The sequence below is a fragment of the Coffea eugenioides genome, chromosome 4 (assembly GCF_003713205.1).
Source record: "Coffea eugenioides isolate CCC68of chromosome 4, Ceug_1.0, whole genome shotgun sequence".
In the NCBI taxonomy this organism is placed as follows: Eukaryota; Viridiplantae; Streptophyta; class Magnoliopsida; order Gentianales; family Rubiaceae; genus Coffea; species Coffea eugenioides.
This window is the reverse complement of record NC_040038.1, coordinates 36,332,492-36,476,670: the sequence shown is the minus strand read 5'-3', so window position 1 is coordinate 36,476,670 and position 144,179 is coordinate 36,332,492. Positions and strand designations below refer to the sequence as shown.

Sequence of the window (144,179 nt, the reverse complement as noted above, 5' to 3'; positions counted from 1 at the left end):
AGTTTTATAATCTCAAATTATTAGAAAATCTAGAAATTTCCGCAGGAGGCTCTGCGTAGCTTTGGGAAATTGGCTAAAACTTCGTATAGGAAAGTCAGAATTGAGTTCCGTTTGTTGCGTTTGAAACTAGATTCAGAGGGTTTCCTACGGTATAAAATTCAGAGTTTGATTCAATGTCTATAAATTCTAGAAAATTGGCAAAATTGACTGAAAATTCTGCCCTGCACAAGTAAATATAGGAATGTTGTAGTAGCTTATGGCTCAATTTGGACCAACTTATGAACTAAATCTCTTTGAGGTGTCTTCTAAAGATTCTTAGTATTTGAAGTCTAGTTTTTAACAAGCCAAGTTTTATAAAATTTTGATATTTATAACTCAAGTTATGATTTTTCTAAAGGAAGGGCATAAGTTAGGATTTTTGTGCATACTAGGGTTTTGGTGTGTGTTTTTGTGTGCATTTTGGTAGTGTGATTGTGAGGACTTGTAAAATCCCTCATATTTTCTTCAAAATTCCCTTTTATTTGGAATCCATTATTTTACAATAGCTTTACTACTCATTCATTTCCTCAATAGTTACAATTAATCATAGAACCAAGAGTTTTCCCTTTACTTTCATCGTTAAGGTAAACTAGGGATTTTACGTCTTTTGGTAGTGTGACTAATCGGTGTGGAGTGTGTACTCAATTTGGTGATTAAGAGTGAGTTTTAGATAAGAGAAAATATGTGATTAGAAGTGATAATAATAAGTTAGTGAATCATAAATTAAAACACTAGTACACGCGAGTCAAGGAAAATCGGCTTGTACCGACGCGCACCGTTCGCTACCCATTGAGTGCACCACTTGAACACCACTTTATTACCTTAATCTCCTTGTTATTAATTGAGCAAAATCAGCCCTAAATATCTCCTTATACCAGCCGAAATGTTAGACTAAAAAAACAAGAGAGAAAAGAAAAAATTTGACCTCAAATCAAAGTATGACGACACTTGTTGGAAATTTAGTAAACTTTGACCAAACAAATTTCCTACCTTCTTATCTTTCTTCTTGGCTGATTTTTCTTCATTTCTTGCTGGTCTTGGTCGTGAGTTTAGGAGAGAAAAATAAGAGAGGAAAGCTAGCAACTTCAACCTTGAATCCATCTTATGTGAGTGAGATTTCACTCACACAACATGGCAAGCTTTGTGTGGAAAATTTTTTCGAAGAAAGGTGTTTGATTCTCACTTACAAGCACTTTTGGGAAGGTATAATGGCTGTCTATCTTTTTTCTATTCCTTGATCTTGTTTAAGTTAGATAGAATCTTATATTCTTGGCTTGAGACGGTTAATTTGTTAGTTTGGCATTATATGTGGGATTGTTGTGACGCCCCCACTTCTCCCTAAGGTGAACCAAAGGGTATCTGCGGGACGCCTGTCAGCTCTCGCCAGGACTCAAGCAATTCCATTCAAGCTTATTACCAGTCTACACAACACAAGTAAATAACTTAAATACAGTAAATACGGAAGCGTTCAAGCTTAACAATAGTCATCTATTATCCAACCCGCACTTCGGGTGTTCAAAGTACATCTTAAATTCCAAATACATCATGCCCCAAATGTTACATTTCAATTCCAAAAGTACAACCCAAAACTAAGGGCATAGCCAAAATATAATAGAAACCCTAAACAAAAGTACATCAGGAGGGTTTCTCCAATACATCTCCGAGTTCAATCCTGTTAAGGAAAACAAATCTACAGAGTGAGCAAAACGCTCGTGAGGCCAAGAACACACATGCAAGCACGTAGTCCAGATAACATTCCCAAATAACAGTTCAAGGGATAATTATAAGTAATTAATAAAGCCAGTGAAAGTAAACAGAAACAATTCAAGAATATAGTAGCTCTTAGGAGCTAAGTTCTACTTGCTATGTCGATGACATTCGTATACCTCCCCGCGATGACACTCCGTCAATCGGATCGGTATTTCTAATCTGTAGAACTCCACTAACTTCCCATCCGTCTACCGTACACCGCTCCGGGCCCGCACGACATTTATAAGGCGATACTCCACGAGTATGCCAAGCAAGATCTCTCAATAGATCAAGCTTATCATGTGAATCTCATGGCTCACCGAGATTCCCGACCAAACCCATGCCGGCTCGAGTTCCAAGGTCGGCCTATGAGTTTGGGCGTCCCCCATGTACATGTAAATGTCGAGGAGATTCACTCCAACGACGTATGCACTCATAGTATACCAAGTCATGTATACAAGTATTTGACAGGTCCAAGCATGTAATTCAGGATATGTAAGTCTAGCAAGCTAGGCCAAGCATGAATCATTTATTTCAAATGAGTACGAGTGCGATAAAGTACACACTCGACTCCATTTTATCAAAACCAGGTAGATTAAGCAGGACAAGCATGTATCAAGTTCACAGGAGTTCAAGTAAACATGCACTTGACACTCACCAAGTAGCAAGTAGTCTCAACCGAAATTTAAGTATTCACCGTGGGATCCTCTTGAGGGTCCTCGTGTGCGCCTGAGCAAATAATAGTGAAGTATCACTCATATATCCCAATTATCAAGGAAGATTGCGCACTAGTGCAATCTAGGGAAATTTCATGAAAATGAACCTCAATTACTTGTAAATCGAGGTTCAAGTGGAGTTTCCTAAAGTATAAGAGCAATCAAGTTTGTATCTTGGAAATCAAGGGTAAAACGTTTGAATAATATCGAAGGAATAAGGAGTACATGAAAAACTCCATTTTCTTAGAATTCGGAAAATTTCCGTTTTGATACGAATCTTTGAAAAATCGTATCTCACTCTACACAAGTCCAAAATTGGAAAACTTGATACCGTTGGAAACCTCTTGGAAAGTACTAAAAGCTTTTAGAAGACACTTTTTCGTGAATCTAAGTGGAAGGTATTAAAAAATGAGCTTAAAGTTGCTGTTCCAGAACACTCAGAATTGAGCCGGGGTTGGTTTTTCGCTAACTTTGGAAATTTGGTAAAATTCATACGTTGCAAACCAGCCCGTGAAATTTATAACTCATTTAAAGTTGTAAGTAAGGTTTAACACAGAACAAGAAGATCGAGAATCGGAGTTTTGAGCACCGAGATACGGCCGCTCAAATTTGGAGAAAAAAACGAAACTGTTATGCTATTTTTCCAGATTTGAGTTCCACAATTTGGGACTTTAGTTTAGTAACGGAATGGACTCGGAACGGCACCAAGTTTGGTATGAAAATACTACCATATAAGGGCCATTCCCATGTCAAATTCTATGGAAAAATACCTTCGGGAGGGTATTCAACTGAACAACCAAAATTTCAAAAATCCTAAGGCAAAACTGCCTTGAGCCCTTTTGTTTTCCATTTCCAAACATTTGGCCAAGGAAAAACCTCAAAACATGGTTCATTAGTGTAGGCAAAGCCTAAGGAACATTCATGGTACATTTGGTAGGTGTTTAACACCAAAAAATTCAATTAGCAAGTCTACACCAAGCCTTGCATCAAATCTGTCCAAAAGTTAGGGTTTTCAAGAGTAGGGCAGGTTCCGTATTTTGATCACAAATCACTCAACTTAACTTGGAATTGAGTATGGTTTATGGCGTTGGAAAATAAATTCATAGAGCTATAATTTCACAGAAGAAGTCATTTTGAAATTCGGCACACAACTAGCTCGAATTCGAGCCTCAAGTTGCAGCCTCAGCATTTCGTTCCAGGAAAACAGAGAAACAGAACAGTCATATTTAAATGGTTGGTTCGGCTCACATACATGGAACCAGAACGTGTATTTTATACCGTTGGAAAGGTGGGAATGTCTAGTTTCAAATGCCGCTAACAGCACTCGATTTCGACGTCGGAGCACAGAGTTATGGATGAAACAAGCGAGCTGTCTGAGCATTACGGGAACAGTTTTCCAGATTTACTAGTTTCACGAAATTAATCCATTTGACCAACCAAACCTCAATATTTTTCAATGAAATTTTATACACCATCTATACAACATATAAACATCATATACCAGCCATTAAATCCCCAAAATTCTGCAGAAATAGGTACATTCAAAGCAGGGGCAGAATCGAAACTTTTTACCCCATGCACTCCTTGAGGTTTATACTACTAATACACCATTAGTCTACCATTTTGAGCACTAAACCAACATTAAATCTATCATCAAGCATGAGATCAGCCCTCAAGACAAAGGTGGGAGTTCATAGAGCCTACCCATGTCATTTTACACCATAAACAAGCTAACCAATGGCATACTAGAGCTTAATCATGCAATATAACTTCCACAAGATAAGATTCTATGAGTTGATCATTAGGTACCTCCTTGGTGTGCAAAGACCAGAAATTTCGGCCCCCCTTTTGTCCAAGAAAAACCGTGAAAGCTCCCTTCTTTTGTAACTAGATGAACTCTCCAAGTGTTAAGCTAAGTATGGTTAAATTTTGGTGGCATTTGGTGGTGTTTTTGTTGAAGAAATGAGGATGAAAAGTGAAGAACTTGGGTGTTGTTTTTGCAGCTTGATGGCCGGCTGTTCTTTTGAGGAAGAGAGAGAGAGTTGATAAAAAATGTAGCTTCCTTAGGAAGCTTCAAGGTGTGGCCCAAGTTGGTGCAAAAGTCAACTCTCCTCCGCGCGTATACGCGCGCGTTTTGGGCTCGATTCCTCTCGAGTTTATTTCACTAGTGCACTAAACCTCCAATACACTTATATTCATATAAATATTATTCACTCTTAATTGTCCCAAAATAATGGTCTAAAGTCCCTCAATTAAAATCGCGCGTGTGAAAACGCGTATCACCAATTTAAGCGCGATAACGCGAAACCTTCGAGAAATCCCTATAACGATTTTACTGCTAACTATCACTTGAGTACTTAAACATAAAATTATATATTTTAGGACCATTGTACAAGTCTCCAATTTTCCAAACTTATTGTACTCTCAATCGGTTAAAATTTTCCAAACGCGTTTTCACTTTTTCACTAAACAAGCTTCTAAGAAAATAATTTTTGAAACGAGACACTTTAAAAATATAACGAAACTATAATACCATGTACTTAGGTCTAATAAGGCTAGAAAATCCAAATAAATAATTAATTTAGCCAAAAATAGGGATTTAAAAAAAATAATAGTTTTTCGAGTTCTCACATCCTCTCCCTCTTAAGAGAAATTCGTTCTCGAAATTTTACCTTGATTGGCAAACAAGTCTGGATACTTCTCTCTGATCGTTTCTTCAACTTCCCATGTTGCTTCCTCAACTCCGTGGTTCCTCCAAAGAACTTTTACTAGCGGTATCTGTTTGTTCCTCAATTCCTTCACCTTTCGATCCAGAAGTTTCACCGGTTTCTCCTCATAGGTCAAAGTCTCATCAATCTCAACATTTTCCGGTCGTACGACGTGAGAAGGGTCCGGATGGTATTTCTTAAGCATAGATACATGAAACACATTATGGATTCGAGATAAACTCGGCGGTAATTCCAACTTGTAGGCTACACTCCCCACATGTTGGATAATCTTGTAAGACCCTACAAACCTCGACTGTAACTTCTTTCCTTTTCCAGACATCAAGCTTGCTTTCAAAGGTGTGATTTTGAGAAATACCAAATCTCCAACAGTAAATTCCAAATCTTTTCTCCGATTATCGGCATAACTCTTTTGGCGGCTCTGGGCGGTCTGAATTCTTTGGCGTATCAACCTTACTTTCTCATTAGCTTCTTCAATCCAAGATACTGTGGTCAGGTCTAAGATCTTCCGTTCACCTATTTCGTCCCAACAAATTGGAGACCTACATTTCCGACCATAAAGTGCGTCATACGAGGCCATCTGAATAGAAGAGTGGAAACTATTGTTGTAGGCAAATTCCACTAAAGTCAAAAACTTACTCCAACTCTCTCCAAAATCCAGAACACAAGTCCTTAACATGTCCTCAAGAGTTTGAATTGTCCTCTCAGATTGTCCATCAGTCTGGGGATGATAAGTGGTACTAAAGTTCAACTTAGTCCTCAATATCTCTTGCATCTTTTGCCAGAACCTCGAAACAAATTTTGGATCCCTGTCGGACACGATACTTACAGGTATTTCATGCAACCTAATGATCTCATCCAAATACAACTTGGCCAGCTTCTCTAACGAGTATTTCATGTTAATCGGTAGAAAATGGGCCGATTTGGTTAATCTATCAACTATCACCCAAATAGTATCATGGCTTCTTTGTGTCCTTGGCAATCCCGATACAAAATTCATGGTAATATTTTTCCATTTCCACTCAGGTATCTCCAAGGGTTGCAAAAGTCCCGACGGTTTCTGATGTTCGACCTTAACCTGTTGGCAAACTAAGCATGTTTGGACAAATTGGGCAATCTCCTTCTTCATATTCTCCCACCAGTAAAGACTCCTCAAGTCTTGGTACATTTTATTCCCTCCAGGATGTACCGTAAACTTCGATCGGTGTGCCTCTTCTAAGATTTCCTTCTTATGTCATTTATCTTTTGGCACTACTATCCGATTTCGAAATCTCAATATTCCATTTGACCCCAAATTAAAATCCGTCTTGTCTCCCATTTTAACATTTTCCACCCACTTTTGCACTTCAGTGTCCTTTTCTTGAGATTTCTTAATGCGTTCCAACAAAGTGGAATTCACTACGATATTCCCCAAAATGACTGTAATCCCCGATGCAACCAAATACAACCAAAATACTCAACCAGACAAGTAGTCAAGTAAATACAATGACAAAGAATATAAGCAATTTTAAAGCACAAAAATAGAGTAACAATAAAGTAAAAGAAATTCAAACCAATCAAACTCCCAAGCTTCTTCCAAACTTGGAGTTGAATCCACCAAATAGTTTCTTTAATTGATGGTAGTGCTAACCAACTTGTACAAGTGAAGGCTCACTCCTTCCTCACCCCAAACATACTTTGGTTGAGCAAAGGAATTTTACTACTCTCCAAATAAACCCTCAACTAGCTACAATTGAAAGCTTACCCATTCAATTAAGAACTATTTTATACAAGTGAGGCAACCTTTATCAAGGTTTTACCACTCCAAGTGATAGGTTCACCTTCACCAAGGTTTTACTCCTCCTAGAGAGTAACCTTCACTTGAGCAACCTCACAACCCAACTTTCCCAACCCCTTATACAACCAACAAAGAATATTTCTACTCAAAGATCTCACTTGTAAGCTTGTATTTAGTGTTGGCCAAAAGTTTTTGTTTTCTTGTGCTTTGGGGTATTTATAGAAGGTGAGAAATGGCTCCAAAAGGCTCTCCAACGGTCAAATATTAAATGTTATCGAAAATAGCCGTTGGCCTGTCGGACGTCCGAACCATTTGCTCTGCGTCCGAACCACCTATCGGACGTCCGAACCATTTGTTCTGCGTCCGAACCCTGCGTCCGATAGAAGTCAGAATGTTCAACGTTCATTCTTTTTGTGTCGGACGGCCGAAACAATGAATGAGCGTCCGATCCAAGCGTCCGAAGAGTATCGTCGTCAGTCGGACGACCGATCCTCTATCGAGCGTCCGATCCTCTACGTCCGAACCTTCATATTTCTTAACTTCTCTTTGATTCAAATCTTTTCGATTCTCTTTTGGATCAATGACCTGTTCTAACAAATTTCTCACATAAAAACATTAGTCCAAATCTACATTTTGGTTTGTTAATCATCAAAATCAAGGACTGATCAACCAAGGTCAACAATCTCCCCATTTTTTATAATGACAAACAAAATGAAGATTTCTTTGATCAAATAAGTTCAAATAAAACTCCCCCTTCCAAATCTACATTTTGGTTTGTTAATCATCAAAACCAAGGACTGATCAACCAAGGTCAACAATCTCCCCCTTTTTTATGATGACAAATAAAATGAAGATTTCTTTGATCAAATAAGTTCAAATAAAACTCCCCCTTAGAAAATGCCAACACACAAAGAAATTTCAATAAATCCTACTCCCCCTTTTGGCATCAATCAAAAAGCAAACTCCCCCTTTATTTTTCAAATCAAGACCATATAGAATGTCAAAACTTTCAAAATACCAATTGTAATTTTTTATAGGGTCCTTGGGAGTTAGTACAACATGATCTAACAATCCACATGGATTTCATACATTTTCTCATATTTTTCTTTACATAGCAATCATTGCCTTGAAAAGATTTGCTTTCTTTTGTTTGAGAAAACTTTTATTTTTCATTTTGGAGAAACTCGTTCAAGTCATTAATTCTTTTCTTTAACAAATTTTGTTCCTCCAACATTTTTTCATAAAACTTTGTTTTCTCTTCCAACTTCCTTTTCAAATTATTTTTGCAATCAAAAACACCTTTTTGATTTTTTAAATCATCATTTTCCATTCTCAAACATTTGTTTTCTTGAAAAAGTTTGGAGTTTTCTTCCAACAAATCATTTATTTTTGTTTTCAAATCTTTATTTTTAGCATAAGATTCTCCCAAACTTTTATGCATTTTAATCATAAGAATTTGCACATCATCATCTTCATTATCTTCATCACTAGAAGAGTGATAAGAATTTACCTCATCTTCTCCAAAGGCCATTAGTGCCATTTGGGCCAACTCTTCTTTTTCTCTTTTTGAATTGCATTCATCCCATGTAATTTTGCAATCTCCTCTTGAACTTCTCTTGTTGAAGATCTTCTTGAAATCTTTGATGTGAGGAGTTATATCATTGTCCACTTCCATGTTTTCATTACCCATGAAGGATGGGTTATCCCTCACTTGAGATACTTTAAAAGCTATGCCTCTCTTATACATTCTTGCATTTTCTTCCTCTTGCACTTTGAATTTCAGCTTTAATTCATAAGAGGTTAGGAAATTCACAAGAGATTCAATGGACATAGAATTTAAATCCTTTGCCTCTTCTATAGCATTTATTTTATTTTTCCATTCTTTTGGCAAGGCATTCAAAATCTTTCTATTTTTCTCACCCAAAGAATATTCTTTTCCAAACAATTTAAGATCTTGAATAATGTCACAAAATCTACTACACATCTTATCAACATTTTCAAGAGGATGCATTTTGAAAAATTCATATTGAGAAACAAGCAAAGATTTCTTTTGTTCTTTAATATCTTGGTTACCTTCATGAAATTCACACAATTTATCCCAAATATCTTTAGCTGAACCTTTAATCCTACTAGATTCATTTACATCTAATGCATTGTACAATATATACATGGCCTTGGCATTCAAAGAAAGGTATCTTTTGTCTTTTTCATTCAATTCTTGTCTAGTCTTTAATCTATTCAAATTAGTGGTAGAGTCAACTATTCTAGCTTCATAAGGACCATCTTCTACCACATACCATAATTCAATATAAACGGATTGTAAGAAAATCATCATTCTTTGTTTCCACATGCTAAAATGAGAACCATTAAACATAGGTGGTCTATCAATAGAATGCCCTTCTAAAAAGAAAATTTTTATGGTTGCCACGATCTTTACTCTAAGCGGTTAAGCTTAATCTCTAGGAGACCAAGCTCTGATACCAATTGTAATCCCCGATGCAACCAAACACAACCAAAATACTCAACCAGACAAGTAGTTAAGTAAATAAAATGACAAAGAATATAAGCAATTTTAAAGCACAAAAATAGAGTAACAATAAAGTAAAAGAAATTCAAACCAATCAAACTCCCAAGCTTCTTCCAAACTTGGAGTTGAATCCACCAAATAGTTTCTTCAATTGATGGTAGTGCTAACCAACTTGTACAAGTGAAGGCTCACTCCTTCCTCACCCCAAACATACTTTGGTTGAGCAAAGGAATTTTACTACTCTCCAAGTAAACCCTCAACTAGCTACAATTGAAAGCTTACCCATTCAATTAAGAACTACTTTATACAAATGAGGCAACCTTTATCAAGGTTTTACCACTCCAAGTGATAGGTTCACCTTCACCAAGGTTTTACTCCTCCTAGAGAGTAACCTTCACTTGAGCAACCTCACAACCCAACTTTCCCAACCCCTTATACAATCAACAAAGAATATTTCTACTCAAAGATCTCATTTGTAAACTTGTATTTAGTGTTGGCCAAAAGTTTTTGTCTTCTTGTGCTTTGGGATATTTATAGAAGGTGAGAAATGGCTCCAAAATGCTCTCCAACGGTCAAATATTAAATGCTGTCGAAACTAGCCGTTGGCCTTTCGGACGTCCGAACCATTTGCTCTGCGTCCGAACCATGCGTCCGAACCACCTATCGGACGTCCGAACCATTTGTTCTGCGTCTGAACCCTGCGTCCGATAGAAGTCAGAATGTTCAACGTTCATTCTTTTTGTGTCGGACGGCCGAAACAATGAATGAGCGTCCGATCCAAGCGTCCGAAGAGTATCGTCGTCAGTCGGACGACCGATCCTCTATCGAGCGTCCGATCCTCTACGTCCGAACCTTCATATTTCTTAACTTCTCTTTGATTCAAATCTTTTCGATTCTCTTTTGGATCAATGACCTGTTCTAACAAATTTCTCACATAAAAACATTAGTCCAAATCTACATTTTGGTTTGTTAGTCATCAAAACCAAGGACTGATCAACCAAGGTCAACAATGACCTTCCTCGGTTCCAGTCGAGAATTCCAATAACTAACTTCTTCCAACAACTGAAATTCCTTAACCATCAATCCAACTACTTGCACTTGACGGCTCAAAGCATCGGCCACTACATTGGCTTTCTCGGGATGATATTTAATCGTACAATCATAGTCCTCCAGAAATTTCATCCATCTACGTTGCCTCAAATTCAGCTCCTTTTGAGAAAATAAGTACTTAAGACTTTTGTGGTCTGTAAAAACCTCAAATGTCATTCCGTACAGATAATGCATCTATTTCTTCAAAGCAAAGACCACAGCTACTAACTCCAAATCATGAGTTGGGTAATTCCCTTCATGCGGTTTCAATTTCTTAGAGGCATGTGCTATCACTCTGTCATTTTGCATTAGAACACACCCCAATCCTTCCTTAGAAGCATCCGTGTAAACCACAAAACTTTCCTGTCCACTTGGTAGAGCTAACACAGGTGCTCTTTTCAACCGTCTTTTCAACTCCTGAAAACTTTCTTCACACTTAGGACTCCATAGAAACTTCCCATTTTTCTTGGTCAATTCAGTCATGGGTCCAGCAATTTTCGAAAAATCCTGGATGAATCTCCGGTAATACCCTGCCAATCCTATAAAACTTCGAACTTCCGTTGGATTTTCTGGTCTTTTCCACTTTGAAACAGCTTCAACTTTAACTGGATCCACTTTAATCTCATCCTTAGAGATTATATGCCCTAAGAAAGTCACTTCTTTTAACCAGAATTCACACTTGCTAAACTTAACATATAATTGGTGTTCCCTCAAAATTTGTAAAATAATCCTCAGGTGTTTTTCATGCTCTTTCACATTCTTAGAATACACCAAAATATCATCAATGAACACTACCACAAATTGATCCAAATAAGGTGTAAAAACCCTATGCATTAAATCCATGAAAGCGGCAGGTGTATTTGTTAACCCAAAAGGCATCACGGCAAACTCAAAATGCCCATACCTCGAGTTAAAAGCAGTCTTGGGTATATCCTTCTCCAAAATCCTCAATTGATAGTAGCCCTGTCTCAAATCCAACTTCGAAAATACTACCGCCCCTTGTAATTAGTCAAATAACTCATCAATATGGGGCAACGGGTATTTATTCTTAATTGTAACATCATTCAAGCCTCGGTAGTCTATACACAGTCGCAGACTCCCGTCATTCTTCTTAACAAACAAAACTGGGGCTTCCCACGGCGAATCACTTTCCAGTATAAAATCCCGTTCTAACAAATCTTGTAGTTGCAATTTCAACTCCTTTAATTCGGTTGGGGCCATTCGATATGACGTCTTAGAAATAGGGGCTACTCCCGGAGTTACATCGATCTTAAAGGCTATTTCCCGTTCCGGGGGTAGGGACTCCAATTCTTCAGGAAAAACATCGAAAAATTCTTTCACTACAGGCATGTCTTCCAAATTTACCTTATCACTAGAGGTGTTGATAAGGAAAGCCACATATCCTTGAACTCCTTTACTTAACAACTTTCTAGCCCGGATCCCTGAGATAAGTGCAGATGAACCTAATTTACCCCTTACATCCAATTTCAGGGTTGCTTCTCTTGGAATACGCAACTCTACAATCTTCGTCCTACAGTTTAACTGAGCATTATAACGGGCTAACCAATCCATCCCCAAGATTACATCATATCCCTTAATCGTCAAACCTATCAAATCAGCCAATAATTTTCGTTCTCCAATCCAGACTTCACAATCTCTATACACCAAGTTAGCAATTAGACTTTGATCCCCAGTACGCGTTTTAACCTCTAGATCATATGGTAACTTAATTGGTTTCAAATCTATCCCACTCATGAAGTTAGGGTTTACAAAAGAATGTGTAGCACTTGGATCAATTAAAACCCTAGTTAAACGGTGTAAGATTGGGATTGTACCTTCTACCACCTCAGTCGCCTCAGGAACTTGTTGATAATCCAGTGCATAAACCTTGGCCGGTACTTTCGGTCGGCTCCCTCCGGCACTGGTTTGCTTAGAGGCTGACTTTTCCGGTTTCTGGGTATCACCTCCCGTCTTCATTTTGTTTGGACAGTTCGCGAGCTAGTGCTCGGTACTACCGCAGGCCAAGCACTTCCCAGACTTCCTCCAACAGTTATTTTCAGAATGGTTGGGTTTTCCGCAGTACCCACACGTAACTTGAGGGGTCACCGCTGAACCACTAGAAGGCGCTCTCCTTGCCTGTGTCAGTCCACTACGACCTCCTCTAGATAAAGCTCCTCTCGAAACTCCGGCAGTCCTCGGTCCTCTCGCTCCTCTTCCCATTTTGGAAGGCTGTGCACTTTTACTAGTTTGTCCAGAGGTATGGCTAGAAAAGTTTCTTTTTCAATAGTGGAAATCCCTCACTTGCATCCTTGCATTTTCTACCCTTTGACCTTTCTCTAGTGCCTCAGTGAACGTAGAGATTTGGGTTGCAGCCAAGCCCTCTTGTATTTCCATATTAAGTCCCTGAACAAATCGTCTAATCCTTTTTCGCTCATTAGTCACCAATTCGGGAGCGTACATTGAAAGTTTAGTAAATTTTCCTTCATACTCAGCTACACTAAGAGTTTCCTGTTTCAGCTTGATAAATTCATCCTCCCTCTTCTCTTAGATTAAGGGCGGAAGAAATTTTTCATTAAATTTCCTTGTGAAATTCTCCCAAGTCCAAGGGGTTTGAGTTCTCTCCCATTTTCCTTTTATCAGATCCCACCAAGCACGGGCTACTCCCTCAAATTGGAAAGCAGCGAAGTTCACTCGCCTATCCTCAGTGTAATCCAGAGCAGCGAATATGTTGGTCATCCTTTCTAACCAATTCTCCGCTACTTCAGGGTCGGGTTCACCAATAAACTTAGGCGGGTTGAACTTTAGAAACCTTTCCAAGGCTCTATTCTCTCCTCTTTCCTGACCGCCAGGTTGGTTGAACGGTCCAGGGCCTTGTCTATCAGCTAAACGTTCTAGGATATCAGTCATCATATTAATGGCAGTAGCCACTTGATTACCCTCAATATTTTCCTGACCTTGGGTCGGTCCAGTTGCCTATCCCTGGTCATCCCTTTGAGGTTGGGCCTGTCTAGTCCCTCGCCCACGACCTCGACCACGCCCTCGACCACCTCTTAGTCCTTTCATAATCTAGGCGTGCCCAATGCAAGAAATAAATAAATTATGCGATACAAAGTAGAAAGTAAGAACCAATCAAGGAAACATTGAAAATAACAATAATTTACATTCATTAGCATATCAAGTTCATACAATTAGCAAGTCATGGGGTAGTCACAAAAATATAGCACACAAGTGCCACAAAAGTACTTTTAGTCACAGAAGACTAAAGTAAAAGCAAGTGCTTCAAAAGTAAGCCACACAGTCATGCAAAATACAATGGCCTCAGTACTTAGCATCACCCCTGCTAATTCTAGCTGTACTAGTCAAAAGAGTCAAAAGAAAGGTCAATCAATCTAGACCTAGTCCGCAGTAGGACTATCAGAAGGAACCTCCTCCTCAGGATCCTCCTCCGGATCCTCCTCCTCCTCAGAGTTCTGAGCTACATCCATCGCCTCATCCACTGGTCTAGTGGCATCAGTTAGGATCCCGGAAGCCCTATCACGAACCTCCTCCCTCAACCTAGTCAGCTGAGTCCTAGTACTCTGGACCTCCCCATTAACAACAGCAGATGTAGCTACCTCGCCCTCTATCACTTTCTCGAGCTCGGCGATCCTCTCGCCCTGAGCGCTAACCATCTGTCTAAACTCATCCACCTCAACCTATAAATTTCGATTAAGATCCACTAACTGACGACGCTCGTCGTCCAAAGCAAGCACGAGGTGGTTCGGGTAGGCAAAGGTCACCCTACACGAACATCGGGGATATCTGTCAGATGGGAAATAGCGTACTCGAGCTCCTCCAGCTAGAGCTCGGTATAAGATAGGTTTAGGAGGTACTATATGACCATTGGCATGGCCATTCCCGTCAGCTGCCGGAACTCCATTTCCGTTTTCCATCCCTGCAAAATAATAGCACTTTTCGGGTTAGAAATTTAATCACTACTTAGTTCGGATGTCGTTTATGCATGCCTAACCCAATCACTAGTATGCCCCAAATACCCCTTAAGGTATAACTTAACTATCCGGTCTCGAGTCTAAAGAGTAGAGTATCTAATAGTTACATCCCATATAGATCTCTAACCTAGCGCTAACCTAGCGCTCTGATACCAACTGTGACGCCCCCACTTCTCCCTAAGGCGAACCAAAGGGTATCCGCGGGACGCCTGCCCAACTCTCGCCAAGACTCAAGCAATTCCATTCAAGCTTATTACCAGTCTAAACAACACAAGTAAATAACTTAAATACAGTAAATGCAGAAGCTTCAAGTTTAACAATAGTCATCCATTATCCAACCCGCATTTCGGGTGTTCAAAGTACATCTTAAATCTCAAATATACATCACGCCCCAAATGTTACATTTCAATTCCAAAAATACAATCTAAAACCAAGGGTATAGTCAAAATATAATAGAAACCCTAAACAAAAGTACATCAGGAGGGTTTCTCCAATACATCTCCGAGTTCAATCCTGTTCAGGAAAATAAATCTACATGGTGAGCAAAACGCTTGTGAAGCCAAGAACACACATGCAAGCACGTAGTCCAGATAACAGTCCCAAATAACAATTCAAGGGATAATTATAAGTAATTAATAAAGCCAGTGAAAGTAAACAGAAACAATTCAAGGATATAGTAGCTCTCAGGAGCTAAGTTCTACTTGCTGTGTCGATGACATTCGTATACCTCCCCGCGATGACACTCCGTCAACCGGGTCGGTATTTCCAATCCGTAGAACTCCACTAACTTCCCATCCGTCCACCGTACACCGCTCTGGGCCCGCACGACATTTATAAGGCGATACTCCATGAGTATGCCAAGCAAGATCTCTCAATAGATCAAGCTTATCATGTGAATCTCATGGCTCACCGAGATTCCCGACCAAGCCCATGCCGGCTCGAGTTCCAAGGTCGGCCTATGAGTTTGGGCGTCCCCCATGTACATGTAAATGTCGAGGAGATTCACTCCAACGACGTATGCACTCATAGCATACCAAGTCATGTATACAAGTATTTGACAGGTCCAAGCATGTAATTCAGGATATCTAAGTCTAGCAAGCCAGGCCAAGCATGAATCATTTATTTTAAATGAGTACGAGTGCGATAAAGTACACACTCGACTCCATTTTATCAAAACCAGGTAGATTAAGCAGGACAAGCATGTATCAAGTTCACAGGAGTTCAAGTAAACATGCACTTGACACTCACCAAGTAGCAAGTAGTCTCAACCGAAATTTAAGCGTTCACCGTGGGATCCTCTTGAGGGTCCTCGTGTGCGCCTGAGCAAATAATAGTGAAGTATCACTCATATATCCCAATTATCAAGGAAGATTGCGCACTAGTGCAATCCAGGGAAATTTCATGAAAATGAACCTCAATTACTTGTAAATCGAGATTCAAGTGGAGTTTCCTAAAGTATAAGAGCAATCGAGTTTGTATCTTGGAAATCAAGGGTAAAACGTTTGAATAATATCGAAGGAATAAGGAGTACTTGAAAAACTCTATTTTCTTAGAATTCGGAAAATTTCCGTTTTGATATGAGTCTTTGAAAAATCGTATCTCACTCTACACAAGTCCAAAATTGAAAAACTTGATACCATAAATAAGCTAACCAATGGCATACTAGAGCTTAAACATGCAATATAACTTCCACAAGATAAGATTCTATGAGTTGATCATTAGGTACCTTCTTGGTGTGCAAAGACCAGAAATTTTGGCCCCCTTTTGTCCAAGAAAAACCGTGAAAGCTCCATTCTTTTGTAGCTAGATGAACTCTCCAAGTGTTAAGCTAAGTATGGTTAAATTTTGGTGGCATTTGGTGGTGTTTTTGTTGAAGAAATGAGGAAGAAAAGTGAAAAACTTGGGTGTTGTTTTTGCAGCTTGATGGCCGGCTGTTCTTGTGAGGAAGAGAAAGAGAGTTAATAAAAAATGTAGCTTCCTTAGGAAGCTTCAAGGTGTGGCCCAAGTTGGTGCAAAAGTCAACTCTCCTCCGCGCGTATACGCGCGCGTTTTGGTCTCGATTCCTCTCGAGTTTATTTCACTAGTGCACTAAACCTCCAATACACTTATATTCATATAAATATTATTCACTCTTAATTGTCCCAAAATAATGGTCTAAAGTCCCTCAATTAAAATCGCGCGTGTGAAAACGCGTACCACCAATTTAAGCGCGATAACGCGAAACTTTCGAGAAATCCCTATAACGATTGTACTACTAACTATCAATTGAGTACTTAAACATAAAATTACCTATTTTAGAACCATTGTACAAGTCTCCAATTTTCCAAATTTATTGTACTCTCAATCGGTTAAAATTTTCCAAACGCGTTTTCACTTTTTCACTAAACAAGCTTCTAAGAAAATAATTTTTGAAACGAGACACTTTAAAAATATAACGAAACTATAATACCATGTACTTAGGTCTAATAAGGGTAGAAAATATTATTCGTGGCAAAAATTCAGATAAATAATTAATTTAGCCAAAAATAGGGATTTAAAAAAAATAATTACTTTTCGAGTCCTCACAATTGTTGAGTTAGGGTTTGGAATTTTCAGTGTGTTTATTGTTATTTATATAGTATATGATGTGGAGGAGCTTGGATAGGGACTTGGATAGTGATTCAAGATATGAATGTGACTAGTAAGCATTGAATCATTAAATTTTCAACTTTAGAGAGAAATCTGTCCTGTTTCTGACCTGTTTAATTCGTCCATGTTAGAGGCCGAATCAGACTTAGGTCAAAACATGAAAGTTGTAGGAAATGGTGTTATATAGCTGCTTGTAAAATTTTAACTCAATTGGAGTATTGTATCATGTGATATGATAAAAATACCCTTGATTGCCAAATGTACTGTTTTACGGACAGTTTTGAGATTTCATATTTTTGGCTTTATTTTTCACTTTGATCCGTATCAAATCAGAATTTGGTCTAAACATGAAAAGTTTAGCCCTATGTTTTAGATTTCCAAAGCATCTGAAAATGCCTCAATCGGAATTTTGTAGTTTGAGTTATTGTCATTCAAATCTAGTGCTGACAATCAGACTGACATTGAAATTCTGGTTCTATAATCTGCAAATTTGACCTGGATTAAATGTGAACTGGGTTGACTTATCTTCATGAAAGTTGTAATCCTTTGAAACAGTATAAAGTGTACCCCAATCCGATAAACGTAACTCCAGTTGTGACCAAAATGCTATATGATATCAAATCTGCTGTTTAGCCTTTTGTCTTCAAAACTGATTTCCGGTTGTATTATTGGACTTGTGTTATAATTGGATGATTTTGGAGTCTAATTGAAGGGCTATGATGGTAACATTGCTTGTGTGTGACTTTGGGGCTGATCTGAGAAATATAATGAAGTCATAAATGACTGAAAAGTAGGAAAATACAATGGGCGTACTGCCCAAATTTTCATTCGAGAACTAGACGTGTGCACTTGTAGTTTGAGCGAAGAGTTGGGGTTGAATTGAGTTTAAATTGTCTAGGTTATTCAAGTCCTCTTTCATGGAGGTATGTAAGCTAGAATTCGGCCGAAACTTGTACCCTTGAAAAAATGGAAGTAACGACTAATAGAAATACGTTTTCCTCGTCTCTTCGACTCAAATGGTGATTTCAAAGTTTAATCGTTTCAAAGTTGCAAAGTTTTAAGAGCGATCATGAGTTTTCTAGGACATGATAAGTAATATGAATATTCCCCAAATGAGTTTCAATTACTTGATTTTCGTTAAACGAAACGTTTACGTGTCGAACCTTAGTTGAGTTTCAAAGCTCTTAAACGATGTTTTATCGCATATTTGGACTCCCAACAAGGAGTAATACCTGAACGTGATCTGTAGAAGCACTACATCTTTGGTGAGTGCTTCCAAATACTTGATTGAACATGACACTTGATTAAATGCTTGACTATTGTGGCCAAATGATATTTGATTGATTTGGTCGGGTAAGGGTGTACTTTATCGCATTTGTCCTAATGTGATATGTACGTGTTTATTGGTGCAATTGATTTGATATACTTGTGCTTGATTTGTAAGTGCTAGAGCGGCAGCATGTACCACACTCAATCCGAGTGGGATGTGCCTCTCATTCCTGCTTCCGTACTTTAATCTTGATTCAGTTGATTGGAGATGTTATCTCATTGACTTCTTGGGGACCCCAAACCCCACTGGCTAGTTAATCGAGTCGAGCCGGCAAGGGTTTGGTCGATTAGATAACGAACGTTTTATCGAGTGGAGTGTTATCTTCTCGACTAATCGGTATACTCGAGTATTACCACCAGTGTTTATTAAGAATTTTGGGCCCGGTAGGGGATTTGGATGGTGGACGGAGATTGTAGCTAAGTGGTGATCTACTGGACTGGTTACTTTGCTTAAAAGTTGACGAAGTGTCAACTACTACTTGATCAAGCTCTGGTGAAGCAATGGGAACTTGGCTCCTGAGAGCCATCCGTATCCTTATATTTTGAAATGATTATTGCTTATTGAATTATTGTTTCTTTTGAAAAAACACTTTACACTCGCTCATCTTGAGATTTGCTACTTGAAGTATTATTGCTCATTTTCTTGACTTGTTATGCTCGCTATTTTCTTATTCTGATACTTTCACTTTTAATTAATGGTCAACTTGCTATTTGGAACCTCACTGGGTTTTTAGCTCATTCCACGCCATTTGTTTTCCTTACAGGGTGTATGGGCGAGACGTAAGACTTGTACAGACTAGCGTAGTCTAGTTTTTCTGAATTTTGTAATTGTACTCACACTAGTCGCTCGATTAGGGTTGAATGTATTTAGAACTCCAATCTTTTTGATGTATTTAGGGTTGTTTAGATGTTTGAGACAGAAATGAATGTAATTGTACTTTCCAAAGTTGATAATTGTTATTTCCTTTATTATTGAGGTTGTATCCTATTTGAGTTGGAGTGAGTGAGTGAGTCCTGGCGAGAGATGGGTAGGCGGTCCGTTAAACCCTGGAGTACGCCCTAGCGGGAGGTGGGGTCGTCACAAGTTCCCCCTTCCCCCTTTTTTTTGTTCTTGTTCGTTGCATGATCTGAGCATTGTATGGCTTTTTGGAGAGCACGTTCCTTTGTTACATGTTCATAATGATCTCTTCTAATTTCCTTACCCTTTTCTTTTCTTATCAAATTATCTGGTGCTACTCCTTGGTTTGGCTTTTCTAAGTTCTGCTGCTCTTTGCTTTCTGTTTTGCAAAACTCCAGGTTTTGCATTTAACTATACTGTCTTTACGTGAAATTGATTTGTTTGTCATTATTCCTTCCATTTAGTAAGCTAATATGCTAGTCATTTAACTATACAGTAGTTTCCATGCACTTTGTCGTACAGTGCTATTTTCTCTGTTTCATTTGTTCATAATGGTTTGTTTTTTCCCTTATGGATGCTTTGTTATTCTGCTTTTCCTTTCTATTGCCTTCTATTTTCTTGGCCTGAATTATTCTTTTTCTATTTATCATGGCGGATATCTATAGGAGTTCTGAATGAATGATATGCAAAAAAAATTTTTTTGCTAAGCCTTTCTTTCCCTAGAATTTTGTAAGGTTTATAGTTGATACAAGGTCTTTTTTGTCTTTTTTTTTGTTTGCCATATTTTTGTGATGCATCATGTATTATATTAAGAACTTTCTTCCCTTATAAATGATTTGTTTCCCTTATTTGCTGCAATTTGTAATTAATCGAGTTATACTTGTTACCATTTTTCCTTGGCTTCGTTTGGTAGTGTACTAAGCAAATCCTATCGTATTACTTAGGTTTTGTCTCAAAAGATCATAATGCTACTCGAGCAAATGTTACGCTGAAATGCCTAAACAAAAAAATGATGAAATGCTACACCGTAGACAAGAAATATATGTTGAGAAAAGGGCAGATTGTGTTCCTACTCATACTCCTCTAGTTGTTAGACATGTTAAGAGATGTAAACAAAATAGGAAAAATTATACTAGTGCCAGTCGACAAATTTCTAATGATGCCAATGCATCCGGTTCAAATGGTGATTATTTTACTTCTACTCCGTGTGAGGACGTTAGTAATCATGACCTAACTCACCTCCATTTCATCTGGGCAACAACCACCTTCAATTTCTTCGGCTCATGTTCCACTTTCTTTTCTTGGAGGTATTGTAAGGCCCGAAGACAACCTAAGAGGGGGGTAAATTAGGTTGATTAGAAAACTAATCAAGTTATGGGCACTTTTTGCTCAATATGAAATTTATCCTCTTTTCTAAGTGATCACACAATGAATGAACAATATCACTTGAGAGAAGTAGAAGAGATAAGCAATTTAAAGATCACAACATAATAATAAGTAAATAAGAAGGGAAGAATTGCAAACCAATTAACTACCAAACTCCTCTTGAACTTGTAGACCAATTCAAACAAGTTTCTTCAAATTGACGAAATACAACCAATCTTGTGTACAAAGGAATGTTCACTTCCTCCTTGCCCCAATCTCCACTTGGTCAAGTTAGAAAGTTTTACTATCCCTCAGGACAACCCTCACAGAGTTACACTATTGAAATATTCACTCACAAATGAAAAACTTACAATGAATTTCACACCACCAAAACTACAAATCTTCCTTGAAGAGTATTTTCTCACTAAAATCACTCTAGATCTTTTGTATCTTCAGTGTGCAAAAGTTGTTTGAAATTTCTGACCATGCTCTATTTATAGGAGACCAAGAAAGTGTTTCATTAATGCTTCTAACGGATAGAAAGTAGTTGAAGAGTCAACTAGCCGTTGGAGTATCGGACGTCCGGTAGTCTGGTTTTTTGCGTCCGACAGCAGGCAGTGAGTTTGAAAAATCTTTTTCAATTCTATCGGATGTCCAGTATTGTCTTTGTGAGCATCCGACAGCTTTCGTCGAGTTTGAATGATCATATTGGACGTTCGATGCTTGCGTCCGATTGAGATCAATGAGCCAGGGGGAATGTCTTATTTCCTTCGAACTTCCGGCGGTGAAGTTCTTCATGCGTTCGAAGTTGCGCAATGATTATCGGACGTCCGATCCAAGCGTCATGTGACCTTTTTAACAACAAAAATTACACATAACCAAAGAGTTATTTACATAAACATGTTTAATGAATCTTACTTGTTTTCTTTTATAAATAGCAAATTCATTTGCACCAGAATTCAACTTCTTCTTATGAGTGTCAAGATGAGCCTTTGATTTATTACCTTGAAAACAGTCGTGTTTTTTATGTTGGAGGAACTCATTTAAATTATCCATTCTACTTTTCAAATCACCTTGTTCCTTTTTGAACATTTCACAAAATTTTATTTTTCTATCAACCTTATTTTGTAAATCAATCTCATTCTTTTTAAAGAAATCATTTTCAGTTTTCAGCTTTTTGTTTTCTTGAAAAAGACGTGCATTGTCTTGAAGAAGAAAGCTAATTTTATGTTTTAATTCCTTGTTTCTAACATAAGATTCTTTTAAACTATCATGCAATTTTATAATGAAAGATTCAAGATCATTATCCGTTTCATCATCACTATCAAATTGAGAGTTACAAGTTGTTACCTCATCATCTCCAATGGCCATGAAAGTCAATTGAGCAAATTCTTCTTCCTCTTCAATTTCACCATCGGAGAGAGTTACAAGTTGTTACCTCATCATCTCCAATGGCCATGAAAGTCAATTGAGCAAATTCTTCTTCCTCTTCAATTTCACCATCGGAGTTGCATTCATTCCATGTGAATTGGAAGTTGTTGAATCTTGATTTTTTTCCTTCTTTCTTCTTCTTCATTGGACACTCACTCATTTAGTGTCTAAATTGGCTGCATTCAAAGTATTTGTCCGCTTGTTTTTTATTGGCCTCTTGTTTTCCTTTGTTCCTTACATTGTTGAACTGATTTGGAAATGTATTACTAGGTCCTCCTCTTCTGAATCTCCTTTTATTTAGGATTTTTTTGAAACTTCTTGTGATGAGAGTTAGATCATCATCATCAATATCCAAATCTTCTCTATCCAATGAAACAGAATCATCTTCATCTTGAGATGCGTTTAGAGCAATGGTCTGTTTTACCTTCGCATCTTCTTCTTCCTGTACTTTGGTCTTAAGTTTCAACTCATAAAATGTTAGAGAATTTACAAGAGATTCAATAGACATAGAATTCAGATCTCTTGCCTCTTCATTAGCAGTCACTTTACTTTCTCAATCTTTAGACAGAGCATTCAAAATTTTTCTATTTTTCTCTCCTAAGATATATTCTTTTTCCAGAACCTCTAAATCTTTAATAAGATCATTGAATCTGCAATACATTTGATCAATATTTTCATAAGGTTCCATCTTAAACGACTCATATTTAGTAATCAAGATAGATTTTTTCTGTTCTCTAACATTCTCACTATTTTCATGAATTTCTCGCAGTTTGTCCCAAATTTCTTTAGCTGACTTACATCCCTTGACTCTAATAGATTCATTTGAGTCTAAAGTACAATATAACACATTCATAACTTTTGCATTTAAGGTGAGATGCTTTATATCCTCTGCAGTCAATTTATTTCTTATTTTTTGTCTAGATTTATGAGTATTTTCATCTACTATTGAGGTATCATATGAATTTTCATTAACAATAAACCACAATTCAATATCAATTAATTGCAAGAAGATAATCATTCTTTTTTTTCAACTCACATAATTCGACCCATTAAACATAGGTGGTCTAATCACAGATTGTCCTTCCAAAAATATGGTATTGTTGGTTGTCATTTTTACTCCTAAGTCGATTGAGCTTAATCTCTAGAAGACCAAACACTAATACCAATTGTAAGACCCGAAAACAACCTAAGAGGGGGGTGAATTAGATTGATTAGAAGACTAATCAAGTTATGGGTACTTTTTGCTCAATATGAAATTTGCCCTCTTTTCTAAGTAATCATACAATGAATCAATCAATGAATGAACAATATCACTTGAGAGAAGTCGAAGAGATAAGCAATTTAAGGATCACAACATAACAATAAGTAAATAAGAAGGAAAGAATTGCAAACCAATTGACTACCAAGCTCCTCTTGAACTTGTAGACCAATTCAAATAAGTTTCTTTAAATTGATGAAATACAACCAATCTTGTGTACAAAGGAAGGTTCACTTCCTCCTTGTCCCAATCTCCACTTGGTCAAATTAGAAAGTTTTACTATCCCTCAGGACAATTCTCACAGAACTACACTATTGAAATATTCACTCGCAAATGAAAGTTTACAACGAATTTCATACCACCAAGACTACAAATCTTCCTTGAAGAGTATTTTCTCACTAAAATCACTCTAGATCTTTTGTATCTTCAGTGTGCAAAAGTTGTTTGAAATTTCTGACCATGCTCTATTTATAGGAGACCAAGAAAGTGCTTCATTAATGCTTCTAACGGATAGAAAGTAGCTGAAGAGTCAACTAACCGTTGGAGTATCGGACGTCCGGTAGTCTGGTTTTTTACGTCTGACAGCAGGCAGTGAGTTTAAAAAATCTTCTTCAATTCTATCTGATGTGAAACCACTACAACAAAAATGGCCTTTAACGGCATTTAAAAGTGTCAGTATAGATAATCTAACCTGACACTTTATCTATCCTCACACCTAGGGCGAGTGTTGTCCCTTCCAATGTGGGGATAGACTCATACTATTCAACATGTCAGGAAAACTATGATGTTATAACATCCCATCTGCCAACAAAAATCTCTTTTCTTGATAATTGAAAGTGTCAGGATAGGTATAGTACAACATTAGAATATCGAATTCTATGCTGACACTTTTAACTGCCAGGAGTTTTTTTTTCTTTTTTTTTTTGATATAGAAGCAACCTGCAGGTAGTGCTCCCTGCTATACATTCCGTCAATCAGAAACCCAAAGGACTTGTAAAATTATCCCAAAGAACAGAATCCATATAGTAATCTAAAAGCAAAAGTCAATACTCAAATATAATTTGTTGAACTAAAAGTCAGTAACAAGTACTAACATAACAAATCCCTAACAAATACAAACTTGAAAGATTCTCATGTGCACAAACTTAAAAGATTCTCTTGTGCACAAACTAAAATATTCTCATCCCTAGCAAGTAGAAAGAACTTGCAGTAGCTTCCAAACTTTCCAATGAAATGAGAGCCTTCAGTCATAACCTGATATCTTTTGTGAGCCATCATTATTCTGCAAAGAAAGACCAGAAATAAAAAAATAAATTAAAGATATCAGCACCTAGCAATTACGTTCTAATGTAAAGTAACGATACCAAACAGGATTCATTTCATTCGAAATAAAGTTGATTGCTGAATAGCCAAATTTTGGTACCAAGCAGGTTTGCAAAACTTAACTGGCAAAAGCAAAGGTGATAACGCAAGTTATATTTTCTTGTATATCAAAAGGTTTTGGAATAACACACTGATCCAGTTGCCATCATTGCACTGAAATTTCTAGTTGCTATCACCAAACATACTACTAAAGCAGCAAACATACTAAATAAAGAAGAAGAATGACCAAAAAGATAGATGTCATGATTGAAATTACCCCCCTTTAGAAGACTAGAATTTATGAATCTAGATGTAATTTTATCCTTTGGCTTAGCAATGAATTCGAACGTTTGACATAACAATCTGGGGAGAAAATGTGAAAAAGCAATACCTCTTCTTTGAAGTTTAGATCATAAGTCTTGTCTTTACCATAAAACTCAGAAGCAGCCACATCCATCCCAATCACAACCTGCAGCAATTTCAAACTCTTCAAACTGATTTCAATACAGACTTGTTGAAATAAACCATACCACAGACAAGCACCCATCAAATAAGTTCAATTAGGATGTTCAAGAAAGCAATGGCTGGACCAATGCCAGAAGTACCATTAATTTTTTAGGCAAATATCTCACTTCCATTCTCACTCACCACTTCCCTTTATTCCCCAATGTATTTAGCCAAAGAGGGGAAAATACCACAAAACAAAAAAAAAATCTTCAATTGAGTGTACAGATGAGTTTAATTGACAAGCTTATGTAGCTTAAAAAATTGGATAATATGAAAACTAGCAATAAATGAAGTCCACTAACCTCTAACCGAAAGGCACATTCCTCATTGTTTCCCTTCTCTGTGCAACATCTTAATTGCAGCCACAGTGCCATCACTCAAAATCCCTCTATACACTACCCCATACCCTCCATTTCCTATCACATTTGCTGCACTAAATTTGTTTGTTGCAATCTCAAGCTCTGTGTAAGTAAAAACTTGTACACCCCTAAGCTTGGATGCAGCCTGCTTCCATACAAACATCCGCCTTTGACATCTGCTCCATTTTCACCAGCAAAACATATACCCATAGCATTCGAGAACAGTGTAACCAGTATAAACATCCATTCCAATACTTACTTTACCAGTGTAACCAGCTTTAGCAATAGCTGTTTTAAGCAATTCAAGACCTTCCTTGTTCTCCTGAAATGTCAAAGTCACAAAGTTGTAAAATATATGACAACCGAATTGAACAATGAACAGGAAGCATATTAGCAAAATGCCATGAACTAACCTGGATATTAGAGCAATGTCACCCTCATCACCAACATTTGTTGCATCTTGGCCATACTTCTTCTTAATTACAGACTGAAGAAAGAGATCAGCAATAAACAAGCATATGTCAAAGCAACAGAAACACATCAAATGCGCTCACAGATATGAAAGAGGATAAAGCATCTTAATTACATTAATTCTATTAGTTTATATATTATTGAGTAAATTAATATCAGTACCAAAGGAAAGAAGGTTGACATTTTATCGAACAGGTTATGGACAACAAATCCAGTATAAAGGGTAGTGGTCACTTATGTGGGAGAAGCCGGGGTACAGGGCAGGGGGTAAGAGGAGCTTTTTTGGCATAAGACGAGAGCTGATACCTTTGCTTTCCAGCAACGCCTCGACACTAGCAATCATTTCTGGTACCTTGCTCTGTGCAAAAGGTTATTCTTATGAGAAGCAAATCATGTATAGGGAATTACTCGAGCAATATTATATGCCAAATTCACTTCCCATTTTCATATATGGGACAACGAACTTTCTTATTCTTGACTCGTGATGTGATTAACATAGAAGAAGGCTTACCTTTAGGCTCTCTGCAAGGAATGAGTGGTTAGCCAGTTTGTGTACTTTTGCCCATTTTTTCCCCTCATTTGTTATAAGCGGCTCACCTATTAATTTGATAATTTCTTTGCAATGCCTTCCATATCCATTTTCTGGTAAGCGCCTTCTCTGTTGGTTAGTAATTCTTTGATTAGCTCTGCATCTATTATAATTAATTGGGCTTGTGAACCATGCCAACTAATATATAGTTCTTACCTGTCAGCCGAAACAGAAAATCATGAAAACAAGATTGAGAATGAAGCAACTTTTAGAAGAAAAATCAGTATCGAACTTGAACTAGCATACCACAGAATCTTATTGCAGCTTACAGGAGTTAATTATTTTCACATCAGTTGGTTTACAGAGCAGGAGCAGGAAATCAGAAAATTGTACAATTTAGGGCAAAAAGTAACCATGCAATTACATACCTTCAATAGGGAAGCAAAGGTAGTTTGATTGCGGAGAGATTCAGCAGAAAAAACTTTGTGGGGAAAGGAAAATTTTGGCAGAGAGCTTTGAGAGATAGTTTGCCGAGAGAGATGAGAAGAGCCAAAATTTTGCTGGCCGGCAAAATGAAATTTTGAGATTTCACTAAGTGTTTTGGCAAAGGAATCTTCCGCCAAAATCAAACGACATCGTTTTATGTTTTAATTTTTTTGATGTATCTCACATTTTCTCAAGTGTCATGATAGAGAATCTAAAGACACATTATTATTTTTATATCAGATAAAATAAAAAAAAATTAAAGTATATATTATTGATTTGATAACAAATGTCATGATAGAAGTGCTATAATGACACAAACCAACAAGTGTCCTTATACACGTGTCAAGAAAAGCCATTTTTGTTGTAGTGAACCCCGATCTAGACAACCAAAACACCATGGCTTAGGCAGCGGAAATTTGACCCAACTAATCCCTAGAAGTCACGAACAATTTTGATATTATCTCAACCCATAACTACTCGAATTAACGAACCAAATTGGAGGTAGTAGAACGCCACAATCAAGGAGATACTCGATTGATAAGTTCGGGTGAATAACTTGAGAAGATTCTCAAGTATTCAAAGGCAACTCTCTTGCCAAAGAGAAAGTGAAAACTCACTAATTGTATTTAATAGTCAAAAACTGATCTCAAAACAAAGAGGAAGTGGGGCTATTTATAGCCCTTACAGGCATTAACCCTAATCCAAAAGTTGACCAAACTACCCTACATACTTAAGAAAGATCTTGGGCCTTACTTACTAACAAATGGGCCGCAATTAAATTATCTTAATTACCTAGACTTTTTAAAACGAGAAATAACCAAAATCAACGAGAAAAATCAAATAATCCTACTAAACTCAAGTATTCGTGCAATCAACTAGTTTTCACTTGAATCTTCCAATTCCCCATGTACTTGAATGGGTCTTGGTCTTTATATTCTCATCATTCCCCTCCTCTTAAAAGTAATTTGCCCACAAATTGAAGCACGAATGGTGACAAGACGAGTTACATGCCTTCGACTCAATCTTGTTATGATGGCTACAGATGGCATCCAATGCAAAGCCCATGTGCTAAGTTGGAAAATAACTCTCGTCGAACCTTGAATCTCACAAACCATCTTCAATGTATGCTCAACTTTATTGTTTGTGGTCATGAGGTAAGGGTCCTCAAAGTTGTATGAAGTGTATCCCGTGAAATCGAACTCCGACTCGAACACACTTGCAAGGCACCAAGGCGGATTTGGTGATATTGGAGCTGCATGTGGACTAACAGCAAGACGAAAATCATAATGGTCATTGAGGTACTTGTTCTTTAAACTAACCCTTGGTACACAACCATCCCTAAAATATGGAGTGTTCCCTTCAAGATGAGCTCGAATCAACTCCCCTTTGGTGTGGACTGATTTGAGTTGACATTGTTCCATGAATGGATACCAAGGGAGTTTAACTCTTGGAGTACCAACTCCATGGAGGCTTGCAACGTCTACAATTGATTTTGGAATGGAACACACCAAGATCAGCTCAACTTGCCTTTGCTTGATCTGTATAAAAGAAGAAACACTAAACAAAGCAAAGGTAAGTTTGTTAAGAAAATAATAGGCCTTCACCGGGTTGCTCAAGATCAGCTCACTTTCTCTTCTTTCTTCCTTTTTACCACCCATCTCATTAGATTTTTCCATCTCTTTTTCTAGTTCAACAGCTGACCCTTTTATCTCATTACTTTCAACTTCCTCGGGTTTTACCTCTGCAGGCACAATTCCCTCATCTAGCTTTTTCTCCATTCTATAACGCTCAAACTCACTTTTCATGCATGCTAGATCAATACAAAGTTGATCATAAGTAAGTGATACAAGTGCAAGACGACGACTATTAAATAAGAAGGAATACTTATTAGTATGTCCATCAATTTTAACTTCTCGCCTCGACATCCATGCTTTGCCCAACAACACATGTGTCACTTGAATTGGGACTACATCACACAACACCTCATCCACATATTTGCCGATTTGAATAGGTACAAGTGTGTGCTTAGTAACCCAAACATCTCCATGAGTGTTCGTCAACTTGTACGGTTGAAGATGATCAATGGTTGGAAGATTTAATTTCTCAACCATGATAGCACTTGCAAGATTGACTTCACAACTACCATCAATGGCCAAGCTACAAATTTTATCTTTGACACCGCAACGAGTATAAAACCAACCAAACAACTGAGATTTGACGAGGTCCAATTGCTCATCTACACCACGTAATGCCACTTCTTTGACTCCCTTAGGATCAGGAAGACAATGTTGTGGGCTAGCTTTTATGCATCTTATACTCGCCATGACGTATGAGGGAACCTGCAAAAAGTTAGCAATGAAACCGAAGATATTGCCTTTCACGCTCCCTTACGTGTATCCACTCGCACTCATGTATATGGATGTCACTCTAATGGACTTACCAAATACCTTTACCTGTTGGGTTAGGTAGTTGAGAAGTGCTGCTCAAGTCCAACAATCGTTACCAACCTTTCCACAAGTGTAATCACAAGAATGTAGGAGAAAATGTAGGAAAGTGTTCCTAGAATCTAGGAAGAGAATATAGGAGAGTTTCCTAAAGTGGATGAGAGAATATAGGAAAGGTCCTAAAAATGTATGAGAGAATTTAGGAAAGTTTCCTAAAAATAGATGGGAGACTTTAGGAAAGTTTCCAAAAGAAATGGATGAGAGAGTTTAGGAAAGTTTCCTAAAAAATGGATGAGAGAATTTAGGAAAGTTTCCAAAAAAAATGGATGAGAGAGTTTGGGAAAGTTTCCTAAAAAGGTAGGAGAGAGAGTGTCCAAGTGAGTACAAAGAGTTATCCAAGTGCTTTACTTAGTTTCCTAATTGATTTTGGAAACAAGTTAGTTTTTGGAAACCCTTTGAAAATCCTTTTCCTCTTGAACAACTTTTGGTAACCTTCTTGAAACAACTTTTGGTAATCTTCTTGAAACAACTTTTGGTAACCTTCTTGAAACAACCTTTGGTAATCTTCTTGAAACAACTTTTGGTAACTTCCAAATTCTACTCCAAGAAAGATTGCACAAATCAGATTTGGTTCCCTATTCAAAACAATTCGGTTGCCACTTTCTTTCCTTTCCTTTTTTTTTTCTTGCCAACCGATTCCTCTTTTCTTTCTTTTTCTTTTCGTTTTTGTTTTCTGTTTTTTTTTCTTGACTACAACTATCAACCACGACACAAAACAAGGAAGTCCACAAATAATAACTACCAAGAACTCCAAGATCTTTCAAGAACTTTCAAGGAAGTTGTCAGGAACTTCAGAAATTTCAAGATTGTGGTCAAGAATTCAAGAAGCTCAAGATTATTGTAAGTTCTCTTCAAGATTCACAAAATTCCAACAAGTTTTGCCAAAATTCAGATTTGAAAACCAAGTAAACAAGTTGGATAACACAAACAACAAGGCTGGACAGATTTGTATTCGGATGAACAGTAACTATGAACAGTGTCGGTGAACAGTATCGGTGAACAGTAATGAACAGTTGAACAGTAATTTTTTTTTTTGTTCTAAACAAACGAACAGATTGGGATAAACATATATGACTCGAAATAAACGAAAAAAAAAAGATATAACCTGGTGGTTGTCGACTAGCTCTGATACCAACTGATGTGAAACCCCGATCTAGACAACCAAAACACCATGGCTTAGGCAGCGGAAATTTGACCCAACTAATCCCTAGAAGTCACGAACAATTTTGATATTATCTCAACCCGTAACTACTCGAATTAACGAACCAAATTGGAGGTAGTAGAACGCCACAATCAAGGAGATACTCGATTGATAAGTTCGGGTGAATAACTTGAGAAGATTCTCAAGTATTCAAAGGCAACTCTCTTGCCAAAGAGAAAGTGAAAACTCACTAATTGTATTTAATAGTCAAAAACTGATCCCAAAACAAAGAGGAAGTGGGGCTATTTATAGCCCTTACAAGCATTAACCCTAATCCAAAAGTTGACCAAACTACCCTACATACTTAAGAAAGATTTTGGGCCTTACTTACTAACAAATGGGCCGCAATTAAACTATCTTAATTACCTAGACTTTTTAAAACGAGAAATAACCAAAATCAACGAGGAAAATCAAATAATCCTACTAAACTCAAGCATTCGTGCAATCAACTAGTCTTCACTTGAATCTTCCAATTCCCCATGTGCTTGAATGGGCCTTGGTCTTTATATTCTCATCACTATCAGATATCCGATGTTTGCATTCGAAAGCAGATAATGAATTAGAAGGAATATTTCAATTCTATCGGACGTCTGGTATTGTCTTTGTGAGCGTTCGACAGCTTTCGTCGAATTTGAATGATCCTATCGGACGTCCGTTGCTTGCGTCCGATAGAGGTCAGTGAGCCAGGGGGAATGTCTTATTTCCTTCGGACGTTTGATGGTGGAGTTCTTCATGCGTCCGAAGTTGCGCAATGATTATCGGACGTCCGATCCAAGCGTCTGACAGCTTTCAGCAGCCTTTGTCCCTTTCATTTGCACTTGATCTTTGAATCTGATTTGCTTCATAACTGAAAATATTTCTTGAAGAGATATTAGTATTATCCATTGTTTTGTAAATATCAAAAGATAGGGATCAAGATCAACAGGTGTTATGTTTTTTGAACTAGCTATTCTCTTTTATGGGACACTCATTTTTTTTCCTCAGTTGTTACATCCCTTGTTGTTCTACCCTTATTTATGTGGTTTGATTCATAGTTTCTAGTTTCTAAATACATTCTCACTAACTGTTTATTTATGTGCTCTTACCAGCTCATAGTAATATGTTTGGTCGAGAAGGTACTACCTTCATAACAACTGGTCGGCCTGATTCTTCATCAGGCAAGCCTACTCGACATATTTTAGTTGATACGTGTGTTGTGGATTTTTGACCTGAGAATCGAGATAGGTGATGGTTGCACTTAGCTCTAACGTTAAGTTTAGTCAGTTGTAATATCTATATATTTTGTTGTTTGCTCCCTATTCAATAATATGTATTTTGCATCATAGCTATGGCAAAGAGGCTAAAGACTAATAGAGGACACTTGTCTCGCTTAGAGAAGATTCCAAAAAAATCTCTTACTCTTTCTAGTGTTCCAAATTGCAAATATTGAGATGCAAAGAGGTTTCATGATAAGCCGCAGGGATTCTATTGTTCAATGGATGAGTGCCTATTATGCAATCAATGATTCCTTATAATCTTGCTTGTCTTTTCACTAGTACAGATAAAGAAAGTGTGGATTTTAGAACGAGTATTTGCACTTATAACAATAATCATGGTTTCACCTAATTAGGCATAAAGTATGATAGGAATCTCACTAAAAATACTCAACGTATTTACACCTTTTGTGTTCAGGGCCAGATCTATCACTTACTTAATACTCTGGTGCCTTTAGCCTCATTTCCTATTGGTATTCAATTGCTCTTCTATGATCGTGATGAAGAGTTGTCATATAGGATTAAAGAATCACCCGGGCTGTGCGAGAAAACACTTAAACTTTTAATGCGCATCCTTGAGAGGAATCCTTACACTAAGTCCTTTAAAGGTTTGTGCGAAATTCTTGAACTTGAAAAGCATAGGATTATTTTTAACTCTAATCCAGGTTTAGACCAGCGAGTATATAATCTACCTACTGCTTCTCAAGTTGTTGCTAGTTGGATTGAGATTAATGATGAAACTATTGATAAGAATGCTCATATCCAAGTGTATAATCATTCAAATGCTAGCCATTAAATACATCATTGTTTTGCTTGTTACATTCCAATGCTAATAAAAAATTTGAGATGTCCATTTTCCAACTTATATATATGAACAAACTATATATACAATTATATATACTTTATAGTTTGTAAAGTGGTAAATCATCTTTCAATTGTATTCTAATTAATTAGACGAAAGAAGGAAAAAACTTAGCATGATAGATAGATAATTTTGTCTTTTAAAGGGTTAAGTGTGAACAAACAAAGTTTAGGAGGTAAATTGCAAATATAGCAATACCTTAAGGAGAGTTTTTGTGATTAACCCTAAGTCTTCTAGACTATGCAATTCTTCAAATTATTACTTAGTAGCTTAAGTCAAATGAGTGAGTAGTTACTTGTTCATTTTTCCTTTTCAATAATATCATCATCTCTAGTACTCAAAAATTTTTGTTGAATAGAGAATGTTACTAAACAAAAAGGGTTAATCACTCCCCAATGGTAAAGTTAGATTTGTAGTTTACCCCTTAAACTATTTTTCTCATTTGATTCCCTAGGAGACAAAACTACGCCTCTATTATTTTTATTCTTTCTTTTTTCTTATCTCTTTATTTTTTAAATTAGTTTTCTTTCTTAGATTCTTAGTTTTGAGCAAACAAAAATATCTCTATCCATTAATTTCCTTTTCTAAAATTTGTATTCATCAAAGAATCAAATTTCAATTAAATTGATGTTCTATTGTTTTTTTTTTTTTACATATAGCATTTCTACTACATTAATTTGTAACTTTTTTATTTGTCATAATCCATCCTAACCAAAAATTTAGGATGTCTACTCTCTATCTTAAAAACATGAAGAAACCACACACACACACACACACACCCCTTTAGTTTGTACGTTAGTAAATTACTAATCAATTACATTCTAATTAATATCATCCATTTTTTTCATCTAAGAAATTAAAGGAAAAAATTTTATTCTATATGCTCATAATTAATTTACATGATTCATTTACTCTACTTTATAAAGGGGGTCAGATTCTTTATATTCTTGAGGAAAGATCTGTGGATTTAATTTTGCCATTGAACTACTTAGAATGAGTCATTATGACCTGTTTATGTGAAAAAGTAACTACAAATGAACTTTGGGAACCAAAGGTAATGTTTTTAATATATATAATTTAGGAGATTTCAACTATAAGCTAGTGCAATACATGGCTCCTTAGGTATATCGTGATTATTAGTCCCTTGACATGCAAAATTTAAACAATTTTAGTTAAACAAGAAAATTTTTACTTGCATGGTTCATTTGCTCTACTTTATAAAGGGGGCCAGATTTTTTATATTTTTGAGGAAAGATCTGTGGATTTAATTCTGCCATTGAACTACTTAGAATGAGTCATTATGACCTGTTTATGCGAAAAAGTAACTATAAATGGACTTTGGGAACTAAAGGTAATGTTTATATATATATATATATATATATATATATATATATATAATTTAGGAAATTAGGAGATGTCAACTATAAGCTAGTGCAATACATAGCTCCTTAGGTATATCGTGATTATTAGTCCCTTGACATGCAAAATTTAAACAATTTTAGTTAAACAAGAAAATTTTTACTTCCATGGTTCATTTGCTCTACTTTATAAAGGGGGCCAGATTTTTTATATTTTTGAGGAAAGATCTGTGGATTTAATTCTGCCATTGAACTACTTAGAATGAGTCATTATGACCTGTTTATGCGAAAAAGTAACTATAAATGGACTTTGGGAACTAAAGGTAATGTTTATATATATATAATTTAGGAAATTAGTAGATGTCAACTATAAGCTAGTGCAATACATAGCTCCTTAGGTATATCTTGATTATTAGTCCTTTGACATGCAAAATTTAAGCAAGTTAAACAAAAATATTTTTATTTACATGATTCATTTACTCTATTTTATAAAGAGGGCCAGATTTTTTATACTTTTGAGGAAAGATCTGTGAACTTAATTTTGCTGTTGAATTGCTTAAAACAAGTCATTATGACCTATTTACGTGAAAAAAGTAACTATAAATGAACTTTGAGAACTAAAGGTAATGTTTTTAATATTATTAGAGACAAAAAGTATTACTAGAATTTTGAATGTGATGGGTTACACGGCTACAAAAGCATAATATACAAATGTGTGAGGTCGTTTGTGCAATATTAACTTGCAAAAGAAACAAAAAATCATAAAAGAATTCAAAATTAGCCAAAGTTTCGGCCGTCTTAACCTCCAGTGTCTTTGTAAAATTAAAATCATGTGCTTCCGTGTGTACTAATATTGAAATAGGATAGAAAGATATTCAACGTGTAGTTTGGTCTTAGCCCAATGGGAGATTGAGCGGGTAATAAATAGGGAAGGATCAAGGAATATAGACATTGATGCATATTATTACGGTGAAGGAGCATGTATGGAATTGAATTTGAAGATCCAATCATGAAGCACTTGTCAGATGTAGAAAATCCCTTCCCTTTCCCACCAAAAAAAAGCTAAGTCAATGATTGGATTGGATTGGATTTCATGCGATCAATTGGATTTTAGGCCAAAATTTAGCTTACCCAAGCTCAAACATGTTAAATTGTAGGTTTAATTACAAATTGTTTTGCTGTAATCACGAGTTAGTAACAAGTTACATTAAATCTATAAATTACCCCTTAATGATTAAAGGTCAAACTTATGAGGTAGTAAAAAGACAATAATGCCCCTCTTATAGGAAAATTGGGATAATTTCAGAAACTTTTTCTAAGATTTCTAATTGTTTTGCTGTCCTCACCTAAAATTTTAGAAATATCGCTTATTTTTCTTGTCAATCATTTAAAACCCAACATATACACCATTAAAAGTGAAATAACACTGCTACTCTTCGAACTTTAAAATATTTTACACATATATATGAAGAGAAACAATAAGAACATTTTCTAACTAAATTGCCATAATTTGGAATGTAAAAAGATACTAACTAATTTGCCATCTAAAAAGGTGGCCAATACTAGTTGCATCTTTTTTTTCAATTCATGTACTTGACAAAAATTGATTTAAACATGATGTATCAAATAAATAAAAGGATTCAGACATGAGAAACAATTAAATTGTTTACAAACTAAGTTACTCATAATATGAAACGTAAAACAAAAAACCCTAATTTGCTAATAGAAATAGGCTATAATATTAGGTTCCTTTTTTCCAATTGATGCACTTGATCAATATAAGGAATAAAAAATGAGGAAACTTCAGTTGGGCTGAATCTTAAGGAAGTTTTTTTTGTTATATTAAATTTTAAAAGTTGATAATTTTTGTCGGATATAGTGAAAATTTTTTATTGATCATGTAATAATGGTCCCATAAGTTAAATGAAATAATGAAATTAGCTAGTATAATACCTTAGGGGTATTTCTGAAATCAAAAGATATTCTCACACATAAAATTATTTTTTTATCATTTTATTTTTGAATTAGGTTGAATTGTTACAAAAAAAAGTTTGAAATTGGTTTCAAGGGAAGTCAGCGATACTTTCGGAACTTTGAGACAGGGCAATGAAATTGAAATAGTTAAAATCCTCATGAGAGGTTTCCAAAATCATCCCTTTTCATTTCCTCTTTTTCAAAAATTCTACATCCCTTCAAGGAACCCTTCTTTTAATTAAGATCCAACTATCAATTGCCACATCATTTATCAATATTCGTTTAATTAAGATCAAAATATCAATTGCCACATCATTTAGCAATGTCAAAGGTTGATACGACAAGTGCTTGTACTTAATGTTACCGCACGAGTAATAATTTCTTTATACATCCACAGATGAATTTTGAATAACAAGTATGAACTAAAAAGGTTTGCAAATCTCTATCATCTTTATTGTCTTTAAATAATGAAACAAATGACTTTAAAACCCATTTCAATTATTAAAGGCATAGTCAAGTGAGAATGAGACTGGAGTAGTAGTTGTGAGGACTCGAAAATTTGTCTTATTTTTAATCGTTTAATTTTATTTTCTTTCCTGTATTTTCGTACTACACTTTATTATATTGAATTTCCATAGATTTTTATAAGCAAGTCTATATTTTAAATTATTTTTTCAGTATAAGATAGTTCATGATACGTTTGGCGTGTAGTAAGGACGTGGGACCCGCTAATGCGGTAAGTGCGATGAATTTTCGATAAATAAGTGAAACGTACACAAGGGGATATTACTGTATAAGGTGTTAGGAGATAATTGGAGGTTAGTTAGATAGATTACCATTGAGAGACAAGAGGATAAGTTTGAAAACAAAAGGTGCCAAGTGTCGCGATTTGGTTGGTGTTGGATTCTGACTATTTTTCCTCCACCTTTACTAAACTCAAAATTTGACCAAGATCATCTTCATTTCCTCCTAGAGCTGGCCGAAATTTGGAGAGCAAAAGAGAGAGAAAATCTTCATCTTTCACTTCAATTTCTTGCCCAAATCTTGAGTTTCAACCGATTAATTTGCAAACTACTCCATAAAACTTACTTCCCAAGTAGTTTCCAAGGTGTTTGTGGAGTTATTTTTGGAGGACAAAGTCTAAGCTACCATCTTTCTTAGGGAGATAAGGTAAATTGTCAAGAAACTCCTTCTTTACTTCAATTAATGGGCAATTTGTGGTTATAGTTGTTGAATTAGTAATTTTGTGAGAGAATTATATGGGTTGAAGTAGGTTTATGAAAATTTCAGTTTCTTGGTGAATTTTCTGCCCTAATATGAAGATTAATGATTAGTTATGGTTTGATAGCTTTGATATGTGAAATAGCTAGTGTTTAGATGTCAGTTTACTTGGCCTAAAGAAATTTCTGGTTTGTAAGCATAAATTCCAGCTTGGATGATAACCTGCCCTGCTTCTGCCCGGTTGTATTTCATCATGTTAGAGGTCGAACTAGTCTTAGCACAAAACATAAAAGTTGTAGATAATGATATTTTATAGTTGTCTGCAAAATTTCAGCTTAATCGGAGCAACCTAGCCTATGAAATGACTGAAATACCCTTGACTGCCCATAACCCCTATTTTCGCGGACAGTTTTCTATCTTCGTGGGAATTTCAATTTTTGACTCTGAAAATCCATGATTTAACTTTGGAGGTCTTCATAAGAAATGTAGGTATATATCTTGGCTTCGAAACTCCATAAGATAAACCTCAATCGGACTTCGGCAGCCTGAGTTATTGTCGTTGAATCATAGTGCAGTTAACAAGCCCGAATGTGAGATGCTGGTTCTGTAATTTGGAATTTTGACTTAGATACACTACAAACTGGACTGAGTTGTCTTCATAAAATTTGTAGCCCTCTGTCTTAGCTTCGAAACGGTATAAATTTCACCCCAATCGGATAAGCGTAGTTTCGGTTGTGTCCGTTACGCAAAACAACGTCAAATCTATCTTTTGTTTTCCAGCTCAACCTTCATTTCCGCACATGTTCCTAGCTTGATTTTGTACTTGTATGACTTGGAGCCTGTGGAATGGCTATTGAAATGAGATTATTTTGTGTGTAACTTTGGGATTGTTTGAGGAAAAGAATGAAGCCATAAATGGCTGGAAAATAGGTAAATACAAAGGGCATGAGAACTAGGTCGATATACTTGCGACTTGAGTAAGGCTTGAGAGCGAATACCACGCGAACCATCTAGGGTATTTACGTTTTCTTTGCCACTTCGACTCAAATAGCGATTTTAAAGTTTTACAAGTGAGTCTACGTTTACAAATATTTTACTTATGTCCTTTGGTTTCAATGTACTCTTTTCACTACCCAAACCATATTTATACTTTGTACTAGTATGCATGCGACTTTTCTTTGACTCACTTATATCTTTGATGGTTGAAGCATAATGTGTTCGTTTGATTATATTAGGATACCTTGGTGATTGAGGGTGTATCCGGAAGGAAACTTTGGACGTTATTTTGCTTAAATAGGTAAGTGTTCATTGTTGCTATATTTTCCTTGACTTCATGGCTTGTTGTTATTGTTTGGTAATGTGTTAATTGCTCTTAATGATTGCCAAAACGAGTTTTCTAGGCGAGTGTGTACTTTATCGCACTCGACCTAAATGATTGTGAAATTTTCAATGATTGAACGATTATATGCGCATGTATGTAAGCCTTTTGGCTGAACTGGGCCCTACCGTTCGTTACCGATCGACTCGAGCCAGAAGCGGACTCGGTCGGGCGATATGGTGACCCTGGGTGAATTTGGTATACTCGAGTATTACCTTGAATTCCGGTGGAGCCTGGCCAACGTCCAGGAAGGGGGTGAACGAAATGAATGAACGAACGAGGGTTTTACTTACAAAAATACATTTTCAAATAATTGGAGGAGTAAGGGGAAATGACAGGAGAACAAATGAACGAACGAATGAATGGCTCCCTGTGAGCCCGTATCCTTTTAATGAATGTGTTTATCGCTTTATATTGTACATGTATCTTGAATTATTGGTGATATGTAGTGAATGCATTGGATTTATTGTTTGCCTATGTGTTCGGAACCTCACTGAGCTTTTAGCTCACCCCTTTAGTTTTGTTTTCCTTAACAGGGGGATGCGAGCAAGGACGAGAGCCCAGTGTAGGTTAGCCTAGTCTAGGTTTTTGGTTTGTAATGGTTCTCGCCCTAGTGCTTGGCACGGGTTGGATGTATGACGAATTGAGAACCTTTGTATATTCGATATTTGTACTCCCTTTTGAGATAGAAATATATATAAGTTTCGCTTTAAACTTTGGATTGTTTTTTCATTTGAGCTTGTCGTTTTATTTCGGATTTAATTGAGGTTCGACTGAGTCCCAGCGAGAGTTGGGCAGGCGGTCCACCGAACCCTTTGGTTCGCCTTAGGGTGAGGTGGGGCTGTCACAGTAGTTACTAGCAATAGTTACGAGGGCATATCATAGTCAATGAACATTCATTTGATTATCATATCCAAGTGTTCAATGGAGAGAAGCCCCTATTGTGTATTTAAATTGCAATATCCAAGTGTCTCAAATATATATATATATATTTAGATGCAGTAATAGTTCTAGTTTGAAATTAGTAAAAAATATTTTGATTGCTATATCCAAGTACAAATGTTAAATTGATAAAAACGATCAAAGTGTAATTATGCTCATCAACATCCAAAAAAAAATAATTGTACAAAAATAGTTATAATATGCAAAAACAAAAGCAGAGCAAAATATTTAAGAAAAGGGCACATGACATTGAATTTGATAATAATACCAGTTTTGAGTCTTTTAACTTGATGTAAATTCGTGTATTGCATCGGATTATACTTTTGTTGTAAAGCTTTTTTTTTTTTGTTTGTAAACTTTTCATCATTATGACATAATAGATGTATGTAAATAATGTGACAACCCCACCTTTCCCTAAGGTGAACCAAAGGGTTTGGCGGACCGCCTGCCCAACTCTTGCCAGGACTCGATCGCTCTCATCAAGTGAAATAAGATATAACCTCGAGACTAAGCGAAAAACAATTTCCAAACTTGAAACATATACTTACATTCATATCCATCTCAAAGAGAAATACAATCCCAATTAGAATAAAAGCTTTAAGTTCTTACTACATCTATCCTTATCCAAGCACTAGCGCGAGAACAATAAAAAAAATAAAATTTTAAAAAACTAGACCAAACTAGTCTGCACAGGACTCACGCCCTCGCTTGCATCCCCTGTAAGGAAAACAAAGCTAACGGAATGAGTTAAAAGCCCAGTGAGGTTCCATACACATAACCAAATAATTAAACAAGGGCATTAATCATGTAATAGCAAGTAATCCAGAAAACATTTACAATATAAAGTAATGATAATACATTCATTAAAAGGATACATGCCCACATGGACCCCTTCGTTCATTCATTCCATCAACCATTTCCTTATTCCTCCAGCATTAAAAATAATTTCATTTGTTAGTGAAAACTCCTTCATTATTCTTGTCATTCATTCATTCATTTCATTTTCCCCCTACTGAACACTGGCCAGTCTCCACCAGACTTCGTGGTCATACTCGAGTATACCAAACATTAACCCAGAGTCACCAATCGTCCGACCGACTCCGCTTCTGGCTCGAGTCGACCAGCAACGAAGGGCAAGGGCCCAGTTCAGCCAAAAGGCTTACATTTATGTACAAGTAGTATTTAAACATTTAATCATTGCAAATTTCAAATTCATTTAGGTCGAGTGCGATAAAGTACACACTCGCCTAGCAAAATTCATTTTTAGAAATCATTGAAAACATTTAACATTTAATCCAACATTCACAAATAGTCACACAGTCACAACAATCCACATAGTCATTGGAAACATAACGTACAAAGAACATTCGCCTATTTAAGTAAAATAACGTCTAAAGTTTCCTTCCGGATAATACCTTCAATCACCAATGAACCCTAATAATAACCAAGAGAAAATATTACAGTTAAACCATCCAAAGTTTAGGTGAACCAAAGAAAATCCGAATAACTACTAGTACAAAGTATGAGTATAGTTTTGGAAGTGAAAAGAGTATATTTAAACCAAAGGACATGAGTAAAATATTTGTAAAACTTATGCTCGCTCGTAAAACTTTGAAATCTCCATTTGAGTCGAAGAAACGAAGAAAACGTATTTCTATTAGTCGTAAATTTCATTTTTGCAAGGGTACAAGTTTCGGCTAGATTCTAACTTATATACCTCTAATAAAGAAGACTTGAATACCTTAGATGATTCAAGTTAGTTTCATCCTCAACCCTTACTCAAGTCGCGAGTACATCTACCTAGCCTTTGTATTTACAAATTTCGGCAGCACGCCCTCAATCAGCCCCCAAAATCACACACAAATAACCTCATTACAATATCCATTCAATAGGCTAAAAGTCATTCCATTACAAAAGCAAGCTAGAAAAGTGACCGGAAATAAGGTTTAATGTAAAGAACAAAATGACAGGTTTGATGTCTCTTAGCGTATTGGTCACAACTGAAGCTACGCTTATAGGATTGGGGTAAAATTCATACCGTTTCGAAACTAAGAGAAAGGGCTACAACTTTCATTAAGATAACTCAGCCCGGTTCACAGTTTATCTTGGTCGAATTTACAGATTACAGAACCAGAATTTCACTGTCAGGCTGGATAACGGCACTGGGTTCAAATGACAATAACTCGGGCTACACAAGTCCGGTTGAGGTATTTTCGAATGCGTTGGAAAGCTAAAACATAAGACTACAACTTTTGTGTTTTGGCCAACTGATGATTTAATACGGATCAAGGTGAAAAACGAAGCCAGAATGATGAAATGTCAAAACTGTCCGCAAAACTCTCCCTATGGTAGTCAAGGGTATTTTTGTCATTTCACATGATACAGTACTTGGATTGAGCTGAAACTTTACAGGAAGCTATAAAACATCATTTTCTACAACTTTTATATTTTAAGCTAAGCCCAATTTGGCCTCTATCATGGCCGAATGAAACTGATCAGAACAGGGTAGTACAAAAACTTAAAGCTGGAATTAATGCATTCAAGTGATAATCTTCTTATTCATGTATAAAACCACTACTACCACTCCCTATCTAAGCTTATTCACATCATATTATATCTAAACAATATGAAATAGAACTAACCAATTCAAAACTCTAACTCACAAATCCACCATAATCATCAAAATTACTGAAATAACAATCGTAAGCCAAGAATACAAGTTGCTACATAAACTTAAGCAAGATTAAGGGGAAGGAATAAGATGGACGGCCATGATACCTCACTAAAATGCTTGCACAAGAAATCCACCACCTCTCCTTGTAAAACTTTTAGCACCCCAAGCTTTCTAAGTGCTCAACTAAGAGATTAATCGGTTTGGATTCTTGATTCTCACTCAAACTGAGCTAAAACTTAAGATCGAATTGAAGCTCTCTTCTCTCTTTTTAGCTCTCAAGGTTCGGCCACCATAGCTGCAAAATGAAGAAGAATGAAGTCCAAGAAAGGTTAAGAAGCTTGGTCTTAGTTTAGGCCAAAGATGGTTGGATTGCTTCCACTTGTCACCACACAGTTTGATCTTGAATTTTCTTCTTTTCCTTGGTTTTAATGGTCAACATTTTCATCCATAATGATCTGATGAGGGGGTGATATTATGCACAAATAACAATGAGATCAAGTTAAGAAAGTGGTGGTCAAGTGGTGTGTTCAATCGGTAGTCAACGGTACACGTCGGTTCACACCGTTTTTCCCTGAATCGAACGTACTAGGGTTTTCACTTATATTTCACTAACTTATTATTATTACTACTAATCACACATGTAATATCATCTAAAACTCACTCTTAATCACTAAATTTAATACACACTCCGTACCGATTCTCATATTACGAAAAGACGTAAAAATCCTAGTTTATTGTAACGATGAAAATAAAAAGGAAATCCTTATTTCTATGATTATTTGTAGCTATTGGAAAAGTGAATGTGTAGAAAAGTTACAGTAAAGTAATAAATTCCAAATTAAAGGGAACTTTTAAGAAAAATATAAGGGATTTTTCAAGTCCTCACACTCTCTCCCCCTTAAGAGAATTTCGACCTCGAAATTCATACCTTCCGTTGCCTCAGACGACTCCGGCACTTATTGCTTCTCTAAGGCATATATACCTTTGTTGGTACTTTTGTTCGGTTCCCTCTTTCATTCACTTGTTTCGATTTGGTTCCATTCACTTGTTGGACACTATTCTCTCGGGGCTGTTTCTTTGAGCAATTGCTAATTTGATGATTGCCACTTCCACAAATCAAACACCTTCGTCCTGTCCTCCAGCAATCATTCTCAGTGTGATTTGCCTTTCCACAGTATCCACAGGCCACGTGGGATGCCACTGTTTGGCCTTCTCGAGAAATCCCCTCTTGTCTTCTTTGATTTTTTTTTTTGTAGATCCTTCATCTAGTGCTCCTAATGTCCATGGTGGATGAGGTAAATGGTTCGCTTTTTGCACTTTAGAGGGCATTATCTTTTCTCTAGGTTCCTCAGGTATGCTACTAGATGCACATCTTTTTCGCATTTGAAAAGTTTTTACTTGTGCTTTCGCATCCTCAATGCTCTGTGCTTTCTCGAGAGCTTCCGTAAAAGTATTAACTTGAATCGCCGCTAAAGTTTCCTGGATTTCTAAATTCAAGCCTTGTATGAACCGTCTTACTCTCCTTCGCTCTGTAACCACTAATTCGGAAGCGAACTTAGACAGTTTAGTAAATTTAGTCTCATATTCGGCCACACTCTGGGTTCCCTAACGCAATCCAATAAACTCACCCTCTCTCCTTTCTTGGACCAAAGGTGGGAGGTACTTATCGTTAAATTCCCTTATAAAGTTCACCCATGTCCATGCAGTCTGTTCTCTCTTCCACTTTGCCCTAATAACATTCCACCATGCTCAGCCCGGTACTTCGAATTGGAACACATCAAAATTCACCTGTCTTTGCTCCGTGTAGTTCAAGGCTGCGAAGATGTTAATCATTGCCTCTAACCACTATTCAGCAACATCTGGATCAGGCCCTCCAAGGAATTTAGGAGGTACAAATTTTTGAAACCGCTCCAGAGCCCTATCCTCTCCTATCTCGGGATTCTGGGGTTGATTCACTGGCATTTGACCTTATTGATCTACCAATCGCGCTAGGATATTTGTCATTTGTTGGATCGCCGTCGCTACTTGGTCTCCTGCCTCAACCCTCGGTCCACGATCTTGCTCAGCTGCGGTTTCTCTTTCATTTCTTGGTTCTTGAGGTTGCCTAGCCCCACGGCCCCGACTAGCTCCACGTCCGCGACTACGTCTCCCCTCTATATCCTTTTTCTCCCTTTTTTTTTTTCAAAAGGTGATTTAGTATGTAACAAAGTAAATTGACTAAAACAACAAGATATAGCACACCAAATTCACAAAGCTACATATCAAGTTGAACAAAAACAAAATCAAATACAGCAAATACTATACACGTAAGTATTAACATGCCACAAGCCAAATACATACGGTAACAATACAGAGGCAAAACAAAAGAAAACACGACATACCGTTCCACACTCGGTAAAAATATTCCCCTTCCCATCTCTCACTTCTCTTACCATCCGAACTAGACGTCCGTTAACCCCTGGCACTTACTCTCACCAAACATTAGCCCATTCTTGTTCCCCGCAATAAAGATCGCAAGTCCTTAGTATTGCCCTCAACTCCCACTTACTCAAGTACAAGAATCTGAGATAATTTACCACTTGAGCTGGCAAGTCCCAAGAGTAAATTATCTACAATCGAGATTCCTACCTGATCTACATATCTATTATCTTCAAGTACCATGAGAGAGATTTAAGACCTATAACAATTCATGATTCATAGCTTATGCTCAAAAGAACACGTAATCCTTCATACTTATTCACGAAATCTGGACCACAACACCACTTGGCCCAAGCTCACTCCACGCAAAGATCACGCGAAGTGGCTCTGATACCACCTGTGACAGCCCCACCTTCCTCAAAGGCAAACCAAAGGGTTTGGCGGACTGCCTGCCCAACTCTCGCCAGGATTCGATCGCTCTCATCAAGTGAAATAAGATATAACCTCGAGACTAAGCGAAAAACAATTCCCAAACTTGAAACATATACTTACATTCATATCCATCTCAAACAGAAATACAATCCCAATTAGAACAAAAGGTTTAAGTTCTTACTACATCCAACCTTATCCAAGTACTAGCGCGAGAACAATAAAAAAATAAAATTTCAAAAAACTAGACCATGCTAGTCTGCACAAGACTCACGCCCTCGCTCGCATCCCCTGTAAGGAAAACAAAGCTAACGGAATGAGTTAAAAGCCCCGTGAGGTTCCATACACATAGCCAAAGAATTAAACAAGGACAATAATCATGTAATAGCAAGTAATCCAGAAAACATTTACAATATAAAGTAATGATAATACATTCATTAAAAGGATACATGCTCACATGGAGCCCTTCGTTCATTCATTCTACCAACCATTTCCTTATTCCTCCAGCATTAAAAATAATTTCATTTGTAAGTGAAAACCCCTCCATTGTTCTTGTCATTCATTCATTCATTTCATTTTTTCCCCACTAGACACTGGCCAGTCTCCACTAGATTTCGTGGTCATACTTCGAGTATACCAAACATTAACCCAGGGTCACCAATCACCCGACGGAGTCCGCTTCTAGCTCGAGTCGACCCGCAACGAAGGGCAAGGGCCCAATTCAGCCAAAAGGCTTACATTCATGTACAAGTAGTATTTAAACATTTAATCATTGTAAATTTCACATTCATTTAGGTCGAGTGCGATAAAGTACACACTCGCCTAACAAAATTCATTTTTAGAAATCATTGAAAACATTTAATATTTAATCCAACATTCACAAATAGTTACACAGTCACAACAATCCACATAGTCATTGGAAACATACAAATTTTTAGAAATCGTTTTTAGATGCGTTAGAAACCTACAATATAGCACTACAACTTTCATGTTTTGGCCAAATGCTAATTCAATATGGATCAAGGTGAAAAACCACGGTCAGAATGATGAAATGTCAAAACTATCCACAGAACTCTACCTATGGCAGTCGAGGGTATTTTTGTCATTTCATGAGCTACAGTACTTTGATTGAGTTGAAATTTTACAGGTAGCTATAAAATATCATTTTCTATAACTTTCATATTTTGAGCTAAGCTTAATTCGGCCTCCATCATGGTCAAATAGAACCGGTCAGAACAGGGTAGCATGAAAACTCCAATCTGGAATTTAGTGAATTCAAAGGGTAAACTTCACATTTCTAGTTTAAACCACTACCACAACCTCCTATACAAGATTATATACACCATATACCATCCAAACAATAAAAATTATAAGTGAACCATTCAAAATCCTAACTCAAAATTCACCACTACAATCATCAAAATCACTTAGATTAAGCATCACAAAGTAAGAATACAAGTTACTACATAACTTAAACAAGACTAAGGGGAAGGAAGAAGATGGTCAGCCATAATACCTCAATAAAAGGCTTGCAAGAGATATCTTTCACCTTTCCTTGCAAAATTTAGCTCCCCAAACTTCCTAAACTCTCAAATTTGAAGTTAATCGGTTTAGTTTTCTTGATTTCTCACTCAAACAAGCTAAGCTCAAGATGGATTGAGATGGTTTCCTTTCTCTTTTTACCTCTCAAACTCATGGCTGGAAGGCTGAAAATGAAGGCTCAAATGAAGCTTCAAGAAGGTTAAAATGATACGAATTAATTTGGGTCAAAATTGACAAGTGTCACACTTTGATTGGAAGTCAAATTTTGTTATTTTCTCTCTTATTTTTTGTCCAATATTTCGGCTACCTTGAGGATATTTTGGGGGCTGATTTTAATCAATTAATAGTAAGGAGATTAAGGTAATAAAGTAGTGTTCAAGTGGTGCACTCACTCGGTAACAAACGGTACCCGTCGGTTCAACCCGTTTTTTCTTAAATCGCGTATACTAGGGTTTTAACTTATAATTCATTAACTTATGATTCTTACTTCTAATCACACACTTAACATCATCTAAACTCACCCTTAATCACCGAATTTAGTGCACACATCTCACCAAGTGATCACACGGTCAAAATACGTAAAAAACCCTAATTTATCCGAACTAAGAACCTAAAGGGAAAACCCTTGATTCTATGGTTGATTGCAATTAGTGAGGGTGTGAATGAATAGTAAAGCTATTAGAAAGGAATAAATGTCAAAGAAAAGGAATTTTAAGAAAAATGTGAGGGATTGTACAATTCCATTGATTATAATTAGGGTTTCGATTAAAATATGAGAGATTTAAGAAAACCGGTTAGTTACAAGTAAACTAGAGTTTTTTATTAGAATTTAGGGTTTCTAGTCTTTTAAACAAAACAATATCTTAAAATAAAAATAAACTAAAGAAACCATAAATCCTCTTTGAGACTAAACAAAAATATTATCCTAAAAGTCGGGGTATCACAATTCTGCTGCTTCTTCTACTGCAATGTCTGCTATGATGACAAACGTTTTAAGTCTCGAAGAACAAGTTTCGAACATGTCCAAGATGATGGAGACCATGATGAAACACATCAAGTACCAAGATGCTCTTATCGCTCAACTGCTCACCTAAAAAGATCACGTTCCTGAAAGAAACCATATGAACCGTAAGGAACACCAAGAGCATGAAATTCCCTCCTCTAAAGGTAAGGACAAGATGAAGGAAATATATATGACCGCCGAGGGAACTATCCCCGTAGAACAACTGAAAGAACTTGTTGAAGACGTGATTAAAGACAAAAAGGAGGATGGCTCAAAGTCAAGTTTTACCTAGTCCAAACCTTACACTGTTAGAATTGACAATCTAGCAATACATGTTAGATATCAACAGCTTAAATTTCAACAGTTTGATGAAAAAGGCAGTCCAAAATAACATGTGGCCCATTGCATTGAGACCTGCAATAATGCTGGAACCTATGGTGACCTGCTAGTCAAACAGTTTATTCAATTTTTGAAGGGCAACGCATTTGAGTGGTACACCGATCTCACACCAGGGTCCATCGACAGTTAAGAATAGCTTGAGCAAGAGTTCTTGAATCGTTTCTATAGTACTAGAAGAACCGTTAGTATGCTGGATTTGACTAACACTCGCCAATGAATGCATGAATCTGTAGACAACTACATCGATAGGTGGAGAAGTTTGAGTCTTAATTGCAAAGATAGAACTTCTCCATGATATGGAATAGCTATCTTAACTGCAAAGATAGTCTTAACTGCCCATAGTTTGAGTCTTAGCTATTCGTGCTCATGATATGGAATTAAACATCATGGCCAATGCAACTGATGGGCTTCATATTCAAGTTCCCCGTGAGTGCAACCGTCTCATCAAAGTAATGAAAGACAAGAAAATAATAAAAGAGGTAAGCTTCCTTCAAGATTCAGTAATAAAGAGTCCATGGCAATAAACACGACTCCCATGAAGATTGTTACCAATGTGAGCCGAAAGGTCACTGAAAAGTTAGACTTCTCCCAAAACAAGTCGATAAGAAGACCCACTCTAAAAGAGATGCAAGAAAAGAAATACTCCTTCCTTGAATCTGATTTACAAGGAATGTTTGATGATCTTTTCAAAGAGAAATTCCTTGAACTTCCCGACATGAGGCATCCAGAGGAAGCCGGTCAAGTCAATGATCCAAATTATTGCTATTATCATCGCTTGATTGGCCACCCTCTCACTAAATGCTTTGTCTTTAACGGTAAAATTATGGAATTAACCCGTCAAGAAAAAATTCTTCTCGAGGAGGATAAAGTATCGGCAAATCAAACAACAATAATGTTTGGGTCTGTGTATTGTTCGATAGAAGTTCTATCCACATCAAGCAGTGCTATGTCTGTAAAAAAGGAGTTCGAAAAATCTTCAATTGAAAATGTTATTGAAGATGATAATGAAGGTGGACTTTAGTCACTCGAAAGGGGACTTGCAGGTCAAAGATAAAGAAGTACATCTTTTCGAAAAGCATTCGTTCGACAAAGGCTAAAGTGACAATAAAACAATGAAATGCAATAAAAAAATAAAAAGGAGTGGCCGTAACACCAGTCTCTTCAAAACGTCCGCTCTTTCAAGAGGCTCGACAACCTGTGACACTGAGATAGTTTATACCAAAGGGATATTTAAGTGATAATGATGATGATTTCACTTCCTGTCATGTCATCAAGACTGAAAATTCTCAAGTCACACAAATTAGTACCAAATTTGAGGAAAAACTCAAAATCGATGATAAATCATTTGTAGATTGTGCAACAACTATCATTTTTTATAATGGTGATTTAACAGTTGATTCCAAAATCCATAATCGACCGTTGTTTGTTAGTGCATGTGTCCGAGAGCAGAAGATAAATCGGATACTGATTGACGGGGGATCTGCTGTCAATATCATGTCTGCACGCCCTATGAAAGAATTTGAAATTTCAAGCGATGAGCTCTCCCAAATCCATTTCATGATCCAAGGATTTAATCAAGGAGGGCAAAGAGCAATTGGTCTCATAAGGCTTGAATTGCTTATTGGTGAATTGTCTTCAAGTGTATTATTTCATATTATTGACGCCAAAACCTCTTATAACATGCTCTTGGGAAGACCCTGAATTCATGAGAATAAAATTATACCATCTACTCTTCTTCATTAATGTTTTAAATATTTTCAAGATGGTATAGTTAAGAAAGTTACTGCCGATGATAAGTCCGGCCGAGACTCATTTTACCGACGCCAAATTTTATCTTAAAAAAGAAGCAAAAAGAAAAGAATTAGCAAGGGAAGAAATTCAAGATTTCAAAGTACTCATTTTGCGTTACATCCCAAAATAAAAAAAAAAGAAAGTCAGTATTCTTTTATCAGAAATGACATATTAAATGTTTTCCTCACCAAAATAGAGCCTGTTAAAAGTGAGAAAGTGAACGTGTAAGGATTTGTCTGTCCCAAAGAAGAACCTGCAATAGAACATCATTCATTACCAACCAATCGGACTCAAGAAAGTTTTGATCCAAACGCATATAGATATCTTGTTAAGGCGGGTTATAACCCAAATAAGAAGAATACATTGGGCAAACTCCCTCCTGAAGTGACTGACGAGAAGACTCATGGATTGACATCTATGCAGAAAATGTTGAAAGAAAGATACTATAACGTTGAAAGTTCATCAATGGGTCTTGGTTATCAACCGCCTTCTCCTATTCGTATAGTGATCAAAAAGGTAAATTGTAATTACGTGAATGAAGAAATAGAGATCACAAGTCAAAAGAGATCTGTTTTCGATAGATTAGGAAATAAATCAAAGCGTACTTCTGTATTTGACAGACTTGGTCCGCAATCAAAGAGTTTGAAACCGCCCACCAATGAGGGATTATGTAATAAAAAACAAGAGCAGCAAGTTGTCAGGAAAGAAAGTTTCGTCCTAATAAAGAAGAACGGACTAAGAAAGCGAATCTTCAATTTCTTCATGCACTATGGAGACTTGTTTAACGTAAGAATTGAAACCAGTTTTGAGGAATACGGCCAGAAAAGTATTGCTTCCTGTCATCATATTACAATCAATGATTCTGAAGAAGAAGAAAAAGAAGATGCGGATGACGCTCCCCCTGAATTTGAACAATGAGTAAAAAATACAGTCGATATACTAAAAGAGATTAACCTTGGCACAAGTGATGACCCTCGCCCAATTTACATAGGTTCTTGTATGACTCCTGAAAAAGAGAAAGAATATGTCGATTTGCTGTTCGAATTCAAGGATGTCTTTGCCTGAAATTATTCAGAAATGCCTGGTTTGGATCCAAGGATCGCTGTTCATAATTTATCTGTCAAGTGAGGAACAAAACCAATTAAGCAAACTTAAAAACGCTTTCGACCCGAATTGATTCCTTTGATAGAAAATAAGGTAAATAAATTAATTGAAACTGGATTCATACGAAAAGTGAAATATTCAACATGGATTTCAAGTATCGTCTCTATGAGGAAGAAGAATAGGTAAATTCGAATTTGTGTTGATTTTCGAGATTTAAATTAAGCTTGTCTAAAAGACGATTTTTCACTCCCCATCACAGAATTGACAGTAGATGCTACAACAGGACATGAAACACTATCTTTTTTCGATTGTTCTTTTGGCTACAATCAAATACGCATGGCAGCTGAAGATGAGGAGCTCACTGCCTTTCGCACTCCCAAGAGATTTTATTACTATAAAGTGATGTCGTTTGGATTGAAAAATATTAGAGCAATATATCAAAGGAAAATGCAAAGAATTTTTGATGATATTCTCCATAGAAATGCGGAGTGTTATATTGACGATCTTGTGGTGAAATCAAAGAAACGAGAAAATCATATTTAAGACTTTCAAAGAGTTTTTCAACGCCTTCGGAGATGCCAATTGAAGATGAATCATTTAAAGTGCGCATTCAGAATCACTTCTGGCAAGTGTCTCGATTTCATCATTCATCAACGGGGAATAGAGGTTGATCGATCTAAAATTGATGTCATTGTAAACATGCCTGAACCGCGAAATATCCATGAGTTGAAGAGCCTTCAAGGAAAGTTAGCTTATATCCGGGGGTTTATGTCTAATTTGGCCGGACGATGCCAATCCTTTAGTCGACTGATGAAAAAAGCGGTACTCTTCGAATGGGATGAAGCGTGTAGAAATGCTTTTATAAGCATTAAAACGTATTTTATGAATCCCTCTGTGCTAGTTGCGTCAATTTTGGAAAAATCGTTGATCCTCTATATTTTTGCTCAAGAACGGTCGGTTGAGGCCTTACTTGCTCAAGAAAATGATGAGGGTAAGGAGAATGCGCTGTATTACTTGAGTCGGATGATAACATTTAATGAATTGAATTATTCACCCATCGAGAAGTTGGGTTTGACTCTTATATTTGCCATTCAGAAGTTGAAACATTATTTTCAAGCACATACTGTCCGCCTCATATCCAAGTCTAATCCCATCAAATATGTCATGACAAGGCCTGTACTGTTTGATCGTCTTGCGAGATGGTACCTTCAATTTCAACAATTTGAGATTATTTATGTGCCTGCAAAAGCTGTCAAAAGCCAAGTATTAGCAGACTTTTTAGCTGATCATCCTATACCTGTCGAATGGGAATTGACTGATGAACTCCCCAATTAGAAAGTGTTTATGGTCGAATTTTCATGATTGATGTATTTCGATTGAGCCGCTCACCGTGATGGAGTTGGTGCGGGAGTCATCTTTTATACCTCTCAACCAGACATATTGCCGTACTCTTTCATTTTAACACGTCGGTGTTCAAATAATGTGGCTGAATATCAGGCGTTAATTTTTTATTTTGAAACGACTGTAGACATGAAGCAGTTGCATCTTAGGGTCTATGGTGATTCCAAATTAGCGATAAATCAACTTTTGGGTATTTATGAGTCAAGAAACCTGAATTGATCCCATATTATAGTAAGACAACTCATGGAATATTTAGACAATGTCGCTATAGAACATATCTCTAGAAAATTTAACCAACAAGCTGAATCTTTGGCAAGGCTGGCGTCCATGATCACTCTACCTTCTCATCGAAATCATATTTTAATATGTCAAAATTGGGTCATACCTCCGATGTTTGATGAAGAAGATAATGGTCGAAAAGAAAATGTTTATCATATTTTTGTCCATGAGATTGAAAAGAAGGATTGACATCATCATCTCGTGACATCCAAATCAAGTTTAAAAAAAAAATGTCGGAACTTGTTCGTTCAAATACTTCGTAAATTTCTTTTAGTATTCACAAACAAGTTTCGAGAGGGCATTTGTAGACAATGAAATTTTAGTTAAATTCCAAAAAATTGCCATTGGTTTATAAATTATTTTTATAGCTTATTTTTATCCAATCGGATATTGCCATATGTCATGTATACTTGGAAAATTGGTTATTAAATGGCCAATTATATTTTGCCACGTGTCAAGTCGATATGTTCCAATCAATCGAAATTGCTGGGACGTCTCCACCTACCAAATCATATCATGTCACTTGACAAAATTTTGGATAGATATCTAGATATTTATTTCTTATTAAAGAGATAATATTTAGAGTTGTTTAGTCCATATATATTTCTTATATATTGCAATAGCTTGTCCAATCAAATGGTGCCACGTCACGTGTCCCTACAAGTTTGGCCAGTCAAGGAATTACTTATTGGTATTATCTCTTTATTAGTAAATATAAAATAAAGAGATAATATTCAAGTTGGTACAATCCTAATATGACTGCACGTCTTGCAAGACAAGCAGAGTGACATACATGTTTTCAACCTCTACCTCATACCACAACTATAAATAGAGGTCTCTCTCTACCAAATCGGGGGACACGAAGAGGCATATCATACATTCAAGTATTGAAACTCCAAACTACAAAGGTCTGGACCTTCAAGCTCTCCAAGTCTCCCATATATCAAGAATTGAGTCTTCAACTATTTTCCAAGTTCTTCAAATCTTCCGTATCAAGATTTGAAAGAATCGGTGGTGGGTCCAAGAACAAGTTGCGAAACTCTTGGATTGGCGTTCGAGAAGAAGAATCGAAGGAAACTCTCTAGAAGTTCTAGAAAATCACAGAAATTGTACTCACATATTTTCTTAAGTTTATATATTGTATATTTGTCGTGTATTTTTCTTGTCTTTTGCAGACTTGAAATTTTATCGCGTACATGTACCATTTATAAATAAAACATAGAAAAGGAAAAAAATACTTATAATGGAGTAATTACAAGAAATCAAGTTGTCAAAATCTAGCCCAGCTCCTATCCAATAATTTTTTTTTACCAAACTACCAAATTTCCTTCTTTTTACTCACATGCTTCCCTAATTAGGCCTCTTAATTGCCATAGTGGATGAGTGTACTCTCAGAATACCAAAGGGATAATAAACAGACAAGATAGAAGCTCCAGAATCTCTCCCAAGTCCCAAATCCATTCATATTCCTTGCAATGTAGTCTGCATACTCTTCAATTGTTCCTTCCTTGGCACCCCCACTTTTTCCTCAGTACCTTTTAGACTTTTTGTACTTACTTTCTTAGTTACCGACGAATTAGTCTTGTCCGATGTCATTCATCCTTGCCCTATTTACTGCCATCTAACTACCCGAAGACCAGTGTTGTCATCTTCTCACATTAACTCTTTTCTTTGCACTTAAAGATTAAACAGTTCTCCTATTTAACCAAAACCCACTTTTTTTATAATTTAATTATGACATCATACCTGCGCATTAACTCCTTCTTTCTGCACTTGAAGATTAAATAGTTTCCCCATTCGACCAAAACCCATTTGTTTCTTATCATAGAACTATATGATATTACTTGCGGAAACCCCGTTTCAATTTGTGAGTTGATTTCTCCCATCAAATTTTGTTTTTTAGTACTTGATTGAGAATTCAAAAACCCTTCATCTTTTTTATTAAGGGCAGTTATCTTAGAGCTAGATCATATCTGCAGATACTTGTTTTCAACTTGATCATGCTTTTGGTACTTGTTTATATGCATTATAGATGCCTCATGGGTAATGATTGAGGTTTTATATCTTATCTTTAATTGTTAAGAAATCTGGTCTAAGATTGTTGAGCTAGTAGATGATTGAATTGACCAATTTATATGGGTATAACTATATGAAGAGGGACGATTTAAAGTGGACAATCTTCTTTCATTTATGGCCTTCCCTCCCTCCACCCCACAAAAACAGTATCTTTGTTCTTTGAAGTACAATTACTCTATGTGTGTGTATGTGTGGAATTTAATGCTTGTGAACTGAAAAGTTTGATTGCATGGTTCACAATTAATTTTTTTTGGTATAAGTTGGAGTTAGTACGAGATTTACCCGATAAAAATTAAGGCAAAGAATTGCTATTATTTCTGTTTTTTGTGTAGATGACTCATTGTTTCACATTTTAGTATAGTGTTAATAGAGTCTTATGCTAAATGCAAGAATTGAAGCATACAATGTAGTTACAACTTCCGTTTTGCATCATTCTTTTTGATGGAATTTTCTATAGTTCTATCCTTCGTTTAAATGATCATTGTCTCTTTTACGAGGGAAAGGTAGTCTGTGGTTTCTATGCTCGCTATTTGGATTTGAAATTAGTGCAGAATTTGAACTAACCAATTATTTATATTAATGTAATTGTATGAAGTGGATCACTAAAACTGGACAATTCTCCTTTAATTTATGGCAGCATTAAAGTTTTTATTCTAAATAATATCTTTGTTCTTTAAAGTGCTGTTACTGTGCTAAAATTTGTGTGTGGAATTCAATATCTTGTGCGCTGAAAATTTTGGTCAAATGAGTATGCTCTTGATTTGGATGGAGAGCTAGAGGAAGAGAAAGAATCAAGGGAACTTTGATGAGGATGGAAGTGAATAAAGTTAAGCAGGATAAGCAACAAAAACAGGAAGATAAAAAACAAAAGAGAACCCCTTCAGAGAAAACATGCACATAAAGAATACAATCATTCACCATGAATACTCCTATCAAGACAAGGTAAAAAATTTGTGAAAATGAGGCAGTCAAATGTGGAAGATTGAAAAACGTTGAATTTTATGAAACATTTTAAAAAAATATGACAAAGATGATGTTTATGAATGGAAAAGCCTTTGAGCCAATGAGTAATGGACACAAAGGCAACCTGGTAGATAGGTGGTTAGCAATACCATGTAGCATTTTGTAATCAAAGTCAAAGATGATGACGAGAGAAAATTTGCTCCATGACATTTATTAGTTGAACTTTCTATGCTTGGTTCAGAGAGGGCTTTTTTGAGTTTCTTGGAAAGTTCAGGTTTTAGGGGTTTTAGTCCAATTAATTTCGTGGCTTAAAGGCTACTCTATGGAGATATTGGACCATTTTTTAACTTGGACAGCTGTGGATTGTTTTCGCTAAAAAAGTGGAAGACAAAAAATTTTTTATCATAAAACTGATTGTATCTACAGAAACTTGGTTTCAACTCGATCACCTTACGATTATGGTTTAATGTAGTATTAGTTGAAAATATATTTTTGAATTAAGAGATTTTTCAAAGTTCTTTCTTATTTTTTTTATTTATATCTCCATCATTTGTCAGATTAGTCACATGTTCTCCTTAATACTCTTTTTTCTTTTTTCTTTTTTTTTTTTGCTTCTTTGGAACTTTTGCTGTGTTTTGGTGGACTTTGATTCCAAAAATCTATACAGGATTAAATGCATAACTAATTTGCTTCCATGTGATCTTGGAAAGATTCTCAATTCTCTTATTAGATGCATTAAACCCTTTTTTTTCTTATTCAATGGAGAATATGCTATGCAGTTTGTTTTGAACAATTTTGTGTTTTTAATGACTTGCATTAAAAGTTGCTAAATGTTCTTTTGGTCCTTTGAGCGGGTACCTTTAATTTTCTTGTGTAGAGAATTTGTGTTGGTGGTTCTCAAAGCATGCTTCTTTATGGCCTCGTGACAAATAAGGTACGTCAATACTCTCGTTATTGTTGGTCAGGAGTTAAGTACGAGGCTTCCTAAGTTAGAATTAAGGCAATGAATTATTTTGTTTTTGTTATTTGTGTGGAGATTTTACATGATTGTTCTTTTTATGGAGTGGTGGCTGTCTAGCATCGATATAAGTGGTCATTGTTAGGTAGTTTGTGGGCTTTAATGCTCACTATCCAGACTTGAAACTAGTGAAGGATTTGACTTTTTATTCTTTTATCTTTATTCATTGAAAAATCTGGTCTAAGATTGTTAAACTAATAGATGATTGAAATAATCTCATATAATTTGGGGCTGCATGCAATCCATTTCAAAACAAATTCACAAAAAAGACACCTTAACCGAATGCAATCCACTTCACATGATCCTCTCTGTGCATTTGCTGCAACATAGAATCAGGAGTAGACTCTTGAAACGGTTGCACTATTGCATTAAACCTCCTTCCTTTGGGTTAGGACCATGTTCCATCCTTCATCAAACTACTTACCTTAGAGGTAATAGACAGTCCTAAATTCTTATATAAAGACTCAGGTTATCTTAAATGTAAAAGCCCAAGTGCAAGCCAATTATCAAACCAGAAAAAAGTGCTCCTACCATCAACTAATGTCAGTTTTAATCCATGGCTAAGCAAGGCGCCTAAGCTGTAACAAATTTCTCCAACACCATGAACCTTAAGCATGAATTTTTACTTTCCATAGACTGTGCCCTTTCAGCATCATAGAGTTTATCTATCTAACCAATGAAATATCTTTTTTAAGATATAGATTCTGAATGAGCTTAAGGATCAAACACTTATTCCAGTTGGCCACGTTCTGCATCCTAGTCCGCCATTTTTTTTGGTTTGTAGACATCTTTTCACTTTACTTTTTCTGCATAATGTGATTTAATTTCACCAAACCATAGAAATGAGGATAACAGGCTATCAATCCTTTTTAAGTACTGCTTTGGGTAGTGTAAAAACACTAGTTCAATAGAGGCAGATACCATCAAGGATAGATAAGATAAGCTGCCACCGACCTCCATAGTTAAGCTTTTTTGCTGCCCAACTTTGTATCCTCTGCCGAATCTTTATAAAAACAGGTTGGTAGTCCTTGTAGCTGAGTTTTGTTGAAATAAGAGGTAGACCTAAGTATTTAATTGGCAATTCATCCCTTGGCGTCTCCAATATGTTGCACAGCTACTGTCTCACTTTATCAGTCATACCTGTTACATACATGCTATTCTCATGAAGATTAGGCTTCAAACTAGATAAACTTCCAAATTTAGCAATAGTGTCCTTTACCAAATGAAAAGAATGCTAAGTAGCTGTTGATATTAAAAGCAAATCATCTGCAAATGCAATATAGGATAATTCCAAATCTAAATAATACGGATGAAATCAAATTCTCTCTCACGAATATTCCGTTTTAGTAATGAAGTGAATAAAGTTAAGTAGGAAGAAAGCAAGAAAGAGAAAACAAAAAAATGAAGAGAACCCCTTGAGAGAAAGCTACATATAAACAAAACAAGAATTCACCATGAATAGTACTACTAGGACAAGGTCAAAAAATTTTTAGAACGAGGCAGGCAAATGTGGAAGATTGAAGAATCTTGAATCTTATGATAAAATTTGGACTTTGTGATGAAGGTCAATGTTTATGAATGGAAAAGCACTTCAGAAAATGAGGAAAGGAGACAAAGGCAACCTAGCAGATAGTTGGTTTCTAGTACCAAGCTGCATTATGTAAGCAAGGCCAGAGATGGTGACTAAAGAAAATTTGTTCCATGCCATTTATTTGTTTGCCATTTTGCTGGATTCACAAGGGGACTTTTCGAATCTCTTAAAAATTCTAGGGTTTTAAGAAATTTAGTACAATTAGTTCCTTTGTTTGAAGGCTACTCTGTAGAGGCATTGAACCATGTTTTGACTTGGACAGTTGTGGATTTTTTCCTTTTTTAACTATTTTATTAAAATGGAACACAAGTTCATCATAATGCTGGGTCATACTTGTAGAATGTTGCTTTCAATGTGTTCTACCCACAATTGTGTATGTGTAGTAATATTAGGCTAAAAAAAATCATGCTTTTGGTAGTTGTTTCAATAAATATGTATGTGACTCGTCAGAAACAAGAGAATACCAATCAAGAGATTTTTCTACGTTCTATCCTATTTTGCATTTATATCGACATTATTTTTCAGATGATTTTTTGGGTTTTCATGTTTAATGACGTCTTGGTTTCTATAGTACCTTTTTTCTATCTTCTTTGAGAAAGTTTGTCTTGATTCCTAACATCTGCAGAGGAGTAAATGCATATTTAGTCTACTTCCACGTAATCTCAGAAAGCTTCTGCATTAGAAGCAATGAACCTTTTATTTTGTTATTAAAAAGATTAAAATTTTGTTACACATTCTGTTTTAAAAGACACGCATCAAAAGTTGCTAAATGTTTTCTTGGCTCTTGGTGCAGGTATGTTAACTACTTTTACTTGGTTACCTTGCAGGATAGTGCTTAATTTTTGAATGCTTAGAAAGTTTGTGCTCAGGCTTGTTTCACGTCTCATCAGAAATAAGGTATATCAATACTCAGTAGTGTAGGATAAGATTTTCATTTTCATCTTTATTTGGTGAGAAATCTGATCTAATATTGTTGAGCTAGTAGATGACTAAATTAACCAATTTATATGGGTATAATAACTGTATGAAGAGGGATGATTAAAAGTGGAGAATCTCCTTTCATTAGTTTCATTTAGGGCCGCATTAAAGTTCTCCCTTTCCCACAAAAATAGTATCTTTGTTCTTTGAAGTATTGTCACTCTTAGTGTGTGTGTGTATGTGTGGAATTTAATGCTTTGTGAACTGAAAAATTTGGTTTCTTGTTTAACAATTAAATTTTCTAATATAAGTTGGAGTTAGTATGAGGTCTACTACGTAAGAATTAAGACAAGGAATTGCAATTGCTTCTGTTTTTGTGCAGATAACTCATCATTGCACATTTTAGTATAGTGTTAATAGAGCCTTATGTTAAATGCTAGAGTTGCTTCGTACGATGCAACTACCACTTGAGTTCTACATGGTAGTGAGGGAAAGGTAGTCTATGATTTTTTATGCTTGCTATTTGGATTTGAAACTAGTGTAGAATTTGAATTAACCAATTATTTATAGGTATTAACTGTAACTAGATGAAGTGGATTGCTAAAACTAGACAATCTCCTTTAATTTATGATAGCATTAAAGTTTTTTGTCTCAATAATATCTTTGTTCTCTAAAGTGTTGTTATAGTGTGAAAATGCTTGTGTGGAATTCAATATCTTATAAGCTAAAAAATTTGGTCAGACAAGTATGCACTTTGTGCGCTCTTGATTTGGATGTAGAGCTAGAGGAAGAGAAAGAATCAAGTGAACTTTGACAGAGATGGAAGTGAATAAAGTTAAGAAGGAAAAGCAACAAGAAAGAGGAAGATAGAAAAAAAAAGAACCCATTCAGAGAAAACAAGCACATAAAAAATACAATAATTTACCATGAATAATACTATTAAGACAAGGTAAAAAATTTGTGAAAATGAGGTAGTCAAATATGAAAGATTGAAGAACATTGCATTTTATGAAACATCTAAAAAAATGTGATAAAGGTAGTGTTTATAGATGCAAAAGCCTTTGAACCATGAGAAGTTGATACAAAGACAACCTGGTAGATAGATGGTTAGCAGTACCATGTAACATTATGTAATCGAAGCCAAAGATAACGATGAGAGAAAATTTGCTCCATAACATTTCTTAGTTTGCCTTTTTAGCTTGGTTCAGAGAGATTTTTTGAGCTTCTTGGAAAGTTCAGATTTTAGGAGTTTTAGTATAGTTTGAAAATTACTTTGTGAAGACACTGGACCACATTTTGACATGGACAGTTGTGGTTTGTTTTCATTAAAAAGTGGAAGACAATTTTTTTATCATAAAACTGATTGTATCTGTATTTGCAGAATCTTGCTTTCATCTTGATCACCTTGCGTTTATGGTTTAAGGTAGTATTAGGCTAAATATATATGCCATTGGTACTTGTTTCCATAAACATCTACTTGCCTCTTCAGAAGTGCAATAATGTCTCTACATCACATACCTTTTTTGTGTGTACCTTTGTGAACATGATATATTTTTGAAGCAAGAGATTTTTCAAAGTTCCTTTCTATTTTGCATTTATATGTCCATCATCTCTGAGATGGTTTTCTATGTTTTTTGTTTAGTCGCATGTTCTCCTGAGCACTTTTTTGCTTCTTTTGAAAGCTTTTGTTTGGTTTTGGTAGACTTTCATTCACAAAATCTACAAAGGACTAAATGCATAACTACTTTGATTTCATGTGGTCTTGGAAAGATCTCTTGTTAGATGCATTAAACCCTTTTTTCTCTCTCATTTAATGGAGAATATACTGTGCAATGTGTTTTGAATAATTTTGTGTTTTAAACGACATGCATTAAAAGTTGCTAAATGTTCTTTTGGTCCTTTGGGCAGGTACCTTTAATTTTCCTGTGCAGAGAAATTTGGTGTTAGCAATTCTCAAAACTTGCTTCTTTCTCGCCTCGTAACAATTAAGGTACGTAATACTGTTGTTATTGTTGGTCAGTAAAGATCACTAGTCTACGACTAAATTTTCGCTTCGTATCTTTATTTGTAGAAATTTGGTATGGGATTGCTGAGCTTGTAGATGATTTGTGATGACCCCACCGTACCCAGAGTCGTACCAAAGGGTTTAGCGGATCGTCTGTCTAACTCGCGCCAGGACTCGATACCAAAAACGAGAAAATAGATTTCACGCTAAAAGAAAGTTCTATTTACACTATTACACATTCAAAAGTTGTATAAACTATTACATCAAGCAATACACATCACTAGTACCAGAAAGTAAACCCTAGAGAAGCTACTAACTACAACCACCACAACAAAGATATACATCTTACTAGTCAACTTATAACAAGTACTAGGGCAAAATCAACTACTCTATAAACCAAAAGTCTATACACCTTCCCGAGCTTTCCCCGCGTCGGCTTTGCTAAGGAAAACAAATGGAATGGGCTAAGCTATGTGCTTAGTGAATAATCGGGGTAAAACGTAAAATCACATCCAAACCAAGATATTTCACATCAATAAATAGAAATGTAACATCACAATGGTAGGATACAAGTGGCTTCAAAGCCAGTTCAATTCCCCGCTTGACCACCTGTTGACACTCCGTCAACCAAAATACTCATAGTCCGTAGACTCCACTTACTTCCCCATTCACCTTATCAACCCCCGCTGGCCAGTCAACAGCACACAACAGCTCAAGCAAAACAAAAGCACTTAGCTTTAACAAAGAACGAAATCCCAAGGTTAGCATAGAACTAATTTCGACCAAACCCCGGTCGGCTCGAATAATCCGTTTACCCTTGGAACCGGACTAGAACCAAGCCCTGAGATATCCAATCTCACAACAAAGGATACCTCTCAACAAAGTACTCATCAAAATACTCAAGTCACGTAATCACTCCTATAGCACACAGCACAAGGGTGATGCTCAACACAAGACATGCATTCTCACATATTTAATCAAGAGCAGAGAATGGGTTTAGGTCGAGTGAGATAAAGTACACCCTCGCCTAAGTACCCATTTAACATATACAAAGCACTTTGACAATATATCACATAAACAAACCCAATTACTCACCCAAAATAACTAGCACGTAATTCAAGGCAATTTACACGGGTCCACCGACTCCGTACGGGTTGTCACTGCCTGTGATAAAAGATTATACTTAATCTATTAGTCAAACAACCATCATAATGAAAATAAGGTCTAAAACGGCCAAAACAGCAAAAACGGCCAAGAAATGCATACGCGCGCGCTCGGAAATGAAAACGGTGCGCGCGACGGAAAACGGTATGAAAACGGGTTTCACGGTTTCAACCATAACTAGAGATGTGGTTATCGAATCAAGGTGTACTAGGTAGAGTTTCGAAGCTAAGGCAAAGGGTTACAACTTTCATGAAGGCAAGTCAACCCAGTTCACAATTGATCCAGGTCAAATTTGTAGATTACAAAACCAGAATTTCATTGTCAGTCTGGTTGTCAGCACTGGATTCAAATGGCAATAACTCAAGCTACAAAAATTCGATTGAGGCGTTTTCAGATGCGTTGGAAGCTGAAACATAGAACTAAAATTTTCATGTTTTGACCAAAAGCTGATTTGATACGGATCAAGGTGAAAAATGAAGCCAAAATGTGAAATCTCAAAACTACCCGCGAAACAGTGCATTTGGCAGTCAGGGGTAATTTAGTCATTTCACATGCTACAGTGCTCCGATTGAGCTGAAATTTTACAGGAAGCTATATAACTCCATTCTATACAACTTTTACGTTTTGACCTAAGTCTGATTCGGCCTCTAACATGGACGAATTAAATAGGGAAAATTGGTCTCAAATTTCTGGAATTTGATGATTCAATGCTTGAACATCACATTTGTGTCTCAAATCAATGCCCCAAGTCTCTATCCAAGCTTACCAACTTCCTATACTAGATAAAAAACAAGAATCACAGCTGAAAATATCAAACCCTAGCTAAACATTCCAACATATCTTCCAAAATTAACTAATTAACCATCATAAACCAAGAATATGAGTTTCTATCCAAACTTAAACAAGATTAAGGAAGAGAAGAAGGATAGACAGCCATAATACCTCACCAAGGATGCTTGCAAGAGACCACAACCTTTCCTTCCAAAACTTTGCCACACAAAGCTTCCTAAGCTCCCAAGTGAAAGTTTAATTGGTTTAGATTTTTTATTCAACTCAAACTAAGCCAACAATCAAGATTGAAAGTGTTGTATTTCTTCTCTCTTTTCTCCCTCCAATACTCGGCCACCAAGGAGGATAATGAACAAGAAATGAAGCTCAAGGAAGGATAAGAAGGTTGGAATTAGTTTGGTCAAACAACCCTTGGATGGTTGCCAAGTGTCGCCATAGGATTAACTCTCAATTTTTTTTTTCTTTTTCTCCCTTTTCTTTGGTCAAAGATTGTGGCTGGTTTAAGAGATATTTTAGAGTTAATTAGCTGAAATAAAAGTAAGGGTATTAAGGTAATAAGGTAGTGTTCAAGTGGTGCACTCAATCGGTAACGAACGGTACACGTCGGTTCAACCCGTTTTTCCTTAATTCGCACGTACTAGGGTTTTAACTTATGATTCACTCACTTATTATTATCACTTCTAATCACACACTTTTTCTTAAATAAAACTCACTCTTAACCACCAAATCTAGTACACACACCTCACCAAGTGATCACACGGCCAAAATACGCGAAAACCCTAATTTACCCGAACTAGGAACCTAAAGGAAAAACCCTTGATTCTATGGTTGATTGCAGCTACTGAGGGAGTGAATGAGTAGTAAAGTTATTATAAAGGAATAAATGCCAAATAAAAAGGAATTTTAAGAAAAATATGAGGGATTTTACAACTCCATAGATCACCAACTTAATGTAATCCGACAATCCATCAAGCTTCATTCCACCTCACGAGCCTACTAACCACCCACCTATTATAATTACTTATCATAAAACATACAGTGTCATACATAAACTCAATTAAACAACAACCTTTTAGTCACAAGTAAAACTAGAGTTTTTGATGAAAATTTAAGGTTTTTAGTCTTTTAAAACAAAACAAGGTTTTAAAACAAAACTAAATAAATAAACCTTAACACCCTCTTTGAAAACAACATCCTAAAATTCGGTGTATCACATGATTGACATGACCAGTTTTTGTGGTTATAACTGTATGAAAAAGGTTCATTAAAGTTGGACAATCTTAAAGTTGGACAATCTCCTTTACTTATGACTACAATGAAGCAATGTTTGGTCAAAAATATATTTGTTCTTTGAAGTATTGTTACTGTCTCTAGCTGTTTGTGTGGTATATAATGCTTGTGAACTGAAAAATTTGGGTTCGTGGTTGATATTACCATTTTATGCTATATGCTGGAGTTGTACGAGGTTTACTGAGGTGGAACTAATGCTCAGAATTGGTTCTATTTTGTTGTTTGTGCGGATGATTCATCCTTGCACCTTTTACAATAGTATTACTAGAACATGATAGTAACGGCTATGTAGATAGAGTTGAAGTTTATAATGCAGTTATAACAAAGATTCTACGTGATTTTTTTTTCATGGAGTGTAGTCTGTAGGTCTATCTTTGGTTTCGATGATCGTTGTCTGTTTTTTTACCAAAGAAAGGTTGTTAGTGGTTGTTTATGCTTGCTATTTGGAGATGAAAATAGTATAGGATTTGAATTTTTTTAACAAAACTTTATTTGTCAGAATCTAGTCTAAGATTGTCGAACTAGTAGATGATTGAACTAACCAATTATTCATGGGTAGTAGATGATTGAACTAACCAATTATTCATGGGTGTAAGGGTAACTGTTACTGTTTGAAGAGGATCATTGAAAGTAGACAATCTCCTTTAGTTTAGGGCTGCATTAAGCATTTTTTTTTCTTTCAGCATTGTATCTTTGTTCTTTAATGTACTGTTTCTCTGTGTGTATGTGTAGAATTCAATGCTTTCTAAATTGAAAATTGGGATAAATTCAGAAACCTCCCCTGAGGTTTCTGACAATTTCACTAAGCTTCCTTAAGGTTTGAAAAATTACATTTACCTCCTTTGATTTGATAGTTTTAGTAACAAAATCTTAAAATAATATTGACTTGGACAATTTTTTAAATGAATACCCAAAAATGCCCTTGTGGAATGAGTTTTAATTTATTTTCCTGTACAATTATAAGATTATTTAGTATAATTATAAGGAAAATGTGCTAAATTTTTCATGTCTATATCTACTGTTTGGTAAACAACTATAATAATAATTTTATTACTATGATATGATATTTTTTATGGCATTTTATTATGAATTTAGATTTATAAGATAGAAAGAAAATGTTGAAATAATTCATTTAGAGTTTATAATTTTTTGGAGTAGTGGGATTATCATAATTTAGTAATGCTTTTGGGCCATTTCTTTTTTATTTATTTGTTAATTTTAATACAAAAAAAATAGAAAACAAAGATCAGCAAAAATATTGGATTACATATAAAACTAATTCGTCAAAAAAATCACTAGTTCGACATTTGGTTATAACAAAAACCTAGAGGCAATAGTGGTAGTTCTACAATTTTATTGGCAAAAAATTTTAAAAAAGGAATAAGAAGGAAAAAGAATGAAAAAATAATTTTAAAACTCATTCTAAGTATAAGCATACGCAATAAGAGAATTTCATTAAAACATGTAAGGGTAAAATTCTCATTTTAAATGATAAGAGAGGTATGTGTAATTTTTCAAACTTTAGGGGAGTTCAGTGAAATTGTCAGAAACCTTAGGGGAGATTTCTGAAATTATCCCTCAAAAATTTTGGTATCATGGTTAATGATTAAATTTTTTGCCACAAACAGGAGTTAGTACAAGGCTTTCTGAGTTGGAACTAAAGCAAGGAATTCTTTTATTTTTGTTGTTTGTGTGGAGGTTCTGCATAATTTGTTCTTTCTATGGAGCGGTCTGCTGGTCTAACGTTGGTATAAGTGATCATTTTTAGATAGTCTGTAGACTTGAAACTACTGTAGGATTTAACTTTTTATTCTTTTATCTTTATTCGTCGAAAAATCTGGTCTAAAATTGTTGAACTAGTAGATGATTGAAATAGCCTCATGTAATTGAGAGCCGCATTCAAGCTTTGTCCTTTTTTTTTTTTTTTTTGCAAAATAATGTCCTTGTTTGTTAAAGTTCTATTCCTGTGTGAAATTCAATGCTTTGCGGACTGAAAAGTCATCTTATATGTTTAGGTGTTTTGTGTGCTTTCGGTGTGGATAGAGAGTCAAAGAAAGAGAGAGAAAGGGTACTTTGATGGGGATGGAAGTGTATAAATTTTTTTAGGCAAAAATGAACTATTTTATTGATATGCAATTTAGCTGTACAATGGAGAAAAGAACTCCTACTACATCTGAGATGCTTCAGTGATCGCCACTATAGACAAGTTTGTCTATCTATAGCTACTACTGCAACTATTACATCAGACACTCTATTGACAACTCCCATTCAATCATCAACTGCTAATTCTTTTGAATTCGTGCAGCTTTAGGCCATGAAACAACCACCATTTCGACCACTTTAGTGCTAGCTGTAAGGACTTGTCCAGTACCTGTAGCAACATGTTGTAAAATCCTTCTATTCCTCTCCTAACAAAGATACTAGACAGTGACAGTAAGAGATAATCTTCTAATCTTAGCAGCAAAGGAGTTTGAACCACCATGGTGACACCACCAGTCTACTTCCTGTTCCCAGGGTGAGCACCCCATATACAGCAAGCACAATCTTTGCACTTTATCCCATATACACCTGGAGAAGGAACACTCGAAAAATAGATGTTTAACAGATTCTGTGTCTTGATTGCATAACACAGATCTATGAAGTATATCAGTCTCACCTCACTTGATAAGTCTATCTTTAGTCATCAACTTTTGCTTTAACATCAACCACAGTATAAACGCATAGTTGGGAACAAAACCTTTTCCCTAAACTAAAGAATGCCGCTTCACTTTTCTATCTGCCCGATAAAGTTTCTTCAAAGCAGATTTAACAAAAAAAACACCTGAACCACATACAATCCACTTCACATGATCCTCTCTATGCATTTGCCGCAACATAGAATCGGGAATAGACTCTTGAAACTCTTGCACTATTGCATTAAACCTCCTTCCTTTGGGCTAGGACCACGTTCCATCATTCACTGGATCACTTATCTTAGAGTTAATAGACAATCCTAAATTCTTATATAAAGATTCAGGATATCTTAAATATAAAAGCCCAAGTGCATGCCAATTATCAAACCAGGAAAAAATGCTCTTACCTTCACCAATGTCAATTTTAATCCATGGCTGAGCAAGATGCCTAAGGTGTAACAACTTTCTCCAACACCATGAACAATCAGAAGGAATTTTTACTTCCCATAGACTGTGCCCTTTCAACATCACAAAGTGTATCCATCTAACCCATAAAGTATCATTTTTCTGACATATATTCCAAATGAACTTAAGGATCAGACAATTATTCCAGTTGGCTATGCTCTGCACTCCTAGTCCACCATTTTTCTTTGGTTTACAGACATCTTCCCACTTTACTTTTGCTCCATAATGTGATTTAATTTCACCATACCATGGAAATGAGGATAACATGTTGTCAATCCTATGAAGTACTGCTTTGGGTAGTGTAAAAACACTAGTCCAATGGAGGAAGATACCACTAAGGATAGATAAGATAACCTGCAACCGACCTCCATAGGTAAGTTTTTTTACTGCCCATGTGAGAACCCAAAAATTTTCACATTTTCTCAGCATTATTTTATTCCTTTGCCTACATTTTATACTTTCCTTGGAAATATTAAAATTTCAATGCATTTTTACAAGCAAGTACAGTTTTTAATTCATTTTCCTAGTATGAGTTAGTGTACGTTAAATTTGAAACGCATTATCGATGTGGGGCCCGCTAGTGCGATGCACGCAACATTTTTTTTTTTGTTACAACTAGTTGGTGAACTATGGAGTTAATTGCAAAGATTAAAAGTTATTAGGGCCATAGTGTGAGACTTAGCAAAGTAAGATATTAGTAACCTTGAAGCTTCTAAGGTCTTCCTAAGCTTAAATTTGATTGGTGGAGGAAAAGTGACATTTGACCTTAGCTTAAATATCTAGGATGTTAGTAAATGAGATGGAAAACAAAGCAAAAACTCATAGAAAATAGAGAGAGAGGGCCGTGAGTCTTGAGGAAAACCAAGAGGAAAGAAAACTTCAATTGCATCTTGGGTTTGCTTGATTTAGTGAGAACAAGAAAAACTAAACAGATTAATCATTAGTTTGGAAGCTTGGGAAGCTTAAGGAACCAAAAATTTCAAGGAGTAGTGGAGGATCACTCTTGCAAGGTCTTGTCTTGAGGTATAATGGCTGATCACTCTTTCTTTCCCCATTAATCATGATTAAGTTGGGTATTAATGTTAGAGTTGTGCTTGTGATGCTTGTTTCAAACGGTTTTGATGATTGGAGGGAGGAATATTGAGTTAGGGTTTTGATTTATTCACTCATATTTCTTGTGGGTTAGCTGTTATATGGTGTATATATATGGTATATAATCTTGTAAAGGAGAAAGTAGTGGTAATTTTAAGGTAAAAATGTGAATTATAGCTTGACTATAACAAAAGTCCAGATTTCTGGAAATTCAAGTTTCAGTTCTGCCCGGTTCCAGTTCGTGATGTTAGAGGCTGAATTAGACTTAACATAAAACATAAAAGTTGTAGAGAATGATGTCTTATAATTGCCTGCAAAATTTCAGCTCAATCGGAGGAACGTAGCCTGTGAAAAGATAAAAATACCCCTGACTCTCATAGGTTTAGTCCAGTGGACAATTTTGATATTTCACAACACTAACCATGTCTGTTTATCCTGATTTGTACTGAATTAGCCTTTGGCCAAAACACAAAAGTTGTAGTGCTATGTCTTATCTTTCCAACGCCCCTAGAATCACCTTGTTTGAAATTCGGTAGCCTGAGTTATTGTCGTTTACGCATAAGGCGGTTATCAAGCCCGAATGTGAGATTCTGGTTCTGTTATTTGAGATTTTGACTTAGATACACTATAAACTGGACTGAGTGGTCTTCATCAAAGTTGTAGGCCTTTGTCTTAGCTTCGAAACGGTATAAATTTCACCCCAATATGATAGGCGTAGCTTTAGTTGTGTCCGTTACGTAAAACAACGTCAAATCTGTCTTTTGTTTCTTGACTCAACCTTCATTTCCGCACATGCTCCTAGCTTGATTTTGTACTTGTATGACTTGGAGCCTATGGAATGGCTATTGAAATGAGATGATTTTGTATATGACTTTGGGTTTGATTGAGGAAAAGAATGAAGCCATAAATGGCTGGAAAATAGGTAAATACAAAGGGCGTGCTGCCCAAATTTACACTCGAGAACTAGATCGATATACTTGCGACTTGAGTAAGGCTTGAGAGCGAATACCACGTGAACCATCTAGGGTATTTACATTTTCTTTGCCACTTCGACTCAAATAGCGATTTTAAAGTTTTACAAATGAGTCTAAGTTTTACAAATATTTTACTTATGTCATTTGGTTTCAATGTACTCTTTTCACTACCAAAATCATATTTTTGCTTTGTACTAGTACGTATTCGACTTGTCTTTGACTCACTTACATCTTTGATGGTTGAAACATAATGTGTTCGTTTGATTATTAGGGTTCCTTGGTGATTGAGAGTATTATCCGGAATGAAACTTTGGACGTTATTTTGTTTAAATAGGTGAGTGTTCCTTGTTGTTATGTTACCCTTGACTATATGCCTTGTTCCATGTTATGGATATTTGATTGAATGTTTGAATGTTAAATGCTTTCAATGATTGCTAAAAACGAGTTTTTTAGGCGAGTGTGTACTTTATCGCACTCGACCTAAATGAATGTGAAATTTTCAATGATTGAATGATTATATGTGCATGAATGTAAGTCATTGGCTGAACTGGGCCCTGCCCTTCGTTACTGATCGACTCAGGCCAGAAGCGGACTCGGTCGGGCGATTTAGTGACCCTGGGTGAACGTTTCGTATACTCGAGTATTACCTTGTTGTCGGGTGGAGTCCGGCCAACGTCCGGAAGGGGGTGAAATGAAATGAATGAACGAGTGACAATGAATGAAATGAAGGGTTTTACTTATCAAAATGCATATTCAAATAATTGGAGGAACAAGGGGAATGACAGGAGAATGAACGAACGAACGAACGAACGGCTCCTTATGAGCCCGTATCCTTTTTATGAATGTGTTATTATCGCTTTCCATTGTAAATGTTTCTTGAACTATTGATACTCTATGATTAATGTATTGGATTGATTGTTTGATTATGTGTTCGGAACCTCATTGAGCTTTTAGCTCATTCCTTTAGTTTTGTTTTCCTTAACAGGGGACGGCGAGCGGGATGAGAGCTCTGTATAGACTAGCCTAGTTTAGTTCTTTGATTTTGTAATGGTTCTCGCCCTAGTGCTTGGCACGGGTTGGATGTATGGTGAATTGAGAACCTTTGTATATTCGATGTTTGTACTCCTTTTTGAGATAGTAATATACATAAGTTTTGCTTTAAGTTTTGGATCGTCGTTATATTTATTCTTATGGGTTTATTCTGATTTTGTTTGAGGGTTGAAGTGAACGACTAAGTTCCGGCGAGAGCTGGGCAGGCGGTCCGCCGAACCCTTTGGTTCGCCTTAGGGGGAGGTGGGGCTGTCACAGCCCAACATTGTACCCTCTGCTGAATCTTCATAAAAACAGGTTGGCAGTCCTTGTAGCTGAGTTTTCTTGAACTAAGAGGTGGACCTAAGTATTTAACTGGTAGTTCACCCTTTGGCATCTCCAATATGTTGCACAGTTGCTGTCCCACTTCATCGCTATCACCAGCTATAGACACACAAGTCTTATGAAGATTAGGCTTCAAACCAGAGAAACTTCCAAATTCAGCAATCGTGTCCCTGACCAAACAAAAAGAATGCTCAATACTGCCAATATAGAAACAAATCATCTGCAAATGCAATATGGGATAACTCCAAATCTAAACAATACGGATGAAAATCAAATCCTTTCCCTCCAATATTCCACTTCAGCAATGAAGTGAATAAAGTTAAGCAGGAAAGAAACAAGAAAGAGGAAAACAAATAAAAGAAGAGAACCCCTTAAGAGAAAACCATATATAAAGAAAATAAGAATTCACCATGAATAGTACTACTAGGACAAGGTCAACAAATTTTTAGAATGAGGCAGTCAAATGTGGAAGATTGAAGAATCTCAAATCTTATGATAAAATTTGGACTTTGTGATGAAGATCAATGTTTATGAATGAAAAAGCAATTCAGGAAATGAGGAAATGAGGAAAGGAGACAATGGCAACTTGGTAGATAGATGATTTCTAGTACCAAGCAGCATTATGTAAACAAGGCCATAGATGATGACCAAAGAAAACTTGTTCCATGCCATTTATTTGTTTCACAAGGGGACTTTTCAAATCTCTTGGAATGTTTGGGTTTTAAGAAATTTATTTCAATTAGTTCTTTTGTTTGAAGGCTATTCTATGGAGACATTAAATGATGTTTTGACATGGACAGTTGTAGATTTTTTTTAAAAACTATTATTAAGGTGGAACACAAGTTTTTCATCATAATGCTGGATCATATCTGCAAAAAGTTGCTTTCAACTTGTTCTGCTCACAATTGTGTATGTACAGTACTACTTGGCTGAGAAAATCATACTTTTGGTACTTGTTTCCATAAATATGTGTGTTGCTCGTCAGAAATAAGGGATACCATCTCCATGTCACATGCCCTTTATAGTGTGTACTTTTATAAGCATGTCCTTTTTTGGAATCAAGAGACTTTTCTATGTTCTCTCCTATTTTGCATTTATATTGCCATTATTTACTAGATGATTTTATGGGATTTTTGTTTACTGTCGTCTTTGTTTCTATAATACTTTTTTTCTATCTTCTTTGAGAAAGATTTTCTTCGTTTGGTGGTTTTGATTCCTAAAATCTGTAGAGGACTAAATGCATAGCTAGTCTGCTTCCATGTGATCTCAGAAAGCTTCTGTGTTAGTGGCAGTGAACCCTTTATTTTGTTATTAAAACAATAAAGAATTTGTTACGCATTTTATTTTGAATACTTTGCAGTTTAAAAGGCACACATTAAAAGTTGCTGAATGTTTTCTTGGCTCTTGGGGCAGGTACTTTAACTACTTGGTTAACATGGAGGATGTTGCTTAATTTTCTAGTGCTCAAAAAGCTTGTGTTCAGGCTTTTTCTTGTCTTATCAGAAATACGGTACGTCAATACTCAGTAATGTAGGATATGTAGGATATGTTTGTCATTTTTCATCTTTATTTCTTGAGAAATCTGGTCTAAGATTGTTGAGCTAGTAGATGCAAAAGGGCCATGTATTGCTTCCAAATGCTAGTTTGTTATTGGCTTCATCTGCCATGGAAATTCATTAGGGCAAGTAGATTGATCTTATCAAGATCTAATGGGCTATCATAGAAAAGAGCAATATAAATCTTGGTTAACATTTTAGTCATGGGGTTTCGCTTTCAGATCAAATGCTTGCTTGTGAAGTACTCTAGTTCTGAAAAAGACATTTAGTTCCCCAGAAAAGATCGATTTCCACATTACTTCCATGATGCACAAGTCACTATGAAGCTATACTGAATGTTGAGAGCATGTTTCTCCTTTGGGTCTAAGACATTTTATCTTTTATCTTTATATGTTGGCAAATCTGTTCTAAGATTTTTTAGCTAGTAGATGATTGAACTAACCAGTTATGCATAGGTGTAATGGTAAGTTTATGAAGAGGATCATTAAAAATGGACAACCTACTTTAATTTAGGAAGGCATTAAAGCTTTGTTTTTCTTATCTCCAAAATAGTATCTTTGATCTTTAAAGTATTGTTACTGTGTATGACTGTGTGTTTGTATGGAATTCAATGCTTTGTGGGGTGAAAAATTTGGTTTCATGGTTGACAATCAAAGTTTCTGGTATAAGCTGGAGTTAGGATGAGGTTTTGCTGTGCTAGAAGGCAAGGAATTTCTCTTATTTTTGTTGTTTGTGCAGTTGACTTGTCCCTTGCACCTTTTAGAATAATGTTCCTAGACCCTGATGGTAAGGGCTATTTAGCTAGAGTTGAAGTTTATAGTGCAGCTATAGCTAAGCTTCTGCATAATTTGTTTCTTTTTCTTGGAAGTCTGCAGGTCTATCATTGGTTTAAATGATCATTGTCACTTTTACCAAGCTATGGTAGTTTCTGATTTTCTATGTGTTGCTATTTGGGTTTATAATCTTTGCTTTCTTTATTTTTAGGTAACATGGAAGAAAAGAGAAGCACTGTAGCGAAGTGGACAAGGGCTCAAATAAAGCATATGACTAATGAATACAATGAGAAGAAGCAGGAGAAGAAAGGGAAAAGTGAGAGAGCCCATGGCTCTCATGAAATGAACGCTACTGAGGGAAAAAAGAGGGAAGAATTGGAGTCACGAAAAGTCACAAGAAATGTCGAAGAAGTGGTTAGAATTAGCAGCAGTAGCAGTGATGAAGAGCAAGAGGGGGAAAATGTAAACTGGAAGATGTTCAATAGAAAGACGAAGGGAACTGCTAAAAAGATTTTCAATGATGATGTGAGTAGTGGAAGTGATGTTAGGATTTTGGGGGAAGAGGAAGTGGTGAGGGAAGAATTGGAGTCAGGAAAAGTCACAAGAAATGTCGAAGAAATGGTTAGAATTAGCAGCAGTAGCAGTGATGAAGAGCAAGAGGGGGAAAATGTAAACCGGAAGATGTTCAATAGAAAGAGGAAGGGAACTGCTAAAAAAATTTTCAATGATGATGAGAGTAGTGGAAGTGATGTTAGGATTTTGGGGGAAGAGGAAGTGGTGGAAGAAGTGAAATTGAAGGAATTAGATAGGATGAGGAAGAGAGACACTATTTACAAGGGTAAGAATAGTGATCGGGGAAGTGGAAGTGATGTCGTGCTTGTAACTGAAGAAGATGTCCCTCCAAACTTGAGATGTAGTTATGTCAAGGGTAGGAAGCAGTTTCCATGTAGAAGAAGAAAGAGGGTTAGAAGTGATGGAAATGCAACAAATGAAAGAATGACCATGGAGAGTGAACCTTCAGGGAATCGAGCTCAGGACAAGGAAAAGGGTCTTCTAATTGAAAATCTTGATGATCTCAACTCAAAATCCTCTAGCTCTGAAGAGGATGCTGATGATTCTGATAATGCCTGTAGTGAGGAAGAATCAAGGAGCTCTGGTACACAATCAAACCATTGGGGTTATTGTAGTGAGGATAACCTTGAAGGAGGGATAGGAAAAGATGATGGCTTCATTCAACTACCAAGTCCAAAGTCCAGAGAACACGAACCAGGACTCAGAACATCAAGGAAGTGCTGTCTTCATGTTTCTGAGAGTGAAAGTTCTGATTCTTCAGGTGAGGATTCTGATTCATCAGATCAGATGCCAAAGAAGAAAAAGGAAAGCAGTAGGATATCTAAACCCTCAAAGAGAAGAGAAAGAGATGTGGATTACATGAATATTCTTCTGGGGTCCATGCTGAAGGATGATGAGCAGACAAACAAAAATCCATTTTCTTTTGAAGACAATGGTCCTACTCATACACTGCCATTAAAATTCAGATTTGATGACGAGGATTTAACCCCACCCAAGAAAGAAGACTGGCAGAAAGAAATTGATGATCTTTTTACTGAGATGGAAATGTGCCTCACATTACCAGATTCTGACTTTACTGAATCATCCAAGGTAATGGTGCTTTGTTAATTTTGAGAGATTTGACATTCTCTGATTACTTCAGTGTGATTTTTGGATTTGGAGTTACATAAGTATCTACATAGTTTCCATGCAGGTTGAACAGTTTAACTAATCCTAGAGAAACGAATGATTGTTTCTTCAATACGTTACTGCTGATAATGATTTGAAAGATAGCTCATTATTATGCTGCTGCCTTATTCCTTCTGTTGGATCCATTCTTTGTCTGTCAGCTGAGTTTGGAGATTTTAGTTAATCTGCTAATGTTTTGACTTCTGCCCTGGAATACTGAAGTTGATGCCTTAGAACTTTGAAATGATTTGGAAACATGCAGTAGGTATCATCTCATGTTGGTCATCTAATATTTGTTTCTTCCTCAGTTATTATCTAATAATCTATGGTTAACAAGATCATGCAGTTTTTCAAATAGTTATAATTTTGTTGACAGTATGCTTTCTTATGTAGTTTTAAGAATACAAATACAAGTTGCTGTTTCATGATCCATTGTGCATGCTATTTAGTTGGTCCTAACATTGTATGTTTGTTACTGATGGTGATGGGATGATTCTATTATTCATTTTAAGTTATTTATGCAACCCACGGGAAAAGCTTGCTGTTCTCCTTTTGAACCACTTTTAGAAATATTTAAGCTAGATATCAGTTTTAATGACAAAGAAAGTTTTCTCATCCATGTCCTGCTGTAAGAAAAAGGAGTTAATGAAATTTAGTCTTACTCTGATATTTTAACTAGTCCATGCATGAAAATTTTGATAACGTGGAATTAGGCAATTTCCTCTGCTCTTGTACAATAACTTTACAATATTTGGATTGTAAGACATGTTTTCAATTTCCAAACTTTACAATTTATTGGATTGTTTGATTTCTTTTTCGTCCTGGTTGTATTACGTAAATTTGTTCTAGATTTGTTCTAGAAATTTCGTTGTATTCACAATCACATACAGATACTCCCATCTAGTTCTTTGCGAGATCTCAGTCATTAGACAGAAAGACATAAAAGTATTTTCAGTGTGCTATTTGTGTCATAAGAAACCTCCTAAGTTTTGCACCCTTCTAGTCAAATTTACCATTTGGCTTAGATTTGCATCGTCCAAATAATGTTATTGATATTTTTTGCTGGCTTTGCTGTCAATTTACAATGATGTTTTTAGTTTCCACACCTTTTTGGATTTTTAATTTCTGTTCATTCTGAGCACAAGAACATTGATTGAGTTTTCTTCTTATCATGCCTGTTTTACTCTTTTTAATTATCCGATTGTCCACATTGAAACTCATGTGAGAAGATTTTGTGTTCTTGTGGTGTTGATCATCAGGATGGCGCTCATCATGTCACTGCAACGGCCAAGTGCCAAGCAGAGTAATGTCTCTCAGGGAAACATCAGCTGATTCTTGAAGAACCAATTGGAATCATATGCAGATGTTGTCAAATTGTGCATAAGGAGATGAAGGACATTTTTCCTACTCTGGTATATATTCCCACTAGTCCATTTGCAATTTTATCTTACTTGAATTCCCTTCTTTTATGCTCCTTACAGATGAACTTAAATAAATGAACTTCATATTCCTAATTTTTTTTTCACTAAGCTCCTTGCTTTATTGGCTCAAAACAGGAGCGTAAGCATGTAAGATGGGGGAACACCCTGACAAAGGCAAAGAAACAAGAATTTCTGTTCTAAGTGCATAACAGACACTATGCTATTCTAGAACTCACTCTAAAACTTTGGGAGAAATGCCTAACTCTAGGCACACTAAACTGAAGAACCAAGCCAACCACTAACCATACCACAAAGGTCCTGCAAGATTTGCTTGCAAAAATAGTAAACTGGATACAACAGACTTTTGGATAACTTTACAGTTTCCACTTCCCCAGAGCTGATAAACTGCAACAGCAAATCTCACCCTGCACACATTTCTACCAAATGACTTTCCAGCACAGTGTTGTTCAACCCATAACAATTCAATGGACCAAGTCTCAGCAACTGTATATCTAGCTAGTTCTTAGAGAGTACGGACAAGAGTATATGCTCAGAGATTCATTAGGAACAAAACCATGTTCAACAGGCATACCCCGAGAGATTAGCCTGTCTTCAGTACTTAATCTCCACTCACAAATGCCAACCTTAAGATATAGGAATGTTCTAAGCATATATTTCTTTCCACAGACAACTATATACCTGGATAACTATTAGACTGAGATTGAAACTTTTTCATGGCTAATCTAGTAGTGTAGATTCCTGAAGAATCAGGTTTCCAATCTACCTGATTGTCAAAATCTACAACAGGCAGAAAATAAGGAGTATCATGTGTTAAAGCAGCAGCACCTTTTAATATCCTATCAGAGAACCAAAAACAACCACCTCTTAATTTCCTATCATAGAACCAAAAACAAGCACCATACTTAATGGTAGAGACCACCTTAGCATCATTTTTACTAGCAAAGAGCTTAATAATCTGGGCTGAGTTGTGTAGTGAAATGGGACCTTTACGATATTACCAGAACTTCATATTGTTACTTGCATTCCCAGTTATTTTTAAATTTTATCTAAATTGCTATTGCCTGCAGAAAAAAGAGACTCCACGAAGATGGGATTGGGTTGACCTTAGCCGAGATTACTTTGGTATTCATGAGCTTCATCTTGATGACTCAGCCTCTGGAAACTATTACACCCCCATTGATGCTGAAGGCTTTGTACTGGATCTTATTCCAGATGACATTAGGATGTCAATGTATAGTCATCAGCTGGATGGATTTGTCTTCTTGTGGAAAAACATAGTAGGAGAAACCAACATCGAGAAGCTGAAAACTGAACTTTCTGATGATGGAAGAGGAGCCATAATATCACATGCCCCTGGCACCGGGAAGACCTGCCTAACAATTGTTTTTATTCTGTCATTGTTGAAAATGTATCCAATGTGCCGACCCGTGATTATAGCTCCTACAAGCATGCTGCTTACCTGGGAAAATGAGTTCCGAAAATGGGGATATAGAATTCCTTTTCATAACTTTAATAGCAAGGATTTGTCGGGAAACGAACTCAAAACTGATGCAAATTTTCTTCGGAGAGTAGGAAGCCGAATGACAAAGCTGTACTCGTGGACAAAGGAAGAAAGTGTTCTAGGAATCAGCTACAAGTTGTTTGAGCAGATTGCTAGTGGACGGAAGGGAAAAGGAAGTGATGAAAAACTTAAGGAAATCTTTCTTCAACTGCCTGGTCTTGTGGTTCTTGACGAAGGGCACACGCCTCGCAATCAACAGAGTCTTGTCTGGAAGGTTTTGACAAGAGTTAAGACAAAAAGAAAGATAATCCTCTCTGGAACTCCTTTTCAGAATAACTTCGAAGAGTTGTATAATACTCTTTGCCTGGTAAACCCAAAGCTTTCTGGTTCAGTGACCTCTGAGAGTTGCAGCAGAAGATGGCAGCGGAAGAGCAATGTGGAGAAAGAGAGATGGGTTTCCTTGACCAATGCCATTGATAACAACTCTGACAATGCAGTAGAGGAGCTCAAAGCTATGATAGATCCTTTTGTACATGTACACAAAGGTTCTATACTAGAGGAGAGTCTCCCTGGTCTGAAGGACACACTTGTTATTTTGCGGCCAACTGATGAGCAGAAGGGCATTCTTCAGCTTATATCGGATGATTGGAGCAGGTTTGACCAAGTACATTTGGTGTCACTCATTTCTGTCCACCCCTCATTGGCTGCTTTCAGTAAACGCTTCTCTGCTGACAAATTCAGACTAGGGGTACTTGATTGTAGTCCTTATGCTGGAGTAAAGACGAAATTTGCCATTGAGCTCATCCGATTATGCGATGCATCGCATGAGAAGGTTTTAGTTTTCAGCGTATTTATTCACCCTTTGAGATTCATAATGCAGCAGTTGATAGATCAGTTGAAGTGGAGGGAAGGCATAGAAGTGCTGTATATGGATGGAAAACATGACGAGAAGAATCGCCAGTCATCAATTAGTTCTCTGAATGATCCCTCCAGTAAGGTGAAAGTTCTTTTTGCATCCACAAAAACTTGTTCTGAAGGAATAAATCTTAGTGGGGCTTCAAGAGTTGTTTTGTTAGACGTTGTCTGGAATCCTGCAGTTGAAAGGCAAGCAATAAGCAGAGCATATAGGCTTGGCCAAAAGAAGTCTGTCTATGTTTATCATTTGATAACCTCTGGGACCTTGGAGGTTGAAAAGTATGCTCAACAGACTAACAAAGATCGCTTGTCTGACTTGGTATTTTCTTCTCAAGACAGGCAAAGGAACAAGTCTAGAATCTCATCTGTTTTCAAGGATAAAATCTTGGAAGGAATGCTTGACAACAAAATGCTGAATGATATCTTTGAGAATGTTATTCACCAGCCGAAGGAATCAAATGCATTTTCAAACTTCAATTATGTTGAGCACAAGCAATAGCCAAAAGACCTTTCGCTGCTGTATCTCTCATCAGTTGTTGATACTTTCGCCTTTTGTTTGGGAGCTCTAGCGACCTTTCTTCTGGTAGCTTTTGAAACTTGCTGCACTTTGTCATTGAGTATACTCTGATAGTGACATGAAACTTGTTCTATGTTTTAAACTTGCTGCAGAGTGGTGTGTTTTTAAACTTTCTTCAAATAGTTTTTACAGAATATTTTTGGTTGTCGTGGTACTTTTTTCAAGTTTTTGAAAACTGCCAGCGTGATTTGATAGTTTTGCCAGCCAATTGTTTGTTGCCTGAGAAAGTACTTGTTCTATGATTGATCAAGTAATTGTTTTGTTTTTCATTCAATGTTATCACTGTGTTTGCAGGGAATAACTATTCTGTGCTACAGGCCAATGGTTCATCTAAGGGCAGCTCCAATGGGGGTGTAATGGGGAGCCATTACACCGCTCCATGACACGGCTCCAATGGGGAGCCGTGTCATGGAGATTACACGCATCACATGTATGATGCGTGTAATCCATTGAATGTGGGCCTATGGCAACGGTAAAATTCCAGCACAAAGCATATTTGGGATCAGACTTCGATCAACTTCGATCAGACTTGGTCGAGCATATTTGGGAACGATTCGAAGGCAATGACAATGAAAACTAGTATTCATTTTGTTATTATTTGTATTTTATTTGATTTAACTTATGTAATATTATGTTATGGAGTTCAACTAATTACATTCCGAATTATTAATTAAGTATGGATTATTATGATATCTTCGCATTTGAAGTATCAAATATTTGTTTAATTTCCTACATAATTATTTTTAAAAAAATAACAATATATTATTTTTGAAACATAGAAAAAGATATATTATTCAAACTTAAAAATTAATAATATCATTTTTAGAAAATAAAAAAATTCAAAATGTACAAAATTTAACGAAAGTTAGTACTTTATTTTTTAAAAATAACAAAATTAGTTTTAAAAATTACTTTATTTATTTATGGGATATGAGTTATGCATTATTAAAATAAATATTTGATTAATTGTGGACTCATGCTATTACACCTTGTGGAGTGTAATCCATTGTGAGTGAAAGTGTAATAAAAGAGGAGAAAGTGGAATGCTGACGTGGCATGTGGATTACACTCCACAAAGTGTAATAGTACTGTGGATGCTCTAATGAAAACTGAAAAGACTGCTTGGTTTTGCTTACAGCTGTTTTTATATGTTGGTTTAACAGTTTAACTTCAGATTGGTTTCATGGTATGGATGGAGTATAGGAAAGTTTAACTTCAGACTGGTTTAAATTTTGGAATATTTGAGGAAGGATTAAGTGAAATAACAGAGACTTGTGTCCCAAAGGTAGTATAGGAAAGTTGACGAGAATCCTCATTTGCTACCTCAGGAATCTCTCGTGCATATCTTGCCAATCTATGAGCTACCTCATTTTGCAATTTGGCAAATTATTGATAAGGAGTCTCTTATACATGAATTTCATCAGCAAGTAAATTGCTAGCATTTATTTAAAAATTAATTATCATACTTTTGGAAAGCAGCTAAGGCTTGATCAAGGTAAAGTGCTAGTATGGTTAAGAAGAAAATCTTTTTGAACAAAGAAACTATACATCATGTTTGTTACAAAATTGGACTTTGACTCTAGGTTGTGAAGGCCAGCCATTTATAACCGTTATCCACAATGAAAAGTCCATTCTCCAAATTGGAGAAACAAAGAATCAGTAAGCAGAAAATACCAAAGTAAAAAAACAAATGTTGAATTCTATTAGCCATTCAGAAGTCGGAATCAAAAAATTCGAAGTCTCACTATTTTGAATATTCATCTGCTGCAGACGCTACTAAGATTTATACTATACAAGACCCAATAGAGATACACAGCTGGTGACAAAGGATATAGCATTCACAGGTATCATGCCTAACCATGCATCATTTAATCAAATTCTGCTCTGGATAATGGCCGGTCTACCAAAAAGCTGCAGGGAGGACAAGAGAACGCACAACGTGACAACCATCTTCCTTTTCCAAATTTGAATAACTTCTGTACACATAGAGCCTCACTCAACTGCAGAAAACAAAAATTACATCAGAACTAGCAACGTAACAACATCAAAGCAGCTAGAGCCTAGAAGACAACAGATAAGATACTTTAAAAGTTTGTTGTGCGCCAGTGTTCCAGCAAATTGATTAGCTCGTAGACTTCGGTTAGAGATGAACAGTAAAACATATTGGAATCATATTGTGTCATGAAACCCCCTACTGCAATAGAAAGTTTATTGTGTGCCAGTATTTCAACAAATTGATTAGTTGGCAGACTTCGGTTAGAGACGAACAAACGGTAAAACATACTGGAATCATATTCTGTCATGAAACCCCCTACTGCAATAGGAAGCTTACGTCCATGCTCATTTCCTTTTTTTTTTCAGAAAATAAGTATCCCCTGCATTTTCAGAAACCTATTATTTGTGGCACAGCATTAACACGTGTATTACACAAACATCAACACATGAACTTCTTCATGAGTTCCATGCGGTATTAAAGATTATCAGAGTTGAGTGTATCATAGAACAAAAGCAAACTATTCATAACAGAACATAACAGACAGTGTGGGTAGTCAAAAACAACATTCTAAGAGACGCCTAAGGTCTGCAAAAGCTATTTGCTACATCTTTTGGGGTTGCATTGGAGAGAAAAGAGGCTCAAGAAATCAACTAAGCTACTGTATCACAGTTTAGCATGTACTTGATCAGTAAACAGATAAGTGAAAATAGCAAAGGACACCCTGACTGTCAATAGTAAGGCACATACCTGGAGCGTCATACCAGGACAAAACATAAACATCAAGCTTAACAACCCACGTCAGAGGTCAACACCCTCATCAAGCCCTTTGGAACCAATCATTACATTTGAATCTATTTGCTTATCAAACTTCTTTTTCCTCCGAACTTCAAATTCTTGGAATCCTTCCATCTGAGAGAAATTTCAAGTTGAATTTCTTTTAGAAAAAGAAGAGCAATGCTAACGGAATTTTGAAAAACTTATGAACAATGTAGAAGAGAATTAGGTTTCACCTGTTGAAATTGGTCCATCGAAATCGGATTATTATGGAGAGAAATATTTTGAAGACTTCTGCATTCTCTTAATATATTTGGAGGTATCTGTAAGTGGAAATGTTAAGCCATCATTACAACATAAGTAGAAATCATTTTAGAAGTCATCTCCACAATTCAGAACTACAAATTGACAGATCACAAGTGCAAGATACTTCATGTAAAAACTAAGTTGAACCAACGTTGGAATATAATGTGTCACACCATAAACGCATTAAAATGGCAAAAGAACTGTACCAAAAAGTACCCATCAACCAGAGGAAATGAGGAAGTAATGCTATGAGAACATTAGATGTCAATGATGAAGCTTGAGAAATGATTACCTGTTTCAGATCGTTATTGTCCAGGCAGAGTGACTTGAGGTGAACAAGATTGCATATTGGAGCAGGAATTTCTTCAATAGAATTATCTAAAAGCACAAAATACAGTATGACAAAGATGTACAAACAGGGACCAAAACAGAGATATGGCATGCAGCAGAACACTCTCCATCCTAAACTGAACCATGGAAATGTGGAACGAGCAACACTAACATGTAGATGAAAAGCTCATCAAAGGTAGATGAACATCCAGAACTGCCAAATAGCTAACTAGGCAAACCATCGAATGATTCATATGATTAAACTGGATATTACAAAACTCAATTCTCAAATTCAAAAAGCTTAAACCATGTTAAACTCTATGAATGAGAATGACAATGTAATATCTGTAACCAAGCGGTACACCATCTTGAAGTTAATAAACTTAACCAGATGTCCCCAAAAAAGAAAAAAAGAATTTAGCAAAAGGCTGCTGAGATGCATGAGTTATTAAACACTTGACCACACAATAAGCAAGATACTTCTGATAGAAGAAAATTCTGGTACAAGTGGGAGAAATATAACAAGAAGATCCAAATCCATGGTCTAATCTAATATTATTAGTCTACCGTATCTTTGGCCATCACTAAATCATCCCTATGCAATTAGAAAGTCAGTCACAGAAGACATGCAATGTTCCTGAAGTTCCTGAAAACAATTCAGCAAAAGGTAACTCTGATGGACGAGAAACTAAACACTTAACCCCGCAATAAGTTAGATACTTCTGAATGAAGAAAATTCTAGTACAAGCGGGGGAACATACCAAAAAGATCCACAAAATCCATAGAGCTTAACTACTAAATTTGGCCTATCGCATCTTTTATGATCAATAAATAATTCCTATGCACTTTGAAAGTTAGCCACAACAGACATGCAATGTTTCTAATTCTGCAAAATCTCAAGGCAGCATAGTATTTCTATGCAGTAAAAGCTAATTGACAACTTAAACCATATTGAACTCTATCCTGACTACAAGAAGGGCAGCATAACTGGTGGCACAGCCTCAGCATCCTCAATGTGAGAGATTGGATTAGCTGCGAGCCAGTGTTATTCGAAGGGAACAAGAAATCCTAGAAAAATTGTGGACAGATTAAATGGAAGTCAATTCCCTCTAGCTTACTACAAAGAACAAGAAAGAGTGTAGCAAAATAAGGCGATCAAAGCACGCACTGACTTCATAGTGACTCAAATGCATACCCAATTTAGGAAGTCAAATATTGCCTGCACTCTTAACCGTGCATTGCAATAATAACCCGAAGTTAAAAGCTAGATATGAAGGTACCATTTGCTTGCAGTTCTTCAAGAGAGAAGCAACTCCCAATTGATTCTGGCAGAGACTTTAACTTGTTGTTTGATACATTCAACAGCACCAACTGCATGGTCAAAACTTTAAAGTGTATCACTATATTATTTTATAAAAAAAAAAAAATTAAACTAAACTCTGACAAGGCAAGGATTATACACAAATCAAGCTTTTGCTTCTATCAAGATAATCATTTCATTGCCAAAATTAACCACAGTTGAAAAGAAGAAATTGGAATTCACAGTTTGGAAGAAAGAAAGTGGAGATAGAAGTCTGAAACCATAAGCCTAACAATTAAAACACCCATGAACAACAGACTGAATGTTCTCAAATAAGGACAATGATTTTCAGATTTCTTGTCAAAAGTTAATGACTCATATCAATTTTCATTAAAGATTCAAATCTTGCCGTAGCCCACAATGCAATTAGTCATGAAGCATGTGAGATTTCAAAAACAGAAACAGATGTATAATCAAGTGGTCAGCAAATTGTCGGACATGAAATTTGTCAACACGGTAATAATATACATACAAGTGAACAACTTGAAATAAAAAGCTGGTTTTTGAATTATTTGAGTTATTTTTTCTTATTTTGTCTTTTTCCAGTTGATTTTAACTTAATATTTCTTTTTTTTTTTGGTCGGGGGAGGAATTTTGTCTCTCTGTATGTGTACTTGTCTGAGAGAGAGTGTGATGGAGATTAACTCCATCTAACGATAGCAACTTTGCACATATAATACTACAGCTCACACTGATCTACTATCAGTAAGTAAAACCTCAGATAGACTGGGGGAATTTTCTTTAATTTCTCTTTCTTTTTTTTATTGGTTGGGGGGGGGGGGGGGTGTTGGGGAGGTGGAGGGGAAATGTTTTTTTGGGCTCGTAAGGGAAGAGAGAAGGCTTATCAGAGAGAGAGAAGCTACTCTAGTTCTTAAATGGCATTGGTAAGCATGTGTTCAGCTGAAGCAACTTTAAGCAAAATTCCAAAAGAGCAATTAAAACCATTTCCTACCTAAAAAACCTCATCTTGGCAAGAGCAAAAATAAGTAATGATTTTAGAATACTGAAAAGCAAAGCAAATCATTGTTAGCATACTAAAAAGCAGAGCAAACAGAATGCAAAATCTATCCTCGGAAGAGTAGTAAACCCACAAGAATGATGCACATCAGTGGCAGCATTTGTCACTTATTTGATCAGTGAATGCAAAAAAAAATAATAATAATAATTATTATTATTATTTGATAAACGTACTCACGTTGCGCAAGCTTCCTATGGTTTCTGGCAGGCTTGTCAATAAATTTTCTGAGACTGATAGGCGCTCGAGTTTCACCAATTGGCCTACTGCAAACATCAAAGTACTGTTAACCAAACTTCATTGTTTACAAAAAAAAAAATTTCAGTTAAGCAGACATAAACGAACAAGTAGACAATAAATTCTCACGACATATTCCTTTAAAACGAAAATAACATTTACATTCATCTGGCAAGGTGGTAATCCTGTTCTTATCAAGTGATGCAACTTTTAGGGACTGAAGCTTTCCCAAGTTGATAGGTAACCGTTCAATCAGATTGTCAGCCAACATCTGAAAAAGAAGTAAGCATGCTATTGATGTCATAAACATTGAAGCAGGAAAGTATGGGAGGGATGAAAGAATGAAGACCAGCAAGCCATCCATTACTTTAGAATCCTCTATTCTTTAGTTTTTAATGGGAAACCAGAAGTTTTACAAGTAACTTTAGCACTCAAAACTACAAATTTATGCTGCTAATCAGAATTTGTACAACACATAAGCAAAGCAAACATGTCCTCAACAGATATGAGTGCAAGGTTCCAGACAATAAGGCATTACGAGTTTCCATCAGAATACAAACATTTAAGTTTATCCAAAGTATTTGTCTTCTGCTTTCTTGTCACTATAAAAGGACCTAAGAAAACATGAAGTCATGACACAGCCCCAAATCAGACCAAGTCATGTTTTAAATGCAGCTTGAAACTTATCTATTGGCAATTGAAAATGAGGTAAGAAGGCTTTCTCCACACCACAATGAGATGAGTCTCTACTCGGTGTCTTCCCTAACAAAGAAGACACCAATCTGATTCAAAAGGAAAATGAAGATTCCAACCAAATATGAAACTAGTAGTTCACAAAATGATTCCTTATAGCATTCCAACTAAGAGCTTGTTAACTTATTCTCACTACTACTCTATTAAAGACTTTATTTTGCAATCAAAGATAGGTTGCAAAGATAACACCAATAGTGAAGAAGAGTGATAAAAGATCACATGACATGGTTGAAAACTAAGAATAGTCTCTTAAATGTGACATTACAAAGCTGGATTAATTGATTAAATAAGCACAAAATGCAAATAGATTTCTAAAAAAATGCAAATGTGTCACCAACATCATGCCCTATAGTTAAATGGATGAGGAGTATAAGATCGTTTTGAAAAGTTATTATACATGTAAAACAAAAGCTTAAACATTATATGCATATGAAAATGGATACACTGAGCAACCCTGTCATTTGCATGTCCTCAGGTTAATATGAATACATAACAAGTCAGTAATTTTACAAGGCATCTAACTTGGGCTACCTTAAACACCATTTCTGTTTATCCTAAAAATTATCATGGAGAAGGAAACTTTACTTAACCCAATGCAACCACTTTATGATTTTTCCGCAACATAGATTTTAGAAGATGCTTATAACGTTTTCAGATCTGCAACATAGATTTAAGAAGATGTTTATAACGTTTTCAGATAGCAGCCTTAGTAATACAAGAGATTTTAGAAATATATTCCACTTTCTCTAAAGAAAGTAGCTTAACTTGCATTCTCACCTTGCACTTGATTTACTTCTCCAAAGATTAACAAGAACTGTAATTGAGGAAACATAAAATCTCAAACCACCAATTCTGGAAAGTCACATAGGATAGAAGTATATTTGTCTCCAACATTAAAGTCTTTTCTGTAACTCACATATCCTATCACCAGCTTATAATTAAAAACTACACAGCAGTAGTACATAAAAACTAAGATTGAATTTTCATTTCCTTTAACATAATATGAAAGAATGGTATCTCACCAATTAGAAAAGAAAAATTGTTTATTGCCATGTGTTCATTATGAAGAATGTCATGATAAATGCAAAAGATATAATAGTTAGTTTCTCACCAGTCTTTGCAAGTTAATTAATTTGCTGATGTCCACTGGAATGTCAACTGGCACAGAGACAAAACAGAAGCCATGAGATTCATCAGCAGAAGATTACAAGAAAACTGGATATGAATGTGGATTGGTATTTGACAAAATATGAGACATGGCTTCTCAAGTCAGAGAGTAACTGCCACTGCTTAAATTAGTAAAAGAGCAACCATCTTGAATCCAAACTGCTAAACAATCAAAGATAGTTAGCTAATATATGGGATAGATAAAAAATCAAGACATTGGTCATAGAAAGCAGGTCATGTTAAATATATTATCTTTAGCACTTGAGCAACCAAATATCATAAAACCCACAAAATCAAGTTGATCAGTAGCTAGAAAGCATTACCTATTCTATTGTGTGTTAAATCAAGTGTGCGCACAGATCTGTCGAGGTCAAGAACTTCATCTGGAAATGTCTAATTCAAGAAATTAACATACAAAATTAGCAATCTCTATAAAAATCTGTCTGTCTAGGGTCAAAAAATTAAACTGCATTGCTACAAGTTATGTAAACTTGGAAAAAATGACAAAACAAAAAGCAAATCAGAAGAATGATGCAAAAATCATCATTCCTAGCTTTATAAATGCAGAAATAGCAGTGCAAAATCAAAGCTAAATAAGTCACAGTGGAGAACTTCAAAGATTTTATAGAAAGTTTCAATTAAAGAAAAAAGGTCAAAATTCCATGCAAATATCAGGCAAAATATACATAGGAATTTCAAGAAAAAAGATACATGGGAGCATCTTAGTCAACAATTTTTTTTTCCTGTTTATGGGGTAAAGCATTTCCTTTGACTGAAGATGGTAAATTGTTCAAACTATATTCAAGTATTAAAAAAGAAGGCCATAGATTCCAGAGCCACGGAAACAAGCATGCAATATTCTTTACACAGCAAATGTGGTCCCAGGATATAGGATGTTGCTTTCTACTTTATTAAAGGGGGTGGCCTAAAAGGGCAAAGACCTTTTTATTAGGGCTTTCTAGATCTCTCTCCGGCCTAAGTACTTTCGCTAGGGCAGAGCTCCTGTCTCCTCCCTTAGAAACGTACCAATCTACTTCTTACCCCAGCAACTTAGATTTCCCAGTGTGAACCTCCAAAATCATTCTGACCCAGTTTTCCTGCTACGTAGCGATCTGACTGTCCAACTTTATTGCACTAAAACATTCTTCACTAACCAAGTCAGCCTAGTGTGCCAATTATGAGAACGTGTGAACAGATCCATTAAGTATCTTAATCATAGTTACTGTACCCAATCTTCTCGTCACTGTCACTTAAATAAATAATTTACTGCTCCAGCCATATATGCAACCATTAGAGTGTGAGGTAAAGCGATGCTTCTTAAAAAACATGTTGTGAAACTGTATTGGACACAATCATGCAACGCATAACAAATTTATTGTAAAACCATATTGGACACAATCATAAATTCTTTCCAAACGAATATATGAACATTAAGATTTCTAGTTGAAGGATTATTAACTATGCTCCTTGTAAACCATACATTGATCCAAACAAATATAAGCTTCTCAACTAAGCTTGTTCTACAGTTTCCCAAGATCAGACACAGCAATCATACAGGCAGCATATACTGATACACACTACCATGAGTTAGGAAACATGTTACTCTCAATGGATGCTTCTGATCCCTTTTGTTTTCCTCCTATCAGATTATGAAAAACAGTTAACAATTCGGCAAGATCCTGCAATTACATTATACTCCTAAAGACAATTCTGTGGAGAATCTTATCTTCTATAAATTGTTCTGGAGATTATAAAATCGAGGTTCAGTCTTAAGATTCATGAGCATGAAGTCATGACTAGTTTTGTAACTTCCAGTTCTACTCAGGTGGTATCCGATATATTCGTTGGAACTTTTATCTTATCCTAAATACCTTATTGAACTACTACTTGGCAATCTTCATCTATATATCCCTCCATTCTCGTCTCAACACACTTAACAATAGCAACGGAAGAGAAAAAAAAAAAAAATATATATATATATATATATATATATATATATATATCCTACCAGATAGACTAGGCTCCATTGCTGCAAGCCAACTTTAAATATGGATCGTTAAGTAAATATTTTTCCATTGATACTTCATATTCACCTACAAAAGTCGATCCTTGATCATTTCTAAAGCAAAGAAAGGGTCATATAGGCAGTCTTGAATATTTATCCCGAAAATATTACTCATTCTGCTGATGATTTCAAATATCAAATGCTTCCATCACTAAACCATCAAACTATAAGAGGATCCAACGAGCCAAAAATGGCTGATGTTATAGTAATGCATAAGTAAATCAACCCAAGAAAAGAAAACACATGCGTCACAGGATGTTGAAAATGACGCAAATGCAAACCTGAACTGAACCCAAAAATTCAAACTAAAGGAATTAACTCTACAGCTTCAACTAACCTTCTTCAAACCAAAATTTTAAAAAAAAAATCCAAGATTGTAAAAATTAGCAAAAACCCCATTTTCCCCTATACCCAGGTAAAACCTTTCCTATCATCACCCACCACTATACAATGTTTAAAAAAAATATATCAATCAAGCAACCCAATCAAGCAAAAAAGACCTTCAATTTGGAGTCACGTAAGGCAACAATGCCAGTAGAACGCCAGCGGCTAACACGGCTTGCTTTCGAATTCGCCCTTTTGCTGCTGCAACATCCCATCTCAAAATTCTTCTCTGTTGTTAAACCCAGAACATATATTGTTGGTGAGGAAATTGTGATTATTAAACTGAAGTGAGAAATCAAAAGGGTTGTTGAATTTGATTGCGTATTGGGATCATGGGATGATGATGGAAGATGGGTTTTAGAGGATTTATATTCTTAGCAAACAGAAATACATATGCGTTGAAATGTAGAAATGTAGGACAGAAGACTTTGAAGTTTAAGCCCAAAGCGCGTCTTCCGGGGGAGTGGGGGCCGCTTCCGTTTGGAATAACTTTGGATTAAGTCGGGTGTTTTTTCAAAAAGAAATGGAAATGGAGGAATTTTGAGAGAAATATTTGCATTTTAGAATTTGTACGAGATAAGAAAGTGATATATGAACTTTTTTAAACCTTGCGAAAGGTATACTTTAAATATGATTGCTTTCTAGATATGTTCGTTTTTTTAATTTGAATAATTGAGTTGATTTTTTACTTTTTTTTAATATTTACGGATGAATCAATAAATTCCTCTTTATAGTTGATCTTGTGCGTTTTCCTAATTATTGATACTTTAAAGTTTGTTTACCTCCCTAATAGTTGGATTTTGAGATTCATTTTATCATTGGCTAACTAATTGCAAGAAAAAAGAATGAGTTTGGAAAAGCATAAAATTAGTTGTTTTTGGATATTTTTTGAAAACTTTACCGCATGTTTGTAAATGTAGTTTATAAAACTTTGGGTCTGTATGAGCTAGATAGTTTTTGAGACATGACTCCATCTAGAATGAAGAATCTTTTGAAAAATTATTTTTATCTTTCAAATCTATAGTAATAAACTTTGAAAACTACTCAAAAACAACTAAAAAAACACAATACATATCAAATGTTATGAAATAATTATAAGATGTGGAGATCCGTTTATATTCTCAAGAAGGAAGATACATGTATTCTCCCTAGGTTCATTGGTACATTGGATAAACCCATTTATTGATGTACTTGAGGTACTAAATTCATGTATTAGTATTTAATAGGGTTCATGTACCTTTGATCTTGGATCAACTATAAATAGGAGTGGATCCTACTTCATTTGTAACCTTAAAAAACTTTGATCAGTGAATATAATAATACTATAGTTCTTTATTCTCTCTCCCCGCTTCTCACTCTACTATTCCAATCTTTATTTTAGTAGTTTATTTTATTAATTTTACAATACATTATCAGCATGAGTCTCTACTTTGAGCGAAGGAAAAGCGTGAATCTCTAATTTTTGAGTAAAAGTGAAGCATGAGACACTGTCAAAGTTCTGTGTGACGGCCCCACCTCCCCCTAGGGCGTACCCCACGGTTCGGCGGGTCGCCTGCCCAACTCTCGCCGGGACTCAATCGTTCACTACAGTCCTCAAATATATTACAATATAAATCTCATATACACATCAAATTCTCCAATAATTACATGTCATAAGCGAAGCGGAAACAATTCCCAAACTATACATAAAATGATTCCAAATCCAAACTGTACAAGATATACGCCATCCAGTCACGTGAATAAGTACTACAAGCCTTCCTTCGCCACGAGCCCTGTGGAGAGAAATAAAATAGTTTTGGGGTGAGCTAGAAGCTCAGTGAGTAACCAGTAAAATCAGTAATTGAATATATTTCACAATAAGGCATTTCGATGATGTCATGATTCCAAGATCAAATGTACGTATTTTTGCTCTCGTGAGCCAGTGAAATCATTGCACTTAAACACCCAACGCTCAAATAGATCATTTAACATTAACTCACGAACTCACGAAAGTGGGAGCAACGTTGGTGCTCCAGATCATGTCAATAACAATAAACAGGGTGGAGACGTTAGTGTTCAGCACAAGACTCCCCAAGAACTCCTTGAAGCCAAATCATGTCATGAATTCACATGCAAGCACGCATGATATGCAGTCGAGTACATAATGCAAGAAAACGTTCGAAAATAACTTTGAAAACAGTTTAGGGTCACTCACCTCCATGGCTCAGAAACCATCCATCATATATCATTGCCTTGCTCAAATCCAAGTCTTAGATCACAAACTCAATGCAATCAAGCCCTTTCAAAGCTTGGACAGCACTTCCACTAAATTTCCTTATTTGTCCAACCTACAATCACATACCCAATCATATAGCAATTAACCACAATTGCACATACGGTTCGTAAGTGATAAAACATATCCAATTAGGGCCACAATACCCCTCAATCAAAGCTAATTAGAAGTTTAAGAGCCACCATTAGAAAAACCCCCAATTAAACCCTAGAAACAGGAATTCATTCCCTCAAGCGTAAATTTTTCGCAACGACACAATATCCATAACTGAAGCTACCCTTATCGGATTGAGGTACAATCTATACCGTTTTGAAGCTAAGAGAAAGGGCTACAATGTTGAAGAAGGCCACTCAGTCCAGTTTGCAATGTATCTAGGTCAAATTTACCAAAACAACCCCAAATTTTCCAATTCGAAGTTTACTGTGGCAGTCCAGATTCATTTAGTCATATCTCAGCATATACAACTCCAATTCAAGTGATTCCAAAGCCATCCAAAAGCTAAGATACAAGACTATAAGTCTTAAGAAGACATCGTCAACCAAATCAGTAGTATTCCTGGTCAAAACAACCAATTACAGAAGCTAATTCTCAGTCTCGGGTAACTACAGGGCAGCAGGGATAATTCGGTCTTTTCACAGGCTACGGTGCTCAGATTGAGCTGAAATTTTGCAGGCAACTATAAAATATCATTACCTACAACTTTCATGTTTTAACCCAAGACTAATTCGGTCTCTAACTAAGTGTAACAGTACCAAGCAGAATGGGTTCAATTGCAACCCTAATCTGGAATTTGAGTTTCAAACTAACAAGTTTACACAAGCAATCATTTCCAACACAAACCAACTACATCTTACACTATAACAAACCATTAATCCATGGTTACCCAACACTAATCATATGAAATCAGAAAAAAATCATGAACAAAAGAAAAATCCATCAATCTCACCCATAGGTCATGAAATCATCCATAAAATGACATGCTCTACCACTAGAAATCCTTAATTGATCATTATTAACATAAGAGGGAAGATATTTAACACCTCACCTTTGCAACTCCAAGAAACAAGACAACTAGAGTTTGTTCTTCACAAATGGTTCCACTCAACACCTTAAACTAGCTTAGCAACTCACTTTTGTGGAGAAATTTGGAATTTAACCGGTAGGTTTGCAAGATTCAAGCTAGAAATGAAGGAAAATTGAAGAAACTCTCTCTCTCTCTCTCTCTCTCCTCCATGGCCGGCCAAGATGAGCACATGAAGATGATATTTTGGGTCAATGTTAGTATTTAGTAAAGTTGGTGAATAGTGGTCAAATCCAAGGTCCAATGAAAACGCGACACCTAGCATCTCTTTTTGGCTTATCATTATCCTTTTGTCTCTCTAATACCAATCCATAATTATCTCTTAACACCTTGTAGAAAAATATCACTTAGCACAAAACTCCAACAAGTTGTCAAAAATATATTGCATTTACCGCACTTGCGGGTCCCACGTCCATAATACACTTCAAACTTAACGTGGACTAACTTGTATCAAGAAAATGATTTGAAAACTATATTTCCTTATAAAAATGTATAGAAAATTAATACATTGAAGAAAACAAAATTATAGACAAGAAAACAAAATAATGTCGAGAAAATATATAAAAAATTTTCGGGTTCTCACACTCATTCTTCTCGGAGCGTCACATTCTGTCCGAACAACTTTTAATACTTATCGAAGTAAAATTCTTTCCTACGAATCTACTGCATATTCTTATGGCTAATATCACAAAACAAGAGTTCGTACCTCTTGATATTTTTGAAAAAAATTATTTATCATGGGTATTAGATGTTGAAATTCATCTTGAGGCAATGGTCTTGGGAATACTATTGTTGAAAAGAATGAAGCCTCAAACCAAGACCGTGCTAAGGCCATGATTTTCCTTCGTCATCATTTAGATGAAGGATTAAAAGCAGAATATCTTACTGTCAAAGATCCGCTCGTTCTTTGAAAAGATTTGAAAGAAAAATTCGACCACCTGAAGTTGGTCGTTCTTCCAAAAACTCGATATAATTGGCTTCACTTACGGTTACAAGATTTTAAATCTATCAATGAATATAATTCAACCATATTCAGAATTACTTTTCAATTAACATTATGTGGTGAAAAAATTACTGATGAAGACATGTTAGAGAAAACATTCTCTACTTTTCATACCTTTAATATGCTCCTGCAATAGTAATATAGAGAAAAAGGATTTAAGAAGTATTCTGAACGTACTGCATGTCTCCTCTTGGCTAAACAAAACAATTAATTATTGTTGAAAAATCACGAGTCCCGACCAACTGGTTCTAGTCCATTCCCTGAAACCAATGCGACTCAACCTCAAAATTCTGGTTGTGGTTGCAGACGTAGCTGTAGAGGTGATCGAGAAGGCCGAGAACGTAGTCGTGGCCGTAGACGCGGACGTGGCAGATTTGTGCCTTATGACAATAATCGTGGCAAGTAACAAAATATCCCCTAAAAGTGGGATAATAACAATGATCAGAAAAATGGAGAAAAGAAAGTTTATGAAGATAAATGCTATCGGTGCGGCATGGAAGATCATTGGTTTCGTACCTGTCGTACGGCTGACCACCTTGTTGACTTTTATCAAGCATCTTCGAAAAAGAAAAACAAAAATGTCGAGACAAATTTTATCGATAAAAAGGATGCTTATGATGATGATGATGATGCTGACATGACACACCTAGATATTGCTGATTTCTTTGACCATCCTGAAAATGCAAAATGATCATATATTTAATATTTAATATTTGTCTAGATGTTTAATATGTTATTAGTCTTGCATATTTTATCAATTTACTTTTTAAATATCCATTCTCCCATCTTTTATTAATGTCTATTTTTATTTATTTTCTGTAGAAGAAATGGATGCCAAACATTTGGGACTATATAATGGTAATGATAACATTTGTTTCATTGATAGTGCTACTACGCACACTATATTGAAAAATAAAAGATATTTTTCTTCTTTGGAGATGCGAGAGACAAATGTTTAATACCATCAGTGGTAGTGCAAAATTAATTGAGGGTTCCGGAAGAGCCACTCTATTTCTCCCTGAAGGAACTAAAATTGTCATAAATAATGCACTACTCTCTCCCAAATCTCGAAGAAATTTATTGAGTTTTAGAGATATCCGCCAAAATGGATATCACATCGAGACAATGAATGAGACAAATAGTAAATTTTTATTAATTACAAATATCATTTCTGGGGGAAAATGTGTATTAGAAAAATTACCTTCACTTTCTTCTGGCTTATATTATGCACAAATAAGTGCTGTTGAAATTCATCACCTAGCAGACCAGAAGTCTACTCATCCTAATGATTTTATAATTTGGCATTATCGTTTCGAACATTCTGGATCTATAATAATTAGACGAATAATTAAGAATCCACATGACCACTCATTGAAAAATCAAAAGGTATTAAAATCAAATGAATTCTCCTGTATTGTTTGTTCTCAAGAAAAATTAATTGTTAGACCATCACCAGCTCAAATTGGGACTGAATCTCCCACATTTCTAGAACGGATTCATGGTGATATATGTGGACCTGTAGATCCACCATGTGGACCATTTCGATATTTTATGGTGCTAATTGATGCATCAACTAGATGGTCACATGTATGTTTGTTATCTACTCGCAACTTAGCGTATACGAGATTACTTGCTCAAATAATTAAATTACGAGTACAGTTTCCTGATTATCTAATTAAAAGAATTCATCTAGATAATGCTGGTGAATATTCATCACATGCTTTTGACGAGTATGCATGTCTATTGGAATAATTGTTGAACATCCTACAACCTATGTTCACACACACAATGGTCTAATCGAGTCATTTATTAAAAGGGTACAATTAATTGCTAGATCATTGTTGATGAGATCTAAATTTCCTTTATCTGTTTGGGGACATGCTATATTACATGGAGCAACACTTGTGAGAATTAGGCCGACTAGTTATCATAATTATTCTCCCCTACAATTAGTATTTGGTTCTGAACCCAATATTTCTCATTTACGAATATTTGGTTGTGCTGTTTATGTTTCTATTGCACTGCTCCAACGTCGTAAATTGGGCCTCCAAAAAAGATTGGAAATATATGTCAGGTATAAATCACTTTCTATAGTTAAATATATTAAACCATTGACAGGGGATTTATTTACTGCAAGATTTGCAAATTGTCATTTTGATGAATCACATTTTCCGACATTAGGGGGAGGAAAAGATCAACTGAAAAAGGAAATCATTTGAAAAATTTCATTGAATTTCCTGGATTCTCGTACAAAAGAATATAAACTAGAAATTCAAAGGATCATACATTTGTAAAATATTGCAAATCAATTGCCGGATGCATTTAGTGACTCCAGAAGAGTCACCAAATCACATATTCCTGCTGCAAATGCCCCGATTAAAATAAATATCCCTGAAGAACAAATCACAAGTACTAATGAATCTAAAGCACGTCTGAAGCGTGAGAGACCTCTTGGTTCCAAAGATAAAAATCTTAGAAAGAAAAGAGGGTTAAATGAATCAATAATTAGTGACAAAATTCAACCTCCTGAAGAGGTAACTCTCGAAGAGCGAACTCCTGAAGAGAATGAAATTATAGAAAATTTAATAAACTTTGTCACTATAAGAAAATGTTAAAACCGAAAAGAAATAATTGTTGATAATACTTTTGCATATAATGCAGTACTTGATATTATAATAGATGACGAGGATCATGAGCCTAGATCGATTGATGAATGTTGGCATAAAAATTATTGGTTAAAATGGAAAGATGTAATACAATCTGAATTAGATTCACTGGCTAAAAGAAAAATTTTTGAACATGTAGTCCAAACACCTGAAGGTGTAAATCCAGTTGAATATAAATGGGTATTTGTGAGGAAAGGGAATGAAAAGAATGAAATTGTGAGATGTAAAGCAAGACTTGTAGCCTAAGATTTTTCACAAAGGTTTAAATTTGATTATGATGAAACGTATTCACCTGTAGTGGATACGATCACATTTAAGTATCTTGTACGCTTTGCAGTGCATAAAAAACTAGATATACGTCTGATGGACGTTGTCACTGCTTATTTGTATGGAAATTTTGAAAATGATATTCACATGAGTATCCTTGAAAGATTCAACATGCCTGAAGCATGTAAATCAAATCCTAGAGATGTGTATTCTATTAAATTACAAAGGTTTTGTATGGGTTCAAGTAATCTGGACGTATGTGGTATAACCGCCTCAATGAATGCTTAACTAAAGAAGGTTATACCAATGAACCAATATGTCCATGTGTTTTTATCAAGAAAAATGAGTCAAATTTTGTGATAATTGCTATATATGTTGATGATTTCAATTTGATTGGAACTCCTGGAGAGATCCAAAAGGCTGTCGAATATTTGAAAAAAGAATTTGAGATCAAAGATTTTGGAAAGACAAAATTCTGCCTTGATTTACAAATTGAGCATTTAGAAGGTGGAATTTTTGTCTACCAAACTGCTTATACCTAAAAGGTATTAAAGTTGTTCTGTATGGATAAAGTACATACATTAAATACCCCAATGGTCGTCAATCATTAGATCCTAATAAGGATTCTTTTAGGCCATGAGAGGAACATGAAGAGATACTTGGTCCTGAAGTACCATATCTCAGTGCAATTGGTGCGCTAATGTATCTTGCTAATTGTACAAGGCCAGATATATCATTTGTTGTGAATTTATTAACAAGATTTGGTTCCTCGTTTACAGGACGACGTTGGAATGATATTAAACACATTTTTCGCTATCTCCAAGGAACAATTGATGTTGGTTTATTTTATTCAAATAAATCTAAACCTGAGTTGCTTGGATATGCTAATACTGGGTATTTATTTGACCCACATAAAGTACGATCTCAGACTGACTATCTTTTTACTTGTGACGGTACAGCCATTTCTTGGCGTTCCACAAAACAATCCTTAACTGCCACTTCATCAAATCATGCTGAAATAATAACAATTCATGAGGCCAGTTGAGAATGCGTTTGGCTAAGATCAATGACCCACTACATCCGGAAGAGTTGTAGGTTATCCTCCAAGAAGGAAAATCCTCCAATAATTTTATATGAAGATAATACAGCTTGTATAACTCAATTAAAAGGAGGATATATTAAAGGAGATAGGACGAAACACATTTCACCGAAATTTTTTTTTTACTCATGATTTGCAGAAGAATGGTGAGATTGATGTGCTACAAATCCGATCAGATAATAATTTAGCAGATTTGTTTACCAAGGCATCGCCGATTGCTACATTTGAGAAACTGGTGAAGAATATTGGAATGCATCGGCTAAAAGATCTCAAATAATGTTTGCATCAGGGGGAGATATTATTACACAAGAAAATAGTGTACTCTTTTTTTTTTATTAGGGTTTTTGTCCCACTGGATTTTTCCCTAATAAGATTTTAACGAAACATATTCTTTGTGTAATGAACATCAAAGGGAGTGTTATGAAATAATTATAAGATGTGGATGTCCGTTTATATTCTCAAGATGAAAAATACATGTATTCTCCCTAGATTCATTGGATAAGCCCATTTATGGATGTACTTGAGGTACTAAATTCATGTATTAGTATTTAATAGGGTTCATGTACCTTTGATCTTAGATCAACTATAAATAGCGGTGGATCTTACTTCATTTGTAACCTTGAAGAACTTTGATCAGTGAATATAATAATACTATAGTTTTTTATTCTCTCTCCCCGCTTCTCACTCTACTATTCCAATTTCTATTTTAGTAGTTTATTTTATTAGTTTTACAACATCAAATACACTAAAAAAAAAACCTCTCTTTCTTTTTCACCCATCACCTACCCCCACCACCAACCAACATCACACACCACTACCCGTTGCCAGCTTCTCTTTTTCTCTCCTCCCTTCTCCTCCTCCCTCCTTTTCTCCTCTCTCTCCTCTCTCTCCTCCCTCTTCCTCCATTCCCCTCCTCCCTCCTCCCTCCTCCCCACTCCTCTCCCGCCACCCCTCCCCCTTTCCCCCATGGCATTTGCCTAGGCTATGAATGCTGGTGGATAGGAGACATATGTATAGATTGGTACGTCGATGGTCTCATTTGAGGTAATCATTTGACGACCTGAATATTTTTTATGAACTTATCAGTTATCTCTACATTGGCATGCGCATTCTAGTATCCTATCCAATCCCCATGAAATTGAGCCCAATTCCTTCTCTAATGACTTTGACAATAAGCAATCGTGATGCAGTAAATATGCCATTTATGGTAAAACACCTAAAGTGTATGTGCTCTGCCTTTTTACTTATTTTTCAGATATTTATCCTAACTACACCATAGGAGTAGGCAAACTTGATTTCAAGCCACCTTGTGATTTTTGACAAATAAATCAACTATTTGGTTGAATGTGAATCAAATACATGCAAATGAGCATCCCTCATCAAATTGTTGAAACATTCAACCATATTTGTAAATGTGTGGCACCAATGATATCAAACTAATCTTGTGGCTGTTCCAATCTAAATCCATAATATGGTGTACTTTGTCTACCAACTCATCATAACATATTTTTTCTGTAATGAACATAACTTTTTTCGGTATAGGTGGGTCATATAAATTGACCCTGCGGATTATATAATTTTCCCTCCCCAATAGTTGAATCACCAGGCAATTATCACTCGACATGTTATACCTAATATAGGTGGGCATTGATGATATTTTAAAACTATGTTAATATGATTATTGAGTAATTAAGTTAATCAAATATATTTAATTTATAAAATATGACAAGTATACATAATTAAATAACCACCAATTGGGTTAGTTAATTACACATGTTTTTATTATTTAGTATATTGCATACGTGCATAAGTTAAATGTTGACCACATTAAGTACGTTAATTACATGATTCATATATTTGAAATATTAACCAATTAATGCCTACTTAACCGTTTAGCAACACTAATTACACTTATTATACGTATTTGAATTATTAACTATATTAATTAATTCACTCATTTAAATTACCCCGCCTAGTTGCCTTTCTTAATGACTACATTAATTACACCTAAATTAATTTAACCATAAACCGTAAATTTAATCCATTAAATTAGTGAGTAACTAATCTAACTTATGTAATCTAATTGATCACATAGCAAATAACATAAATCATTATTATATAAATTACACATTTTTAATATATTATATTATTAAATATTTTAATAAATTACACTTTTTAATATCAAATTGCTACATGCATAAGTTAAGCCTAATAAACTATGCCAATTATAGGTTAAATTTACATTTATTATTTCTTATACTAACTCTTTTTTCATCCTACATTTTACATTCTATCAATGAAATAACTACTCTAATACCATATCTTTCAAATATTAACCACTATTAATGACACCTATTTCAATGTTTAGCTACACTAATTACACAAATTATATTTATTGGATTTATTAATTGCACTAATTAATTCATTTATTTAAATTACCCCGGCTAATTAGCTATCTTAATCACAAGTCAAGACTACATTAATTACACCTAAATCCATTTAATCAGTATCCTAAAATTAATCCATTAACTTAGTGACTAACTAAACCACTAAACTAATCTAACTAATCATTTAGCAAATAACGTAAATCAATATTAAATCAATTACATAATAATATAAATTAAATTATTTAGTCTACAACTACTTTTACAATAAATATATTAGACAATAATCTAATAATATAATGTAACAATATAAAAAAATTTATCACTAAGTAACATAATATAACAAATGTTATTAATTATATAACAAATAACATAAATCACTAACCTCTTCAGAGCTGTCCACACTAGAAAAATTGATGGCCCACCTAGAGTGATCAACATAGCAGGGTTATGAAAAGTCACAATGCCGTGGGGCCGTTCATCAATGTCTGACTTGGAGCTTTGTTTGAGGTTTTCGTTTTAGTGAAAGAGTAAGATGTGGAGAGAGTGAGAGAGTGACAAGAGAGAGAAGCAAGAGAATGAAATAAGGAGAGGGACAGAAGAAACTTTGCGTTTAGCCTTCTTATATAAGCAAGAATCGAAACTATTTTAATTTTGAGGGTAAAAGCTCTCCCTTCTCTCTAACTTTCGGTGCTCTCAACATCCTTTCTCTCAACTTTCGGTGTAAAGTTGTGTAAAAAGACAATATAACTTTCGGTGCTCTTGAGGTTGATGGCAAGTCAAGCTGCCCTCCAGCCGGACTTTCTTCTCCCACATTCCAAAAGAAATCTTTTTCTGAACTCTTTGGTAATGCAGCTTCTCAGCCCATTTTGACTATCAACGCAGTGTCTTCGACTCATCGGGGGGAACCTGCGATTCTTTTTTCTCAAACTGATTTGGCCACACTTGCTGCTCCATACAAATTTGCTTTGGTTGGTAAATTTTCTAAGGGTCGTCCTTCTATGGAGGATTTCAGGAAATTCTTCTTATCTCTTGATCTAAAAGAGGCTGCTAAGGTAGGTCTTTTAGACTCCAGACATGTAGTGATTAACTTGGGGAATGAGGTGAATTTTCATCGGATTTGGGCTAGAGGTATATGGTATGTTTATGGTGCTCCTATGCGTGTCTTTAAATGGTCTCCTGCCTTCCATGTGGACAAGGAGCCTTCGGTGGTTCCAGTTTGGTTTAAGTTACCAAAATTGCCGCTGCATTACTTTAACAAAGAATGCTTGTTCCAGATTGCGGGCGTTTTGGGGAATCTTTTGTTTGTAGATACTGCAACCATGGTGGCTTCCAGGCCAAGTGTTGCTAGGGTGTGTGTAGAAGTAAACTTGTTAAAACCTATCACTCCTAGGGTGTGGATTAGTAATGGTGATCATGAGGGCTTTTGGCAAGCTTTAATTCCAGAAAATCTGCCTAAATATTGTTCCCATTGTTTTAAGCAGGGACATATCCAAGAGGATTGTCATATGCTATATCCGGATCTTAAAATTCAGAGACCGTTAGTTTCCAAGAAACAGGATGGTCATACACGCTTTCAACCTACTTCTTCACCTGGCTTGGGCACAATAGGCAAACAGGATGATCATTCTGGGAAAGAGGTGGATCCAATCATTGTGGCTAGCAAACAGGATGATCAATCTGGGAAAGAGGTGGATCCAATCATTATGCCTGCTACTACGGAGGAGGATGTGGGTGTGGTTGATAAGGAGGGGCCTTCAAAAACTCCTAAAGTCACGACTCCTTTTGTTGAAGACGCAAATATTTGTACTGGGATTTTCACAGAACCTGCTACATGTTCACATTCTGATACTCAGGTGGTAGTGTCTCAGCATGATCTTGATGGGCTGGAAAATACTATAATGGTGGCTCCCACTGTTGATCCCTCAAACAGGCAAATTGACAATTTGGAACTTATGGCTGGAAAGGAAAACCAGCAAGCCCGTTCTGCTTGTCAGCTGGAGCAGAATGCGCTTGTCATTGATATATCTCATTGTGGTGTGCTGGAGGATTTGCAGGCAAAACAATCATCTGCGGTTGTGGATATCTTTAATCTTGATCCGATCATTCAACAAGTCAGTGAAAAGCTCCAGCATGAGGAAGGTTTACAGGTGGTTACGCATGGCAAATCGAAAGGTATCAGGGCTAAATTTTCATCTGATCGTTCGCTGCGATCGAAAGCCAAGGTTTCCTCAAACTCTTCCTCTTCCTTGTCTCAATGATTAAGTTTATGTTTTGGAATATTAGGGGTGTATCTCGCACCCCAAATTTTCGAAGATTGAGATATTTGGTAAAACACCATTCCATTCAATTAGTAGCTATTTGTGAACCGAAAATTCAAGTTGCAGAGATCTATTCGATCAGGATGAGACTTAATATGGATCACGCTGTATTTAGTAGTACGGGTGATATTTGGATTTTTTATAAAGCCTCTATTTTTTGTCGTATAGTTGGAGAATCTAATCAACATTTGTCGTTACAAATTGATTCTGCAATATTTGTTGTCCCTATTATTTTTTCATTTGTCCACGCCAAGTGTACTGCCCTTCAACGAGTAGAATTATGGAATAGCCTTCTTGTGGACAAACCGACTCAGTCTGCCTGGCTTCTTGTGGGGGATTTTAATGTCATTGTCTCGGAGGAGGAGAAAAGGGGTGCGGTGCCGTTTAGACCAGAGGAAGGTTGGGATTTTTTGAACTTTATGTCTCAAGCTGAGATTTTTGATGTGGGGTATTCAAGGTCTATTTTCACATGGTGCAACAATAGATATGGTCGGGCGCGTATTTGGAAGAGATTAGACAGGTTACTTATGAATCAGGTTTCTTCCAATTTAGGCTTAGGTTTTGCCGTACAACATTTGTGTAGAGACCCATCAGATCACGCTCCATTGTTATTGTCAGCTCTTACAAAATTGGATAACAAGCCAAAGCCATTTCGTTTTTTGAATTTCTGGACATCTAAACCAAAACTGTTGGACGTGGTTAGGTGCAATTGGAACGGGAATTTTTCAAGCCCACCATTAAAGGTCCTTGCAGCCAAGCTTCGGAATGTAAAGGTGGCATTACGAACGTGGTCGCGCGAGGTTTTCAGTGATATCTTTGAAGCTGTAAAGGTGACGGAACAACGTGCTCTCAATGCTGAGTTTAGTTATGATGCTGATCCGTCTAAGGCAAATTTAGTTGTATTACATGAAGCACAAGCCCAGTTAAGGCGTTTACATGCACTTGAGAATATGTTCTGGCAACAAACAAGTGGTTAAAGGATGGCGATAGGAACTCCATGTATTTTCATTCTGTGGTGGTGGAACGACAAAGTACATCATTAATCCATCGCATCAAGTCGTCTGCTGGGAAGTGGTTGGACAGTACATCTGATATTGAGGGAGAGGCTGAATCGTTTTTTAAACGTTTGTTCACGGCTGAATCATATGCTCAATCCTTTGAAACTCTTAAGGTTATCCCTAAATTAATTACTTCACATGATAATGTGATGTTGGAGAAAATCCCATCCAAGGAAGAAGTTAAGTTGGTGGTGTTTTCTATGGATGGTGATAGCTCGGCTGGTCCGGATGGCTTCTCAGGTAAGTTTTTTACGTTTGCATGGGACATTGTGGCTGAGGATGTACATGCGGCAGTTATTAGTTTTTTTTGTGGGGAGGTTTTGCCTAGAAGTATCTCTTCAACTTCAATAGTGTTGATTCCAAAGTTGCATTCTCCACAAGACTTTACACAATTTCGTCCTATAAGTTTGTGTAATTTTATCAACAAGGTGATCTCAAAGGTTTTATTGGATAGATTGTCTTGTCTCATTCCTAAGATTATTTCACCTCAGCAGAGTGGATTTGTCAGAGGAAGGCAAATTTCAGATAATTTTTTGCTGGCTCAAGAGCTGATTTCTGGAATTCGACAGTCTAATCAGGGGGGAATGTGGTTTTGAAGTTGGATATGGCCAAAGCTTACGACAGAGTCTCATGACTCTTTTTGTTGCAAGTACAATGATGCTTTGGGTTTGGTGAGTGGTGGATCGATATGATTTGGCGATTGATTTTCAATGTCTGGTTTTCGGTTCTTATTAATGGCTCCCCATGTGATTTTTTCCAGTCAACTCGGGGACTGCGCCAAGGAGATCCCATTTCGCCGGCTCTTTTTATTATTGGGGCAGAGGTTTTATCTAGATTGCTGAATTCTTTGGTAGGACAGAGAGGTTTCCTTCCCTTTAAGGTCCCTCCTTCATGCCCTATTGTCACGCATCTAGCTTATGTGGATGACGTGATTATTTTTTGTAGTGGAGTTAAGTGTACTTTGAAGAAAGTTATGAGTGTTTTGGAGAACTATTGTAGTGTATCTGGTCAGCAACTTAACTGTCAAAAAAGCTGCTTTATTGATCATGATGCTTTGACTTTACCTCGTAAACGTATCATTTCACAAATCTCTGGTTTTCACGCCAAGTCACTTCCTCTTAGATATCTTGGCTGTACACTACTCAGGGAGAAGGAAAAGCAGTTATTTTTCAGATATCTGCACTTCAGTTGCTAAGAGAGTTTTGTCTTGGAAGGAGAAGCTTTTGTCGTATGGAGGGAGGTTAGTGTTACTCAAAAGTGTTTTATCATCTTTGCCTATACATGTCTTAGCTGCTTCGACTCCTCCGAAGGGTGTTTTCCGCACCCTTGAGAAAGCATTTGCAAATTTTCTATGGGGTACGACTGAAAAAGGGTCTCGGTATCATTGGATTGCATGGGATTCATTGTGTAAGCCGTATGCCGAAGAGGGTGTGGGAGTGAGGGCTTTCAATGATGTGTTTGATGCCTTTTCATTGAAGTTATGGTGGTCTTTAAGGCAACGTCAGTCCCTTTGGGCTAAATATTTACATAAATTGCATGCTTGCGAAGCGAAATTTCAGCCATTACAATCGGTAACTTGGAATAGACTGGTTACATATCAGCCTTTGGCAAATTCCCATATTCAATGGGTGTTGCAGAATGGCTTAATAAACTTCTGGCATGAGAATTGGACTGGTACAGGTCCTTTGTGTCAGCAGATCGAGATTTTTGGAGATCACACAGTGGCGGATTTTGTTTTAAATGGTCACTGGAACATTCCAATGCTTCGTCAATGGCTCCCAGAAAATATTGTATCTACGATTCTACAAATAACTCCCCCTGATGTTTTTTCTAATCAACCTGATAGGATGGTGTGGGATTTAGAAATTTCTGGTTCATTTTCCTTTTCTTCAGTGTATAAGGTGTTCCGCAACATTGCCAACACGTCAATCTTTTCATCTAACATTTGGGTGAAGGCCTTGCCAGCAAAAATCTCATTCTTTATGATGAGGATGCTATCTTGGAGATTGCCGGTGCAGGATGTGTTGCAGCGCTTTGGTGTGTGCGGACCATCTCATTGTGTTTGCTGCCAAAATCCTTGGTTGGATTCTATTGATCATGTTTTTTGTACAAGTGAAGTCCCTCGCCAAGTTTGGCAATCGTTTCAAGTAGAGATTGGCGAGTTTGTCACGCCTTCAACGGTAAAACATGCAGTCATTCAATGGTGGTTGCGGCCAGCTAAAAACATGAAGCTTAAATTGGTTTATCAGCTGCTGCCATTGCTGATTTGCTGGCATCTTTGGAAAGCTAGGAATACTGCGGTTTGGGAAGGCAAGGTGTTGTCGGTCATGCAGATTCATACTTTTGTTCTTTCTGATCTCTATTATATTTTCCAATTACATTTTACAGACATGGGAGTTGGAAGGTACTCGTGGCCATGTTTTTACTCTTCACTGGTGAGTTGGAAAGAAACATTTAAGTTCATCCTGGTTAGGTGGATCCCTCCATTCTTGACGATATGTAAATTGAATACCGATGGTTGTTCTCTAGGTAATCCGGGAAGGAGTGGTGGTGGGGGGGTTTTGAGGAATAGCTCGGGGATGTTTTTGTTAGGTTTTGTGTGTTATTGGGGTGTCATGTCGAGTTTACACTCAGAGTTGAAGGCTTTGTTATTTGGAGTTAAGCTTTGTGTTATGCGAGGTTTCTTTTGCTTGCATTTGGAATCAGATTCTTTACTTCTAGTCCAAATGGTTAAGGGGGTTAGTAGATGTCCATGGGGTTTGCAACGAGAGCTGGATCAATTGCTCACTTTTAAGCATTTCTTTCAATCCGTCACTCATTGTTATCGTCAAACGAATGTGCCTGCAGACTGAGTATCTAAGGTTGGAACTGAGTTAGAGTCCAATATAGTGTATGATTCATGGCTGCAATTGCCACGATTGGTTCGTGGAGACCTCAAGTTGGATAGGTTAGGTTATCCTAATTTTCGGGTTTACTAAACTTTTGGATTTCTGGAATGGAATCTAGAACGCCCACAATCATTCAAGCACTGTTGCTGCTGCTGTTGTTTCGCTGTTGTTGCTGCTGTTGTTTGGCTCTCCGGTTGAGCAATTCTCTCTTTTTGCTGTTTTGGATGTTTTTGCACCTCTGTTTGGCATCTGCTGATGTAATGTGAAATTTATTTCTCAATAAAAGTTATAATATTTTGCCTAAAAAAAAAAAGAATCAACTGTTGGCAAAGATCTAGCTATTGATCTCAATGGCTAGATTCCAACACCACTTTTTTTAAGAAAATAAGCACTCCTATCGGGCTAACTTAGCTCGACTGTAAACAAGTATTTGGAATACAAAAAATGTTGTACGCGTACTGTTTTCAAAAAAAGAATCACCTGACTTCCTGAAAAAAATATATGTTTTAGGTACTTTTTTTTAAGACATCATCCTTATCGGGCTAACTCAGCACGGCAGGCATAGTTCAAGAAAACTATGCTATCATATCAATATTTATGCGATTTTTTTCATCAATAATCTAAGGAATTAACCCAACTATTGTCGCATGATACGCTATAGTACAAGATTTGTGCCCACCCATCTATGTAAAAATTGTATGTCATTTTGCTATAGTTGATACATCGACGTTAATAATATAATTTTATAAATAGAAAGGACAAGAAAAAATATTAGTAGTATTTAATCTTGTTAGATAGATGGTATTTTCACATATCAAAAGTTAATGTGTAAAATTTGTTTAATAGTGCAGCTAGTTAACATGTTGTTTATGCAGTATGTTGTAAATATGCATAAGCGTATATGATAAAGACAAAGGTTCATTAGTATATATTAGTAAAACGTAAAATTCAAAATTTAGATACTGATGAGGGTGCAATCTATAATAAAATAAAACTACAATTTATAATCTATAGTGAAATAAAGTACATAATTAATGATTGCAATGGTAAGGTAGTACGTAGTCCATTACAGTTTTTAGATATTAAGAAAATTGAAATTTTCTTGAGTCTTGAAAATAGACTTATCCAATAGGGTATTGAGATGAAATGGGATTTAAGAACACATGATATGAATTCAGACTATGCGTTTTATGCAATACCACTCTTAAAGTCCTTAAATTTCTATCCATTGGGTTTTTAACCTCTATAAATATTCACATTAGTCTTGTAATACCATGCTTGAACCTCTTATCCAATGTTCAAATTTTGAGAGCATCAGCAATGGATCCTACTAGACTAAAAATTTCGAATAGAGTTTTGTCAGCAATAGCTTTCATAGTGAGGGGACATGAATCTGTGATCCAAAAGTAGGCAAATGCAGTCTCCAAACCTTCAAAATACAAAATAGAGGGTTAGAATGAAATCATTGAAAAAAAATGTGTATGCGATTAATTACCTTCACTCTTGTGAACAAACTGCTCCCATGAACGGTTTGGGAAAACACCATGCATGACATAGGTACTTAATTTTGTTGCACCATTAGTGGTCAAAACTTGCTGTAGAACCAAAAAGGACTAGAGGAAAACAAACATGGAAGCACCAAGTTAGATGGATGTACTTGTTAGAGGTATAACAGAGCATATATCCAATTATATTCTCTTAAAGCATCCTAGTGAAATAGACCAAAGATATACCATTGCACATCAATAAAATTTGTTATAATTAAGTATCAAGATTAGTGGATGTTATGTCTCTACTAAGGATGACATCTCTAATTCATTTCAAGCACTTCAAGCCACTAAAAGTTTACTCCAGCTATATCTGTATACTACTGACTTGAATATCAATCATTATAGTCCATGAGATCGTTGCTTGGAATTATTTAGGTTCTCTCTACTTTTCTTTTTCTATTAGTTTCTTGGAGTCAAATCCATAAACAATTATCCAGAAGGTAAAGTATGAATCCAACATCATTGCAAAGGCAAGAAAAAATAATAAACATGACTCGATTGATTCTACATATATATATATATGTGCATTATGAATCAGCATAGAAGGCCAAACAATGAGGCCAATTCTTTCTTAAACCTTTTCCATCAAATAAAAAAGTATTACAATATTTAGAGAGGATGATATGATGTATCACATCCAATGACCACCCTCCTCTCCCTCTCCTCTAGAAAGGGGGAAGTATAAGAAAAAGAAAAGAAGAGACAGAGGAAAGTAAAAGAATTATTAATTGGCACTCAATTAGAGTACCTCCAAATTGAACCAAATCATCAACAATCACAATATAACAACATTCTGAATTACCTTTTTTCAGCCTCACAATTCTTTTATCACCTTCATATATCTTATTACAAACAACTTTCCATTTGATAATCACAAGCATCCAATATGTGATTAGGTAGTGAAATAGCATGATAATTAGCATACAGGTAAATATGTCAACCACTGGGAAGTGGTCCAATTGCTTGTAGAATCTTTTTCATGCTCTATCATTTAGAAAAGCAATTACAATCTCCAAAATAAATATATTGCATTAGAGATGAATTAATTAGACATTTACTGATTAGAGAGGAAAAGAATACCAAATCCATAAAAATAAGAATTGATAACTCTAAGATATAATAACAGAACCAACACCAACACCAACCCCAACCCCCTAAAAACCTTCTCAGACTTAGGAAGTTGGTGAAACCATTGTTTCAACAAAAGGAATCTCTGTTTCAAATAAAGGGAAAATTTGATCAGTGGCGAAAAATCTTTCGTACAAAACAAATAGTCAAAGTATTGATGTAGAAGATGAAAAGATAAAATGGTTTTTGTTCTACATCTATTGGCTAAGCTTTCATTCAAAAGGTTATGTGCAATACAATTTTTGTTTGTTTTATGTTTCTTGACATAATAGCCTCACATTCATTTTAAAGTTATCTCTTACAAACCATTAAAGTTGATCGAATGTAGCAAACAAGTTTTAATTGTATTATTATTTGGGTTAACTATAATTGCACCCCTCGTAATTTAACTAAACTACCATTACACCGCCAAACTTCAAAAGACTATATTTGGACCCCCTGTCAAAAACGATTGTTTGCCAAACTAATGTTGGCAAGCATAAGACCAAATAACAAATTTGAAAAATACCAATTGATATTAGTGCCTTTTAGTTTTAGGAGTTTGATACCTCTTTTTGGCACCACTTGATCCTCATTTGCATACGATTCTACTCTTATCTCTATCTTCAATTTTTTTGAAATATCAACCAAATCTTACAACATGATGAGAGTTTTCTCTCAATTTTTTCCTCAATAGAATTTCAAGAGAAAAAGCAATAGAGGTTAAGCTTGTTAAAAACCCAATACTCATTGGATGCTTTTGGAGGTCTAGAGGATCCTTTCTCGAAAGTGAGCATGCACATGATCTCTATATGTTTTTGAATTTTCTATTTTCAAACACTGAATTTATTTATTTTTACTGTGATTCTATTTTTTCTGGTTATCAATTAGAATCTAAGTATTGTTACAATATTGTCCAACTTAAGTTAGGCTTTTTGTCTATGCTATCTATTCTTTTTGATCTGATCATATGGGCAATATTGTTTCTAGAAATTAGTATATTATAGGGGTTTAAAATAATTTCTTACACACTATGTTTGTGTAAATTTTGTTTTTAATATACAAATACATAAGTTAAGCATAATTCGATTCTTTTGCTTACTAAAATTGAGTTAGTATTGATTTTTTAATTAATAATTAGTTATATTCTCCTAATGGTTGTTGTAATTTTGGCATTTGTCTTAAATGGCTATCTGCAATATTTATGACATGATACAATCCAAGGTTCAAGTCCAAGGTCAAAGGTTATTTCTCTTGTTCGCGTCAAGCTCAAATTCGATTGCTCATGTGACAACACTTTCATACTCAAACTATTCAAATGGAAGGAAGTAAAGGAAAAACCATCGGATGAAGTTTGGAGACAAAGTTGGTCGTTGGAGTCATTTATTTCCTTTTTATTGGTCAGCATTATTAAAGTGTTTAAATAATTATTTTCATTGTTTCTTAGTAGCTAAAATTAACGGCCAACTTTGTTGCTCAGTAAGGCCGATTGGTTTCCTAGTCAAGGTAGGATTGTTTTTACTTAAGTCATTCTATGTTAATTTAGGATTTAGGGTTTTAAGGTTATAAATAGCCTTATCTTGTAAACATTTAGGGTGAGTTGATTTTCTTTTTGATAAAAAAATTGAGAGTTTTTCTCTTAAGGCTTGTTGCAAGCTTCTTTTGAATACTTAGAATTAGGCTCTAGTAGTCGTTGGCTTTATCAATCAAGAAACGCACTTGATTGTGGTGCCTTCTACCAAAACCGAGTTCGCTAATTTGTTAGTTGTAAAATCACAACTCGGGGATTAGTGGGGCCTAAGGGTTCTCTCCGCTACTCAAGCTTTGGGAAATCATCTAAGTTTAGGGTTTGTGAAATGCAGGTTTCATTTTTGACAGGGTTCGTATCATCTGGTATCAGAGTTGGTTGATGTACCAGGTTATATATGTTTTTTTTTCTGTTTTTGGCTGTTTGTGTCAACTTCTTGTTGTTTTCTTCAAGTTTTGTTTGTCATTTGAATTAATTGTCTTTCTGTTTGTCGGCCTCTCTTATAATTCACTTGTCATTTGATAATTCTTATTGTCCAGCCCTATTTCTTTTTGTCTTGTGTCTTGTATCATTGTTTGTTGGTTGTCTCCTTGTCGTCTTGTCTTGTTAGAATTTGCTTCATCATTTATAACAAAAAAAAATCCAATCGTGTGTTACTTTTCTGCCCAAGCTATCTATTTCGTTTCTTGGTTGTTTGAAGTTGTCTTCTTTGTTTGCGGACTAATGTTGGGTAATTCTTGAAGTTTCTTGAAACCGTTGATCAAATCTTGAAGATATTGGAAGTTCTTAAAAACCCTGATTCGTTTCTTGAAGTTCTTGAAAATCTGAAAAAACAAAAAAAAATCCTTTGTTTCTGCATATTGCAGGGGCTGTTTACACGAAATCACTGAACAAAAATTATGAAACCAGCACAATTTGATCTTCAAAACCTTCAAACCAAGTTGTTTGTTGAGTTTTGGAAACAAAGAGTAAGAAAAATATTGCTGGAAAATAACCAAAATAGCCGTTGCATACCATTTCCAGATTAGAATCGGATTCCTTGGAAACAGCCTCCTACTTTGCATTTTTGTTCAAATATACATTGAATTGGGGCAAAGTGGTCTCATAATCATTGTTTCTTGTGAGAAAAAGAGTTGGTGACATATTTTACTTCACAAATTGGTACAGATCAGTCTTGGAATTTAAAACAGTCTGCAATTTCCGATTACCTTTCCTAGTCAGATTAGGAATTGCTCTTTCTCAAACCTGACTGTCTTCTGCCCTTAATTTCTTTATTTTTTGTGGTTTTCTAGTAAGTTTTGGGTTTTAAGTGAGTCAAATTGAGTGCTTAAATCAGTCCTTGAGTTGTGTATCTTTCCCTCAAATCAAATCTGTCCAGGTTTGTGGTTTTCCATTCTTCAATTCTTGTGAAGTGAATGTTTCAACATTGTAACGCCTTCACCTCTTCCTAGGGCAAACCCTAGGGTATCAGCGGGGACGCCTGCGCAACTCTCGTCAGGACTCACGCACTCGCTTAAACTTAATAAAGGATCATAATTAACCATCGACTTAATTAAGAAGTACTTCAAATATACAAGATCAAAACTCCCAAGTAAATCATTTATGATTACAAACCACAAATCCCAAGTATAACAAAATTTACACTTTAATGGTCTCCAATAACATACAAAAGTATACTAGTTTACACCAAAAGTCGCTAGTCTAGAACTTCAAACTTCCACCTCCAAAGCCTGTTAAGGAAAACAAACTTAAAGGGATGAGCTAACGCTTAGTGAGACCAAGAAAACTTAAGCAAGCAAACAAGTAGCACCAACCAATCAAATAACATGGTTGAAAGCAACTTTAAACGTGAACTTTCATTTAAGTGCACAAATAGGAAATAACACACATGGAATGATACAAGAGCTCTCAGGAGTTATTTCCACGTTTCGATCGATTTAAATCATTTGGGGTTGACTCTCCGTCAAATCAAGTCGTAACATGACCGTAGCGCTCCACTTACTACCCCCATCCAACATAACACCCACTCAGATCCGAAACCAAACATTCATGTAGTGGCGATACTATTCGAGTATGTCAAGTGAGATCTCAAAAGATCAAACTATATCATTTCCTAAGATTCACCAAGCTTCTCGACCAAATCCTTGCCGGCTCGAGTTACAAAGTTAGCCAATGGGTTGGGGCGTCCCCACAAGTATAATTGGTCGATGAGACAACGCTCCAATCGACTTAGAATTGTTCATGGCTCTGAATCGGTATGAGAGGCACCTCCCACCCGAATAAGGTGTGGTACAATGCTGCCACTCAGAGAATCGATCATAGCACTGAGTTGGTATGAGAGGCACCTCCCACCTGAATAGAGTGTGGTACATGCTGCCGCTCAGTGCTCACGAGTAAAAACATGTTCGAGTACAAGTGCAAGTCATATACATTCATTTAACAAGTATCATTCAATCAAGAGAGAGAGAGAGAGAGAGGACGAGAGAGGTAAAGTACACCCTCGTCTCAACAAGTTCACGTATCATATAGCACTTGTACAAATATCATTTCAATCATATGAACATTGAACATGCATTTGACACTCACCAAGAGCCAAGAGCAAAACAAGATCAAAGCGAGAGATCAGACAAGCTCCTCGGCGTCCTCGTAACAACCTGAGACATGCACAATCACAATTACCTAGGTACTCGACCAAGGCTAATAAGAAAAACATTTTCTTGCTACCCATTTTCAAGGTTACAAGTCCGAGTCAAGTTAAAAGAGCTTTTCTAGCTAAATCATTGAAATAATACTCAAAGGAAACTCAAAAGTCGTTTTCGAGTCAAGTCTTGGCAAGAACTCTTAGTTCCAAAAGAAAGTACCATATTTACTTTGGGCACGAAAATCGAGAAAAGGGTAGATAGTTTTCATCTCTCAAAACTTCTAGTCTTACGCCCAAGCTTTAGAATATAAAAAGCGTTCACATTTTCTAAACTAATGGAGTTAAAATGCATCAAAACTCCACTCATTTCCATAGTATATGTCAAAACTAAAGGTTCCAAGTTTTGAGTTTAAAACTAATGAAATTTTCCAAGAATTACTCTAGTTAAAACGCTCCATTTTTAGAGTTCAATCTCATGAAAATCAAGGGCATAAGACTAGGGATTGAAATCCATTTCTCAAGTATGAAATGAGGTGCAATTAACAAGGAAAGTTAGGCAACCAAGAAACGCATCAAGAGAGGTTTGATCCTTTGGAAACCAAGATTCAAAATGAAGGTCTAATGTTCAAAGAGACCTTGTATCCAACCATGAAATAAGACTTAAAACAAACTAACAATCTCAAAGGAAAGTTAAAAGTTCTTAAATGAGCATTTTGTTTGAAACCAGAAAATTCCAGCTTTGTACGACAACACTTGGAAAAATCATAACTCGAGTTTTGTAAGTCGAAAAATTGGAAACTTTATACCGTTGGAAACTAGATTCAATATAATAAAACTTTCTATAAGACACTTTTCTCAGATTCAAATCCTAAATCATTCAAATTTTAGCTCCAATTCACTGTTCCAGCAAGAACAGAGCAAAACAGTCTTGCATTTTCAGTAAATTTTGAAAATTTGGCAAAATTCATAGAAATACAATCAGTCCTTGAAATTTATATCATTGAAAGAACTCCAAGTCTAGTTTTAAACCAACAAATGGAACTCAATTTGGACCTTCCTACTCCAAGATACAACAGATTTAGGAAAGCTGATTTTTAGAACCTGTTTCATGGAAATTCCAGTTTTGGAGCACTTGCCACAGTGTATAAATCAAGTCATAACTTAAGCTTCACAAATCAAAATTTAATGTGGTCTACGGCATTGGAAATTAGATTCAAAATGCTAAAATTCACTGGAAGGAACCATCTTAAAATTCGTTTTGCAAGATAAGTGAAAACGAGCTTCAAACTGCAGCTACACTTGTTTCTCGGATGAACACAATGAGGAAAATCAGTCAATTTTGCCGGTTCACTACGGCTCATAGAAAACGAACTAGAATGTGCATTATATACCGTTGGAAAGTTCTCGAAGTCTAGTTTCATATGCCACAAACGGCACTTGATTTTGGCTCCTGGACGACAAGTTATGGGCTGAAACGTACACACTAGTTTGGTAACCTGGTCAGCAATTTTCCAGATTTCTTGCTTACTTTAACCCAACTTTCACTCAACTAAATGAAATGCTTTTAAGGAGATAATTTACATACATAAACACCAACATATAACAAGCATTTTGGCATCCAAATAACCACAAAATTCAAAATTAACATGAGGGAAATAACCAGTAGAAATTTCGGACAGAACGCTCCTTTCTCTCTTCAACTTTTCTTTTCAACTCTCACTACCAAAACCAAGATTTCATTCACAAAAACAGCAACCAAACAAGCAATTCCTCAAGACCACTACCTAAGAAGCCACCTCAAGACATCTACCTAGTGTCAAGGTTCAATGAACCCATCAATAACCCAATGTTTAATAGTTAGAACTAACTAAACTAACCATAAGTTGGAGGAAAAAAATGAGAGCTTTGGAGTGTTACCTTACTTCCAAGAGATGAAGACCAAGCCACTAGAGTTTAAGTTCTAAACCACCAAGGTTCTTTCCTCCTTCAAATCTCCCTTCAAACTTGAGTGATGAACCAAGAAAAGGTGCAAGATTGGAGTGTGTTTTTGGGAGCCAAATGGAAGAAAAGGAAGCTGAAATTTTTGGTAAGAAATGGGTGAAGGGTGGCCGGCCAAGAGGGAAGGGGAAGAAAGGGTTTGTGTGGGTTGTTGGTGAAGTGATGGAATGACAAGAAAGAAATGACATAAAGTTGCTTTGGTGCAAAAAGTCAACTAATGAATAGTGGACCATTAGTGCTCCTAATTGAGTTTAATTCAACTCACTCACCTCTAATCCATCAATTAACTTTTCTTAATCTACTATTGATCATCCTTAATTCTCCAAGACCACTACACTCTCGGACCGAATTTTACCTCGAAAAACGTGTATTCACTAATTCTCACTAGTTGAGCCGCAGAAAATTTAACTTTTAAAACAAATGTGCTAAAATATAATTCGGAATAATGTACAATGTAATTGTAATTAAAATGGATAAAATAACTTAATTTGAGCAAACGAATAAATAAATAATTAAATAAGCCAGTAAGATAAATAAAAGTAAGTAAATAAAAAATTCGGATGCTCACAAGCATTCTGTCCAGTCTGGTTTTACTTATATTTTTTCTTTATTTAAGTGTCAAGTTGAGCCCATTTGAATCAATTTTGTGCCCATTCAACCACCTAATCATTTACCACACTTGTGTGACTTCTTTTTGGTAAGGGGAAAATCCACTTTTCGTCCCTAAACTTTGAGTTAGGGACACATTTTGCCCCTAAACTTTTAGACGCTCCATATTTAATACATGAATTAATTAATTTTTGCCACATTTAGTTCAAAAACAGTAAATTGCTTAATTTGAATGGAGAAAGTCACGTGTTTGGCACGTGGCCATTAAGTAAAAATAATTTCTCAATCAAAATCAACAGTCATGTCAGCCTTCCCTATCCAAATTGAATATTTTACTATTTTTGGACTAAATGTGGCCCAAAATAATTAATTTATGTACTAAATATGGTGCGTCTAAAAGTTTGAAGACGAAATGTGTCCCTATCTCAAAGTTTAAGGACGAAAAGTGGATTTTTCCCTTTTTGGTAAGTTGATTGCAACACTTGGAGTATACTCTTCCTCTTCAAGGGGAGTGATCACTAATGTTTTTAAACTCGGACCAGCCAGCGAACCGGAGAAGGGGTCGGTTCGTGGTCTGACCAATCGGTTTACCGGTTCATTGATTTTTTTTTTTTTTTTTTACACCCATGGTGCAACTTCAATACTAAGCACTCACAGGTCATCACTCGACACTTGAACTTGACGACTGGCGCACAATCCAACATAGTTATTGATAACTTAAGTCCCTAAAATGCATTCACCAACATAATTTGAAACTAAATTTAAGTTGAGATAATAATAAAATTCCTAAAATTTATACATGAAATGGAATGATAAACATAACCAAAATATCATAATTCACCGCAAGTTTTCATAAATTCATTACACACATGAATAGATATAGTCCTAATGTTCACCAATTATCACAAACAAAAATACAAAAATAAATAAAAACAAATGTTAACATTCTTTCACAATCCTAAAAAAAGTCCATAAAAGCGTCCAACTCATATTCAAGGCAAACAATTTGAATAACAAACTTCGATCATTGGTGTCACAAGGCAATAGTACCACCTTCACAACTTCATCAATTCAACATGAAAAAGTTAAAAGTTTGTTACAAAAATATAAATCTAAATGCTCAAACTCAAAAAAGAAAGGTAAGAATATTTAAAAAAAAAGATACAACCAAATACAAAAAGAATTAATTGCTACTAAACATCACTAATTAACATGTTATATTACCAATTATTATCTTCATCACCATCCAAAAGGCGCCTACGCTAAAATACTTCAAAGTCAATATCATTATCTTCCCCAACTTCACTTTCATCATCTAAATAAATAAATAAAACAACAATTAAGGATTTATCCATATTTATAAGAAAAGTCAAACTAAAAAGTGCACTTTTAGCATCTCATATTACAAGTTAATTTAAAAACCAACCTTCAACTAGTTGAGAATCATCCTTAGGAAGTTCTTCAAATTCTTCCTCCAATTCATCATAATTAATATCACCATCTTGTTCATCTTCTATGACCCAAAATTCTATTTTATCAATAGATTCATAATCAATGAGATCATAAGATCTCTTTCGACGATCAAACTTACAATAAAATACATTAGTTATAAATCTAATATTACCTTGAAAAATAAAGTAAAAAAATCAATTATACCTATGTTGCAAACGCAAATTGTAGTGCACATAAACAAGATCATTAAGTTTTTGGTGCTCCAACCTATTCCTTTTTTTAGTGTGAATGCGTTCAAAAACGCTTCAATTACGTTCACACCCAGAAGAAGAAGCTGTTTGACTTAAAATTCTAATTGCAAGCTTTTGCAAATTTGGAGCATCACAACCATATAACTTCCACCAATTTTCTGTCATAATCATATTAAAATATTAGACCAAAATAAAGAATAAATTCACAATTTTTAGATATCAAAAAAATATAAATAACCTGGCCAATCAGATTTGATAGTAAGAATAGCAAGTTTGCGCTCAAAACTCCCTTGTCTTTCTCGATACATTCCAACCTCTTGTGATAATTTTTTAGGGTTACACCAGTCCATTTTTGTTTCAATGTAATCAAGCAAATCATTTATAACCTCTGGATGTGTACAAAATGTGGCACTCTCATATTGAAAAGTAGAATTCAAATAATAAGCAGTAGCATGTAGACTTTTTCTCAACATTCTATCCCACCTATCATTGATGATGTCAATATAAGGCTTGTACAATCTATCTTTATTTCTAAACAACTTTTAGATGCCATTTATTGCTCTAAACATGACTTCATAAACATAACCCAATGAAGGCGTTTCATCAGCGTCACAAATACACAATAAACAAATGATAGGGCCCATTATTCTTACCATAATCAAATAGTTATTCTAAAATCTTTCACCCAAAATAATTTGCTTCACCTCTTTCCCTTTCTCTATTCTTAGAAATTTTTTGTAATCCCCACTAGTAATCAAAGATTGCAAACTATCCTTATGATCATGCAAACTTTTTATACAATAAAGGTAGTTGTAAATCAAGTTTCACCTGGATAAATAATTTCTTTTCACCCTACAGTCTTTCTTAACCAATTCAAAGTAAACTTATGATTGTAGATAAAAATGATCATTGTTGAAGTAAGAGACACTATAGCTTTTACATCATTCATTTCATCAATGTCTTTCAAAATCAAATTGATGCAGTGTTCAACACATGATGACCAACAAATGTTAAGATATCTTTCACTTAACAAAGACCCAGCAGCTTTCTAATTGCTAGCATTATTAGTAACTAAATGCACCACATTGTTTAAACCAACCATCTTAACAATTTCAGCAAATAAATTGCACAAATTTTCTGCACTTGTTACAATATCAAATGCATCCACAGATTTAATGAAAGAAATACCTTTAGGACAACAAGCCAAAAAATTAATCAATGGTCTTTGCCTAGTGTCTTTCCATCCATCACCCATTATAGTGCAACCAGTTTCCGCCCAAGTACTTCTAAAAGCATCAACAACTAATTTTACATCTCTTTTGACATTTCGCAACAAGTTAACTCTCAAAGAATGATAGGATGGACATTTGTAACCATGACCCATTGATGTAATTTGATCAATAGCTTTTTGAAAAAATGGAGAGTTAATAGCATTTATAGGAATGCAAGCATCACAAAACCAAAGAGCAATAGTCATGCCCATATTTTCTCATTTTTCTTCACTTTGCAAACAAGCTTGGATGGTTGGTTGAGAAGTATCATGCCCACCTTTTAAAACAGCACGTATACCTGTTGAAGCAGTGACCTTTGTCTTTGCTTTACTAGATGCACCTATCTCATTTGCTGAAGAAGAAGGAATCTCCTGAACTTCATCGCCATCAAATGCATCAGTAGTGCGGCTGAATGGATTTTCCACCCCAAAATCACCCTTCTTGTCTTTAGATTACTGCTCTTTCTTCTTCATAGATGCTAAAATAGCATGTCTAATTGCCGGATCAATCCTTAAACATGGAACAATGCTGCCCTGTTCTCCTGCCAAATGCTGTTTCATTCGATGAATGCCACCGCCAGCAATTACTTTAAAACAATACTCACACGTCAAAGTTCTTCTTTCTTACTTATTGACACCTTCCGAACAATAATTTGATGCTATATCAGACTTTTGTCTATGATTTTGACTTGCTGATTCTCCACTATTAACAGCTCCAGCAGTCGAAGATTGTGAATTACTACCAGTAGCAGTATCCATTATCCTTCACATAGTTAATTTAGACATAATTAGTTCATTTGTAAAATATAGTGTTCCAATAAGAAAATAAAATTAACAAATTTTCAGTAATATAAGAAGATCAATTAGCCACATCAATAGCTCAACTGTTAGCATTTATTTTTTTCATTTGTAAAAAAATTAAGATATCTAATTCAACTATCTATCGAACTCATGCATCCTTTGGTAAGGTCAATTAAGCAATTAACAAAATAAAGTGACAGTCATGTATTATAGGCAACACAAGATAAGAAAGTAAAATAGAATATATTTTATTATGGCAATCTCTACCTAAAGAAGGAATTGTATGAATTGTCAAGGCTATTTTGAAAATAAACATAGTCAAGATAGTCCTCAAAATTTTCCATGTTTTCTTTCTACTTTTCCTATAAATAATGAACTAAAGAAACTCAATGAAAATTGGACATGAAATAGAGCACAATCGGTCTATGAAATATTTGCTCCTTTATTTTTTTCCCTAAAAGAATGAAATTTGCTCCTACAAATTAGTACTCTGACGTGCTAGTACATTTACTTACATTTAATTCATGATGTCTACCATTAGTCATTAGATAGCCTGCCTCTGCCAGCTATCCATCTGTACAATATATAATAAACTCCTCCTATGTCCAATACCATATTCAATTTATATTTTTTCTATTTTTATTTTGTCTTTCTTTCTATTTGCAACAACATTTCTGGGAGCATTTCTTACTATTTCTCTGTATCTTATTCATTTATTTATTTAAATTTCTCTTGAACATCAGCAAAAAAAAATCAAGTTGGACTGTCTGCATTAGTTAAAAAAAAATCCCACCTACCTTTTATTTGTATTCCCCCAACAAAGCGAAAAGGATACAAACTAAAATTTTTTTAAAAAAAACTAATGGAAGAAAACAATAACAGTTATAAAATGAAACTGCCCATAATAGATATGTCTTTATTACATTTTATTTTGCTAAATTCAGATCAAGTTGCTAAATTCAAAATGAAACTGCCCTGTTAAGTATTTTAGTCTTTCACCTAACCAATAAACCTCCCAAAGCTATCTGTCCTAGACTAGAAACTCATAACTTGAAGACGTTCACTAGATTGGTCAGTGGCAATGGCAACAAAAAAACCTCAGTCAATGATGATTGTCTGGCTTCCTGTTATCTTTATCTATAAACAAAAATAGACAAAAAAGGACGAATCATGTTAAAAAATAAAATTAAAAAAAAGAGAAACCAGATTACTAGATTAGTGCTTCTTTAGATTTCCTTCAAATTTTACCTGCGCATTACACGAACTGCAACTCTGCAACTGAGCGGAAGAAATCATGCAAAAATAGTTCAAACTAGATCAATTTATAGCCGAAATGCTAAAGGAATAAGAGGGAAAAGAAAATAGAATAGAGGAGGATGAGTCGATGACGAAGTGAAGCAAAACAAAGAAATAAGAGTCTGATGTGTCTTAGTGTTAGGGTTTCTCTTTTTGAATCTGATTTTTAGTTTTTCACTTAATAAGTTAAGTAGATTTCTACACAAAACAAGCTTGTCCTCTAGCTCTAGTTTAATGGTAAGAAATCCTTGTTGTAGTCCTGAGGATTGGGGTTCGAATCTTAGCAGCTACATTCTTGAAATTGTTTTTGACAATATTTGAAAATTTTCAAAATCGCCGGTTTATGGTCTGAACGGTTTTTCATGGTTTGTCCGGTTCATCTAATTTCTAATGGTTTTTCATTAATCTCCGATTTTAGCACTAGACTGAACCGATGACATGTCCGGTTCACGGTTCGATTGGTTGAACCGATCGGTCCGGTCCGATTCTGAAAACATTGGCGATCACAGGCCTTGAGAGCGACTTGGTGAGTTTATTAGAGAGTTCAACTTGAGTGAAACACAAGAGTTGAGAGTATATACGTAAGGGAGTGAGTGAGGAACTTTTTCTTCAATTATTACTAACCATTTTGCATGTCTAATAACAATGACTAATGGAGGTGGAAGGAAATCCAACAGTAGTGTTGAAGGGGCTTCCAATTCTTTTGGCATCAAACTTCTCACTGAGATGTTGGAGGACAAGTTTAGCAAGATGTTGAGTCAAGCATTGGAACCAATTCATGAAGAGCTCTACAAATCATGATCCACTCCGAAATAGCCCAAATCTAGCTAGAGAAAGATACTTGTGGAGGAATCCACGGGTTAGAATGATGAGGAGTACGTGAGGCATCCACGGACGAAGCGGCACAATAAGTGGCAAGGCGATGATCTTATCAAGGGAATTAAATTCAAAATTCCACCTTTTTAAGGAAAAACTGATCCTGAAACTTACTTATAGTGGGAAGTCAAGATTGAGATGATCTTTGATTGTCACAAATACACCGAGGACCAAAAGTAAAGTTTGCCACTATGAAATTTATGGATTATGCTATGATATGGTGGGACCAATTGCGCGCCAGTCAGAGAAGAAATCGTGAGCATCCCATTGAAACTTGGGATGAATTAAGAAGTTTAATGAAAAAGAAGTTTGTATCCAATTACTATCATTGGGATCTACATCAAAGGTTGCAAGCTCTCACTCAAGGGAATAAGAGTGTCAAAGACTAAATAGGGAGATGGAGATGCTTATGATAAGGGCTAATATACATGAAGATGTTAAAACTACTATGACTTGTTTTCTCAATGGCTTGAGGCCAGAAATCTCAAAGATTGTTGAGTTACAACATTACCTCGAGATGAATGAAATAGTGGATAAATCAATCAAGGTAGAGCAGAGGCTCAAGAGGAGAGGTAATACACGTTTTTCTTCTATTGCACCCTACTCAAATTGAAGGACAAAACCACTCTTTGAAGAGGGAGAGAAACCTTTGAATTCCACTCCTCAAGCAAAGTCATGGATTGATCAACCTAAAGCTAGTTCGAAAATTGAAGCAAATAAGGGAGGATGTACACCATCAATTGAAGTCTCTAAAACGCGGAATTGGAACACTAAATGTTTCAAATGCCAAGGGTATGGTCACATCCAATCCTAATGCCCTAACCAATGAGCTATGTTGATCCTAGGCAATGGTGAGGTGGTAGCTGATGATGAAGATGAATACAAAAACATGCCACCTTTGATGGAAGAGGAAGAAGAGGTTGAAGAGATGCCTACTAATACGCCTTTAGGATTAGGGTTGGTGGTGAGACGTGCCTTAACTGTCCGAATTCACAAGGATGATGCACAACCTGAAAACATCTTTTACACACCTTGTCAAGTGAAGAACAGAGTGTATAGTTTGGTGATTGATCCAGAAAGTTGTGCAAACATAGCTAGTGCACCCATGGTGGAGAAGATAGAATTTCCTATTACTAACCATCCACATCCTTACAAGTTTTAATGACTCAATAATTATGGTGAATTGCGGATCTCTATACAGGTTCCATTTAAAATTGAAAAATATGAAGATGAAATTCTCTGTAACATTGTTCCACTGCACGTGAGTCACATCATTCATGGAACACCATGGCAATATGATAGGCGTATCACCTTTGATAAAGCTACCAACAAATACTCTTTTGTACACAATAATAGGAAATTTACACTTGCACCACTGTCACCGAAACAAGTTCATGAGGATCAAAAGAGTTTATAACATGAATTTCAGTTAGATAGAAAGAAAAAGCAAGTGAGTAAGGTCGGTAAAAATGAGGGGAAACAGGCATTATTGTGCACGACCTTAGAGGTAAAAGTCGAGGAAAATAAGAGTGTATTACAAAAGCCAAAAGTGAAAGGAGAGACTTGTTTTCTACTAACATTCTTAACTTTTTGTCGCCTAGTATGTGTGCTGAATTTTTACAAGTTCAAAGGGCCACTAAAGCACGAGAACTTGGGGCTGAATATGCAGCCTTTGGAATTGATTTTTACATAACTAGGTTAGCACCTGGAATTATTACAGCTGACCGAGGTGCAATTGATTCTAATTGTCGAATAAAAGGAGCGGATCACACATTACTTTGCTCACCTACATGTCTAGTCTACCCTAACATTTTTGTCTTGTGCTTAAATTGTGTAGATTTGAGAACAAATCTTCATCAAGAGGAGAGGAATAATGCAATCCAAGGTTCAAGTCCAAATTCAAAGGTTATTTCTCTTGTTCGCGTCAAGTTCAAGTTGGATTGCTCATGCGACAACATCATCATACTCAAACTATTCAAATGGAAGGAAGTAAAGGAAAAATCGCCGGATAAAATTTAAAGACAAAGTTGGTCATTGGAGTCATTTATTTCCTTGTTATTGATCAGTGCTATTAAAGAATTTAAATATTTATTTTCATTTGTTTCTTAGTAGTTAAAATTAACGGTCAGCTTTGTTGCTCAATAAGGTCGATTGGTTTTCTAGTCAAGTTAGGATTGTTTTTACTTAAATCATTCTATGTTAGTTTAGAATTTAGAGTTTTAATCTATAAATAGCCTTGTCTTGTAAACGTTTAGGAGGAGTTGATTTTCTTTTTGATAAAAAAAAATTGAGAGTTTTTCTCTTAAAACTTGTTACAAGTTTCTTTTGAATATGTAGAGTTAGGCTGTAGTGTTCATTGGCTTTACCAATCAAGAAACGTACATGATGGTGGTGCCTTCTATCATAATCGAATTCGCTAATTCATTAATTGTGAGATCATAACTCGGAAATTAAAGGGGTCTAAGGGTTCTCTCCGCTACTCAAATTTTGAAAAATCATCTAGGTCCAGAACTTGTGAAATATGGGTTTCATTTTTGACGGGGTTTGTATCAACATACAAGTGCACCATTTGGAAAAAATAAATAAGATTCTCAACATTGATTGAGATAAGTATTGTTATTTCGATTTGTCATCTGACGTTGGTGAAGTGGCATTAAACTCTATGTCTGAAAATTTTAATATCATCATAACACTCAATTATGAGGTTTTAGGTATAAATGTTAGAATGGAAGTTGTTGATGATATGCAAGTGTTGGAAATGTTTAAGTTTCATAATACAATTGGAATAATTAATTTGCATGTTGATGTCATGAATAGTGATGGTAATACAAATGCTGATCTTCATAATCTGAATGTGAATGGTGATGGAAACATAAATGCTAGTCATGATTTTCATAATGGTGTTACGAATAGAAAACAAAATGAGAGAAATAAGGTTGCGACTTCTTACTTGATTATGAATGAAGTTTTTAATGAATATCTAAATAAAAGTGCTAACTTAAAGCACAATATTGGTGTTAATGGTACATGGATGAAGTTTAATGGAACTGATGATGTCGAAACAAATGATGAGGTGTATTTTTTACTGATAATGATGAAATTCTTTTATTGGATGATTGTAATTGGATAAAGTAGTTACAAATGAGGAAGACGGTGATAGTTCTGACTATGGGTATCAATCGAATAATGATTCCTACATTTTAGATTCATCTAATTTAGATTTTAAGATTGATCCCTTATCTAAATGCTTAAATGGTGATGAGTTTAAGCCTACTGATGATGAAAATTTTAACTTGATGAAAGGTATGTTATTTACGAATGTGGATGACGTTAGCAAAGTATCATATGACTATGTAATCTAAGAGGGATTCAAACTAGCAAGAAAAAAAAATGAGAGAACTAGAGTGGCTGTTCACTGTGAAGCTGAGGGATGTCCTTGGAGAGTTCATATTTTCCCTTTACCTGATGGTGTAACATTTTAAATTCAGACTTGTACTCCAGATCATACATGTGTCATGAATGACAAAATCAAAGTTTCAGATCAATGGATGGAAGTTAGTCATGCCATGCTCCATTCCAAAGTCACTTGTACAATTCACTGGTTTCCATGGAGTTTGTCTTTTAGGAATTAAATCTATTTGGGATCACCTCATGGAACAATTTCAATTCAAATCTATCCATACCAAAGGGGAATAAATTCAAACCAACCATGAAGATTTTGAAGGAAAGTGTAAAAGGCTAGCAATGCCTTCTCAAGTTGAATCAACAATTGGTGGAAGGAATAATGAAGTGTCAAAGGGAGTTTTCGCACTTAAAACTTGTTCTATACCTTCTCACCATTTAGTTGATGATGTACCATTACTTCTTTACCCAATTTCTAATTTGTTTCAAGTTGAAGGTTATTTTGTTTTTGTAGGTTGTAAAGCTGTCCAAAATTTTTCAGTTTTGATTAAAGACTTACAACCTGATTTCGTGCTTATTCCAAATCGATTCGCAAAAACCAGCTCAACCGATCTTAGAAACTCAAGAATTCAAGAGTATGTTCGATTAAGAACTTGAAGGAAAATTCCTCATGGTTGTAATATTCCGTCCCTTTAGTCGTACAAGAGGTGCCTTTTTATAGGTTAGAACTAGGGCAAATCCATTTGGAGTAAGGATTGACAACTTACCTACCTAAACTAGGAATAGGAATTCGGCCCACATAAAGAGCAAGCTCTTTATGGCTTCCCGATAAGGCCCAGTAATTAATAAAATCTACTAAAAGGATTAAAACTAGAGGACAACATGTCCTTTGTGCGATTAACAAACTACTAAACTAGACAGCTTTAAAACAACTACTAACTAAGCTAACAAGTATGAGATCATTCTTTCACTTCAAACATACAAGTGAACAAGGTAACTTCATGGTCCACCAAATTTTCAAACTTAGCTTGCTCCTTGCTTGTATAGTGAATGATCAAGGCTCGTAAAGCTTCCTTCACCCTCTTGGATCTTGATCTTGTCATCGGACCACCAATGTTGACCAAAGGATCCTTGACCCAAGGTTGAAGTTGATGTGCACCCGTATCCACATCATTGAGCACCCCAAAAGCACCATTTACCCTCCAAAATACTGACCAGAAACTCAGCAGCTCAAAAAAGTTCCAGCTTCGGGTAGAGGTTTTTTCTAGGATTTGCAAAATTCTTCTTTGTGTCTTATTACTTGCTTATAGGGTAATTAATTCTGGAATTTTTGAGAGTTTGAGTTATTTTAAGAACTTCGAGAAAGGAAATTGAGAGTGAGTGTGTTTTCTTGAGTGATACACGAGTGCTTTGCAAGGTAGACTAGGATACACTTGTTTTGCAGGTTTGACAATATGTCTCAAGAGGGGAACATACCCGAGCCGTCTGAGACAGACGTGTCACTCAAACTGGTGCTCCAAGCTCTTCGAAAACAAGCGGAGAGACATGAATTTGTGATAACACAATTATCCGACAGGTTGGCTGCCATTGAGATGCGAGGTACCGGAGATACACACAATAGGGCTTCGAGTGTTCAGAGTGCTGATCATGATGCGGATGATGAGGGTTATCATTCTAACACCTCATTTCGATCAAGGAAAAGCCAAAGGGGAGTGAGGGAACACAAACATAAACCCCCGCGAGAGAACGAATCTCTTAAGAGGAGGGGTTCCATGCAATCTACCTCTTTAAAGCCGGTTTATACAAGAGGTGATAAGAAGGTTCATTCAACATTTTCTAGGCCTAAACCTAGAGTTGAATCACCTCATGAGGAGTCATTTTGGGAGACATATCAACGTCTTCTACACCAAAAACAAATGGAGTCAAATGGATGCTATCAAAGTGAGTTTTCTAAGAAGGAGGTAGCTGACCCTATTCCCAACAAAGGAGTATCTCATCCTATTGAACCATTTGTTGAGAAGGTTGATAATGAGAAAACAATCGAGGGCGTTAAGCTAGATGAAGAGATGGAAAAATCTGATGAGATGAGTGGTAAAAAGGAAGAAAAAAGAGAAAGTGAGCCGATTTTGAGAAAAAATGTGAAGGCTTGTTGTTTTTCTAACGAACTTACCTTTGCTTTATTTAGTGTTTCTTCATTTGTACAGATTAAGTAAAGTCAAGTGAAGTTAGTCATGCCATGCTCCATTCCAAAGTCACTTGTACAATTCACTGGTTTCCATGGAGTTTGTCTTTTAGGAATTAAATCTATTTGGGATCACCTCATGGAACAATTTCAATTCAAATCTGTCCATACCAAAGGGGAATCAATTCAAACCAACCATGAAGATTTTGAAAGAAAGTGTAAAAGGCTAGCAATGCCTTCTCAAGTTGAATCAACAATTGGTGGAAGGAATAATGAAGTGTCAAAGGGAGTTTTCGCACTTAAAACTTGTTCTATACCTTCTCACCATTTAGTTGATGATGTACCATTACTTCTTTACCCAATTTCTAATTTGTTTCAAGTTGAAGGTTATTTTGTTTTTGTAGGTTGTAAAGCTGTCCAAAATTTTTCAGTTTTGATTAAAGACTTACAACCTGATTTCGTGCTTATTCCAAATCGGTTCGCAAAAACCAGCTCAACCGATCTTAGAAACTCGAGAATTCAAGAGTAAGTTCGATTAAGAACTTGAAGGAAAATTCCTCACGATTTCTAGTTGTAATATTCCGTCCCTTTAGTCGTACAAGAGGTGCCTTTTTATAGGCTAGAACTAGGGCAAATCCGTTTGGAGTAAGGATTGACAACTTACCTACCTAAACTAGGAATAGGAATTCGGCCCACATAAAGAGCAAGCTCTTTATGGCTTCCCGATAAGGCTTGTACTCCAGATCATACATGTGTCATGAATGACAAAATCAAAGTTTCAGATCAATGGATGGCTAAAAAACTCATTCTCATCCTAAGAGTTAATCGAGAGATGAAATCTGCTCACTTTAAAGATGTGCTATTAAAAGTTGGAATAATCCTATTGACATGAAACTCTTTAAGGCAAAACAAAACGCTCGTCAGATGATTGATGGGGACAATGGTGATTCATATAAGAAACTCCCTACTTATGCACATAATTTTATGAAGACAAATCTAGAAAACTTTGTTAAGATCCATTATATGAAACCATCTTTTTGTGTTACTTCTTCAATAAAGAGAATATCTGTTGGTGCAATGCATTAAAAAATGGTTTTCTAAACGATTGTGCCCCCTTCATCAGGTTTGATGGTTGTCATCTTAAAGGGCCATATGGAGGAGTTTTGTTATCTGCTATTTCATTGGATGGTAATAGTGGTCTTTTCCAATTGTGTATACTATAGTTAAAAGTGAATGTAAAGAGAGTTGAGAATTTTTCTTCTATTGGCTTGATGAATTTTTTTGAAGAATTTGGTGCCGATAAGCCATGGACTTTCATGATAGACAAACAAAAGGTATGAACGATGCCTTATAGATCTGGATATTTGTTTGTTATGATTATTATATCTAACAACAACTATTTGTTATGTACCTAAGGCCTTATTGAAGTTGTCAATAATTTGGTGCCACATGTTGTGTACAAAAAATGTTGTTAGGCATATCTACGATAACTTTAGACTTAAATTTTTGGTCTTCAACTGAGAAACCTTTTTCCACAAGTTGCTAAAAGCTATATCAAGTTAAGTTTTATAGCTGCAATGATTAGGACAAATGAGTTCAATCCAACTACATATTAATGGTTAGACAACATTCCTTAGGCCCATTGGGCCAGACATGTATTTCAAGGTCCAGTAACAAGTGACCACATCATCAATAACATTGCTAAATCCTTTAATCAATAGGTAGAGGGACCTAAGAATGAAGCCTATCTTAACAATTCTAAATGGCCTTAGAGTTAGAGTAAAGAGTAGGTTGCATAAGAGATACGAGAACGGTTGTCTGATGCAAGGAAATATTGTGCCTACTGTTGTAGCAAAATTGAAAAAGGCTGAAGAAGCATCTAAAAAGTGTACTATGTTATTGGCACATGATTGTGAATTTCAAGTGACAGATAACTCGGTAGACTATATAGTGCATATTCAAGAGAGAAAATATGAGTGTAGGATGTGGGATATTACTGGCATTCCATGCAAGCATGCAGCAGTTGTACTTATAAATAAGAGGAAGAAATTAGAATATTACTGTCACCCTACTTACTTAAAGGATGCTTACCTAAAAGCATTAATAAAATTATTCATCATATTCCTGATTCTAATTTATGGCATGAGTTAGAGGTACAAACTCAAAACATGCTACCACCACCTCTTAGAAGGAAGATTGGTAGGCCAAAAAAGGCTGAAGAAGAGGAAGCAAGATGAAAAACCTCCAAACGCACAATCAAAAAGATCTAACACTATCAAATGTGATAATTGTAAATATTTTGGACACAATAAAAGAACTTTTGGAAAAGGTCTGATACAAGGGGCAAAAGAAAGAGCAGTTCAGCTAACTAGGTAATGTAAGCTTTTGAAAGTGATTCTGTAATTATCTTTAAAAATTACTAATATGTACTCTTTTGCATGTAGGAATAAGTGCATAACAATATTGCTACTAATTGAGGAATGCAAGGTGCAAATCTAGCAAATTCTTCAACTTTGGCAAATGTTGCACATCTAGGTGTTAATATCTCTAACAGCAATTCATTGGGGACCAGAGTTAAAAAGGTGTTATTGTGATTGCTTTATAGTTTTTACAAGAATTTAATTCTAATTTTCTGCATATTCTTCTAGTTGTTTTAAATAAAGATTTTTTATCTTCAGGGAAGAGAAAAGTTATTGATCAAGGTGTATCAACATCGAAAGAGAAAAGTTATTGGTCAAGGTGTATTAACACTGAAACAAATGTTTGGCTCTTCAAGAGTTGAAAGGTTGTTGGGTTTAACTATAGCTCATAAAATACTTGTATGTACTCCTTTATGCATTGGTGGCATAGAGATGCATCAACAAGTGGTGCATCTCCAAATGTTACAAATGGCAGCTTGATTACATCTATAAGAGCTTTAGCCTCAACTAGAGCTATAACAATTTCGCAACTTTCTCAAAATCAGAGTGATTCAAGTGGTAAAGGACAAGAAAACATAGATGGGGTTCCATGTGGCGAACATGGAATCCTTGAAAATTTACTAAAATTTCTTTATGTATTTTTTTTGGTCAAGTTGTTGCTCTTAGGAGTGATATCGAGCCAAGTTGAACTCGAGTATCCCTATACTCGAGCTCGAGCTCAATGCCTAGATGCACTGTTTGAGTTTGAGCGAGCTAGTTATACTACGCTCGAGCTCAATTCGAAACAATATATTCTGGGCTCGAACTCAACTTGTTGGAGATCAAGTCAATACTCAAGTTCAATATCGAGTTCGAGTACTCGAGCTTGTTAAAGAATTTCCAACTGAAGGAATAATTTAGTTATTTTTAAAATATTAATTAAATATTATAGCGAGTACTCAATGGAGCTCAATGAGCTCTTAAGTACGTAATATCCCTACTCGAGCTTGACTCGCACACTCAATCGAGTAGCTCGAGCTCAAGTCAAACTCGAGTCGAGCAGCTAACCGAGCTACTCGCGAGATTGAGTCAAGTTACTCGATTGAGTTGCAGCCCTAGTTGCTCTTGATTTTGAATAATGTGATGAACAATCTTTTTAAGTCTTTCAGTCCGTGAACTTCTAATCTGTCATAATAAGTTTATCTATGTAAGGTGTTTAATTTTGGATTTGATACTTGAAATTTAGTTCCTACATTGATTTACATACTAAGCAGATTTTATCAATGTAGTTGTGGCTTTACTTTTGAATGCTATTGGGTTGTTATTCTGCATCTCAACAAGTTAACATTAGGAATCCTTTTTGCATTCAACAACATGGATAGAACATTACAAAACTCAAATTTTAAATATACTAATAGAACTTGAAAAGTTGGAAATAAATTTATATACTTGGACTCTGGCTCTTTGAGTATATAATTTAGTTTCGTGTGTATGTTGTGAAACTCAGATATAATTGACAGCATGATTCTAGTAGACTTTATGGTGTCCTATATTTATAAGACATCTATTAACATAATGTCATTTTTTTTAACATTATGTTTCTTAAAGTTGATGACTAAGGATGAGATTAAGCTAACCAATGACAAAACTAAGTGTACTAGACTTTTGTAATCTTGTGTGAACTTTGGTTTAATGAATGGAAGTATCTATTTGACATCAAAGAAAGAAAAAAGAAGGCTAAATTCATAAACATTCAAAGTTTTATTTTTAGTACATATTAAAAGACAAAGTCAAATTCTTGTATTGATAAAATTACATATAAAGCTGCTTCAATAATTGGCTAGATTTATCTCGTTAATTTATTTTTGAAGTTGCATTTATCGTGGATAATCATTCAGGCTGTTTTATCTTATCTTTTTAATAATTCAAATTTGAATGTTATGTTATTTCCACTAAACCAAAAGGGTAAATGTGGAAGATGAAATATGAGTTGGCACCACATAAGGCAATTTTTATCCTATCAATTGCAAAATGTGCTAACAAACATTATTTTTTTAACATCAAGGTGTTTTTGGTTATTGACTGCTTAGTCAAAGGGGTTCATAAGTAGTTTTTCAAAATTCAAGGGATGTAATGGTAGTATAGCCAAACCACAAGGGGTGCAAATGTAGTTAACCCTTCTTATTTCTAACTAAGAAAGTAGCTTAGATATTATTGAAAATGGTTTCCAGAAAACTGGTAGAACATATTATTCTCATTATGACATATAGGCGTTTACATGAAAAAAAGCAATTTTCAAAACCTCCAACCCAATTCATAAAGTTGAAGTCTATATAGATAGCAAACAAGTGCATAAAAATAAGTACGTGTAATTGCTAAAGGGCTACAAATAGTGGGCACAAAATGTTTTCGGCAAACTTGTTCATATTAGATAAAACAATTGTACTTGTCATGCTAAAACCCAACCATAAGAACAATTTAAAAAATCAATCATGGAGAATGCATCTAGTGCATCCAATGTAGAAGATAAAATGTAACTAAAGTTTACCTGTAGAGTATGTATGCCATAGATGACTAAACTTGTTGGATCACCCCTTGGAATAAGAATGTTGGACACAATTCTTGCCATAGTGAATGCAATAGCCACATCCCCATCTTCTTCCATTCTTTCAAAGGAACCAGTTGGAAAGAAAGGCAAAACCAGCGAAAAAAGGCTTTCAATTTCTAAAGTTATAAGTAAATAATTTTTTTTTAAAAAAAAAGAGAAAACATAAAAGTTAGTTATTTTAAAGTGAACCTAATAAACTAAAATTGCAGGAGTTCTAAGAGGATAAAATAAAAAAGGAGGGGAGCAAAAAGTTGAAGAAATCGAAAACCTTACCTCATGGGCAACTTTCAAGGTTTGAAAACCCTCAAGTGCTTGAAAAAACATAGGGGAAATTAGGGATAAGACAGGAAATCCTAGAAGACATGAGGAATAAAAAAGCATAATGACAAATTAGATACTAAATTACTAGAAATGATCAACAATAGAAAATCAGAGGAATTTTTTGTGATGATTGCAAATTATAACTAAAGCATTGAGGAAGTATAGAAAATTAAATCTAAAGTAGGCATACAATACACATGAATTAAGGGAGAAGGAATTTATAAACAAATTAGGGGAATCAAAGAAAAAGTAGTAAAACAAAAGAAGGAACAACAAAAGAAAAATGAAGGACACAAAATAGGCATAACAAGCGTAGCAAGCAAAATTTTGTAGGCTCTATGCTACATATAAAATGTAAAAAAGATAGCACAAACATACTTGATCCAAAATTTGCAGCCTTGCTAGAGAAAAGGCTAAAGGGAAAAAAAGAACATAAGTGAGACACCAATAGATTAGAGGATTCCTAACCTCAAAAGTATTATTGCCTAATACCTTATTGTTGAATACAGCTTGGTCAAGCATCGTCTTTAGATAGGAAACTAAAAAAATTACCAATCACAAGTATAATAAAACTTAAAAGACAAAACATAAAAACACTTTGTATAGATATAAGAAGATGATGGATAATAGCTACATGTTTGTTAAAGTGAAGACCAAAGAGTATGGACTAACTTTCTAACTAGTGCTTATGAGGGCAAAAATGTAGATGTGCTCAATAACACCTACAAAAAAAATTTGAACATGATAGTGGAAAAATACCAAACAAACGAATGAATGTAAAATGTAAATCAGGACAAAAGAAAATGATCGGATCACGTATACAATAGTAAACAATTAAACAAGAGCAACAAGAAAATAACTGATAAAGGGAAAAACGGAGAAAATTCGAGGAGGCAAAATTACCAGGGGGTTTATAAGACAAGCAATCAAGGGTAATTGCTCCTATATTATAAGCAAAAAGTTTTTTTTTGAGTATGAAAACTAATAAAAGCCAAGAATAATGTAGGAAGCAGAGGGGGTTTTCGTTCAAAGAGAAAAAACGATGGGCAAATGGAAGGGAAAAGGAAGAATGAAAGAGAGAAGTCTCAAAAATAGAAATAATTAAAAAAAGTAAATAGGAGGAATTACCCTTGCCACATAAACCACTTCTTCAGAAACAATTGCTTTCATCAGTCAAATAATACAATATTGCTGCAGAAAGGAGAGGAACTAGTCCTAAAAATCCGATGTCAACTTTAACATCACATCGACACTAAATAACCCTTACAACCTGCACACGAGTAAGTGCAAATGAGGCAAAATAAACAAAGTAAAAAGAATACTTATATCGGGACAATTGGATGAATTCCAATTAATAGATAGCATCCAAGGCTTATGAGTATCCGAGAGAAGGTACTGACAATGACAATTTGATAGTGAGAAGGTATGGGGAGTGAAGGTGTTATTAGTAACACTTGGATGTTGTGAAAAATGGTTAATAATTAATCGATTGCTAATGAACAAACATTGTAAACCAAGCACATTAAAGAGAGGAGTAATAACCATTAGATTTTTGTCATTCATTGATGGCGAATGTGAAAGTAGAATTTATAGTTGTCCAGAGAATACCTCTATGAACATGAAAGATCAGTTTACAAAGAGCAAACATGCATCTAAGTGGACCACCATAGTAGCGCCTTTACGAAAAAAAACATGTCTGAATAGCCATAGCAAAGTAAGAAGCATGTGCAAGGCACCATCCAAGGGATGGCGAAAGTTTTAGAGGTTGAATCCTCTTTTGACTATATGTTAAAGAGTATAGCAATTCCCTACTCAATTATTGATAAACATATTTATAAATTTTGAATTTGAAGTGAATATGATGACGAAATTATATCAGCTAATAGGTTCTTAGTTTAAAAATCGATGGAAATAAATTCGTGTGGAAATATTTTGTATATAGGTAGCATGAAAGATGAAATATGGGAGTGTAATTTGGGATACATCAAATCTGTAAAAGCAATAGCAGTTAAAACAAGTCCAAAAAAATGAACATTTCCTTTAATTTCCACTTATCCACCAAAGAAATAAATTAAGAGCCGCAACTAATTAACTAGAAATCAAATTGGAAAACCAAATAAGTTATAGAGATAGAGTATTCCAATCAAAGTGCATATTTAAAACTTGTGTACAACTTTCCCAAATAATAAGATAGTTTCCAAAAAAGGTCGCTTAGAGGTAAAATAGTTCATTTTGTCCTTTTGGGGGAAGTTTTGATGCTAAAGCTCTCAAGTAATCATAGTTAAATATGGTCTTTTTGATGGCTCTACTGATTAACACCTCTCTATGAGTAACTTTGACACAGGGTATAATGGATAATGCATGTTACTCATAAATGCACCAGACATCAAGTAAAAGATGAGATAATAAACTCCCCAACATTTCCTACATAGGAGATAATACTATAGAAGATATTAAACATAATATGGAGATCACCAACGACAACCTCATATATGATTTCTCTCTGGTAAGTAGTTCCCATATCACGATTCCACTACATGAACATAGTCAAAAAAATGTGAACGTACGGATTCAAGTCAAGGAAGGGTTGAAAGTAAATATTTCCATTCCACAATTTACAAATTTGATAAATTCCTTTATCCCAAATACCCACTCACTGAAACACATACACATACTCAAAGGATGACAAACTCCTTTAGCCTAACTCTTCACTCATTGAAACACACAAACTTACTCACAAAGTGATAAATACCTTTTATCTTAACTTTCAACACACTGAAACATACAAACTTAATCAAATGATGAAAAAGGATATTCTTTCTCTTTTTCTATTGCAAAGTTGCGGGAATGAATCAATACGGCAATGGAGATTACAAGAATCAAAACCCTTTTCAATCATATGGTTAATACTACCATTAAGAAGTTCACAACCACAAAAGGATGGGTGCCATACACACCACTTGAGATTAGTGTATGACATTTCAATTTCGACAAATACCAAATTAGTGAAATTACCAACCCAAACAAAAAGGAAAATGTTTCAATTGCAGCCTACTCACATCCCTATGTCGAATAATTTAAAGAGAGTCAATATGTTCCTGTGAGGGAGAAGAGAAGTCAACTATAGTATGAACGGGAGTTCGATAACTAGAAATATTAACACTTTCTATTCAAGGCTAATAACAAATCTAACCAATGAATATACCAATCCATTATTGAATCAGATCATCATATTGGACAAGCTAACCTTCAGTTTCACATAACTAAACAGGCACATTGTACACCTATTGTATAAACAATAGCTATCAGAATCAATGACCAGACTATATAATATGAAAAAACACAACAATGCAACGAAATATTTAGCCATCAAAAATGACAAGATCAAGAAACTAAATGACCTTGTACCCTTATTAATAGGAGATTCCCAAAACTTAATATACTTGTGTCTCTTTAACCAAGATTAAGTTAAACATAAGCTCTACGTACTAAGTATCCAAAGATAATAAATGCAACAATCAATTAGTGATTTAGACAACTTATAATAGCTAGTAAATTGCCCAAACTAAAATATCAATTCCAAACACCTATGCAATTGCATGTAGGGTAGAGAACTCAGCTATTAATCACTCAATTAAAAACTCCAGAAATAATAAAATGGAAAACAAAAAACAAGGAAAATAAGACGAAAAGTAGATTAATTTGGAAAGTGAAAGGCATTGGCTTGAGATAACTTTGATTCCACCTCTATTAAGGGTGCTCAACATAAAACTTAATCTAAAACAATAGTAGAAAATTTATCGAGGGAACCAGAAGAGAAGTCCACAAATCCTATATTTTGCTACTCGTCTAACAATTCCTCCAAGTTGTCTAGCTCGTTTTTCATGGAATTTAAGTTTTTTCTAAGGTGGTGATGACTTGAAACGTACCATAGGTGAAATATAACGAAAAGTTTGTCCCATCATTATCATGCTCCTACCTTGATACAAGTATCAAAATATCACAAAATAGGATGATCATATTCTTAGAAATTGAGAAGCACAAAATGCATAAATATATATTAATTAAATCCTCACCCAAAAAAATTAAATGAATTCTCGCACAAATAATTCCAAATTTTGAACTTCATGGCCAATTTGCAATTCAGGCAAAGGAAGGATAGAGCAAAAAATTGCATCCCTGGGTGGTGTTGTATTTAGCAATGATGATAAGGAAGAGAAAGAAGTGTTTGTCATGGGTATTGGAAAGGAATTTTACCAGCATTTGAAAAAACTGAGTCGTAGTTGTTGTGAATCCCGCAGAGAAATAGGACTGTAGACACCAAAATTTCACCATTTTTATTTTATTCATATTTTTATTTATTTGGTTTCATTTTTATATTTCTTGAGGAAAATCATTTTAGAAAATCAAAAAAAGGAAAGGAAATTAGAAAGAAAAGAATTAGAAAGAAAGAAAAGAAAAAAAAATAGAAAAGAAAAGAAAAGAAGTGAAAATCAGCTTTTGATGAAAAAAAAAGGGAACTCGCGCGCGCGTGCACGTACGCACACTGGATTCCTCCTCTTCTTCGTACGAAGAAGAGGAGCAAAGGTACAGAAATACAGCTGCAAATTCCGCCCCATTTTTCACTCATTTTCTTCCATTTTTTCTCCTCCATTTGATCACTCCAATACCAAACCAGTTGGCTTTAATCCAAACACCAAGAAAATCTCAGGACAAGGGCCATCTAATGGCTCAAAAATCATCAAGAAAAATGCAGCTCCAATCTTCTCCCTTAGTGCTAGGTTTTGTGGGGATTTTGTAGATATAAAAGGCTAAGAAACGCAGCCTTAAAGGGGGGGGAGAGTAGAAAGGCGGCGGAGAGATCAAAAAGTGCAAAAAACAGAGAGAAAAAAGGAAAGAAAAAGTGAAAGAAAAAGAAAATATTTTTGCATAAAATTTGTGGGAAAAGGCTGATTCTGCAGCCCTATTTCGGGGCATTTTCTCTTTTATTATAGCCTATCTTAAGGAACTTTGAATTTCTGCACCATCTACGTAGCTAGGGGAAGAACTTTCGTTCAAAACATTTGTCGCAAAAACGATTGGAAAGCCTTCGAATCTGGTCTCAAACTTGCCGTCTCATCATCTCTGGTTTCGCCACCCTCTTGCTGGAACTTTCATAATTGGCTTCCATTCGCGTTCTCTCAGTTCTAGTTTGGTTTAAAGTTTTATCAGGTATTCCTCGAACCTTTCTTAGTTCGATTCGACAGCCATGCAAGCTATTTGGGTGAATTTATGGGTTTTCATGTTTAAGGAACTTAGATCCCATACATCTTCATAATTATGCATTTTTTGAGTCGTTTTGATGCTTGTTTAAGTTCAATGTGATGTAATATTCATGTTTATGTAAAAATCCGGGGTTAAAAGGTTGAGAAACGCGATTCTGGCGAAACTCCAGCCAAGTTGGCAGGAAATTTTCTAGTTTTCGACGGGTCGACCCGCGCGGAAGTTCTTGATATCTTCTCTTTTATGTTTGTTCCAATTATTTTCGTTTTGTCCTATTATGTTTGATCCATCTGGGCTGGTTAATATTAAAAGAAACTTGTTTTGGGTTAAATAATTGGGCTAAGAAGCTTATTGTATGCTGGGTTTGTATGTGGGCTTAGGATGATAGAGCCCATCAACTGGTTGGATTTATTTTGGGGTCAGAAATGAGGGCTGGCCTGCATATTTGCTTGGATTTTCGACTCGGCCAGAAGGGGATTTTAGCCCAAGAAATTAATAAAATGGCCCAACGGCCTGTTTGGCTAAGAATCTGGTCACATAATTTGCAAATCTGTCCTTGGACTTTTTATTAATTATATTACTGTCCTAAAAACTTTAGTTTTATTTCAATTAGGTCCCTAATTTAATTACAAATAGGTCTCTAAACTTTATTTTTCTTCAATTCTGACCCCTAATCTTTATGATAATTACAAATTAACCCCTAAAATTTTCTTATTTTTTCCAATTAGGTCCCTACTTGTTTTAATTTTCTTGAATATATGTTATTTACTTTCATTTAAATGTTTTAATTAATCAATTTCATTTCTTTGCATGTTATTGCTTTTATTTGTTAATTAAATTGGTGTCTTGATGATTTTTGTTAATTTTGGAGTTAAATAGGGCAATCCAATTCCCCATTAGCTATTACTTCAAAGGGAGGTATCCTCTTGTGTTATCTTTAAATCCTCTTATGTGTTCCTATGTGATTTTATGTGTGTAATTGCATGTTTTTTTTTATGTTTTTAATTATTTTATTTACTTATTCATTTTATTTGTTTTTAGTTTTGTATATTTAATTTAATTTAATTATTGATTATTTTAGAGGCATTTAAATGCCAAATTGTAATAGTTAGGTTATTATTTTTCATTCTTTACCCCTTTAGATTGTAGTTAGGGCCCCCGAATGTAATAGTTTGGTCTTTATTCACTTTTATTTGTTTATGTGTTTGCATACTTGTGTGCTTATGTGTTTACTTGCTTTCTTAGGGTCTTTGCATATAGATATTATGCTTATGAGCTATGTGCTATATGTGATTTATGTGTTTATTTGCTTTATTATATTTGTTATGATTTACTTGATTATAATAAATGTATGACGTTACCATACTAGTCCAATACTAGTTGTGGCCCTTTTCCCGACTCCACACTAGTCCAACGCTAGTTGTGGCCCCTTTTTTCGATTTCTCACTGTAGACACCAAATTTTTAAATTATTTTTTAGTGATAATTATTATCTATTAATCTCATGATCTTTGTTTTTAGCATTTTAGATTATTGTTATTATTTATTATTTATTATTTTTATTTTTATTTTTATTTTTATTTTTATTTTCATGTTTTGCTCATTTCGCCGTTTAATTTTATTTTTAGACTTTTTGGTATTAAGATTTGTCAAAAAAAGAAAATTGTTTACAAAAAATGTGCTTTATTTCTTTTAAATTTGTTTTTACGAAAGTTTATTATTTATTTAACTAAATTAAAAAAAAGGGGGAAAAGGGTGAAACCAAGCTCACGGACCCTGAGAAGCATACGATCAAAACCCCTCCTCATTTTTCATTTGCAAATACAAAACAATTTTTTGTTTTCAGCTCCTTTGCCACGGGGTTTCCTTTCATTTGGAGCTCCGTTCGATCACTCCACTTGGCTCTCATCCGAGAAGAGCTAAAGAATGATCCAGGCAATTGTTAATCGAAGGGTTTGAAGTGGAGCGGGGAGCTGAGATTAAAAAAAGACCATTGATATCAGGGTTTTGGGGTTTTGGCCATTTGGTATAAAAAGAATATGGGTCGGCTGGATAGAGGGGGGTTACGGTGAGAGGGGGGAGAGGATGGCTGAAGAGATAAAGAGGGTGAAGGCTAAAAAGGGTTTTAGGCTCTGGCGGTTAGAAAGAAAGAGAGGAAAAAACAGCAGAGAAAAGACCTGAAGAGGGCAGAAGTGACGGCTGATGAAAAATGTTTGATGGTTGGAGCTGGGAGAAAGCTGACCAGAAGGAGAGGAGAATCAGGGAAGGGTGGCTAGGGTTTTGAGAGGTAGGGTAACAACGAAAAGAAGGAAAAGCAAGGCGGAAATGGTCGGGTAGCGAGAAGGAACGTAAAAAGGGGGTCTGAAGCAAGAAAAACCGAGGGGGTGCCTGCGTCGGAGAGCGAGGAGAGCCACTGGAATTGCTAACCCTCACGCCACTAGTAGTTGCAGATCTTCATCAAGAAAGCACGAGTACTGTAAGTTGTTCCTCTCCTTTGAATCCCAGTATCTCTTCAAAACACGGACTCTTGAATTTTTTAAAAGCATGTGTTTCGTGATTTTGCTTATGGGAAGTTCACTGTTTTTGTTGTCTACTCTTCCGTCCCTTTTGTTTCATGTTCACCAAGAATTTGTTTCTTTGTTTGTGAGTAAAAAGGTCAAGTCTTGTGGCTGTGCGTGGGTCGTGTTTTGAATTGGTATGGTTAAAAATTTGTGAACCTAAAAAGCCATCAGTTTCGCATTTTCCTCCCCCAAAATCAAATAGATGTGGTCCGTGGGTTCTTTTTGGTGATCTCTGATGTTCCAAAGTTTTAATTTTTGACAGTTTAAGAATGATTGAATCCTTGTTGCTGTTAAAATTTGTTGCTGTCACGTGAGACTGCTAAACGTCAAAGTATCAGATAAGCTTCAGAAATTTGCTAAGGTCGCATGGTTTTCCTTCTGATCTTTGTGTGTCAACATCTAAAGTTTTTTATGGGGAAAAGTAGAAAGCATGTTTGGTTCATACTGAAGTGCTTGGTTGTTTGAAGTTTGTACTCTCTTTGGTGTTCGGTTGTCATGATAGTGGTCTGTGGGCATGCTTGCCGTGAGTGTCATTTCGCCTCTGCTGCAATTTTACGTTCAGTTGTGTTATGAAGCTACTGATGCTTATAGTTTTTTTCTGATCCATGAAGTCTCGGGTGCCTCCTACTGCTCTGTGCTGTGGGTCATTTTTATTGCCTTAATCTAGCCATGAAGTATTTTATCATTGGATGCTGTTAAGATGAGAGTTTGGAATTCTTGGTTGAATTAAAGAAAGCTGCGTTTCTTTCTCATGTTTTGCTGCTTTGCTTTCGTCCTGTAACAGCCCACGAAGTTGGATTTCCTCACTTGTTTGCATGCTCAATCTTATGTCAGCGGTGGTTGTAGAGAAATTGATGAGGCTTGGGTTTTGTTTATAGCGTTGGACATCTTTCTGGGTTGTTAACAAGCTGCGAGTTCGCAGCAGAAATGATAGAAGCAAAGTTGCTTCAGTTGGCTGAAAGCTTTGCATTGCATGCATGAATCAAATTTCAAAAATTACGCTTTAATCCTTTGTTTCTTGCTTAATCCTACAAAGGTTCAATCATGTCCTAATTTTAGGTCTTAAAGTAATTGCAATTTGAACCATTACTTGACCTTTTCACTACTTATGGACCTTTGAAGTTCCCAAAATATTTCAATTGGACTTGAATGTTTGGTTAATGGTTGCTATTGGGTCCTTAGTAGTTTTTTTTCTATTTTTTGAAATTTGATCAATAATTTACTTTCTTTGAAATTATGCACTATTTGATTTCATTTAAGTTGCAATTGGGAGGGATTTGATGATTTTGTTTATATTGTACTATTTAATTGGTGACTTGACTTTGTTATTGTTTTGAAGCTAATTCTTCCTTCATTTGATTACCATTGCAAGGGAGGTACACTCTATCCCTTGTTCTTGCCTTTATTTGACCCTATGTGCCTTATGTGACTTTATGTGCTCAATTGCATGCCTTCATTTTATTTATTTACTTATTCGCTCTATTTGTTTTAATTCAGTATATTTATTTTATTTTAGTTCAATTTCGATCATTTGAAAGGCACTTGAATGCCGCAATTGTAATAATTAGGCAATTATATCATTTCATTTAATTCCTTCCCCCCTTTAGATTGTAGCAGGGCCACTCCTCCCAATGTAATAGATAGGGCTTCCTTTACTTTATTTGCCTTGCGTGATTTGCATGCTTGCTTGCTATGTGTTACCGCTTTCCTAAGATTTAGCATCTAGATATGCATGCTTATGTGTTATGTGAATTACGTGCTCACATGCCTACTTGTTTTAACTATGCCCATTTACTTGTGTATATATGGTGAATGCAAATGTACGATATAACCGTGGCTAGTTCAATGCTAGTCATGGTTACTTATTCCCGATCACTCACAAGTCCAATGCTTGTGAGAGAGCGTTAGTAAATGGCTAGTCCAATGCTAGACCCAATAGGGCCGCCCCTCGCTAGTGCATACTCGCATGCCCTCACTACATTTTCATGCATTTGTTAGTATTTTTACATTTTTGCATGATCCTTTCCCCTTTTCCCACATTCTAAGTACGATCTTTAGGATTTTTTGCATTTCATTCTAGTTATTAGGGTCATTTGCCTTATTAGTTTAGGAAATTACTCTTTTGGTAAGGGGGATGGACGAGTTTGGCTACACATAACCTTAGCACGCTCATTCTTTTCCTAACCAAAAGGAAAAGCAAAAGTCACGATTTAGGGTCTCCCCGTACCCGTCTTGCTTGCATTCCTCTAGGGTTCATGCATTTCATTTACTCACTATCACTTTGCACTCTCACTTCATATACTATTACTTTTTTCACATGTTCACTTCACATGATTCTTATCTTACACATTCTCACTCTACCACTAGCATTTTACATACTACCACTGAGCACACATGCACTTCACACTATCACTTTACATACCTCACCTTGCACCCCCACTTGCACACTCCCACTTACACACTATTATTTTTATTATTACTTTTTTCACTTCACACAAGCTCATATTTTCACATTGCATACATTCATTCCATTCATTTTTTCGTCATTAGCATTCCTCGTGACCTCTTGGAGGGCTTATCCTTGGCTATCACAACTCATGTGATTTAGTCCGATCGAGCCTCTAAGAGATATCTGTCCCTTTCGATTCCTCATTAGGTTTAGGATTGCATTCATCTTAGTTACATCCAAATGCGATACATCTTTTGGTTAGAAATTAGGAAAATCATGACTAAATCACGCAACTAGTTTAGGTTAGGTTGAGATGGTGCCTTAGACA

General features: G+C 35.6%; 3 protein-coding genes and 1 pseudogene across 3 annotated transcripts; 1 reads left to right on the top strand and 3 right to left on the bottom strand.

Annotated features, from left to right (window-relative positions):
- Positions 1–25,714: 25,714 nt before the first annotated feature.
- On the bottom strand, positions 25,715–26,290 carry LOC113769282 (probable LRR receptor-like serine/threonine-protein kinase At4g30520). Its single transcript, XM_027313743.1, has 3 exons — positions 26,163–26,290; positions 26,009–26,071; positions 25,715–25,925 (listed from the first exon to the last, which is right to left on the bottom strand). Exons 1-3 carry the CDS (start codon positions 26,288–26,290, stop codon positions 25,715–25,717), a joined length of 402 nt encoding a protein of 133 aa, XP_027169544.1.
- Positions 26,291–73,595: 47,305 nt separating this feature from the next.
- LOC113769280 (SNF2 domain-containing protein CLASSY 4-like) lies at positions 73,596–79,785 on the top strand. The gene is made up of 3 exons (XM_027313742.1): positions 73,596–73,782; positions 73,900–75,350; positions 77,938–79,785. The coding sequence occupies exons 1-3, from the start codon at positions 73,596–73,598 to the stop codon at positions 79,783–79,785; spliced, it is 3,486 nt and encodes a 1,161-aa protein (XP_027169543.1).
- Positions 79,786–81,542: 1,757 nt separating this feature from the next.
- Positions 81,543–90,636, bottom strand: LOC113767363 (plant intracellular Ras-group-related LRR protein 7). Its single transcript, XM_027311426.1, has 10 exons — positions 90,367–90,636; positions 88,125–88,194; positions 87,746–87,792; positions 86,044–86,152; positions 85,825–85,910; positions 84,550–84,640; positions 83,232–83,317; positions 82,870–82,956; positions 82,607–82,768; positions 81,543–81,863 (listed from the first exon to the last, which is right to left on the bottom strand). Exons 1-9 carry the CDS (start codon positions 90,463–90,465, stop codon positions 82,658–82,660), a joined length of 786 nt encoding a protein of 261 aa, XP_027167227.1. The 5' UTR covers positions 90,466–90,636; the 3' UTR covers positions 81,543–81,863; positions 82,607–82,657.
- A 17,951-nt stretch (positions 90,637–108,587) lies between these two features.
- LOC113769279 lies at positions 108,588–133,537 on the bottom strand (annotated as a pseudogene).
- Positions 133,538–144,179: the final 10,642 nt, after the last annotated feature.

What these genes read in the sequence shown, in the direction of transcription:
- LOC113769280 (XM_027313742.1), top strand. Translation starts at nt 73,596, where the DNA reads ATGAGGTTTTGCTGTGCTAGAAGGCAAGGAATTTCTCTTATTTTTGTT. An exon ending in TTTGTTTCTTTTTCTTGGAA is followed by an intron (nt 73,783 to 73,899) that starts GTCTGCAGGTCT and finishes CTTTATTTTTAG; the next exon opens with GTAACATGGAAGAAAAGAGA. An exon ending in ACTTTACTGAATCATCCAAG is followed by an intron (nt 75,351 to 77,937) that starts GTAATGGTGCTT and finishes TATTGCCTGCAG; the next exon opens with AAAAAAGAGACTCCACGAAG.
- LOC113767363 (XM_027311426.1), bottom strand. Translation starts at nt 90,465, where the DNA reads ATGGGATGTTGCAGCAGCAAAAGGGCGAATTCGAAAGCAAGCCGTGTT. An exon ending in TAATTAACTTGCAAAGACTG is followed by an intron (nt 86,153 to 87,745) that starts GTGAGAAACTAA and finishes CTTCTTTTTCAG; the next exon opens with ATGTTGGCTGACAATCTGAT. An exon ending in CGATGGACCAATTTCAACAG is followed by an intron (nt 82,769 to 82,869) that starts GTGAAACCTAAT and finishes AATTTCTCTCAG; the next exon opens with ATGGAAGGATTCCAAGAATT.
- LOC113769282 (XM_027313743.1), bottom strand. Translation starts at nt 26,290, where the DNA reads ATGTGTTTCTGTTGCTTTGACATATGCTTGTTTATTGCTGATCTCTTT. An exon ending in GACATTGCTCTAATATCCAG is followed by an intron (nt 26,072 to 26,162) that starts GTTAGTTCATGG and finishes TTGACATTTCAG; the next exon opens with GAGAACAAGGAAGGTCTTGA. An exon ending in AAGCTGGTTACACTGGTAAA is followed by an intron (nt 25,926 to 26,008) that starts GTAAGTATTGGA and finishes AAAATGGAGCAG; the next exon opens with ATGTCAAAGGCGGATGTTTG.